This window comes from Muscardinus avellanarius, assembly GCF_963383645.1.
Source record: "Muscardinus avellanarius genome assembly, chromosome: 10".
Lineage (NCBI taxonomy): Eukaryota > Metazoa > Chordata > Mammalia > Rodentia > Gliridae > Muscardinus > Muscardinus avellanarius.
In genome coordinates, this window is record NC_137796.1 from 78,542,405 (window position 1) to 78,667,067 (window position 124,663).

Below are 124,663 nucleotides of genomic sequence, written 5' to 3' on the forward strand. Positions count from 1 at the left end.
TATTTCATACCACCATATAATGTACAATTAATCCAATAAAAATTTCCCAGAAAAGTGAATGAAAAAAAAGTGAAATATGATCTCATTTATCTATATTAGATGTTTATTTGTGTGTTACATAGAGATGTGTGAAGGGATGGTCGTCTGAATGGTGAGCCCTGAACGGTGGATCTTGGCTAACTACTCTTCTCTGAATCACAGTTAATTCAGGGTCTCAGTGATACTCTCCATGGTTTCCCAGGATCCCCACTGGCACGACCTCAGAACCCTCAGAAGCACTCAGGCGGGGCAGATGAAGGAGAGGAGTAAGTCCACTTCATTGCGCACAATAAGCTTTCTTGGGTGGATGTTGTCCGGCAGGTCCAGGCTGGAGGTCATTTCCCAGGCATCCACAAAGGCCACATGGAGGCCAGAAAAGGCAGCTTGAAGGAGCCGGTTGACCTGCAGGGTGAACCAGTCACTGCCATACACGGATTTATACCCAGTGTTGGCCAGTTTGATGACCACGAGAGTCCCAGGCTCCCGGGCCAGCAGGGCCATCACAGCTGCCCGAATCCCTGCCAGTCGTCTCGCAAAGATGGATGGAGGGAAGGTGGTGAAGTGGGCTCCCAGGCCCAGCACCACCACGGTGTGGGGGCCCCCGGCCAGGCCCCCTAGCTCCTTGGCTATGGAGTGCAGGGAGGCCACTGGTGTTCGGAAGGAGCGCAGGGGCCAGCTGTGGGCCTGCCAGTGCAGCACTATGCCCCGAGTGGTGTCCACGGCCATCAGGGGCCCTGTCTGATGCATGACATGCAGATCCACCGGCTTCAGGGCTGTTGGATGGAGGAGAAAGAAAGTGTTTTAAGTTCACATGTGGCTCTGCTCCTGCTCCTGCTCCTACTGGCTTCTTAGGACACAAGCATTCCTTAATCCTACTGCCTCTCCCCCCCATGACTGCTTCTGCTAAACTCCCTGTGAATTTCTCTTTTTTCCCCATGGTGCCAGGGATAGAAGCCAGGGCCTTCCTTGTCCATGCTAGACAAGCACTTTACCATTGAGAGCTACGTTCCCACTCCTCTTTTGCTTTTAATTCTCCATCACATTAGACTGTCCTGTACTGGTTGACCTCCTCCAAAACCTTTTTCTTTTCTTTTTGCTCTCTCTAACACTATAATGTTCTATTTCCTTTCTACCTCTCTAGTTATTCTTTGCTCAATTCTGTGCTTATTTTCCTTGTGCTTTTCATGCAAAACATTCCCTAAAATTCTGTCCTTACCGTTGTGTTTTATTTTTCATCTACCTCATGGGAAATTTGTTTACTTCCCCCTCTTAAGTTCTTGTTTAAGAGCTCATAGCTTCCTGAACTTTAATGGACACTTCAAGGACCCAATAAACATTTTACTTTAATCTTTTGGTACTGGGATTCAACCTGGAATATTCTACCTCTGAGCCATACCCCAGGTAAAAGGTTTCTACCTCTACCAGGTAGAGGGATAGAGGTACCCCTAGGATGCAGGGTCTCACTAAATTGCTGAGGCTGGCCTGGAACCTGGGATCCTTTTGTCTCACCCTACCAAGTATGGGGATTATAGGCATGCATCACCACACCCAGTGTTCAACCCATATTCTCTAAGGTTTTACCATAGCCTTGGAGAATGAGTGACATGAGATAAGGGTGGAGACATGTAGGTAATGTCAGACCATGCAGTACCATGAAAATAATATTAGTTACTTTGATATTTGTCCCTAAGAACATCGGAGTTCACTGAATGTGAGAAATATGATTACTGTAAATATTAGCCTGAACAATTAAGTAAGAAAAAGAAATAAAGCTGGGTGTAGTGGCACAAGTTTTTAACCCCAATACTTGGGAAGCTGAGACAGGAGGATTGCAGGTTTGAGGACAACCTCAGCAAGTTAGTGAGGCCCTCAGCATCTTAGTGAGACCCTGTTTCAAGATAAAAATTAAAATAGGGCTTGGAGTGTAGTTCAAAGGTAGAAGGCCTATGGGTTCAATCCCCAGTTATGCCCCCATTCCCTGCCAAATCCCAATAGATAAATCTATATTGCAATTCTACAACTTGAATAAAACATATGAAAGTCCAAAAGCCATAAAACTGCCAAGTTTCTTTTAAAGAGTAGCAGAAGCTTGGCATGGTGGCGCACGCTTGTAATCCCAGCATTTGGGAGGCTGAGACAGGAGGATCGTGGTTCACAGACAGCCTCAGCTACTTAGTGAGGCCCTTTGCAACTCAGTGAAACCCTGTTTCAAAATAAAGAATAAAAAATAGGGCTGGCATGTAGCTTGGAGGTAGAATTCCCCCGGGTAGAGTAGCAGATATGTACTTCTTGTCTGCCAGAAATCGAGAATTATTACAAAACTATAGAAATGAAAACTGAGTGGTATGGTTGCAGGTATAGACAATAGATTCATTAAACAGAATGGATATTCCCCCCAAGCAAACCAACATATGGGCCCTGATTTATGATTTATTTACTGCAGAGCCATTGGGTAAGAATTGACTTCTCAATCAATGGTGCCAAGGCAATAAGATATCCAAATATTCAACTTGAATCAAAGATTTTTTTTAGAGCCAGGCATGTTGGCACACACTTGTAATCCCACTATTTAGAAGGCTGAGACAGGAAGATAACAGGTTCAACGCCAGCCTCAGCAACTCAGTGAGGTTCGTATCAATTTAGTGACCCTGTTTCCAAATACAAAGTAAAATAGAGTTAGAGGTATAGCTCAGAAGTAGAGTACCTCTGGGTTCAATCCCCAGCAACACATACACACATGCATACACACAAATTTTTTCTTAGAAGTAATCAGAGAAACTAAAAACACTGATTGATTACTATATGCCTATAATTTCTGCCAAAATTTTAAAATGGCACCATCAAATACTGGCAGGAATGTGAACAAGACATCCTGAAAGAAATGCATATCATTCTAAAATTGACAGAACTGCTGCTGGTGCAGGACCGTAATCTCAGCTTCTTGGGAGGCTGAGGCAGGAGGGTTGCAAGTTCAAGGTCAGCCTAAAAAATTTAGCAAGACTCCATTTTGGTGGGGAAAGAGGGAGAAAGCTGAGGATATAGCTCAGTAGTAGAGCACCCTGGGTTCTATCCCTAGTACAGAAAAAAAATATCTATAGAATCTGGTAAATATAAAAATATATATACTCAGCCAGGTGTGGTGGTGCACACTTGTAACCTCAGTACTTGGGATGCTGAGACAGGAGTATCCAGGTTTGAGGCCAGCCTCAGCTACTTAGTGAGGACCTAAGCAACTTAGTGAGATTCTGTTTCAAAAATAATGAATAAAAAATTGGGCTGGGGGTGTAGCTCTTGAGGTAGAATGCCTCTGAGTTCAATCCTCACTGGCACACATGCACACACACACACACACACACACACACACACACACACTCTGTGACCAACAAAACCACCATGAGAGCCAGGCGTGGTGGCACACGCTTATAATCCCAATACTTGGGAGGTTGAGACAGGAGGATCACAGTTTCAAAGCCAGCCTCAGGCTGGGCGTGGTGGCGCACGCTTGTAATCTCTGCGCTTGGGAGGTTGAGACAGGAGGATCGTGCAGGTTCAAAGCCAGCCTCAGCTACTTAGGGAGGCTCTCAGCAACTTAGTGAGACCCTGTTTCCAAATAAAATATGAAATAGGTCTGGGAGTATAGCACGGAGGTAGAAAGCCTCTGGGTTCCACCCCCAGTACCACCAAAAATAAAAAATAAAAAATAAAATAAAATAAAACAAAGCCAGCCTCAGTTACTTAGTGAGACCCTATTTAAAATTAAAATAATAAAATAGGGGCTGGGGATGTAGCTTGGAGGAAGAATGCCCCTGGGTTCAATCCCCAGTATCTCTCTTCTCTTCTCTTCTCTTCTCTTCTCTTCTCTTCTCTTCTCTTCTCTTTTCTTCCCTTCCCTTCCCTTCCCTTCTCTTTTCCCTTCTTCTTCTTCTTCTTCTTCTTCTTCTTCTTCTTCTTCTTCTTCTTCTTCTTCTTCTTCTTCTCTCTCTCTCTCACACACACTCACACACACTCACACTCACACACACAACACACACTACAAACAAATAAAAAACTATAAGGGATACATCCTGAGTAAATGCAGCTCATGTAAACTCTTTAAAATATGGTAGACACGGTAAATAAGTAATCCTGTTCATATTATTAAATGTTCAATGTAAGAGAAATGAGATACAAATATAAGTTCAAATCAACAGGGACACTAATTCTAAAATAATTTGGAAGCATCAACATGAATTCATGATTTTTGGTCATCTTTCATCTCTCTACCTCTTCTGCCTGCAGAATGACCTAGAAACATATTACGCAATAATAATGAGTACCCACAGTACCTGATACTCATTTCTAATTCCCCGCAAATCCTTAGAGAATCTACAAATTCTTAGTCTTGGGCAGAATAGGTACAAAGTGTGCCTAGGACACCTTGTGCCAGAAATCTAATGTAAAAGTTCTGTCTAAAAAGACACAGACGCCAACTTGGCAAGAATTGTGAAGATCTGAATATTAGTAAAAAAGAATGATTATACTGATTCAACTACGATGAATTTATAAAAAAATCCATCTGTCCATGATAATACTAAAAATAATAAAGTCATTTCTTACCTTTTTTGTGTGTATGTGGGCCTGAGGATTGAACCCAGGGGTATTCTACCTCTGAGCTACATCCCCAGACCTATTTTATCTTTTATTTTGAAACAAGGTCTCACTAAGTTGCCTCTGAGTTCAATTCCAGTACAAAAAAAAAAGAAAAAAAGAAAAAAAGAAAAAAAGAAAAGAAAAAAAATGAAGGAATGAAACAAAGTAGGGTTTTTTTGTTTTGTTTTGTTTTGTTTTGGTGGTACTGGGATTCCTGGAACCTCTTCAACCCTTCGACCTCTGGGCTACACTCCCAGACCTATTTTATATTTTATATTTTTATTTGGAAACAAGGTCTCTTAAGCCAGCACGGCTGGCTTGGGAGGCGCGATCCTCCTGTCACCGCCTCCCAAGCGTGGGGATTACAAGCGTGCGTCACCACACCCGGCTAAACAACGTGGTTTTGAAAAAACAATTCCACTCTAGGAATTTCCCTAAAGAATTTGGAAATTTATGTCTGCGTAAAAACAAGATGTTCTTTGGTAGGTGAATAGATAAACAGTACAAATACAGATGATGGATTTTTTTTTTTCGTGTATGTGTATGTGTGTGTGTGTGTGTGTGTGTGTGTGTGTGTGTGTGTGTGGTGTTGGGAATAAAACCCAGGGGCAATATACCTCCAAGATACACCCGCAACCCTATTTTAATTTAATTTAATTTAATTTATTTGTTATTTTAAAATACGGTCTTGCTAAGTTGCTGACAGCCTCACTAAATTGCTGAGGCTGACTGTGAACTTCCGGTCTCCCTCTCTCAGCCTCCCAAGTACAGGGATCACAGGCCTGTAACACCACAGCCAGCTGAGACAATGGAATATTATTCAGGATTATAAAGAAAAAGCCAACAAACCATGAAATGACAGGAAACTTAAGTGGGTATTACCAAGGAAATGAAGTCCATCTGAAAAGGCTACATGCTATGTGATTCCAACTATAAACATTCTAAAAAAAGGCAAAGCTTTGGGAACAGTAAAAATATCTGTAAAAGACCAGTGCTTAAATCAGGACTGGTGGCACTCACCTGTAATCCCAGTACTTGAGAGGCTGAAACAGGAGGATTGCAGGTTCACAACCAGCCTTGGCAACTTAATGAAAGTCTCAGCAAAGTAATACGACCCTGTTTCTAAACAAAACAAAAAATGTTTCTAAACAAAACAAAACAAAAGAGCCAGGCGTGGTGGCACATACTTGTAATCCCAGTACTTGGTAGGCTGAGACAGGAGGATCACAGGTTTGAAGCCAGCCTCAGCAATTTAGTGAGTCAATTTGCCACTTAGTGAGACCCTGTTTCCAAATAAAAGAATACAATAAATCTGGGGATATAGCTCAGAGGTAAAAGAAAAAATCCAGTGCTTTCTCAAGTCCTGTGATGTTTTTGTTTTCCATTAATCTTGACAATTTAGGGGAATGGAAGATTTAGATTGGGTTAATTTCATTTTGGAGGGACTGATAAAGGCACATTTAGCAGTGATAATGCAGTCCTTACTTGCTAAGAAAACTATCATTACAATGAAGCAGCAGATCAAAGCTCAGCAGCAAATAAAGAAGATGAGGATGAAGTCGAAGATGGAGATGGAGGAGGAGGAGTCATTAAGTTGGCAGAGACCAATTTGAACTTTAAGTCTTTTGCGTAATTATTTTATTTAAGAGACCTTATTTGGGAACTAAAAAAGGAATCTTGGAATCCTCATAACTTGTGTTATTTGAAAACTCTGTGCTGTCCCTGGAGCTCAGTGGTAACTAAACCAGGAAGGCGGCTCCATGGACACGTCCTCCGTGGAGGACAATCACATCCTCCCAACCCTGCCTTCTTCACTCCCTCACCTTTCACAGAGGCCTGGCATCCTGCCCCAGCTCTCCACCGAGCACGGGAGTTTCCTTCTTCCAAGCCCTCCCTGCTCTCCACACGCCTCCCTCCTCCCGTCCTCCTTCACAGTCACTCACAGGGTGCAGTGTCTCGTAGATATTCCCACCACTGCCGAAGCGTGGAATCCCCCATCATGTGCACGATGCGGCCCGCCAGGCAGCCCAGGATGCTGTCAGCGGTGGAGAAGGACTGCCCAGAACAGGACAGTGAGTGCCAGGTGTCTTGGTGGTAGAATCCGGAGGGCTTTGGGGCTGGAAGGCCAGGGCGGCATGGGGGCCGAGGGGGCAGAGCTGCAGGGAAGAGAAAAGCAGACCAGGCTAAATAATAAAAAGAGTTAACGTTAATGCCTTACAGTGCCTCGTGCACTTCTCTGTGCTGTACCTGTGTTCCTCATTGATGATTTTACAATAAAGTAGAGCTGGGTGTGGTGGCACGCACTTGTAATCCCAGTACTTAGGAGGCTGAGACAGGAGGACTGCAGGTTTCAGGATAGCCTCAGCAAGTAGTGAGACTCTCAGCAATCTAGCCAGATCCTATTTCCAAATAAAAATAAAATAGGGCTGGGAGTATAGCTCAGAGGTAGAATGCCACTGGGTTCAATCTGTTATGGTTGTAATGGCAGTGTGGGCTCTTCCTCGATTCAACTAAAATTTGTTGATTGGGAAACTAAAACTAATAGGCAGCTCAGTTGTAGCTTCAACAAAGTCAGTAGGAAATAGAATAGAAAAGAAAAGCAGTGTGTCTGGTTGACATGCTGGAGAGTTTGAAAATGGGACTCTGCCCCCCTCACTGACCCCGGCCCTTAAATACAGGTTTTCTTACTGGCATGTTCTTATCAACATTACTAAGGCAACTGGCTAGTAACATTTCTTAGCCAGGTGGTGCCTTGTCTCCAGGCAGCTCACTTACTAAGTGCAGAGGTCAATAATCTACTTTGATTTCACCTCTCTTGTGTTGGGCTATATTGGTTGCCCATCAACTTTGGGGGCTTTGAAGTAACACAGAGTTTACATTTCTCATGTTGAGGCTGGGTCACAAAGAATAGGAGGGAAACAGAGGTACTAATTACAGCTAGCGTAGTTGTATGTAATCTCTAAGACAAGGCATAATAAGGAGATCTTTTAGTTGTTTCTACAGATATGTAGGGCTAAAGGCTTCAGTTTCCTCCCTTTCTTTCTTTCTTTCTTTCTTTCTTTCTTTCTTTCTTTCTTTTTTTGTGGTACTGGGGTTCCTGGAAGCCCTTCTACCTCCGGGCTACACTCCCAGACCTATTTTTATTTTTTGGAAACAGGGTCTCTTAAGCCAGCATGGCTGGCTTCGAACCTGCGCGATCCTCCTGTCTCCGCCTCCCAAGCGCGGGGATTACAGGCGTGCGCCACCACGCCCAGCATCCTCCATGTATTTCTAAGGCTGAAGGCTACGGGTTAATCATTATGGCAAAGGGCAGAGAAAGAGGGAAGGGGGAGCTCTAAAGTATAGCAGGCAAAGGTGCCTCCTATCTCTTCCTGAGGGCCTGCTCAGCATCCAGACTCTGACTGCCTTTTACATTTTATTGGAAATTAATACCAGAGCAAATTTTTAATACTGGCACATGACCCCAGTAAAACACACACACACACACACACACACACACACACACACACACACACACGCATTATAAAAAAGTACTATTCTCTCCATTTTCAAGTGGGGACACAGGGATGCAGGAATGTTAATTAACCTGTGATTAAGAACAATGATTGAACCTGTGCATGGTGGAACACCCTGTAATTTCAGTACTTGGGAGGCTAAGACAAGAGGAACACAGGTTTGAGGCCAGCTTGAGCAACTCAGATCCTCAGGGAAGCCCTGTTTTCAAACAAAGGTAAAAAAGGGCTCGGGGTATAGCTTAGAGGTTTAGTGCCCCAGGGTTCAATCCTTATCCCCCCCCCCAATACCAGTGATTAGCAATTCTTCAAAATATCTAAAGGGGAGCCAGGCGTGATGGTGCACACTTGTAATCCCAGTACTTGAGAGGCTGAGACAGGAGAATCACAGGTTTATGACCAGCCTCAGCTACTTTATGAAGCCATCCTCAACTTAGTGAGACCCTGTTTCAAAATAAAGAATAAAAAATAGGACTGGGGGTATAGCTAGGAGGTAGAATGCCCCTAGGCTCAAACACACACACACACACACACACACACACACACACACACAGGAACTACTGTATGAGGTTGCACTCCTACCTGTGGGTCTACACTCAAAGGAACTGAAATCAGGACCTTGAAGACATATCTGCACTCCCATGTTCATTGGAGCATCATTCAAAAGTGACAAGACATGGCAACAACGAGTATCCATTGATGGATGAATGGATTAAAAAAGCGATTTTCATACACATACACACAGACACCTATGTACTCATACACAATGGGATATTATTCACTCATTAGAAAGAAATCCAGCCATTTATGAAAACATAGGGGAACTTGAAGGGCATTATACTAAATGAAATAAGCCAGAACAAAGATGAATATCACATGACCTCCCATATGTGGAATCCTTTTATTTATTTATTTTGGTACTGGAGATTGAACCCAGAAGCATTCTACCTCCAAGCTACACCTCAACCCAATTTTATATCTTTTTTTGTGTGTGGTGTGTGGAACCCAGGGGCTTTTCTACCTCTGGGGTACCCCCCCCAGCCCTATTTTATAATTTATTTGGAAATAGGGTCTCACTAAGTTGCTGAGAGCCTCACTCAGTAGCTGAGGTTGGCTTTGAACCTGTGCGATCCTCCTGTCTCAGCCTCCCATGTGCTAGGATTACAAGTGTGCGCCACCACGCCTGGCTTAATATCTTATTTGGAAACAGGGTCTTACTAGGTTGCTGAGAGCCTTGGTAAGTTGCTGAGGCTGGCTTTGAACCTGCCATCCTCCTGTCTCAGCCTCCCAAGTACTGGGTTTACAAGTGTGCACCACCACACCAGGCTCCATATGTAGAATCTAAAGAAGCCGAACTCATAGAAACAAAGAGAAAAATGGAGATTAGCAAGGATTTGGATGGAGGGAAAACGGGGAAATGTTTTTCAAGGTACAAACTTTCATTTGTAAGATAAATATGTTCTGGGAGGTCTAATGAATAACATGGTATCTACAGTTAGTAATACGCTATTGTATATTTGAAGTTGGCTAAGAGATTTAGTTCTAAGGGTTCCCATCGCACACAAAAAAGCAAAAACAAAAACCAAACCAGATGAAATGTTAAATATGTCTAGTGTTGCAGCCTGTAGTGCTGACCACTTTACTGGACTGCCTTAGCAGGTAGAAGCTAAACTCAGACAAGGAATTAACCCCCCTCTGAGTGTATTGCGACTCACCTGACCCCAGCACGTCCCAGCCCCACTCACCTAGACTGATGTTCTCCTCAGTGGCCAGACTGATCAGAATGGCAGAAATGCCCTGAGGGAGCAGCTTGTCAGTCACCATCCTGGAGAGACAGCAGAGCAGCTTTGAGGGAGGTGGCAGGTGGCGGCCTGAGTTGCTAAGGGCAGGAGTGGCTGAGGTGTCATTTCTACTCTGCCTGACTCCAAAAAGAAATGAGATTCCTATAGCATAATCAGGTTATTTATTTATTTTGCATGTGTGATACTGGAGATTGAATCCAGGAGTATTCTATCCCTGAGCTATATATACCCTTAGCCCTTTTTATATTTTTGCATTTTGAAACAGGCTGGCAGTGGTGGTGCAAGCTTGTAATCTCAGTACATGGGAGGCTGAGACAGGAGGATTACAGGTTTGTGGCCAGTATCAACAACTTAATGAGACCCTGTTTCAAAACAAAAAAATTATAAAATAGAGCTGGGTGTGGTGGCGCAGGCTTGTAATTCCAGTGCTTGGGAGGCTGAGACAGGAAGATCACACAGGTTCGAAGCCAGCCTCAGTTACTGAGTGAGGCTCTCAGCAACTTAGTGAGACCCTGTTTCCAAATAAAATATAAAATAGGTCTGGGAGTATAGACAAGAGGTAGAAAAGCCCTTGGGTTCCACCGCCAGTACCACCAAAAAAAAAAAAAAAAAAAATCATAAAATAGGGCTGGGGTAGCCGGGTATAGCAGCACATGCTTGTAATCCCAGCATTCAAGAGGCTGAAACAGGAGGATCGCGGTTCATGGACAGCCTCACCTACTACTTAGTGAAGTCCTTTGCAACTCAGCAAGACCCTTTTTCAAAATAAAGAATAAAAAAAAGGGCTGATAGCTGGGCGTGGTGGTGCACGCTTGTAATCCCAGCATTTGGGAGGCTGGGACCAGAGGATTGTGGTTCGTGGATAGCCTCAGCTACTAAGTGAGGCCCTCTGCAACTCAGTGAGACCCGGTTTCAAAATAAAAAAAATAAAAAAATAGGGCAGGGCATGTAGCTCGGAGGTCAAATGCCTCTGGGTTCCATCCCCAGACCCGCAAATAAATAAATAAATAAATAAATAAATAAAATAAAAATAAGTAAATAAAAATAGGGCTGAGAGTGTAGCTCAGATGTAGAATGCCCCTGGGTTCCATCCCCAGTACCGCAAAAATAAATAAATAAAGAAAGAATAAATAAAAATTAAAAAAATAGGGCTGGGGTGGAGTTCAGAGGTAGAGTACCCCTGGGTTCAATTCCCAGTGCCACGCACACAAAAAACGATTGTGTCCCATTCATTTTTTTTCAGCTTTTTCTTCCCTCGGGTTCTTTCTTTCCAGAATATAAACCTAATCACATGTAACGTATCCAATAAGATCACCTCATTCTTCATTATAACCTCCACCTGTAGCTGAAACTCAGAATCCTTTCCTTTGTACAACTGTGTGTTTGTGGTACTGGGGACTGAACCCGGGGGAGTTCTACCACTAAGCTACACCCTCATCTCGTCTTAGTTTTTATTTTGAAGTGGAGTTTTGCTAATTTTACCACCTGCACAGGCCTTACACCTGTGATCCTCGGGTCTCAACCTCCCAAGTACTGGGATTCCATGCTTGTTGAATGAGAGTAAGAATAACTGAATGCTGTCTGCGGTGGAGGGCCATGGCATCCCAGGATCAAGACGGAGAAGAAGAAAGAATGTGGCTTCGGGCCGGGACGCACATCCCAGCTTCTGGGTGTCTTACCGTGCCAGCAGGGCCTCCTCGTGCGGTGTGGTCACCTTCAGGTAACTTCCACTCGAGTGACCAACTAGAGAGTTGCAGGGCAAGGTAGGGGGTTGAGCGCAGAACCAGAGCTCCCCCGAAACCACATCCCTGTACTGGCAGGTAGGTCCATGAGCTCTAGTTGAGTGAGGGTCAACATTGCAAATCACGGTCTCTTCAGGCCCTTCCATGCCCCGGAAATACCCCCTAAAGTCAACGGTGGCCCCTTTGTTTTTCCAGATTCTCCGCAGAACCGCAACTGCCTCACTGGAGTGGATCAGCCGCACTTGCACCTGGGCCCTCCCGGCCCAGAGCAGGGGGAAGGACAACAGGTACGTGCCGTTCTCCACATCCTGGACATTCCCGGGGACCCCTGCTTTCAATTCTGGGCTCAGCAGCCGTGCCCGAAACAGATCCCCACCGTGGGTCTTGGGCCTGCCTCGGTGGTCCCTGGCCACAAGGACGGCCTCCAGGTAACCTCCCAGGACGTGGCTGTCCTTTGCGGGACCCCTCAGGTGATAGGTGGAGGTCTGGGGGCTGGTGGAAGCAAGAAAGTCCCCCCCATCTCCTGGGGTCGGAGGCCAGTACAGAAGATGGGTCAGGTTGGTGAGCTCCTGGGGGAGAGGGATAGGGGATTTATATACTTGGCGCGGTCCTGGAGGCCAAGGGATGGTGCTGCCAGGCCAGGAAACTCTGAAGTACAAGACCTGGGGGGAGAGAACAGAGAACCAGTCACTGGTATGAGCTCTTCATCTTCTTTTGGGAAAAGATTCCAATTCACCAAACAACCCCGCTCTGCCTGTGGGTCTCAGGAAGGGCAACTGCCTGCCTTAGACATTGTATAAAATGGCACGGCTCCCGTGGAAAAGGCTACGGCAGTTTCTCAAAAATTTAAAATAAGCTGTGAGTAGTGGCTCATGCTTGTAATTCCAGTACCTAAGAGGCTGAGACACAATGATCCCAGGGTCAAGGCCAGTCTCTGCAAGTTAGTGAGGCTCTCCACAACTTAGTGAGACCCTGTTTCAAAGTAAAATAGGACTGAAGGTGTAGCTTAGAGGTAAGACACCCCTGGGTTCAATCCCCAGTAGCACCAAAAACAAAACCAAAAACAAAAAATCCAAACAAATCAAACAGAAAATTAAAAGTAGAATTACTATGTGATGAAGCAATTCCCTTTTTGGAAACATACCACTGAAGACTGAAAGAAGGATCTCAAAAAGATGTGGGTCCACCCATGTTTATATCAGTGTCAATTACAACAGCTCAACCATAGAAGCAGTCCCAGTATCCACTGACGGATGAATGGATACAGGAAAGGTGGTGAATTCAATCTGATTCTGGCAGTAAAAAGGAAGGAAATTCTGACACATGCTGCAACCTGGATGAACCTTGAAAAGGTGATGCTAAGTGAAATAAGTTGGTCCACCCACCCTCAATAAATAGCATATGATCGCACTTCCTGAAGGTAATTATAGTTGTCAAAAACAGACACATTGCTGGGTATGGTAGCACATGCCTATAAAACCCATTACATGGAAGGCTGAGACAGGAGGATCTCAGGTTTGAGGCTAGCCTCACAATTTAGCGAGACCCTGCTTCAAACTAAAGACTAAAAGGGGCAGGAGGTACAGTTCAGAGGTAGAATGGCCCTGGATCCAGTTTCCAGTATCAAAAAAGAAAAGAAAGAAAGAAAGGGAAAAAAACATATGCATAGAGTAATCTTGTTGCCATGGCCTGAGGGGAGGAGGAAGAGACAGGCACAGAGTTTCAGGGGGTTTTGTGTTTGTTTGTTTGTTTGTTTGTTTGTTTTTGGTGTTAGGGATGAAACCCAGGGACATTTTACCTCTGAGCGACATCCCCAGCCCTATTTTACTATTTATTTATTTATTTATTTATTTATTGCAGTACTGGGGATGGAACCCAGGGGCATTCTACCTCTGAGCTATACCCCAGCCCTACTTTTTATACTTTATTTGGAAACAGGGTCTCACTAAGTTGCAGAGGGCCTCACTAAGTAGCTGAGGCTGGCTTTGAACCTGTGATACTCCTGTCTCAGCCTCTTAAGCAATGAGATCACAAGCGTGCACCACCACACCTGGTGTAGTTTCAGTCTTGTACGGTTGAAAGAGATAGAAAATGGTGATGGTTGCACAACATTAGGATGCGTTTAATACCACTTCAAAATAGTTAAGATGGTAAATTTTGTGTTATTTCTGTTTCACAATACTAAAAATAGAAGGAAATAATGAGAGGATAAAGGGAGAAAAGATTTCAGGGTTCACCAGGACTTGCCATAGCAATGACATTACTTACGTAAGCACTGATAAGTTTGAAGCAAGGCCCAGTAAAAGATGCTGGTGACTCAGGTTGCGTGCAATTGTTATTAGTTTAATATACTGATTTGTCCTTTGTCAATACATGAGTTGATATCTTTGAGCTTTCTTTTGCTTTGTTTCCTGATTTATTCCTAACAAAACCCCCTTTTGAAAAGTTGCAGCGTCTTCCAACAGAACCATCGAGAAAAGGAAACCTGTGTGTCTTTAGAGATAAGTTATATGGGACAGTACCTTTGTCAGTTTTAAGACCTGGAAAGGGGACCGAGTATGGTGGTACATGCCTGTAATCTCAGTACTTGGGAAGCTGGAACAGGAGGATTGCAGGTTTGAGGCCAGCCTCAGAAACTTAGCATACCCTGTTTCAAAAAAAGAAAGAGGGTTGGGGGTATAGCTTGGAGGTAGAATGTCCCTGGGTTCAATCCCCAGTACAATCCACAATTCCCCCTCCCAGAGAGAGAGAGAGAGAGAGAGAGAGAGAGAGAGAGAGAGAGAGAGAGAGAGAGAGAACACAAGCGAGCACTGGAAAGGAGAGCCATTTGTCCTGGAGCAGAAATCTAACATTCTGGAGAAAGAGAAGGCATGGGCCACTTAGATTTCCATCTCCTCTTCAAGCTACTCTTTTGAGTTAGTGTTCCAGACTCCCTTTTCTTATACTCCTACATGGTACAATTTTCTCACTCACTTTCTAATAATGACAATTCTGTTTCTGGATTAGAAGTAGGGAAATGGAGAGTTTCTTTCAGCCTTCTTCTCCCAGATGAAAATCACTGGTTCAAGCTCTGTTAGTGCATAGAGACAAGTTGAAAGAGAAATACTCACCCAAATTGCAATGCCTAGCCCCACAAGCACAAGCTTGCACCACTTGAAATGTCTGGTGAATTGTTTATTAGACATCTGGTATGGAATTGTTTATTAGACATCTGGCACGTGATCAAGACCCTATGTAGAGAATTTTAAAAATCCAAGGATCAATGATAAATGATCAATACAGAAGCTGTATATTAGTAACTGCAGTTTTTAGAATGGGCATTTATTTAACTTGATTAAATAATTCAAAGTAATCCTCAGCAGCACGACCCGCAACTAGAACACCCAGTTCCTGCCCCATCCCTCAGGGACTCTGATCATTGAGTCTACAGTTTTCTGGACTCTCACAGATCCCTGAGTCTTCAATTCTGGCCTTTGACATGATCGTCCTTCCCAAAAGGGGCTGATTTCCTTTCAACAGGGGATAGGGATTAGATGATAACATTTCAGTAGTGTGGAGTTAGATACTGGCTCACTTGTGGATACTTGTGGGCCCCACAGGATGGGTGAAAACCTAGGCCAGGAAGGAGTCAGCCACTGGGAGTCAGGAGTATGTCGACTGCCGCATATTTGAACGTCAGTAATGAAGGGTGTGAGACTGTGGAGCAAAAGAAACTCTCGTCATTGCTGAGTGAAGCAGTAATCAAAAGTTTCCCAACAAAGGAGAGCCAAGGGTCAGATGGTTCCACTGGTGAATTCTACCAAACATTTAAAGAATGAGTGTCAGCCGGGCGTGGTGGCGCACGCTTGTAATCCCCCACACTTGGGAGGCTGAGACAGGAGGATCGCGCAGGTTCAAAGCCAACCTCAGCTACTTAGTGAGGCTCTCAGCAACTTAGTGAGACCCTGTTTCCAAATAAAAATATAAAATAGGTCTGGGAGTATAGCTCGTAGGTAGAAAGCCTCTGGGTTCCACCCCCAGTACCACTAAAAAAAAAAAAAAAAAAAAAGAATGAGTGTCTGTCTTTCTCTAACAAGTTGAAGAGGAGAGAGCCCTTCCAATCGAATGAAGCCAGCATTACCTTGATATGAAAGCTAGAAAAAGATACCACACACTGGGCGTGGTGGTGCACGCCTACAAGCACTTGAAGGCTGAGACAGGAAGATCAAGGCTCAAGGCCAGCCTCAGCACTTAGTGAGATCCTATTTCAAAATAAAAAATAAAATAGGGCTGGGGGGGGATCTATCTTGAAGGTAGAACACCCCTGGGTTCAATCCCCAGTTAAAAAAGAAAAAGAAAAGGAAAGAAGGAAGGACACCACAAGAAAAGAAAAAAACCCAACAACTACAGGCTAATATTCTGAAGAATATAGATTCAAAAGGCTTCAGGAAGCACTACATTCCAAAGGAAACTGCCCTCCATCGCACACTTAAAGATTCAGACACCATGTTCAGATAGTGAAGGGTCCAAGAATTGCCCACCAACCCAAATATCGAAGGACTCACAAGAGATGTAAGAATGCAAGCGAGGTTTATTGTCCCGGCTAGCCAGGGGTCGAGACCAAGACACTATGGCCGAGGTTCGACCCCTCCCCACTCCACGCTCTGAATTTTATAACCCTAGGAGGGAGTGGTTACACATGAGGGAGTGGTTACACACGTCAGAGCCCGCCAACCTTAGAATACAACCAATCAGATACAAGGACAAACAAGTACAACCAATAATTTTAAAACATGCATCCACACACGTCAGAGCCTGCTCTGCCTTTCCCACCCACCTTGGCTGGGCCAGGCTTATCTCTGCACTGAAGAACAGATTATCTCTGCACTGGAGAGCAGATTAGCCTGGCCTTGTTTGCTGATCTAGCTCAGAGATATGGGGATGGGGTCCCATTTACAAAGACCTTGGCCGGCAAGCTGGAGATTAGAGGCTTTGACCTTGTGGGTCCCCTACCCTTGTCCTTGGATGGATCTTGATTTTATTTCCAATCCTACCCTACTTCTATCTTAACTATATTTTAATACCTTATTTCTGATCCTAATATGGGAGAAGACTTCTCTAGTTAACTTCTCATATAGGGGGGGAAAGCACTTCTTCCAGCCTGCTTTCCAGCACCCCTACATTAGGACTTATTTCTGAGATGCAAAGATGGTTCAACCTATAAAAGTCAAATAATGTGACACACCACATTAACAGAATGAAGCATAAAAACCACATGATCATTTCAGCAAATGAAGAGAATTTGACCAAAAACACCCTTTTATGATTTTTTTTTAAATTTTATGTTTGTGTGTAGTACTAGGATGGAACTCAGGGGCCTTCTAACTCTGGGCTACACCCTCAGACCTATTTTAGTTTTTTTTTGTGTGTGGTGGTACTGGGGTTCCTGGAAGCCCTTCTATCTCCGGGCTACACTCCCAGACCTATTTTATTTTTGGAAACAGGGTCTCTTAAGCCAGCGCGATCCTCCTGTCTCTGCCTCCCAAGCGCAGGGATTACAAGCGTGCGCCACCATGCCCGGCCCCTATTTTAGTTTTTATTTGGAGACAGTCTCACTAAGTTGTTGAGAGCCTTGCTATGTTGCTGAGGCTGGCTTCAAGCCTACAATCCTCCTGTCTCAGCCTCTCAAGTACTGGGATTACAAATGTGTTCCACCATGCCCGGATTCCCTTTCATGATTTAAAAATGTCAACAAACCAGCAATATAAGGGCATTACCTCAACATATTAAAAGCCATATATACAAAGCCCACATTTGGTATCTTACCCAGTGGTAAAAAAACTGAAAGCAGTCAGGCATTGTGGCACACATCTGTAATCCCAGTACTTGAGAGACTGACACAGGTTCAAGGCCGGCCTCAGTAATTTAGTGAGGTTCTCAGCAACTTGAGGTCCTCCTTGCTTCAAAATAAAAAATAAAATAGGGTTCAGGTTGCAGCTGAAAAGTAGAATATCCCTGGGTTCAGTCCCCAGGACCAAACACAAAACAAATCTGTGAGCAGAGTAGGGATGTAGCTCAGTGGTCGAGCACTTGCCTAGCATACCCAAACCCTACGTTCAATTCCCACAACTAAAATAAGAAGGAAAAAAAGTGATTGAAAGCTTTTTATCAGCCGGGCGTGGTGGCTCACGCTTGTAATCCCAGCTCTTGGGAGGCTGAGACAGGAGGATCACACAGGTTCGAGGCCAGTCTCAGCTACTTAGTGAACGGAACAACTTAGTGAGACCCTGTTTCCAAATAAAATATAAAATAGGTCTGGGAGTATAGCCTGGAGGTAGAAAAGGCCCTGGGTTCCACCCCCAGTACAAAAAAAGAAAAAAAAAAAAAGAAGGAAAGCAAGCAAGCAAGCAAGCTTTTTATCTATGAGCAAAAACAAGGCCAATTCCCACTCTCGCCACTTTAATTCAACATAGGACTAGAAGTCTTAGCCAGAGCACTTAGGCAAGAAAACGATAGTAAGTAGATGGCTTCCAGATTGGAAAGGAAGAAGTAAAATGTCTTTATTTTCAGATGACACGATATACTATGTAGGAAACCTTCAAGACTACACTTGTTTCTTCAAACTAGGAAAAAAGTTCTATAAAGTTGTAGGATACAAACCCAACATAGAGAAATCAGCCCTCCAACTTCTACAAATGTTATTTTGTAAAACTGATATCCACATAAAAAGAATGAAATTAGAACCTTATCTTACATCATACACACAAAACAAAAATGGTGTAAAGACTTAAGCATAAGACCTAAAATTGTAAAACTCCTTGAAGAAAATACAGAGGAAAACTTCATGACATTGGTCTTGGCAATTGAAATCAAAAGCACAAGCAACAAAACTAAAATAGACATGTAGAACTACATGGAAATCACAAGTTGCCGGGTGTGGTGGCATACATTTGTAATCCCAACACTTGGGAGGCTGAGACGGGAAGATTGCAGTTCGCAGACAGTCTCGGTTATGACTTAATGAGGCCCTTTGCAACTCAGTGAGACCCTGTTTCAAAATAAAGAATAAAAATCTGGGCTGGGGGTGTAGCTCAGAGGTAGAATGTAGAATACCCCTGGGTTCCATCCCCAGTACCACAAAAATTAGGAGAGAAGAGAGAAGAGAGAAGAGAGAGAGATGGATCTGCTGAAAATCTGTCCTAGAACTCTAGACTCAGGCCGTCTAAGGACTACTATGAACCCTCTTAGTGCCTAAGAGCTAAGGCCACCTAACCCAGTGACAATCAAACTGTTGGTGAGGATGGAGGACCATCAAGTTAAGGAGAATCCAAAACATCCCTGGGCCAAGCGGCAGTACATCAAATGAGGGGTGCATGATACATTTTCAGATTATTGTTTCTAACAGTGTCTGTGTGGGGATTGAGCAAATCTGTAATATGTAAATGCAGCTAAAATTATGAGATCCCACAGGAAAAAGAAAAAACAAAACCAAAATTGTGAGTCCCATAAAAATATAAAGAAAAGACAACAGCAATGATACAAATTTCCAGCTTCCATCCATTTGAAGAAAGGATGTTATGCAGAGGAAGGACATAAGAGTGATTTGGAACCCCAGCTTGTATTATAAAACTCCAGACACACTCCCGTTTCACCTCTTTTCCTGAAGCACAGGGATCTTAGCTACAAATTCAGTCCACCCACTCACCTCTTTTACCTCCATTAAACTCTTAAAAATTCCAAGCCTGTTTCCCTGTATCTGTAATGTTAGACCTCCCCCAAATTGAAAGCTTCCAATGCCAGCTTATGCAGTCCGGTATCTGCTTCCAACACTGTTACCATATCATGTTTATTCAACACCTTATCAAACCAGAGACAAACAGGACAAGTTTGGGACAGAGCCAGGAGAGGGGACAGACTGATCTCTGGCTTCATAAAAGGGTTTCCACCTACTTTCTAAATTTTATCAGCCCTCCATTCCCCTCTGTAATTGGGAGCATGTGTCCCCCTCAGGACTTTCTTCAGGGGGCCAATAGAAGACCCAGAAATCCAGATCATCATCTTGTAGAAATTCTGGACACCCTCCCCACTCAGTAAACCCGTTTCACTCCTGGATTAGACCACAGGCTTCACATTCTGCCCAACACAGTCCCAGGACCTTAGGAAATACATTCAGCTAGTGCAGACTGAAAAGCAGCAATCTAATTATGTATAGATGAGGCACAGGGCAAAGTCAGGAAACCCCTCACGAATGACAGCAAAGCCATCCCACGAAGTTTGTTCATGGGCCACAGTCACACACAAATTTGAACTTCCTGTTGGTTTTTGGGTGGTGATCAGTGTGCCTGGTTTCCCAGCCAGCACCATGTTCAGGATCAACTAGTTGACTATCAGGCATCAGGCAGTGATCAGTGCAAGCAAAAAAGTGGAACGGGATCCACAGCAACTGGCCTCACTGCCACCTACCAACGCCACTGCCCTCTGCCTTCTGGCTCAGTTCCTGGGCCATAGAACACAGGGAAGCCATTGGTGGGCTATAGAATCACAGCATCAGCACTGTATTCCAAGATTCTGTAGTATTCTATGGTATAGCACTGCATTCCAAGATACTTTAGCAACCATACCTGGATCTACTGAGCAGAAAAATGGCTACTGGCTTCTAGAAGTGGCACTGCAGTATCTTCTCCTAGACACGCTCAACTTCCCCTAGAGAAACAACAACAAAAATCTACCTTGTCTTCTCCCAACTATTAATCTACCCCGACTTCTCCTCAAGGTTGCCAGTGTGAATCATCATTTCCATGCTCCTTTTCTTGGTTGTCTTCCTCAAGTTCTCAGAAATATTTTTAAGCTGTTGATTCCTTCTCTCCTTGATGCCTCCTGCAGTTTGCCTCTTTGTGACTAGAGTCTCCTGTCTACCAGACACCCAGAGTCTATCTCAAAACCCCACCTCTGGACATTCTCCAGTGTCCTCTTTGCTAAATCCTTTACATATTACTTTCCTGACACCAGGACCCACATCTTGCGCCCTTTCCTGTCTCTCACATGACATTAAGGACAGCACATTACCTGACTGCAACTTCAGGCTGTACTGGTCACTTGGCAAGTAGACTTGATACCTTGTTCTCCAAACCTGAATCTGGAGATGAGTCCGCTTCCTCTGTTCCAACTTCCTTTCTGAAGCTGAAACCTCTTTCCCCATCTCAGGACGCCGCTCCGCTCTGGCTCCTTCTCCCTTCCCTCTATAAAGTCCTCCAAGGCTCCTTGCTCTCTCCACAGCAACTCTCAGGACAATGTCCTCCTGACGCTCCCACGGCTGCCGAAGCTCGGCATCGCCAGCTTGTAGATGATGTGGCCAGTCAGATGCCCAGAGTGAAGTTCTGTGCGGGAAAGGCTGCTGCAGGAGGAGAGAGAGGAACACAGGAACACGCTTCTCAGCAGATTAATGTTGAGGCTGAGAACACAGCAGTAAATCAAGATCAAGGCTGCAGGCAAGTGGAGTTCCCAGTCACAGTAGAACATGCTGGTCCATACCTTCCACCCACACATCAGAAAGACTTTTTTTTTTTTTTTTTTTAATACAGTACTGGGGATGGAACCCAGGGACATTCTACCTCCAAGCTACACCCCCAGCCCTATATTTTATTCTTTATTTTGAAATAGGGTCTCATTGAGTTGCAAAGGGCCTCACTAAGTAGCTGAGGTGGCCTGCGAAACATGATCCTCCTGTCTCAGCCTCCTAAATGCTGGGATTACAAGCATGTGCCACCACACCTGGCTCAGAAAGACTTTTTTTTTTTTGTGTGTGTGTGTGTGTGGTACCTGGGATGGAACTCAGGGGAATTCTACCTCTGAGATACACTCCAAGCCCGATTTTTTATTCTTTATTTTGAAACAGGGTCTCACTAAATTGAGCAGGGCCTCACTAAGTAGCTGAGGCTGGCCTCAAACCCAGATCCTCCTGTCTCAGCCTCCCAAATGCTGGGATTACAATGTGCCACCATGCCCAGATCTCAAAAAGACTTTTCTAATGGATTCTGTCCAGCAGAGGAATGCCCTGGGGAGAGGTCTTGTCTGTCTCCTTTCCAGCTAGGAAGTAGATTAAAGCAAACAAACAAACAAACAAACAAAACTGTGCAGGGGTGATATATTGAGTTCCTGCCTGAAGACTGAGTACCTTTTCTGTAAGTGTAAACTCTCCTTGTTTTTTAAGTCACAAGGAGCTCAAAAAAGCTGAACCCTGGACTGGAAGAACCTTATGCCATGGCTCTAGGATATGAACAAAATGCTAGTGGGAAAAAAAGGCAAAAGGAACATTGAAACCAGAGCTTTTATTATTAATCAGAGCTTAATAATAAAAAATTATTTCTAGTCTAAATATTTTTATTAGAGACAATAAGAAAAATCAATTGACAAAAAGGAAAACAGAGAGTACATTGTGTGTCAGCCAGGGTCCAGGAAGGAGAAAATTTTTTAAAATTTTAATTCAGCTGGGCGTGGTGGCGCACACTTGTAATCCCAGCATTCGGGAGGCTGAGACCGAAGGATCACGGTTCACCAACAGCCTCAGCTACTTAGGGAGGCCCTCTGCAACTCAGTAAGGCCCTGTTTCAAAATAAAGAATAAAGTTCCGGGAAGATGGCGACCGAGAAAAGCGGGGCTTAAGAGCCCCGCTAACAACAAATATCCATTACCACAAAATCAGCGCCTTTCAAAGCCAGAAAACAACATCACCAGAGAAACAAAAAAATCACCAGGCTCCAGAGAGAAAGCGGACTGAGAACAGAGCCACAGAGGAGATCCTCACGCCCGAGGACGTGGCAGACGCGGCAGCAGCGCCATACTGCCGGCGGCAACGGCGAATTCACGGGACGGCCACAGCAAGCCGAGGGGAGCCGCTGCGGAACAGCCAGGCGGGATTTCTCGGCGCAGAGGACATCTAAAGTTCCCAGTGTCTGAGCTCAGCACACACTGCAGGGATTCAGAGTGGAAATCAAAACCAAGAGAAAAAAAAACGCCAGCCCAACAGCCGAGGGCGTAGCAGCGGCGCCATATTGCCACTGGTGGCAGCAGCACCGAATTCACTACAGCTACATCTGCGTACTCAAAAACAGTGAGTCAAATTGCGGGCCACAGCGGAGAAATCCCAGTACTGTACTCACTGGGACTTGACCCAGTGGGAGAGAGGCGGTGGCAGTAATATCACACCATAGGAGAACGTGCAACCTGGCACCCCACACAGTCTAAAGCAGCCTCTATCGACTCTCTGGGTCGGAGACTCTGTGATACAACCCAGTAAAGGAGTAGTGGGGTCTGAGATACTACTGACTCGAGATCCAGAACACCTTAAGTGAAGTCATAGTGACCCAAGGGAAGAACCCAGAGAAGGCACAAACTTCCGAAATCATGGGAAAGAGGAATAATACTGGAGCAATGAATGCTCACAACCCCACAACATCAGAACCCGATAAAACAGAAAATCAGAGATTTCTAGAAGATCAAATCAGGAAAATAACTGTAGAAATAATAGAGGTGCTTCGAAAAGAACTCAGAGAGAGCCAAAAAGAGATAAAGGATGCAATTAATGAAGTAAAGGCCTCAATTCAAAGCACAAACAACCGATTAGAACACATGGAGAACAGAATCTCGCTCTTAGAAGATGATCATTCCAAAAATGAACGCATAGTTTCTAATCTTGGAAAAAATATCCGACAGCAAGAATCTGATATTGAAGAAATATGGGCCCATTTTAAGAGAGCTAACCTAAGAATAATTGGAATAGAGGAGGGAAAAGAAAGTGAAACCAAAGGGATCAACAATCTCTTCAAGGAAGTAATAGCAGAAAATTTTCCAGACATAGAGCAAGAGGTCGATACGCAGGTCCAGGAAACTTATAGAACTCCCTTTAGACAGGATCGGAGAAGAGGATCCCCACGCCACATAATTGTCAAAATGACCAATGTGGAAGCCAAGCAGAGAATCTTAAAGGCAACAAAAGCAAAGGGCCAAGTGACATTCAGAGGCAAACCAATTAGAATCACTCCAGACCTCCCAAACCAAGTTATGAGAGCCAGAAGGGCTTGGAGTAACATATTCCCAATTTTGAAAGAAAACAACTTCCAGCCAAAAATTTCCTACCTAGCAAAACTTTCTATCAAATTAGATGGAGAAATAAGAAGCTTCCATGACAAACAGAAACTGAAGGAATTTATGTCTTCAAAACCAGCACTAGAGAAAATACTCAAAGAGATTAACTACAAAGAAGAAATAGGTAACACACATCAGAACTAGAGAAACAAGATTTTCCATCCAACAGACAACTAAGATTTGTTATCTGTGGAGATTCATTATTTATGTTAGTCTGTTACCTATCTCTAAAGGGTATTGTTTGCCTTTATTGTTGTTAATTTTTAGGATTTCTAGTTGGAATAATAATATACCTTCAGATATAGCATTTGGAAATATTTTATCCCATTCTATTAGTAACTGTTAACTCTGTTTACATTGTCTTTGGATATACAATATGTTTTTTATTTTTTAGGGAGTTTGTATACTCTTCTGTTGCCTGTGCCATTGAAATCATAACCAAGAAACCACTGCCAATCAATGTTGTGAGGTTTTATGACCCAGATTTTCTCCTAAAAGTTTATAGTCTTAAGATTTATATTTAGGTCTTTTATCTATTTTGAGTTAATATTTGTATATGGGATTAGGTAAGGGTCCAATTTTATTCTTTTCCATGTAATTATTATTTTTCAACAATATTTAGTTAAAAGATTATTATTTCTACCACCAAATGTTCGTGGAAACCTTGTCAAAAATAACGACAATATAGGGAAGAATTTAGGTCTAGGCTTTTATTTAACTCCAATGGTTTATATATCTGCCTTTAGAATAGTACTACACTGTTTCAATTATTGTAGCTTTATATGGTTTGAAATCAGAAAATATATATCTTCTAGCTTTGTTCTTTTTCAAGATCGTAGTGGGTACCTAGAGTCCATATTCTATATTAGGATAGATTTTTTTTCTGAAAAATAAATATATAAATATATGATAGTTTCACCTAAAAATAGAAAAAAAATATTCTCTGGTAAGAAAGAAAGCAAAAAGAAATATTGAAATGTTATCTTTAAGTCATCAAAAGCTTGGTATCAGACAAATGAAACTGTTATGTGAGATTATCATTTTTAATTTTGGATAAATTTCTATAATACTAGATGTCAACTACTAAGCCAAGCATAGGAGGGGGGGATAGGGAGAGAACGGGGTGGGGATCGGGTGGGGGCTGACTGGGCGATGTGTGCATGTATGTCTACAAAAGTATGTATCCCACTATGATGTATGAATACAGTGCACCAATTAAAAAAATATGAAAAAAAAGAATAAAAAATAGAGCAGGGGTGTAGCTCAGAGGTCGAATGCTCTGGGTTCCATCCCCAGACCTGCAAAAAATAATAATAATTCTATTTATTGAAGTGCATTTAATTTGTATTAATTTAAATTTATTTATTTTATTTTATTTTATTTTTTGGTGGTACTGGGGTTCCTGGAAGCCCTTCTACCTTCGGGCTACACTCCCAGACCTTTTTTTGTTTGTTTGTTTTTGTTTTTGTTTTTGAAACATGATATCTTAAACCAGGGAGGCTGGCTTCGAATCTGTGCGATCTTCCTGTCTCCGCCTTCCAAGCGCTGGGATTACAAGTGTGCTCCACCACGCCCGGCCTTAATTTAAATTTAAAATCACTTTGACATATTGATTTAGTAAAATGTCCCAGTTTTTAAAACTGGTACATTGTAGTTACACATCTTAATGGACTACAAGATGATAGAGGCATACATGCATACATCACTCATTTAGAAGACAGATCTTAACAGCAAAAATTTAATACAAATCACTATTAAATGATACATGCTTGGGGAGCTACATTGGCAGTACCTGAACATTACACAATGCATACATATATTAAAACATCATAGCCGGGCGTGGTGGTGCGCGCTTGTAATCCCAGTACTTGGGAGGCTGAGACAGGAGGATCTTGCAGGTTTGAAGCCAGCCTCAGCAGTTTAGTGAGGCCCTCATTAACTTAATGAGACCCTATTTTCAAATAAAATATAAATTAGATCTGGGAGTATAGCTGGAGGTAGAAAGCCCCTGGGTTCCATCCTCAGTACTACAAAAAAAGTAAAATAAAACATCATATGGTACTCTAAGCCGAGCAAGGGAGGGAGGGACAGGGAGGGAATGGGGTGGGAATTGGGTAGGGGTTAAATCAGTGATGTGTACATGTCTGTACACACAAGTTTTTTACCCCAATACGTCCGGCAGGTCCAGGCTGGAGGTCATTTCCCAGGCATCCACAAAGGCCACATGGAGGCCAGAAAAGGCAGCTCGAAGGAGCCGGTTGACCTGCAGGGTGAACCAGTCACTGCCATACACGGATTTATACCCAGTGTTGGCCAGTTTGATGACCACGAGAGTCCCAGGCTCCCGGGCCAGCAGGGCCATCACAGCTGCCCGAATCCCTGCCAGTTGTCTCGCAAAGATGGATGGAGGGAAGGTGGTTAAGTGGGCTCCCAGGCCCAGCACCACCACGGTGTGGGGGCCCCTGGCCAGGCCCCTAGCTCCCTGGCTATGGAGTGCAGGGAGGCCACTGGTGTTCGGAAGGAGCGCAGGGGCCAGCTGTGGGCCCGCCAGTGCAGCACTATGCCCTGAGTGGTGTCCACGGCTATCAGGGGCCCTGTCTGATAGGTGACATGCAGATCCACCGGCTTCAGGGCTTTTGGATGGAGGAAAGAGAAGGCGTCATAAGTTCACAAAGGGCTGTGCTCCTGCTGGCTTCCCAGGACACAAGCATTCCTCAACCCTAATGTGTCTCCCACGAATGCCACTGCTATCCATCAAATTCGTCCTCAGTTTGCTTCTTCTTTCTTTCTTTCTTTCTTTCTTTCTTTCTTTCTTTCTTTCTTTCTTTCTTTCTTTTTCTTTCTCTCTCTTTCTTTCTTTCTTTCTTTCTTTCTTTCTTTCTTTCTTTCTTTCTTTCTTTCTTTCTTTTCTTTCTTTCTTTTATTCTTTTTATATGGCAGTGCTGGAGACCAAACCTTGCATACCTCCAAGCTACATCCAGAGCCCTTGTTTGCTTTGACTCTATGGCATTAGGCTTCCATATGCTGGTTGACCTCTTCCAAAAATTTCTTTTTGCTTTCTACATTATCCCATTTTTCCTACCTTCCCGGTTACTCTTTGCTTAGTTATTTGTTTCTTATTTTCCTTGTACTTTGTACATGAATTCACTCCCTAAAATTCTGCCTCTGCCATCCAGTTTCCTTTACCATCTACCTTGTGAGGAATTCATTGACTTCCTCCTCTTGGGCTTTTGTCGAGGAGCTGACAGTTTCCTGAGGTTGGAGGCAAGCATCAAGTGCCCAGTCACTGTTTTCTGATGTTTGACCCCTGCCTGAATGTGCTATGGATAAAACGAACCCACCATCACTGCCAAGTCTTGCTCTCTGCTTCCCAAACTTTCCTGGCAGCACCACAATGGCCAGCTATCATCTTGAGTGACTTTCTAATGTCTATCTTCTTTCTCAGCTCTTCCTGGGAGAAGCCCTTTGTGGAATCCGCTGCCTCTCCTCTTAAGCCACAGTCAAATCATTCTCCAAGTCCTATTTGCTTACATTGTTAAGATTTTCTTTGTTCATCCAGATGTGGTAGCACACACCTGTAATCTCAATATTTGAGAGGCTGAGATAGGAGGATCTCAGGTTCAAGGACAGCCTAAGCAAGTAGTGAGACTCTCATCAACCTAGGGAGACCCTGTTTAAAAAACAAAATTGGATTGGGGTTGTAGCTTGGAGGTAGAATGTTGCTGGGTTTAATTCCCAGTACCAAAAAAAATTTTTTTCTTTGTTCAATTTTTGCATCTAACTTATTTTATTTTCATTTTTGTGGTACTGGGAACTGAACCCAGGGAAATTCTACCTTCTAGCTATATCCCCAGTCCTATTTTATTCTTTTTTTGTGGTACTGGAGATGAAACCCAGGGGCATTCTACCTCCAAGCTACACCCCCAGCCTATTTTTTATTCTTTATTTTGAAACAGGGTCTCGCTGAGTTGCAAAGGACCTCACAAAATAGCTGAGGCTATCCGTGAACCTCGATCCTCCTGTCTCAGCCTCCCAAATGCCGGGATTACAAGCGTGCACCACCATGCTTGGCTTCACTTCCATTTTTTAAAAAAGATATTCTACAGCGACAGATTGAGGTGCCAGCAATTTCACAAGCATTGTTGTGAGTGCTGTTGTATATAACTGTTAGGGATAGCCCTATCACTTTTCCCTCATGGAGCTCACAGTGTCTTGGGGGAAGAGAAGTGGTTTAAAGGAAGTTGGAAAATTTAAGTTACTGAAAGATGGTTAGTGCTCTGAACATGCATGACATAAGATCAGGGGAGAGCTAGAGATGGAGTCAGACTTTGAAGTATCATACAAATCGTACTAATGATTTTGATGCTTGTCAAGAAAAATCAGAGTTCATTAGATGTGAGAAATGTGATTCCTAGAAATATTAGCCAGAGCAATTTGACAAGAAAAAGAAATGGAAGACATTCAAATTGGAAAGATAGAACATTTACATAACTAAATATGGGGCCAGACGGCCTTATACAATTACAAAAGAGTTAAAATATCTAACATATGTTCTCTGATTGCAACGCAATTACATTGAAAATCAATAACAGAATATTCTTATGGGAAATATAGACCGTGTTCATAGATATCTTATTTGGAACCATACTGAAGTACATATTTAATATAATCACAATTAAAATCCCAACAGAGCCAGCTGTGGCACATGCCTGTAATCCAAGTACTTGGAAGGCTGAGACAAGACAGTTGCAGGTCCACAGCCAGCCTCAGCAACTTAGTGAAGCCCTACACAACTTAGTGAGACCCTGCTTCAAAAAGTAAATATAAGCTGAGTGCACGTTTATAATCCCAGTACTTAGGAGGCTGAAACAGGAAGATTACTGGTTCACAGCCAGCCTTGTCTACTTAGTGAGTGTAGGACCAAAGCAGGGCCATGACAGGCTTCATCCATACAGCAAAAACGCTAGGCCTAAGTTTCAGGAATACAACTAACAGTTAAGTGTCAGTTTTTGTACCTGGGTCAGGATGAAAAACTCCCAACCAACCCCAGGAGGCACGAACCAAATGGGAGGCACCAAGTATCCTGTCCTTGCTTGTGATAACAGCAGTAAAAATTCCTTTTGGTTTAAAGATAACTCCTTTGTAAATCACAGTCTGAGTGACTGAAATGTATAAAACTGCCTTGGAGCAAAGACTCGGGGTCTTTGTCAAGACTCCATTGCATTGGAGGGACTTGGACCCTAGCTCGAGCTAGCTCCCCAATAAACCCCCTTCCTGCCTTTGCATTATTGTGTGTGGTGGTCTCTGTCACCCTGGGATCCCAGACTTTGAGTATAACAGTGAGGCCATCTGCAACTTAGAAACCTGTTTCAAAATAAAGAATAAAAAGCCGGGCGTGGTGGCACACGCTTGTAATCCCCGCGCTTGGGAGGTGGAGACAGGAGGATCGCGCAGGTTTGAAGCCAGCTGCGTGCGCTGGCTTAGGAGACCCTGTTTCCAAAAATGAAAATGTAAAAATAGGTCTGGGAGTGTAGCCCGGAGGTAGAAGGGATTCCAGGAACCCCAGTACCACCAAAAAAAAAAAAAAAAAAAGAATAAAAAAGAGGGCTAGGGATATAACTCAGAGGTAGAATACCCCTAGGTGTAGGGTCCGAAAATCGCCCACCAACCCAAATAACGAAGGACTCACAAGAGATGTAAGATGCAAGTGAGGTTTATTGTGCTGCAGCTCTGTCCCGGCAAGCCAGGGGTCGAGACCAAGACACTAAATGGTCAAGGTTTTGATCCCAAGCTCACTCCACGCTCTGAATTTATAGCCCCAGGAGGGAGTGGTTACACATGTCAGAGCCCGCCAAAAGACCGAGCCCGCCAACCTTAGAATACAACCAATCAGATACAAGGACAAACAAGTACAACCAATAATTTAAAAACATGCATCCACACACATCAGAGCCTGCTAAGGACTGCTTATCTCCCTTATGGTATGTGTTCGTTCCCTAGGACTGCCTTTCCCACCCACCTTGGCTGGGCCAGGCTCATCTCTGCGCTGAGGAATCTTCCTGGAGAGCAGATTAGCATGGCCTTGTTCCCCAGGCCGGAGGGGGAGTGCTGATCTGGCTCAGAGATATGGAGATCAGGTCCCATGTACAAAGACCTTGGCCCGAAAGCTGGAGATTAGAGGCTTTGACCTGGTGGGTCCCCTACCCTGGTCCTTGAATCCTGCAACCTGGGCAGCTGGGCTTAGTTAACTTCTCATGCTAGGGTGGGAAAGCGCTTCTTCCAGTCTGCTTTCCAGCACCCCTACATAGGTTCAATCCCCAGCACAGAAATAAATAAATAAACAATAAAAATAGGGATGGGGATGTATCTCAGAGGCAGAATGCCCTGGGTTCAATCTCTAGTAATACACTTATACACACACACACACACACACACACACACACACACACACCAGAATACCTATGCTGCAATTCTATATTTTGAATAAAATAAATGAAAACAATAAAAAGCATGGCATGGTGACAAATGCTTGTAATCCCAGTTCTTGGGAGGCTGAGACAGGAGGATTACGGTTTTCAGGCAGCCTTATCTACTTAGTGAGGCCTCCTGCAACTTAGGAGACCTTGTTTCAAAATAAAGAATAAAAAGTAGGGCTGAGGGTGTAGCTCAGAGGTAGAATGCCCCTAGGTTTCATCTCCGATACTACAAAAGTAAAAAACAAAAACAAAAAAGAGAAAAGAAAATAAGAAGAAAACAAAGCAAGGCTTGGTAGCACATGCCTATAATACTAGTACTTGGGAAACTGAGACAGAAGGATCACAGGTTCAAGACAAGCCTCATAGGCCCTATGTCAAAGCAAAAATTTTAAATGGCTGGTGGTGTACCTCAAAAAGTAGAATGCCCCTGTATTCAGTTTCCAACACACACACACACACACACACACACACACACACAGGGAGAGAGAGAGAGAGAGAGAGAGAGAGAGAGAGAGAGAGAGAAAGAAGAAGAAGAAGAAGAAGAAGAAGAAGAAGAAGAAGAGGAGGAGGAGGAGGAGGAGGAGGAGGAGGAGGAGGAGGAGGAGGAGGAGGAAGAATCCTTGCCAAGGTCCTTTAAAAAAATAAATGAATGTGATATAGGGGTGCATGCTTGTAATCCCAGTACTTGGGAGGCTGAAACAAGAGGATCACAGGTTCAAAGACAGCCTCAGCTACTTAGTGAGGCCCTCTGCAACATAGTGAGACCCTGTTTCAAAATAAAGAATAAAAGATAGGGCTGGTGGTGGTGTAGTTTGGATGTAGAATGTCCCTTGTTTAATCTCCAGCACTACACGCATACACAAAAAGGTCAGATACAGCAAATATGTAGTTACGTTCATATTATTAGATTTTTGATATAAGAGAAATGAGATACAAATATAAAATCAAATCAATAGAGACACTAACTCTAAAATAAGTTGGAACCCAGGCATGGTGGAGCACTCTTGTAATTTCAGCATTTGGGAGGCTGAGCCAGGAGGCTCGTGGTTTGCAGCCAGCTTCAGCTACTTGGTGAGGCCCTTTGCAACTCAGTGAGACCCTGTTTCAAAATAAAGAATAAAGGCCGGGTGTGGTGGCGCACATTTATATTCCCCACGCTTGGGAGGCTGAGACAGGAGGATCGCACAGGTTTGAAGCCAGCCTCAGCTACTTAGTGAGGCTCTCAGCAACTTAGTGAGACCCTGTTTCCAAATAAAGTATAAAATAGGTCTGGGAGTATAGCACAGAGGTAGAAAAGCCCTTGGGTTCCACCCCCAGTACCACCAAAAACAAAACAAAACAAAACAAAAACAATAACAAAATAAAATTTAAAATAGGTCTGGGGGTATAGCCCGGAGACAGAAAGCCCCTGGGTTTCATTTCCAGTACCACAAAGATAAAGAAAGAAAGAATAAAAAATAGGGCTGGGGCTGTAACTTGGAGGTAAATGCTTCTGGGTTCCATCCCTGGTACTGCAATATAAATAAATAAGTAAATAAATAAGTAAATAAATAAGTTGGAGCTGGGCATGGTGGCACATTTTTGTAATCCCAGTACTTGGGAGGAGCTTGAGACAGGATGATCACAGGTTCTTAGCCTCAGCTACTTAGTGAGGCCCTCTACAACTTAGTGAGACCTTGTTTAAAAATAAAGAATAAAAAATAAGGCTGGGGATGTAGATTGGAAGTAGAATGCTGCTGGGTTCAATCCCTAGTACCAAAAAAAGATAATTTGGAAATATGAATATGAATTCATGATTTTTAGCCAGCTATCTGTTTATCATCTATTTCTTCTGTCTGCAGAATGACCTAGAAGCATGCTAGTCAATAATAATAAGCACCCACAGTGCCCCATACTCATTTCTAGTTCCCCACAAATCCTTAGAGGATCAACAAATTCCAAGTCTGGGGGCAGAATTGGTACAAAGTGCGCCTAGGACACCTTGTGCCAGAAATCAAGGAAGCTTTCTAATGTTAAAGTTACATCTAAAAAGAGACAAGAGCCAACTCAGACAGCCTCAGCAACTTAGCAAGGCCCTCTGCAACTTAGTGAGATTGTTTCAAAATAAAAAATAAAATAGGGCTGAGGGTATAGCTTGGAGGTAGAATGCCCCTGGGTTCAATCCCTAGGACCCCAACAAACAAACAACCCACCCACCCATGCACACTCAAAAACATAAGGAGGGCTAGGAGCATAGCTTAGAGGTAAACTGCTGTTGAGTTCAAGTCTAGTACAACAAAATCAACAACAAAAGAGACTGTTTAAACTGAGTGTGGCAGTGCACTCCTCTAATCCCAGTACCTGGAGGCTGAGACTGGAGGAGCTCAGGTGCATGGCCAGACTCAGCAATTTAGTGAGGCCCTCTGCAACTTAGTGAGACCCTGTTTCAAAAGAAAAAAGAAAGATAGGGCTAGGGTATAACTCAAAGGTAGAATGCCTCTGGGTTAAATCCCCAGTAACACACACACACACACACACACACACACACACACACACACACACACACGTTTGTCAGGAGTTGGCTAAGGATTGAAAGACAGAAAAAGAATTTTTTTTTTTTTGTATTGGAGAATTAACCCAGGAGTATTCTACCTATGAACTACACCCGTAACCCCTTTTATTTTCTATTTTGAAACAAGGTCTCCCTAAGTTTCGGAGGCCCTTAATAAGTTGCTGAGGCTGGCCTTGAACCTGCAATCCTGTCTTAGTCTCCCAAGTACTGGGATTATAGGTGTGTGCCACAACACCCATTTCAGAGAAAGAATTTTGTGTGTGTGTGTGTGTGTGTGTGTGTGTGTGTGTGTGTGTTACTAGAAACTGAACCCAGGGGCATTCTACCTTCAAGCTGCAACCCTAGCCCTATTTTTTATTCTTTACTTTGAAACAGGGTCTCACTAAGTTGCAGCAGGCCCTCACTAAGTAGCTGAGGCTGGCCGTGAACCTGTGATCCTCCTGTCTCAGCCTCCTAAGTACTGTGATAACAAGCAGGTGCCACCACACCTGACTCTGAGAAAGAATTTGCTTTTAGGATTGTAAATGAAATTTTAGTTTTTGTGTATTTATATTGGTGCATTATAGTCTCACATCATAATGTAAATCACGTTGACAGTGACATACATGTGCAAGCTTGAAAGGCTTTTGTGTGTGTGTGTGTGTGTGTGTGTGTGCGGTACTGGGGGTGGAACCCAGAGGCTTTCTACCTCCGGGCTATACTCCCAGACCTCTTCTTTTATACTTTATTTGGAAACAGGGTCTCACTAAGTTGCTGAGAGCCTCACTCAGTAGCTGAGGCTGGCTTCAAACCTGTGCGATCCTCCGGCCTCAGCCTCCCAAGTGCGGGGATTACAAGGATGCGCCACCACGCCCAGCGAGAAAGGATTTTTAAGCAGTGAAAAATACTGTGGATGATGTTGTAATGGTGGAGACAGGTCGTTGTCCATTTGTCCAAACCCACAGAATGCACAGCACCGATGGCAAGTCCAAATGCAAACTATGGACTTTGGATGATAGCGATGGGAGAAGATGCCAATGTAGATTCATCAGGAATTGAACCCAGGGGCATTCTACCTCCAAGCTACACTCTCAAGCCTATTTTATTTTTATTTTGAAACAGGGTCTCACTGGGTTGATGAAAGTCTCACTTCTTGCCGAGGCTGTTCTTGAACCTGTGATCTTTCTGTCTCAGCCTCCCAAGTACTGGGATTATAGGTGCATGCCACCATACCCCGTTCTTGTTAGATTTGTATTGGCGAACTATAGTTTTAATTTATAGCAAGATTCATAGCGATGTATTCATATATGCACAAGATATCTGAGTGTAATATGTTACATATCTTATTTAATGAAGATTGTTCCTTGAGTGTACATGTGTGCCACTTTATTTATTTATTTATTTAGAAACTGGGCATTGAACCCAGGAGCATTCTACCTCGAAGCTACCACCCCAGCCTTACTTTTTATTTGTAATTTGAAGCAGGGTCTCCCTAGGTTGATGAGAGATTCCCTACTTGCTGAGGCTGTCCTTAACCTATGATCCTCCTGACACAGCCTCCTACGTACTAGGATTACAGGTGCGCACCACCATGCCTGGCTGTGTCACAACTTGAAGTATGTTCCATATATGGTTTCTCAGATCTCAGCTAACAGGTTTTTTAATTGTTTCTGTTATGTTTTTCAGTTCTATGGATGGAACCCAGGGCTTTGCACATGCTAGGAAAGTGCTCTACCATGGAGCTCCATACCCAACCCTTTTTAATATTTATTTTGAGACAGGGCCTTGTTAAGTAGCCCCGGCTGGCCTGCAGCTTGCCATCATCCTACATTAGCTTCTTCAGTAGCTGGAATTATAGGCCTGAGCTGTCATGCCTGGTTCAACTTGCTGTTTAAAGTAAATGGAAACCTCAGCCAGACACACACCAGCAATCCCAGTACTTGGGAGTCCGAGACAGGAGAATTGCAGATTCAAGGTCAGCACAGTATCTCAGTGAGACCCAGTTTCCAAATAAAAAATAAAAAGGATGTTAGGTATGATAACACATACCTATAAATCCAGTACTTGGGGGGCTGAAACAGGAAGATCATAGGTTTGAGGCCAGACTCTGTTTCAAAATAAAAAATAAAAAGGGCTGGGGAGAAAAGTTTAGAAGTAGCATGCCCCTGGGTTTTATATCCAATATGAAAAAAATAGAGAGGAGGGAGTGACAAAAGTTTGAACTTTATGTCTTTGGCACAATTATTTCACTTATGAGATTTTATTTAGGAATGAAACAAAGACTCTTTTGGAATCTTTACACCTTCTGCTGTTATTTATTTATTTATTTTTGTAGTGCTGGGGAATGAAACTGAGGGGTCTTCTACCTCTAGCTCTATTCTATTTTTTACTTGGAAACAGGGTCTTGTTAAGTTGTGGTCAGTCTCACTAAATAACTGAGGCTAGCCTCGAACCTGCAATCCTCCTGTCTTAGCCTCCCAGGTACTGGGATTACAGGTGTGTGTGACCCTGCCTGGCAGCCTGTGTTATCTGAATGTTCTGTGCTGTCCCTGGAGCTCAGTGGTAACTAAACCAGGAAGGCGGCTCCATGGACACGTCCTCCGAGGAGGACAATCACATCCTCCCAACCCTGCCTTCTTCACTCCCTCACCTTTCACAGAGGCCTGGCATCCTGCCCCAGCTCTCCACCGAGCACGGGAGTTTCCTTCTTCCAAGCCCTCCCTGCTCTCCACACGCCTCCCTCCTCCCGTTCTCCTTCACAGTCACTCACAGGGTGCAGTGTCTCGTAGATATTCCCACCACTGCCGAAGCATGGAATCCCCCATCATGTGCACGATGCGGCCCGCCAGGCAGCCCAGGATGCTGTCAGCGGTGGAGAAGGACTGCCCAGAACAGGACAGTGAGTGCCAGGTGTCTTGGTGGTAGAATCCGGAGGGCTTTGGGGCTGGAAGGCCAGGGCGGCATGGGGGCCGAGGGGGCAGAGCTGCAGGGAAGAGAAAAGCAGACCAGGCTAAATAATAAAAAGAGTTAACGTTAACACCTTACAGTGCCACGTGCACTTCTCTGTGCTGTACCTGTGTTCCTCATTGAGGGGTGTGTGTGTGTGTGTGTGTGTGTGTGTGTGTGTGTGTGTGTTACTGGGGAACTGGGGATTAAACCCACGGGCATTGTACCTCTGTGCTAGCTATACCCCAGACCCATCTTTTTTTTTTTTCAAACAGGGTTTCACTAAGTTGCTGAGGCTGGCCTCATACCTGCAATCTTCCTGTCTCAGCCTTCTAAGTACTGGGATTGCAGGTACCCATGCCTGGCTCATTTATACTTTCTAAACTTTATTATTATTATTTTTTCAGTACTGGGGATTAAACCCAGGGGCATTCTACCTCCGAGCTACACTCCATTTTTTTATTCTTTATTTTGAAAGAGAATCTCACTAAGTTTTGGAGGGCCTCACTAAGTAGCTGAGACTGTCTGCGAACCACGATCCTCCAACCTCAGCCTCCCAAATGCTGGGATTACAAGTGTGCACCACCATGCCCGGCCTAAAATTTATTATTACTATTATTATTATTATTATTATTATTATTATTTTATTTTTTTTTTGGTATTGGGGATTGAACCCAGAGGCATTCTGCCTCTGAGCTACACCCCAATCCTATTTTACTTTTTATTTTGAAACAGGATCATGCTAAACTGCTGAGTGTGTCAGTAAATTGCTGAGGCTGGCTTTCAACCTGTGATTTTCAGCCTACCAAGTACTGGGATTACAAGCATGTGTCACGATGCCTGGCTAACAGGGTAGATCTAATGTCAGGCTTTTTTTTTTTTTTTTTTTTTAGTGCGTTGTAGTCACATATCTTAATGGGGTACAAGATGGTAGAAGCATATATGCACCCATCACTCATTTAGCCCTTCCCTAATTCCCACCCCATTCCCTCCTCCCTTATGTCAGGTTTTTGTTATACACAAAAAATAATAAAATGGGTATGGTGGAGCATGTCTGTATTTCCAGTACTTGTGAGGCTGAGACAAGAGTACTGCAGGTTCAAGGACAACCTCAGCAAGTAGTGAGACTCTCATCAACCTAGCTAGACCCTGTTTAAAAACAAAAAATAAAAAGTTTAGAGGTATAGCTTGGAGGTAGAAACCTCTCCTGGGTTCAATCCCCAGTATCTCCCCTCAAAAAATAAAGTAGGACTGAGGGCATAGGTTGGAAGTAGAATGCCACAGGGTTCAACCCCCAGTACCACAAAATTAATAATAATAATGACAATAATAATAATAATAATAATAATAAATAAAGGGGACAGGAGGAAATTTTTGGAGGTAATCGATATATTTTTAGGATTTTTAAATTTTAGTTTTGGTTTTATTATGTTTATTTTTGTACATTTATTTTATTTTATTTTATTTATTTTTAGAATTAAAGGGGATGTTTATTAATGCAAAATCTCACATCAAAAAGTCAAAAAGAAAAGATAACAGTTGATACTGTGAGTTGCTACTTCAATAGAAAAGGCCAGGCGTGGGGGCGCACGCTTGAAATCCCCGTGCTTGGGAGGCAGAGACAGGAGGATCGCGCAGGTTCAAAGCCAGACGTGCTGGCTTAAGAGACCCTGTTTGCAAATAAAAATATAAAAAATAGGTCTGGGAGTGTAGCCTGGAGGTAGAAGGGTTTCTAGGAATCCCAGTACCACCAAAAAAAAAAAAACCTAATTAAAATATCTTATAATTACAGTAGCATATTGAAACATTTTCTTTCAGTTATAGAATATCTCTTTATCTCTATGATATGTAACCTTCTTGCACATTATAATCATTTATTTTATTTTATTTTTGTGTGTGGTACTGGGGATGGAAGCCAGGGGAATTCTACCTCTGAGCTATACTCCCAGCCCTATTTTTTACTCTTTTTTTTTTTTAAACAAGGTCTCACTAAGTTGCAGAGGGCCTAAGTAGCTGAGGCTGGCTGCGAACTTGTGATCCTCCTGTCCCAGCCTCCCAAGTACTGGAATCACAAGCGTGCATCATCACGCCGGGAAGATAATTATTTGTTTTAAACAACGGATTAAAACATATCTGCAGTGCTCTGAATAGTTCGAATTCTTCAAAACAACAATTGAGCTCCTAGGTTCCAAGATAGGATTTTAAAGTCAGATTTACTGTTGATCTTTTTATCCATCTGTCATCACACGTGAGCTTCAAGTTTACCTGTAAGGAGGCGACCAGCATGTTCACAGCTGTGCACGTTAGATGTGTGTGCCTTCTGGATGTCAACCACACCTCCAAAGTAGCTTACAACAAAAAGAACAGCGATTGGCAGGGACCGCGCTTGAATCCAGGAGGTCTGTTGTTACAGCCCACAGTACTGACCACTCTACTCCACTGCCCTGGCAGGTGGGAGCTAAATTAGCTAAGGGATAAAACCCTTGGCTTATTACCCGCCCAACCTCAGCACATCCCCGCCCTGCTTACCTAGTTTGACGTTCTCCTCCGTGGTCCGGCTAATCAGAATGGCAGAAGTGCCTTGAGGGAGCGGCTTGTCAGACACCATCCTGGAGAGACAGCAGAGCAGCTTTGAGGGAGGTGGCAGGTGGCGGCCTGGGTTGCTAAGGGCAGGAGTGGCTGAGGTGTCATTTCTACTCTGCCTGATTCCAAAAGGGACTGAGATCCATGCAGTATAATCAGTCCATCTATCATTTGGGGCAACTAGAATAGAGAGTTAAGAAAAATGATGGAAGGGAGAGAAAGGTCTTATCAGGAGCCAGAGGAGGGCTCTTAGCCGTCAACCCACCCATTTGGCCCTGGGCCTACTACCAGTCGAGGTGAGAAGAGAATGGCTAAGCAGGAACCTGTGTTCCTCTTTTCTGACAAATGGAATATCACACAATTCCAGGGCAGACTAGACTTTCCTAACACTAAACTCTGGAAGGAACACAGCATTCAGATAACAGGGAACATAACTTCCCATTCCTTAAGTGTGGATAGTGCATGCTGACGTTCAGAGTTACGTTCTGTAAGAGGGAGGTTGTGGAGGCGGCTGGAACTGCTCAGAAGCCTGACAGACACCACTTTAGTCAGGCCATGGGGGTCAACACCATCAAGCATAAATCACACTGATAGTATGTACGCTTGGAATGATCGATGAAAATGTAATTCCATCTCTATGATCTGCCTCCCTAAGTTACACAAACCCAATCAAGTCATAGGAAAAATAACAAAGTCCAATAGAAAGGCATCCCACGATATAATGGAACAGTACTTCTTAAGCCCCCAAGGTCATAAGATATGAGGAAAGTTGGAGAAACTGTCAGAGACACTAACTAAATGTAGCTGGATGTGGGGTGCACACCTGTGATCCCAGTACTTGGAAGACTGAGACAGGAGGATCGGAGGTTTGAGGCCACCCTCAGCAACTTAGGGAGACTCTCAACAATTTAGTGAGACCCTGTTTCCAAAAAAAAAAAAAAAAATGGGATTAGGGATGTAACTCAGAGGTAGAACACCCCTGGGTTCAATCCCTAGTACCCTTACCCCACAGAAAGAGAGAGAGACAGAGACAGAGACAGAGAGACAGAGAGACAGAGACAGGCAGGCTAACTAAACATGGTAACTTGAGCAGGAACTTGGAAAAGAAATAAAAGACATTAGATGAAAACTAAAGAAATCAAAATAAACAATGATATGTAATTAATAGCAGTATGTCAATATAGCTCATGAATTGTAACAGATGGACCACACGCATGAAGGATGTTAACAACAGGAGATATTGGCTGGAAAAGGAGTATGGGGACTTCATGCTAACTTCTCAGTTTCTCTGTCAATCTAAAACTGTTCAAAAACAACTAAGTTTACTAAGGATGAAACTCACACCTAAGTATTTACCTAATATGAAAATATTTGTGGGCAAAGTTCTCCTACCACAATGTTTGCCGCAGTTTTATTTATAATGGCCCAAACCTAGAAACAACCCAGATGTCCATCAGGAGATGAGCAGAAGCTGGAGCCGGGTGTGGTGGGAATGACGATCATCCCAGTACTTGGGAGGCTGAGACAGGAGGACAACAGGTTGGAGGCCTCAGCAACTTAGCAAAACCTCACCTCAAAACAAAATAAAAGACATAAATTCCTTCAGTTTCTGTTTGTCATGGAAGCTTCTTATCAAATTAGATGGAAAAATAAGAAGCTTCCATGACAAACAGAAACTGAAGGAATTTATGTCTTCAAAACCAGCGCTAGAGAAAATACTCAAAGAGATTAACTACAAAGAAGAAATAGGTAACACACACCAGATCCAGAGAAACAAGATTTTCCATCCAACAGACAACTAAGATTGGTTATCTGTGGAGATTCATTATTTATGTTAGTCTTTTACCTATCTCTAAATTGTATTGTTTGCCTTTATTGTTGTTAATTTTTAGGATTTCTAGTTGGAATATTAATATACCTTCAGATATAGCATTTGGAAATATTTTATCCCATTCTATTAGTAACTTTTAACTCTGTTTACATTGTCTTTGGATATACAATTTTTTTTTTATTTTTTAGGGAGTTTGTATACTCTTCTGTTGCCTGTGCCATTGAAATCATATCCAAGAAATCACTGCCAATTTCAATGTTGTGAGGTTTTATGACCCAGATTTTCTTCTAAAAGTTTATAGTCTTAAGATTTATTTTTAGGTCTTTTATCTATTTTGAGTTAATATTTGTATATGGGATTAGGTAAGGGTCCAATTTTATTCTTTTCCATGTAATTATTATTTTTCAACAATTTTTAGTTAAAAGATTATTATTTCCACCACCAAAGGTTCGTGGAAACCTTGTCAAAAATAACTTGATAATATAGGGAAGAATTTAGGTCTAGGCTTTTATTTAACTCCAATGGTTTATATATCTGCCTTTAGAACAGTACTACACTGTTTCAATTATTGTAGCTTTATATGGTTTGAAATCAGAAAATATATATCTTCTAGCTTTGTTCTTTTTCAAGATTGTTTTGGGTATCTAGAATCCATATTCCATATTAGGATAGAATTTTTTTTCTGAAAAATAAATATATAAATATATGATAGTTTCACCTAAAAAAATAGAAAAAAAATATTCTCTGGTAAGAAAGAAAGCAAAAAGAAATATTGAAATGTTATCTTTAAGTCATCAAAAGCTTGGTATCAGACAAATGAAACTGTTATGTGAGATTATCATTTTTAATTTTGGATAAATTGCTATAATACTAGATGTCAACCACTAAGCCAAGCATGGGAAGGAGGGATGGGGAGAGAATGGGGTGGGGATCGGGTGGGGGCTGACTGGGCGATGTGTGCATGTATGTCTACAAAAGTATGTATCCCACTAGGATGTATGAATACAGTGCACCAATACAAAAAAAAATTTAAAAAAACAAAATAAAAGTAAATAGGGGCTGAAGATGTAGTATGGAGGTAGAATGCCCCTTGGTTCCATCCCCAGTACTGATACCACCCCAAATACACACGAATAGCAGAGGTGAATGGATGGACAAACTTTTATATAGCCAGACAATGGAACTCCATTCAGCATTAAAAAGGGACTGTTACTACCTCACTCACAGCATGGATGAGCCACAAAGACACTTCCCTCTGCCAAAGGCAGATATAAAGTATTTACTGTATGATTCGCCTCTTATGGAAATCTTTTAAAAAGGCAAAAAGGCTATTTACTGTCCAAAGACAAATTCCTATTTGCCTGGGACTGAAGGTTGATAGAGGACATCAGCTGTGAAGGGGCACAGGGGACTCTGGGGTGGGGGAAGTGTTCTCTATCTTGACTGTTTTGCCAGTTACCTGGGTGTACTCATGCACCCAAACTCACAGAGCTGCACAGTTAACACATGTATATTTCACTGCATGTAAGTTATACTTCAATAATGTTGACTTTAATGTTTAAATCAAGATTTAAAACAAGCGGGGCGTGGTGGCACACGCTTGTAATCCCAGCTTTTGGGAGGCTGAGACCTGGAGGATCGCGGTTCGCACACAGCCTCAGCTACTTAGTGAGGCCCTCTGCAACTCGGTGAGACCCGGTTTCAAAATAAAGAATAAAATAAAAATAGGGCAGGGGGTGTAGCTCGGAGGTCGAATGCCCCTGGGTTCCATCCCCAGACCTGAAAAAAAAAAAAGATTTAAAACAATCCAGCCAATAAGATTTTGAACTACTGAATAATCCTGGAAGTAGGCAAATAGCTACTAAATAACTTAGTAAATAATTGTTGTAAGGATTCCTGAAGAAGAGAGGAGGAGGAGGAGGAAGAGGATGAGGAAGAGGAGGAGGAGGAGGAGGAACATGGGATAAGTATTCTAAATCAGGAAGCTAGCAAAAGCAAGAAAATTCTATAAGAAATCAAAGTTACAAGGTATCTCTAAATGTTAAAGATATCATCAGAAGCTACTGAAATAGGATGGAGACTTCTTTTCTTGGTACTATGGCAGATCTAGATATTAACAGACTTTACTGAAAATTCTGGACAAAATCGTTTTAAGGCAGGAGTCCTGATAAATAAATGAAGAGCTCAAGCTCGCTTTGCCCTGAGACAGTTGGCTTTGTCTTGAATACTTTGTCTCTTCCCTAGAGAAACTCCATGTTTCCTTTAATTCCAAGCTCAACTGTCACCTTCTCTAAACACACAGCCTGAGCAGTTTACTGTGGTTTCAGTCTGTCTAGCAACATCTGTCACATGAATGAGAGTAAGAATAACTGAATGCTGTCTGCGGTGGAGGGCCATGGCATCCCAGGATCAAGACGGAGAAGAAGAAAGAATGTGGCTTCGGGCCGGGACACACATCCCAGCTTCTGGGTGTCTTACCGAGCCAGCAGGGCCTCCTCGTGCGGTGTGGTCACCTTCAGGTAACTTCCACTCGAGTGACCAACTAGAGAGTTGCAGGGCAAGGTAGGGGGTTGAGCGCAGAACCAGAGCTCCCCCGAAACCACATCCCTGTACTGGCAGGTAGGTCCATGAGCTCTAGTTGAGTGAGGGTCAACATTGCAAATCACGGTCTCTTCAGGCCCTTCCATGCCCCGGAAATACCCCCTAAAGTCAACAGTGGCCCCTTTGTTTTTCCAGATTCTCCGCAGAACCGCAACTGCCTCACTGGAGTGGATCAGCCGCACTTGCACCTGGGCCCTCCCAGCCCAGAGCAGGGGGAAGGACAACAGGTACGTGCCGTTCTCCAGATCCTGGACATTCCCGGGGACCCCTGCTTTCAATTCTGGGCTCAGCAGCCGTGCCCGAAACAGATCCCCACCGTGGGTCTTGGGCCTGCCTCGGTGGTCCCTGGCCACAAGGACGGCCTCCAGGTAACCTCCCAGGACGTGGCTGTCCTTTGCGGGACCCCTCAGGTGATAGGTGGAGGTCTGGGGGCTGGTGGAAGCAAGAAAGTCCCCCCCATCTCCTGGGGTCAGAGGCCAGTACAGAAGATGGGTCAGGCTTGTGAGCTCCTGGGGGAGAGGGTCCAAGAAGGAGGAAGATTCTGTGAACTTGGAGGTATATTTAAAGACAGGATAGGGTTCTGGGGGCTGATAGAAGGTACTGTCGTCGGTCAAGAACATCTTGAAATAGATGGTCTGTGGGTAGAGGAAGAGAAACCTGTCAGTGGTTTGTATTTCTTTAATTTTTATCCTAAATGTTTTCCATTCACTAAAACTAGTCAGCCCCCTCTGCAAGGTAGGATCCAGGAGTCCTGCCTGCCCGCATCATGATGTCAGTCACTCTTAAGCCGGGCATCTGAGTCACCACCACCTTTATTCGAAAGGAGCAACTCAGCATGAATATGAATTGTGTCTCTGGTTCAGCTCCGCTGTCTCCTGTCCTCAGCAGTCTTATTCCCTCACCACCACTTCCAACACCCACCCACCCGCTGAATTACCAGCAGGCCTGGTCCAGCCCTCACATCTCTACTTTCCTTGATCCTCACAAATCCTGTTTCCCTCCCAGCCCTGGCATTCAAAGCATCCCCTTTTCTCCTTCTCGGTCCTCTCTCCACCACTCCAGCCCCACCATCTCCCACTGAGTTTTCCTGTTGAGAGTCAGGGTGGGAAAGCTGTTTACTCAGGGTTCTTGAGGGCTTCAGAAGGACATTGTGAGACTTCCCTCAGTGGGCTCCCCATCACTGGGCTTAGCTAGAAAGAAGAGCTGCACACCCAGAAACTATTGGAAAAGCAAGAAACTGTGGAAAGGCACAGGATGGGTGTGGCAGGCAAAAATAGCAAGAGACAGCTAATTCTTTTCTAGGAAGACCCAGAGTTGCTATGACAGGGAGACTCCTCCAAGTCCCACATCTCTCTGGTGTCATATTCTTTTATTTATTCTTTTATTTTATTTTATTGGTGGTGCTGGGAATTGAATCCAGGGGCATTCTATCTCTAAGCTACACCTCTAGTCCGATTTTATATTATTATTTTTTATTTTGAAAAAGGATCTTGCTAGTTTGCTGAGACTCTCACTACTTGCTGAGGCTGTCCTCGAACCTTCAATCCTCCTGGTCTCAGCCTCCTAAGTACTAGGATTATAGGCGTGCACCACCACATCCAGCTTCTGGTGTTATATTCTGAAAAACATGAAATCACAAATATAGATGAAAGAATTGCAAAGATCCAAATGGGAAGAGCAGTGGAGAGAAGCCATGTTTTGTGTGATAGGGCTGGTAGTAGAGGAAGTGAATTTACGTTGCTGGCTAGCAGATGGTCACCCATACCCATCAATACTCCTTCTAATCCACCAAGTATGATTCGGGGGGGGGGGAGCAACTGCCAGATGTAGTGGTGCGTGCTTATAACATCAGTACTCGAGAGGCTAAGACAGGAAGATTGTAGATTGGAGGCTAACATGTGGTAATTTAGTGAGACCTTGTTTCAAAAAAAATAAAATAAAATAGGGCTAAGGGTGTAGCTCAGAGGTGAAATGGCCCTGGGCTCAATACCCAGTACCACACACGAAAGAAGAAAGAAAGAAAGAAGGAAAGAAAGAAAGAGAAAGAAGGAAGAAGGAAGGAAAGAAGAAAGAAAGGAAGGGTGGGAAGGAAGGAAATAGCCAGGTACAGTGGCACATGCCTGTAATTCCAGCTACTCAGGAAGCTGAAGCAGCAGGATTACAGTTGGAGATCAGCATGGGAACCGAGACCTTGTTTCAAGATAAAAATAAATAAATAAAAATAAAAATAAAAAACACTAGGGATGTGGCTCTGTGGTGGAGCATTTCTGGGTAGAGTTCCCATTACTAAAAAAAAAAAAAAAAAAAAAAAAAAAAAAAAAAAAAGGAGGGGGAAGGAGGGAAGAAGGGCAAGAAATAGAATGCAAATAGTTGCTTCTGAAACATATCACAATGGTCTCATATGCTAGAATGTGTGTGTGTGTGTGTGTGTGTGTGTGTGTGTGTGTGTATCTAAATACATATAAAAAAGAGATACTCTTAACTGGGTGTGGTGTTGCATGCCTGTAATCCGAGTATTTGGAAGGCTGAGATAGGGGGATCTCAGGTTCAAAGATAGCCTCAGCACCATAGCGAGACTCTTAGCAACCTAGTAAGACCCTGTTTCCAAACAAAACACAAAAATGGCTGGGGGTATAACTCAGAGGTAGAATGTCCCTGGATTCAATCCCCAGTAACACACACACACCACACACACACACACACACACACACACACACACACACACACACGAATAGACTTGTTAGGAAAAAAGGAGGACAAGGAATGCAGCTCAACAGCATAAAGAGAAAGCTTTAACGCAAGCCTGGGAGGGATTCTCTTGACAGAACAGAGAGCTGCCTATACAGTTGAGAGTGGACATTTATTTATTTATTGGTACTGGGAATTGAACCCAGGGGCATTCTACCTCCAAGCTACACCCCCAGCCTTATTTTTTATTATTTATTTATTTATTTTGCAGGTCTGGGGGTGGAACCCAGGGGCATTCCCTGACAGATCCCAACACCCAACCTGCTCACCCTAGACCATCATCCCACCTTGTATTTGCGGGTCCCAGAATCACACAGTGGGTGGAAGTTAGGAGATGGAGAGCTTCTCTCCATCCTCTCTCCTATATAAAACTATGTAACTAATCCAAACCTGAGGTTGCAAAGGGAGAGAACAAAGGAGCTGGCAATAAGAGGTGTCAGAAGGAAGGCAAGTACTTACCCAAACCAGGAGGAAGACCACCCCCACAGTCAGAAGCTTGGAACCCTTGAGTGGCCCCGTGAATAAATCCATGCAGCCTAGATTCTTCTCGAGATACAAATACGCATTAGGCATCTAGCTAGAACATAAAGCAGCACAGATTTAACAGACCCTTCTATCAGACGAGATCAGGCGCGTTCAGGGTGGTATGGCCATAGATCAGACCCTTCTATCATAAAGGAGTGAGTTTACAATATCCGTGTCACCTGGCATTACGAGCATACTGTTGGACACTGTGTGACCTATTACAGCCCTCATAATTCATGCTGCCTAGTTCTAGTTTTCTGACAGAATCTTAGAATCTCTTTTCTGACCTTTACAGCTTCCTGTAAGTGGGTTTCATTCTGGGGTATCAAGAAAACCTCCCTCCACTGGGTCTCTACTCTAAGCCTGGCATATGCATCTGGGAAATACTGTTACACTGGGTTTAGACCCAGGTGTAGGCAATACCTCACCATACATAAAAGCCATCAGTGAGAGCACTTACAGTTATCATTCACTTGCAAATTTTTGTAGCCTATGTCTGCTATTCACTGTAGTTACTTTATTGATCTGTTTTCTGTATAATGGGAGGACTTGGCAAGACAGGTGCCCAGTGTGGGGAGAGAGCATCTATCTGAGAGATAACAAGGATTATTCCAAAAGATGATGGAGGAGTATATGAGATGTCAGTGAGACTCAGCATGTGTCACTGGCCTAAAATAAACAGAAAGAACTCATAATAAGATAGAAAAGAGAGTGGGAATCATCATATCTAAAGAAAAAGAATAAAAGAATAAAAAGAATTAGCAACAATCTCGTCACTGTTGATTGAGCTCTGAATTTGGTTTGAGACTTGAACCAGCGGGAATAAAAACGAACAGTGCAAACATACCAGTATTTCCCCATTTTCCGGTCACGCACTACTAATTTTATATGATTTGGTCATACCCCTGTATTGGTCATCAGTTGCTGTGACCAAAATAGAAAATACAACATACAACGCCGGGCGTGGTGGTGCACGCTTGTAATCCCTGCGCTTGGGAGGTGGAGACAGGAGGATCACGCAGGTTCGGAGCCAGCCATGCTGGCTTAAGAGACCCTGTTTCCAAATTAAAAAAAAAAAACAGGTCTGGGAGTGTAGCCCGGAGGTAGAAGGGCTTCCAGGAACCCCAGTGCCACCAAAAAAAAAAAAAAAAAAAAGAGAGAGAGAGAGAGAGAAAGAAAGAAAGAAAGAAAGAGAAAAAAAATACAACATACAGGCATACAGGCAGAAAAGTTTGTCTAGCTCACAGTTTCAGAGGTTCAGTATATGGTCCAAGGGAGGGAGTGAGACAGAGGGAGAGGAAGGGACCAGGGACAAATATAGTCCCCAAGGCCACACCCTCAGTGACATACCACCTCCAGCCACAGCCTATCTTCCTACAGTAACCAACGAGTAGATCTATTCAAATTATTAATCCAAGCTGGGCATGGTGATGCACACCTGTAATCCCAGTACTTGGGAGGCTGAGATTGAGGCAAGCTTCAGCCACTTAATGAGCCCCTCAGAAACTCAGCCAGACCCTGTTTTAAAATAAAAAAATTAAAGAGGCCCAGGGGTATATCTTAGAGAGAGAATGCCCCTCGGTTCAATCCCAGCTGTGACTACACAGAAAAACTCTATTTAAAGAAGGACCCGAAGTCAACTAAATGTGAGGTAGGCAAGTGATTGCCATGGCACCATGACTGCCTCAACGCCACTATCATTCAAGTGGTACACCTGAAGTGACCGTTGGTTGACTGGCACCAAGACCCCTATCCCTAAGGAGAGAGGCAAGACCCTGCCTCTCAGACTAGATGCTCTGGCGACCCATGAGTCACTCGCCCAGGGCGGGCCTGAAGAAGATAACCAGGCCACAGTCAAGAGCTGGTACCCTCCCGCTTCACAAATTGAACTTTCGATTTGGACTTTAAGCTGATAGTGAGTGATCTATGTGGATGTGAACTTAAGATTTGTGTGTAATGAATGGAATATGCTTTGACTCCCTGTTTGACCAAAGTCTGCCAGGGAGAGACATGAACATTGTGTGGTGATTACTTCCTTCTGCTTTATGATCAATAACGCTGATATTGTAGAAAGTTACATGTTGTGAGTGTTCCTTGTCTTATGTCGCAGAGCACTTGCAACATTTTAGTGTAATGGTCAGGATGGTGTCCCCCTCTCCTGACAGCTGGTCATTCAAATAGTCAATGTAATAGGGAAAATTAAACCATTTTGAAGATATAGAGAAAACTAATGTTGGGGTGCTTAGCAAAAAGAATATATAATAGTGAAGAATGCCAGGGAGCTAAACAAAGACAGAAAATACCCACTAGTGAAAGAATATTGTGGTACTATAAGTATAAAATTATGAATTTAACTATGTTAGCTGTAGCATAGTGCAATGTGGTCAAAACTGAAGGGAGAAATTAGGCGGCGTTACCAGCCTCAGTCTGTGACCTCTGAGGACCCATGACTTCTTACTGAACAAGAAATGGGAACTAGAGTACTGGTAGCAACCCCCAAGGACCTCGATGAAAGGATCCAAAAAATGTCGAACCTCTAATAACTAGAGGACCTAAGGAAGAGAACCCAGCTATTTTATTAAAAACCGTATCACAGCCGGGCATGGTGGCGCACGCTTGTAATCCCCGCGCTTGGGAGGCTGAGACAGGAGGATCGCACAGGTTTGAAGCCAGCCTCAGCTACTTAGTGAGGCTCTCAGCAACTTAGTGAGACCCTGTTTCCAAATAAAATATAAAATAGGTCTGGGAGTATAGCCCGGAGGTAGAAAGCCTCTGGGTTCCACCCCCAGTACCACAAAAAAAAAAAAAAAGTATCACAGATAGACCAGGATAGACAGAAGGGGAAACAGCTAGTAAGGAAAGTACTGCTCAGAGCAAAACCATGTGATAGATAACCTGATCTGAGATTCCTCCATCAGTCCCAAGAATGCGGAAGACTGATGGAGGAGGTGGATTCCAAGCCCAACCAGTAACAGCTCCAACATCTCTGACACACTATAATCATGGCCACAACCAGCTGGCTAAAGAGAGGAAATTTACCAGGGTGGAACCGCAAAAGCTAAGAACTGACCTTACGCACGCCGACAAAACGGATATAGACGGGCTGTGCCTCTTGTGGGATAATGGAGCAAACACCCTCGCTCTTTGAAGCTATGTGATGCAACAAATATCTTCCTTGGTCTAAAATCCAACTTTAAATCCAAATTTAATTTCAAATTCAAATACATGCCTGTGTTAGTATATAGACACCCATAGGACCGCCTCGGTCCCTGTCCACTCTTCTTTCTTAGTAGCTGCAGGAGGTCCCACAGGCTTCTCGTGTTTGAGAAGCCTGCTATCTAAGAATGAATTGCCTCTCAGACCCTTGTTCAGACTAAAGAAAAAAACCAGGATATGTCACTTTTAAACTCAAGCCTCTAGATATGAGGCTTAAGGGATTTTAATTTTTTTTCTTTCCCCTTTTTCTTCTTTTCTTGGTCAAAAACCCACTTCCCTTACAAACTTTACTGGCCAAAGTTTGTGCTCCTTAAAGTTCTCTCATCGATGGAAACTGTCTCTATGTAATCCCGTGTTTTCTACCCTAGAAAAAATTTGCTAGAGAGCATTTGCACAATTTTGCCTTAAAATTTAATTTCAAATGAAAGTATGTTGATTTTTCTATTATTTGTATTTATGAAAATAAATGACTCAAATCTTGTCACTTAAAATAGATTTAGCCAGAAGAAAAATCGCCCTCCTCCTTGTCTGACCTCTTTTCTTAGTTGAGATAAATACTTATTTTAGTGGTGCTAACTAAAAAATTGAAATGGCTCCATGTGTGGGGAGCATAAATTGCTGTATTTAAGATATTTTGTCTTCTGTTTTTTATGTAGCAATGTCCTCTGGTCCTCTTAAAATTTGCTGCTACAAGGTTTTCTGTTAGCAGTAGCATCAAATTGCAAGTTCTTAAGTGTACTTAAATTATTTAAGATTTCAGGGATATTGTTTTTTCACTAGGAATTTCTTTTCTTCTTGTTCTAAGATTCTCCAAGAAGGCTCAAAGAATCTAGTAGGAGCTAACTAACACCCTGAGAGGTATGAACTTTTATGAATGTTTAAATTTAAAATTCCAAGTTGTTTAGCCGGGCGTGGTGGTGCATGCTTGTAATCCCCGCGCTTGGGAGGCTGAGACGGGAGGATCGCACGGGTTCGAAGCCAGCCTCAGCTACTTAGTGAGGCTCTCAGCAACTTAGTGAGACCCTGTTTCACCTTTTTTTTTTTTTTTTTTTTTTTTTTTTGGTACTGGGGATGGAACCCAGGGGCTTTCTACCACTGGGCTATACTCCCAGACCTATTTTATACTTTATTTGGAAACAGGGATGGGAGGAAATCCCAGATCCCAGAAAAGCAATTTAACACATCTTGGGAGTGTCACAAAAGGTGTAGAGAGGTCTGTGCCCCAAGACAGGGCTGCCTCCCACTCCCGCCTCCAGGGACAAATTTGGCTGGGATGCAGACAGCAGAAAACTGGGCTAAGAGATAGGGCAACATATCTACATATCAAAGAACCTGCCACAGACTTGGTCAGGATAAGAACACTCAGCATACTGGGGTTTTTTGGTAAATTCATTCGAATTGCCCCCCTGTGCCATTCTCTGGCATAGGGCTATAACTATCTCCTGTATTTTTATCTTTTTAATAAACTTCTTTAAATCTTCAGCAAGAGTTTGGGCTAATGTATATCTATACTTAGCTCAGAGCAAGGACCTGCGTTTTTTTTTCTGTTTGTGTGGTTGTGTTGGGGAATTATTTCTCCCCTCACACACTGAACATATTTTACTGTAACAGCTCCCAAGCCCTGAAGACCTAGGGCGGGGCTGTCATCTCTCAATCCCTGTGCCAACTGAAAGGGTGTACCTATGTGCAGATATGGGAACTACTTGGTTCCTTGTCTCCGCTGTTTAGCAGCTGTATATGTATGGGGTGGGGTAGGGTGGGGAATGAACCTCAGCCCTTCTCCCTTCCTCTGCCAGTATTGGTAAGAGGCTTCAAAATGTATTCATGTAAGCCGGGTGTGGTGGCACACTTGTAATCCCAGTATTCGGGAGGCTGAGACCGGAGGATCGCTGTTTACGGGACAGCCTCAGCTACTTAGTGAGGCCCTCTTCAACTCAGTGAGACCCGGTTTCAAAATAAAGAATAAAAAATAGGGTAGGGGCTGTAGCTCGTAGGTCGAATGCCCCTGGGTTCCATCCCCAGACACACACACACACAGAAAAAAATGTATTAATATACCAGTACTGGGAAAGACTTTCAATTTTTCAAATATATCTTTGGTAGTAAAGAAGCCAGGAGCTTCAGAAAAGAAGCTGCAGGATTCCAGGCATCAAGGGAGATTGGCAAGACAATAGAGATAGTTTCAGGGTCTTTTTCAGTGTAAAGATAAGATTTCCCAAGGAAGTGGAAGGATGCCATAAACCTTCAGGAGATCCCAGACTTCGATAATCATGGGAGGATGCCCGAAGCCTTCAAGAAAGACCAGAATCCGATGATCAAATAACACATTTGGGGATCAGTACTAAAAACAGGACAGACTGGCAGGAAGGAATACCCCCACATCAAAAGGGCGGGCCCTAGAGGGGACGGGTCTTGTTGAGGACTGACTATAAAATACTCTATCGAGGAATTATCGGTGAATTTGTTCAAACCACCCACCCATGCCACTCCTGATTGGCATGGGCTGTAACTGTCTTCTGTATTTCTATCTTTTTAATAAACTCCTTTAAATCTTCAGCAAGAGTCTGGGCTATTGTATATCTGTCCTTAGCTCAGGACAAGAACCTGCAGTTTTATGGGAATAGTCTTGGGGAGCCTAACAAAGGTCCCCAGGGACAGTTATCCCAAACTATAACAGTCCAAACCGTAACACTTCCCATATTCTACCTGCTGCAGGCCCACCAGCTGAAGAGGCGGGGACAAGCAGCACTCTCCCCTCGATGGGCAAAACCAGATTGAAAAAATTCTCTCCCGTTGGGTGGGAAAATGCCCAAAGTTTCCAAGGGAAAGACAAAATTCTACTACCCCATTAATAAAGGAGAAAGAAAGAAAGCCAATCAGTTTGAAACATTGCCTGTGTGGCTCTGTTCCCGTGGGTAAGGCTTGACAGCAGGCACTTCTAACTAGGGCTCTGCATTTCATCCCTATAATCAGATAAAAACAAAGGGAAGGGCCCCCAGGCACTTGGGAAGTTCTCACCTGAGCAAACATCTGCCTTTTGGCTGTTAGCATCTGCAGAGAGAGAAAAAAGCTCAATAATAAGGGTAGATTCTGAAACAAGATGCCTAAACCTTTCTAAGTGTTGTGAGGAATGCTCATATCTATACAGCAAATTCTCCAGGCATATTTTGATGTGACTCTGCTTAAAAAACTCTGATTGGGTGGAGTTCCTGAAAACTAAGGAAAAAATGTTTCAGTGAGTGAAGGGAAAAATTAACATTCTCTCTCATAGGTAATTTGTGTTGCCTTTAAGGTGTGTAATGCCTGGAAGGAACCAGTACTAGAGTCATCATGTCTTTGTTGGCTGTGTCTGCAAAGGTATCATAAAGAAAGAGCCCCCACTGCAGCCATGGGCAAACAATCTAGCAACAAAAAGGAGAAAGGACCCTAGGATATGCTTCTGATTGTCCACACATCCCTGAAACTTCCTGGAGTGGAACCCTGGGCCCGTCACACCTGAATAAAGAAGTGTCCTGAAGACTTAGAGACACCACATTCCTCCAAGGGATCTAAATTACTTCTTTTAAAAACAAGACGAACAATCTTAAGTATTTGCAAACTCTGTCTCTTTTTCCTATTCGCTCTCCAGGCTAAAGGAAAAATAGTTTGGTTTCAATAGCCAAGATCTTGGCATCCTCAACCTGTGCAGTTGATTGCTGGGTCTGTCTTCCAGGAGGTCAATCTGCTGTGGACCACCATGACCCATTTGTGTATTTGGTCTCCTTCTTTACTCAAATCCTTGTATGAAATGCATAGGGCTCTTCCAAGTTGCTACAGCAACCATTAGCAACCATGCTAATAACCACTCTGATTATTATTGCCCTTGAATATGTGCCTTTCTGTTGACTCCTCTGTTGCATTATTTTCTTGGTAAATGCATGACCAAAACTTTAGCAATCCAGGAGGAAAAATGGCAACAAATAAAAACCTTTCATTCAAAAAATTTCCTCTGGATCCCCTTCCATGGATATGAAAAATAGATAATGACAATGGGTAAAATATAACTGTGTTGTGCTTCTGACCCTGGCCACTAACAGATGGCCTGTTTCAAAGCCGATATTTTTGAAGGGGGTCAGGGGTCTTCAGGACCAATGAAGGGGGGTCGGCGCAGGAAAGACCCAAGGCCAGTCATCGGAGATAAGCAAGCAAGCAAGCAAGCAAAAACTTTATTAAGACAGCCCATCTCCCTTTTATATCAGGCAGCTGGGAGGAGGGAGCTTCCGCTCACAGCAGAAGATCGCACAAAGTACGGGGTGTTTACTGATTGGGTGGCTCATACCCCAGTGTGTGTGTTATCAGGGGACTGATTGTTGGGCATCCTATGGCCCCTTTGGCAAGCTATGAGGTAATCAGCACAAATCGGAAGAAAAGCCTGAGAGGCACCTGACACTGCCCACCTCGGCATATATGCGTGACAAACACTTGTATCAACTGGCAAGGTCCAAGGAGGCCACACCCCGAGGAAAGAGGCGTCATCTCTGGCAGAAATACTCCCTGCTCTTAGATTTCTACACTAAAAAGCTCCAATGATCTAAAACAGGATCCCAAGAATTAGGATTGTGGAAGAAATTGAGTCCATGAAAGATAAATTTTCTAGTAAAGGGCAGCCAGAATTCAGGGGCTGCAAAATTCCTTTTGGTTTTTGTGAAGGTAAGTCCTTTGATCTAAAGATTAGCTCCCACCACCTCTCTACCAGCAGGGGAAGCTGCAAACCCACTTCTTGCCCCATTTCCCAAAGAGATGTAAAATTGTCTCTGGAACCTGGGCCATTTGTTTTTCCTCTTAAGAGATGCTAATAAGCTCTTATCTGGCCTTAACAAGCCTATCATTAGGACTCAGCAGCAGGACAGTAAAAAACTCAAAAGTCTGCCCCAAAATCATGCATTAAAGAACAATTATAGAAATCCAATCACCTGTGTTATAATGTTTTTGCCCTGTTTTACTAACTGTAATATAAGTATTGCCTCATAGGGGATGGTGGACAGACAGGACTGGACAAATCTGCAACGCAGCCCATGGATCTTGGTAAAGGAGGGCCTGGACTAAGCCCTAGAGACAAAAAGACTCTGGAAGGATCAAAGGAGATCCTAGAAGACTGAATTTCCCCAAAACAGACTTTGGGTGTGAACCCCCACCTTTACTGATGCCTGCCTGTCCTGGATGCCTTTCCGGGACCTTGCCCCCTAGGGCTCACCTGTGAGGCCAGAAACCTGATTCCAATGACAAAGGCCAAGGGGCTGACTTCAATCACCTAGCCCCAGACGAATCTTATCTTGTTTACACTTAATGTCTCACTATTGTCCTTTGGTGCTTACATGGGGTATAGGGTATAAATACTGGTGATGGAAATTAAAACTTTGTCAATTACACAGAAGGCGGTTGTCCATGTCAATTATTATTCCAGGTTTTTTTCCCGGAGAGGAATCTCCACTTTTAGCGCCGTGAACAGGACCTTAAAGGAGTTTATTTCATAAAAGGGAAAAAATTGCTGCAGATAAGTGGCTGCAGAACTGCAACCTAAGCCCTTGTCCATCTTTCTGAGGATCTCGGTCCCAAACGGACTCAGTGCCAGATTTGCCCCCCAGGACTGAGCAGGTTCGTTTCAGCAGGTGCCATCTTTGGCATGACTGGGCTGCTTATCCTAACAATTTTCCCTCCCCTCTTTTCCACCTGTCCCTCTTCTCCCCTTGTTAATGAGTAACAGGCTCTTATCAGTTTACTAATCAAAAGAGTGAAGACCAGGCACCTGGCACTTGAGAATTTGAGAAAAAAAATCAACTCAAGGATCACTTAGACATGAGTTGTATCATTTCTGACAAGCCCACATGACCCTGAAGAGCTAAATCTTAAAAGGGACTTGATGCCGGGAATGGTGGCCCACACTTGTAATCCCAGCCTCTGCAATTTAGACCTTGTTTCAAAATAAACAATAGCCAGGTGTGATGGTGCATGCTTGTAATCCCAGTATTCCAGAAGCTGAGTCAGGAGGATCTAAGATTCATTCATGGCCAACCTCAGCTACTTAAGCCCTCCACAACTTAGTGAAAACCTCTTTCAAAATAAAGAATTAAAAAATAGGACTGAGGGGATAGCTTGGAGGTAGAATTCTCCAGAGTTCAATCCTCAGTACACACACACACACACACACACACACACACACAGACACACACACACACGTGTGTGTGTGTGTGTGTGTGTGTCTGTGTCTGTGTGTGTGACTGGGGGTAGAGCTCAGAGATAGAATGCACTTGGGTTAAATTACCATTATTACAAAGGGGGGGGGGCGTGATTCCTTTGAGGAGAATCCAGGGTTTGATTCTGAATTTGTAAGTTTAATGGTTTTTCTAGCTTGCTAGGAAATCAATAAGTGTCTTTTTTCTTCTTCCCAAAGGCTTGTCACAATTATTTGATTCAGCAAACTGGGGCAAGTACCGGCATTTAGTTATACAATCACTAGTCAATTCACTGTGTATATGCACTTGACCATTTCAGATTCCATATATAAGGGAGACCATCCCCTCCTTCCCTCCCTTTCTTCCTTCCTTCCTTCCTTCCTTCCTTCCTTCCTTCCTTCCTTCCTTTCTGTTACAGTTTTGGGAATAAGTGTTACCATTTGGGGGAACTGTCCCCGGGTACCCTTTTTAGGCTCCCAGAAACAATTCCCATAAAACTGCAGGTTCTTGTCCCAACTCAGGACAGATGAACACTGGTCAGGACTCTTGCTGAAGATTTAAAGGAGTTTATTAAAAAGATAGAAATACAGAAGACAGTTACAGCCCCATGCTATTCAGGAATAGCATGAGGGGTGGTTCGAACAAATTCACCGAAGATTCCTGGACACAGAGTATCTTTATAACCCATCCTCTGACCCAACCAGATCCGAGGCAGGTCATTTGATATGTAGATATCCTGCTCAGTCTCCAGCCCAGATCCCCTCCAGGCCTTTTGGTTACACTCCAAAAGGTGTTATCTGGAGTCTGGGATTTCCCCCACATCCTTGAGGAAGTTTGCCTCTCTTTAGAAATGTAAAAAGGCCCTAGGCTCTTGGGCTTCTTCTATTCCCTTGCTAATTACCCATGGCACCTGGAAATCTGTGGCCATCTCTCCGAAGCTCCCAGCTTTCTTCACTACCAAAGATATATTTTAAAATTGAAAATCTTTCCCAATACTGGTACATTAATACATTTTGAAGCCTCTTCCCAATACTGGTACACTTCCTTCCTTCCCTCTCTCCTTGCTTCCTTCCTTCTTTCTATTAAGAATAGAACCCAGGGGTATTCTATCTCCTCCAGCCCTGTTTATTTATTTATTTATTTTCAATTTCGAAACAGGTTCTTGCTAAATTGCTGAGGCTGGCATCAGACTTGTAATCTTCATGTTTCAGTCTCCCAGGTACTGAGATTATAGACATATGCCACTACCCTGGTTGTTTTTGTCTTTCTTTGTCTAGCATATTTCACTTGTCATAAGGCCCTCCAGGTCTACTTTTTACGAATGGCAGATTTTCCTACTTTGAAAATAAATAAATTTCATTTTATTTGGTATATAGCATGATCTTATGGGATACATATAGATAGTAAAATGGTTAATGCAGTGAAGCAATTACATTTTTTTTCTCCATCTCCTTGGATTTTTTACAAAAGATTTAACATAGAAGTGAGATCATAGAATGTTTCCTTTTCTGTATCTGGCTTTTTCCACTTAGTGTGCCTGCCCTTCAGGTTCATCTATGTTATGAAAAACTGAAGGATCTCCTTGACTCTGTGTGTGTGTGTGTGTGTGTGTGTGTGTGTGTGTGTGTGTGTGTGTGGTGTGTGTGTGTGTGTGTGTGTGTGTGTGTTTGGGGATCTTAGTCCCCAGGACTTGGGAGAGAAAGGTCTGAAAGGACACGGACAATTGCTCCTTTGGCAACTGACAAACTTTATTCCAAGACACTGTCTTTTTTTTTTCTTTTTCTTTTTCTTTAAATTTATTTTTATTGGTGCATTGTAATCATACATCACATTGGAATGCAAGACTTGAGACTCTGTTTCAAATTTAAAAATAAAATAAAATAGAGCTACGGGTGTAGCTCAGAGGTAGAACGCTGAGTTTAACCCCCAGCACCCAAAATAGAAAGATTTAAAAAATAAAATTGAAGCCGGGCGTGGTGGTGCACGCTTGTAATATCAATTTTCTGGAGGTGGAGACAGGAGGATAACGGTTCGCGGACAGCCTCAGCTACTTATACCCTTCATAACTCAGTGAGACCCTGTTTCTAAATAAAGAAAGAAAGAAAGAAATAGACTAAAACATAAGGCTGGGGGTATAGCTTGGAGGTACAATGCTCCTGGGTTCCATCCCCAGTACCGCAACAAAAATAAATAAATAAAAGAATTAAAAATGGGGCTGGGGGTGTAGCTCGGAGGTAGAATGCCTCTAGGTTCAATCCCAGCACAAATAATAAATAAATAAACAGATAAATGAATAAATTAATTAAATAAATAAGGAGGGCTGGGATGTAGCTCAGAAGTAGAATAGAGGGCTGGGGTGTAGCCCCGGGGTTCAGCCCCCAGTGCTACAAGAAAAATTTCTTTTCGTTTTTGGAACAGTTTTTTACTTGACTTTCACACCTCAGGTTCTCGTCTTTTAGGGTGGAGAAACCCGAAAACCAGGAAGGGAAAGCCCTGGCATAACAGACTACTGCTCAGCAATCTAGCTCAAATGGAACCCAGAGCGGATTGCGCGCGCAAAAAGTGACGTCCACAAGCTCCCGCCCCGCCGGGCTCCGACTCCGGATCCTTGAGATCCAACCAATCAGCGCGTGTTCGGTAAGCGGCGCTCGCACTGGCTGATTAAGTCTGAAGACGCAGCCACTCTCCAATCCGCACGATGGGGGCGTGGCTAAAGTCCGGAGGCGCAGGAGCGGAGGGAGGAGACCGCCTAGTGGAAGCACGTGACGCGTGCCTGGCGCCGGAAGCTACCTATCTGGTGGGGAGCTGTCCCAGCACCTAGGGCTGCGATGGTGAGTAAGGACGCATGCGCGGGAGGACGCGCTGGGGGTTTCGCGGCCCTGTTCCCCAATCTTTGGTTGCCCCCTCCTGGGCTGGGCCTGTAGTTAGCCCTCACCTCTAATCCTTCCCGGGACCCAGAGGGAATGGAGATAGGAGGGGTGGCGATGTAAAGGGCTGGGGGGAACCTGTGAGAGGGTGTTGGGAGGAGGGCGGGGGGGGGTAGTCTGCGGGGCGGGGGCGGGGCATTGGGCATTGGAGAGAGGCGCCGCGTAGAGGGGCTAGAGGGGCTGGTGAAATCGTGAAGGTGTCCCTGGGTAGCCAAGGGAGAAGGCCGAGGGAACCCCGGGACCGTGAGGGTACATGGAGACTCAGGAAGATCAACGTTGAAAGCCACCTAAGGGGCAGCGGATCTGGGAGGGGCCAGGTATACGGGGAGACTTGGTTTGCAGGTGAAGAGCATCCTCTAGCGTGCTCCTCCCTGCTTGCATCTTTACCTGCTAGACTTCTGCACTGACCCAGGGGCTGGAGCGAATCCCAGACCAGCTCGGCTACCTGGTGCTGAGTGAAGGTGCGGTGCTGGCGGTACGTTTGGTAACCCCTTCTAATATTGCCCAGTTTTGCCTAATTTGTCTCTGTTTTCGTCTTTTTACCAGCAATCCTGCTTGGCATATAGTAAGCTTTCAGTAATTAATCTCAGGAGTCTTAGTTTTCTAACTGTTCTATGGTAAAGAGGTTTACCAGTGTTATCAAAGTCATGACTAGTTACAGGTCTGTTGATAATTAATAATGCCTAGATTTTTCTCCAGTATGTCGTGTGTGTGTGTGTGTGTGTGTGTGTGTGTGTGTGTGTGACTGAGAATTGAGCCCAGGAGCATTCTACTTTCAAGCTACACCCCTAGCCCTATTTTTTGTTTTTTGAAACAGGATCATGCTAGTTGATGAGAGTCTTACTATCTGCTGAGGCTGTCCCTAAACCTGTGTATTCCTAGTTCAGCCTCCCAAGTAGTGGGATTACAGGATTACAGGTGTGCACTACCACACCTGGCCTTATTTGGTATTTCTTGAAGAAGCGTTTTTGTTTTGTTTCCTTGTACTATGTAGTGTAGCCTTCTAGAAGTTTGTGCTCTGGCTAGAAAGACAAGGCTTAAAGTTCAAAGTTGAAGGCAGTGCAGTGGGTGAAGATTTCTAAAAGGAGTCCAGAAAATGAAAGATTCAGCCCTTGATGTCCTAACCTGTATCATGGGGAGAGTTATTTGCGTGTCTGGGGATGGAACCCAGGGGCATTTGACCTCCGAGCTACACCCCCTTCCCAGTTTTTTATTCTTTATTTTGAAACCGGGTCTCACTGAGTTGCAGAGGGCCTCACTAAGTAGCTGAGGCTGTCCACGAACCGCAATCCTCCAGGTCTCAGCCTCCCGAATGCTGGGATTATAAGCGTGCGCCACTACGCCCGGCTATGGGAAGAGTTATTTGGAGGAAGAAATCTAGCTGAGCTTAAAGGATGAATGGTTTGAATGGTGGAAAAGAAGGAAAGTATTCAGGGCTGGAAGTTGGACATATTTGTAGGAGTATGACATTACCTGAATTGATGGTGGGTTAATGATGAAAAGATTTGGAGGAATGGGATATGGTAAGGAAAGGATCTGATTATTGAGGACTTCCAAAACCAGTTTGACACATTTGGAGTTAATCTGAGTGTATTAAGAGCTTTGAAGATTCTTTAAACAGAAACATACATGGCCCAGTGAAATGGTTGAGTAACAATGTTCTGTTAATGGCATGGAAACAGGCTAGAAGAGTAATCAAGATATGAGACTGGGCTGGAGGCAATGAGGTGAAAGAAAACTTCAGAGGAAGTAATATATCCTGGTACTGACTAGATATAGTTCTTCTATAGGAGACACTTCTCCATTCAGAAAGATTTGAAAACTGAGAAGCCCAGATGAATGACAGGGTGCCTTAACAAGAATGGAAGTTGACTGGGGAAGAAGATGGCTAAAAGAAATTTTGATGTTCCAATTGTAGACATTGAAGTAGAAAAATAGCAGTTAATATCTATTGCTAAGGACTGTTCGAAGAATCTCTCATGTAACCCTCACAAGCCCACAAGATAGGTTTATTGTCTCTAATATACCATGAGACTAAGATACAAAATACCTGAGCAAAGGGTACTGAATTTAACCCCAGGGGCAGGTCTCTACCAAAGAGATGGGAAAAGGAAGGTTAAACAGTCACCTAGAAAAGAGGAAGTCCAGGTTATTGTACATCACCCAAGAAATAGGCAGGGAGAGGGTTTTAGGGACAAAAGGGATATTTATTTTTCATATTCTACAGACAGCGCAGCAAGTGTGAAGATAAAGATGGCACCTTTAGCAAGTCAGTGGTGGGCAGTCGCTGATCTTTGAGAATGTGATTTTACCACATGGTTCCCCAATTTCAAGGGACTAAAAAAGAGGCAACAGAGAGTTGGACTAGTTGCTGCTCAATGGAGTAAGCCCAGTATCATAAAGATAAGGAAGAAGATGGCACAAGGAAGGCAGCAACATTACACCAGCTCTTAGGCCAATTCTTCCAAAATTGGGTGACCCAAGGGTTATGGAAAGTGGAGCAGGGTGTGGTGGTGCACACTTGTAATCCCAGCATTTGGGAGGCTGAGACAGGAGGATTACAGTTCAAGGACAGCCTCAGTTACATAGTGAGGCCCATTGCAACTCAGTGAGACACTGTTTCAAAATAAAGACTTAAAAATAGGGCGGGGGGGGGGTGTATTTCAGAGGTAGAATGCCCCTGGGTTCCATCCCCACTACAGGTGGTGGGGGGAGAAGAGCGGAGAGGGAGATGATCTAAGTACAAGACGCTAGAATTCCTTCCCAGTTCTGTGCACTCAATTCTGTACCCTCCTCCCCTGTTCATATGCAGTCATCTGGCGATCTTGAGAATGATGAGCAGGCGGCCAGTGCAATCTCTGAGCTGGTCAGCACGGCCTGCGGTTTCCGGCTGCATCATGGCATGAATGTCCCCTTCAAGCGCCTGTCTGGTGAGCCCTGCCCCTGCCCCTGGTGGTGGTGTGAGGTGATTCCAGAGGCTTTTCTTCACAGGGGAAAAACACCCATCTCCTTCCCACCAACTCTTCCTGGGTCACTTTCCTCCCTTCAGGATCTCCTTAGTATCAGGGACTAAGTAAGCAAGCAAGAGAAGGAAGGGGAATCCAGATCAGCGAGCCCCTCCAGTCTCTCAGCCTTGAGCTATTTCTATCCCAGCCAATTTGTGTGTGACCCCAAAGAGGCCTGCACCCACTAACTCTGTGCTCCCTTCCCTCTTCTGGATGGGGGAAGGTGTGTCTCCTCTCCAGTGGTCTTTGGAGAACATACGCTGCTGGTGACCGTGTCAGGACAGAGGGTGTTTGTGGTGAAGAGGCAGAACCGAGGCCGGGAGCCCATTGATGTCTGAGCCTGCCCGAGGGCCAGGGTCAGAGAAGCAGACTGGATCTGTGGGCCTCTGTGATGAGGAGGCACACATGTCCTCCGCCTCTTGCTTGGCTTGCTGCTGCTGGAACTAGGGCCTTCTGCTTACCCACCTCTACCTGAAGGGCAGAGGCATGGGGACTTTGAGCTATGTTAAGGAGAACTTGGGCAAGGGGAACTCCTCCCTCTTAATAAACATGAGTCTAATGTTCCTCAGACTCAGGGTGTATATCTGGGGGAGAGGTTATACTGGTGGTTTATGTCTGGTGTCTGTCTTTGATCTTCTAGGGAGACAGTCTGTACCTCAGCCCAGGATGGCTGGGGTAAGACCACCGCGGGGCATTTAAAAATTAGGAATCAGAGCCGTGCGTGGTGGCGCACGCTTGTAACCCCAGCGCTTGGGAGGCTGAGACAGGAGGATCGCACAGGTTCGAAGCCAGCCTCAGCTACTTAGTGAGGCTCTCAGCAACTTAATGAGACCCTGTTTCCAAATAAATATAAAATAGGTCTGAGAGTATTGTCCAGAGGTAGAAAGCCCCTGGGTTCCACCCCCAGTACCACCACCACCAAAAAAAAAAAAAAAAAAAAAGGAATCAGACTGAAGAGAGTTAGTGATGTGCATGTTGAAAGGAATCATCCGGAACCCTTATTCTCTGGTCTTCCACCAACACACAAACAAGAGTCATTCTTCTCCCTCCTGAACAGGCATTTAATAGTCTTATTTCAGTTGGAAGCTGTAATTTGAGAATAAGTTACAGGAACCGACCAAAAAAAAAAAAAAGACAACTTAAAGTGCTTGAGGCTGCCAACGTAAACATGAGGGGCAGAAGGAGGCCACCTGGCTGTCTCCCCAACCCCTGAGACAGGAGGGTCATTGTCGGGGTCCCTTTACCATCACCACCTTCTCATCTCGGCCCTGTGGGTGGGTGGAAGGGAATGATGGAGGCAGAAAGAAGGTAATAGGGAGGAGGAAAACACTCTGTAAACTTAGAACAGGGGGAAGGGCAGGGGCAAGGGAGCTCCTGGAGCCCTTGCCCTGCTGGGGTGGGGCCAGCCCCCCCACAGGAACTCAGGGAAACACTGTTGGCCGAGCGCTGTAGCCATACTGCCCGTTTCACAGCTTCTTCCCTCGCCCCTCATCAGCAGACACAGACAGGTAGCCCTGCGGGGCCTCTTCACCTGCGGTGGGAGGCGTCCCAGGGGAGGCACAGTCTGGGAGGAGGAACCCTCCAGGGGCTTTGGGTTTCTGGAGTGTATGGGAAGCAGAGCCATGTGGTGCTACTTGACGGGCTCCACCACTAGGACTTTGCATTCACGCTTGGCAATCTTGTCCAGAGAGAGCACAGCCTTGTCCGGGGGCAGGTAGAGAGGGCGGCCAACAGGGGAGGCCACGGGGGGCGTGATGGCCCTGCGCTCCATCACACTGCCTGACCTGGGAGAGGACAGAGGCTGTGGGCTCTGCTCAGACTCTGCACCCCTCCCTGCTCCCTGAATCCAGCCCCTACCCAAGCCAGTGCCACACCTGCCCTGTTCCTACCTCATGAGGTGGCTACGGGAAGGCTGTTGGTGGGAGAAGGACTGAGATCGGCCCAGGCTTGCTTGGTGCCTCTCCACCAAGTCCCGGACAGCCGGGCTGCTGGGGCTGCTCTTGCGAGAGAGAGGCCGGGCCTCGGGTGGAGGGTGGGACACACTGGCAGTGAACTGCAGCTTCAGTTTCATGTGCTGGCTCAGCTGGGTAGGGAGATGCAGATCAGTACCCCAGCTGGCTTCTGGGCCCAGACTTTCAGATTATCTTCTCACTCCACTGACCCAGGTCAGAGCCAGTTCTACCTTCCCTCTACCTAGCCATCTAGTGCCACCCATTACACTTCCTCCAGAGAAGCTGGGGTCCTGAATGCTCTACCCCAACACCCAGCAGCACCAGCCCACCTCAAAGAGCCCGGTCCTCAGAGCCTGGAAGGCCACACTGAAGGTGAGCGCACTGCCCTTCCGGGAAAAGCCGAGGTTGTTGAGGGGCGTGTGACAGACGATGGAATCCAGGGCTGCCTGCATGGCCCGGCGCTCCTCCTCACACAGTTGCTTTCCTAGGGGTAGAAACAGGCACCAGTGAACACTGGACAGTTCCTCAGTCCCCAGGGACTTTCATCAGCAGGGCTGCATTGATCCGCAAAGCCATTCTATGGAGTAAACTAAGGAAATGTTACTTTTGCCAAGGATATAGGTTGCAGTAGCTGACAGTGTGCTGAGGTTTGTATTAGCTCATTAATTTGCGCAACAACCCATGATGTATTATTTACCCAATTATCTCTAATAAGATACTAGAGATGAGGACTGAGGCCTAGAGAGGTTAAGAAACTTACCCATGGCCACAGGATTAGTGAGAGGGATAGAATAACAGAGAGTGCAGACCCAGTATCTGTGCCCTTCAAGTCACTGCCCCATCGAGTCTTTAAGCTCTCTCTGACCCTGGGGAGACCATCCAGGTACCAAGCCGCAACCTGCCACGAGCCACTCAGAAGGGGGTGCTGGCACCAGATTTGTTCTCACTGACCTACCTCCTTGGCTCCTTCCTTTCACCCCCTCCCATGGGAAAAGGTCCAGCCTGGCAGCTGACCCACCAGCCTGTGCGTGCTCCGGGGTCCACACAAGCCTCACAGCAAGGAAGTCTTGGAGATTGTTGAGCAGCGTGTAGGTGACAGTGAAACGCTCATAGGTCCGAACAGGGGACTCACAAGAAGCGGTCATCACAAAGCACGGGCGGTCCAGGCGGACACTGGGCAAGCTAGGGGCAGTGAGAGAGGGAAGCTGGGTGTGGGTCAGGCAGCATAATAGGGGAGGGGGATGGTGCCTGGCAGGGGCTCCCACACACTCACCGGTAGTGAGTATAGATGCTCTGGGTGAAGGGCAGCTTCGGGGTGGACCACTGAACCACAGCGATCAGGGGAACTTCAAGACCCTGGGCGTGAGACAGAGGGAGAGTTCACTTGTATCCTCATTCCCCTCCCACCTTTAGTCAAGCCCTGGCCTTTCCATCCCACTGCCTTTTCTTTTCCTTCTTCTCTGAATATACTGGTCCCTTATGCTCACCTCCTTGGCTCCTGGAGGGGGCTGCTCACCCCCTCTCAGCTGAAACAGGAAGTTGTGTTCCTCCATGGCACTAAGTGGGCAGGGGAAACAGCCAGAGGTACCAGGCAGCCGGCAGAAGGAGCCCATGGAGACTTCCCCAGACTGGTGACTGATTCATAAAACAGGAGAATAGGGCATGATCTCCCCATGCCAGAGCTCAGACCCTGTCCCCATCCTTACTTCACTGCCCCGCCCCTCTCCAGGACCTCACCAGACATTGTCCACCAGCAGCACAGAGCCATCAGGCATGACAGGTAGATAACTGGCATTGAAGTTGGGAAGGATTCGGATATCCCAGATAGAGATTTCCTCTTGGGAGGAGCTGTTCAGCACTGTGGAGGTAACCAGCCCGCCTCAGAGTAGCCGCACCCCTCAGGCCCCATCTTTTGCCCAGCAAAGTAAATGCATCCCCATAAGCCTGCCCCAAGTAACTGCCATCGCATCAGTTCCCTTGCTGCTGCCCAAGACTTGAGCCAGCAGATCTGCTCACCCTTGAGCACTGTCAAGTGTTTTCCAGCCACAGTGAACTGCCGGCATTTCAGAACTGGAGGGGGCAGCAGGGTCAGCAGGGTGCTCACTGCAGGAGGGTGAGGCAAGAAATGAGGGGCTGTGCACAGACCTCACCTGCAACCTACTGTTCTCACCTTCCTCTTCTCCCCCCAAAGGCACTTTCCAGTACGGCCCCTCCACGCCGCCCTCCCAAATCCCAGACTAGCCTTTCCCCTACCTTGGGCCTTGAAAGCACTCTGCTCGCCCCGAAAGGTCTCCCCAGGAGATCTGGTCTGCAGCAAGCGCAGGTAGCCTTGATCTCTGACCTCGGGTGCCTCAACCTCTCGCTTCCACACGGTCACTACAATCTGGGTACAGGAGACATTGGACCAGAGTTGAGAGACATGGCAGGGCACTGAAGGACTGTCTGAATTAAGACAACAGCTCCACCCTTGCTGATCTTACCTTGGCCTTAGGTGTCCCTGGGGGCAGTCTATCCAGTGAGACAGTGAGTGGGAAGATGACCTCATCTGTGGACACGATGGGTTCCTCCACAGGCAGCTGGGATTGTGAACGGGTGAAGAGATCAGGAGAGAGTCAGGCGCTTGCATCATTCCCACAGTCCTTGGTGTCCTCCCCTGTCATCTGCCTTCTGCCTTAGGCCCCTCAGCGTCCTCCTCCCAAACTGTCTTTCGCGCCCAGCAAACCGCCCTCGGCCCAGTGTCGTGTCACCCCAAGTTCCTCACCGTGGTCGCTCCCCCTGAGGTAGCAGGGCCCGGGCCGTGCGTGAGAAGAGGGCTGCAGCCTCGGAAGATGCTCCCTCCCCCAGGGTCCCCTCCCCCTGGGGGCTCGGGGTCTCGGTCGCCGGCGCCGCCGCCCGCCGGCAGCCCGCCCCCGGCGCTGACCGAGGCCAGGGCGGCCAGAGCGGTTGCCAGTTCTGCCCAGGCCCCTCGGGAGCCCAAGCCCGAGCCGCCCCCCGCGCCCGACCCCGCGCCGCCCCGGCAGCGCAGCACCAGCAGGAAGCGGACAGTCTCCCCCAGGTACAGATGGTTGCGACGGGGCAGCGCCCGGTACCGGCCCGGGTCCCCCGCCAGCTCCGCGCGCGGCGGCAGCGGCACGGCCGGGAAGTACATCGAGTAGTCGCACTGGGACTCCATGGGCGGCGCGGGCCGGGGCCGAGCGGGCTGGGACCCGAGACCAGCCCCAGCGGGGAGCGAGGGGGCCCGCGGGGCGCGGAGAGCGGCCGGCGGCCCCGGAGACCAGCCCGGCCCGGAAACCCGGCAACAGACCCGGAACCTAGAGCTCGCGCCGCCGGAACCGCGGAGCGGGCTGAATGACTGGAGAGGAGCCGGAAGCGGAAGGGAGGGGCGTGGCCTCCGCCGGGTCCGCGGGCGGGGGCTGCAGACCCGCGAGCCGAGGGCTGCGGATGGCTGCGGCCCCTGCGGTGGGCCGTGGGACTCCGCGGACAGGCTTCTTTGGGAGCCACTGTTAAGAGAACCCCTTCCAACCCCGGTACTCCCCGGAACTTCTCCATCCCTCCCCTTTCTGTCCTACATAAATCAAGTAAGTTTCATATCATTTATTCAACAGACATTTCATGGTAAAATGTACATAGCCCGATAACAAATATTCCGTCGAGAAATGGACCTATTCACACTCGCCATACCCCCACACTTTCTCGGACTCACGCCTTTTTTTTTTTTTTTTTTGCCCCTCCAGGGGACTGTGGAGAGTGCCACAGGGACCTGCCTTGGGGCTGAAAAAGGGAAGGGACAAAATGAGTGGGGAAGGGAAGTGCTACAAGGATTTCCAGGCAAAGGCCAGAAGCCTTGGGTCCTGCATCAGGGATTCCCTCTATTCTGAGGGAAGCAGATTGCTTCTGGCAGCCCCACACTCATCATGTATCCTAATCTGTAGTCTGATGCCTATGCAGAGAGCCTTGAAGTCTTGGAAGGCAGTGAGGCTGTAGGGGGGAACTGCTTGGCATCCAGCTTGTCTTTGTACTGTAGCTCAGGAGTAACCAGGCGTTCACACTCCTCCTGGTCTTGAGGGCTCAGTCCACTCTGAAGCACATAGCCCAAAACCTTAGCTGACCCAAACTGAAAGGGGCGGAAACGGCTGTCAGTGATGTATTTGGGGTCTAAAGCCTCACCCCCCAGCAGGCAGTGTTTAGCCAGGGCCTCTCGGCGAGCCCTGAGCTGGGCCACAGCCCGCTCCAGCCGTCTCTGACCATATTGTTCTATCCGTGCCCACAAACTGCGGTTGAAGTGAAGATAGAGAGCCCAGTCCAGGTTGTTCCATGCTCTGGCTCGTGCAGTCAGCTGCTGATCCCCCGCAGTCAGTCCACCATGGCTGACAGCACTGAGGCCCTGCTCACCTCCAGCCTGGGCATTGTGCATGAAGCCTACCACATCATCCAGACCCCAGCACAGGGCATCCGCCAGCAGAACCAATGACTCATCAAAGTACTCAGCCACCATGACCAGGTCAAAGACGGAGTCCAGCCAGGCGAGACCCCACTGGATGAAGGATGAGGGCCCTGAATTGAAAGAGGCAGGGTTGGCTGTTCGGCTGTGACCATCAGCAACAGTGGAAACAGGCTTAGGAAAACCATTGGGATCTAGGATTTGGGCTCGAGGACCATTGCCAGAAGGCAAGACATGCGGTTGGAGGGGGTTGGAGTCTCTGGGGTTTCCTCTCTTAGTCCTTGTCTCCGGAGGAAAGGGCAGGCCAAAGTCAAACCATAGTAAGTTGCGGGCATAGTGGTCCCCATGAGCCCCAGGCCGGTAGAAGGCTCGAGGATTGGCCAGGTAGGCAGCCAAGGATGGTGCCTTGCGGAATGCTGATGAGGTGGATTTATAGTAGGAGAAGGCAGAGCGGGCCAGAGCTGCTGGGTCTCGGACGATAGAAAAGAAAAAGCTGTCAGATGGCATGACTTGAAGTACCTGCGGAGGGGAGAAGACAGACATAGGAAGAAAGAACTGGACCAGGGAGATTGTAAGTTCAAGCTGAGGCCCACTGATCCAGCAGCTTCCACCCAGCTCTGCTGGGGACCACCAGTTTCCCTCACTAGCTGCATGGCCTTGAACAAGATACTTCACATCTTGAGACTCAATTTGCTCATCTTCAAAGTAGGGATAATCATAGGTTCCCAGGTGGTTATGAAGGATACATGAGATAAAGAGTATGCAAAGCTCACGGAGAACATTAATTTCCTTGGGCCTCTCTGTCTGCCCTGGTCAGTAAAACATCTAGGAAACAAACTTTATACTCAGTCCGCCAACAAAAACTAGTGAGTGCCTCCTCTGGGATTCTTGGTCATAGCTCCAAGAAAGTAACTGGCTTTAGACTTTCCCAGAGTGGGAGGAGGAAGGTGTCTGGCATCAAAGAGGGCGCAGGAGCAATAGTAGTGTTATTCCAGGCCAGTCTGGGACAGCTGCAGGGCTCCTGGGCATCCCAAACAGAAAAACACACCGCTGGACTAGGGCATTGGGGGGCCCTGGCCACTTGGTAGGGTGCTGCTCTGAAGACTGAGACATGGGATTACACTCCTGAATAAAAAGGACAGTGAGAATAAATCTGAATCATAGCCTAACACAGTTCTGCACACTGACCCACATCAGAATCTAGCTCCTGCACTCCCTGAGGGTTTCTGCCTCTGAAAATGACTTTCACCATTGGATCTGACCTCTCTGTGTCACACTGTTCTTGGATCTGCTCCACTAATATGCATATGCCTAAAGGGCACAGCCTTTGGACTGTCGATATTTATTACTGGGGATTAAACCCAAGGGAGTTCTAACACTGAGCTATACCCTATTCCCTTTTATTTTTATTTTATTAATTTTGAAGCAGGATCTCATTAACAGTCACCAGTGTCAAACCTGCAATCTTTCTGACTCAGCTACCCAAGTATTGGGATCCAAGGTGTTCCCTACCATGCCTGGCTGAACTGTACCCATAAAGGCAGAAGGGAAGCCAAGCATGGTGGCACACACCTATGATCCCAGTACTTGGGAGGCTGAGACCAGAGGATCACAGGTTCAAGGACAGTCTCAGCAAGTAGTGAGACTCTCATCAACCTAGTGAGAGTCTGTTTCCAAATGAAAGAAAGAAGGAAGGAAGGAAGAGAGGATGGGTGGATAAAGAGAATATTCCTTGGTATAAGATGAAATAAAATCTCAATTCTGTAATTTACTAATTATATGACTTTGGGAAGATTATTGAAATTCTCAGAGCCTTAATTTCTCTATCTGGGTTAAATGCTTACCTGGAAGAATGTGGATATACCTGGCACATGGTAGGTATTCAGTGAACAGTAGTGATGAGAAAGAATCCTCATCTTAGCCACTGGAGTTCACTGTCATTGGTTCACAACCAACAGTGGCTCCTCACTGCCCATCAGATCACTCGCCCACTCAAATGGTTCCATCTTCAACAAGGGTGTCTTTGCAGCCCCCATTGAAGTTCTTTTGTGTGTGTGTGTGTGTATGGTATTGGGGATTGAATGTAATGGCCTTCTACTCTGAGCCATACCCCCAGTCCTATTTTTTTTTTTATTCTTTATTTTGAAGCAGGATCTCACTAAGTTGCAGAGGGCCTCACTAAGTTGTTGAGGCTGGCTGCAAACCTGCAATCCTCCTGTCTCAGCCTTCCAAGTACAAGCATGCGCCACCACACCCAGCTCGAAGTTCTACCACCCACACACACACCACGCCCCAACGTGTGTACGCGCACACCCATACACCACCATCTCTTTACTGATGCTTTGCTACTTCTAAGAAGACCCTACCTGCTCCTTGCTGCAAAGCCATGTCCACTCATGTTTTAATTCCACTTCTCTAGAATGCCCCACCCCATTTGATGAATACTCTCTCCACCATCCCAAATACAAAAACATATCCACATGCCACAGAAGGAGTCTTAACTTTGGAGTAAACTGACCTGAGTCAGTTTACTATCTGCCAGCTGCTATCTGTTAATGGAGGCCAGTCTCATATCCTTTCTGAGACATGTTTCCCACCTCTACATAATAGAGGTACTTATACTGTCTTCATGGCAAGGTGATGGTAAGGTCAAAACCCAGCACCAAGTTAAATATCCAATAAAGGTTACTTCCTCCCCTCTATGCTTTTTTTGCATGTTAAATGACTTTCTACAAGAGCTCTTGGGTGGTTGTGCGTGTCTGCTTGAATGTGAAAGTGTATGTACTTGTCTTTCCCATAAGGACCAAGGCTCTGGGGGATGGGGGGGTTAGGACTGGACCTCTCTCCTACTACTCGGCTGTGCTCAACAGAGGGTTTGACAGAGCTGACATAAATCTTCAAAATGTGGCAGCTATGGTGAGGGGGAGAAGAGGGAGATGAGTCTGAAGGCACTGGTGACAGAGTGGGGCCCTGATAGTCACAGTGGAAGGGACACCATGAAGGGCCAGGGGCACCTGGAGGGAGAGTTTGGGGGAGCCCAAGTTGGCAGAGCACTGACACCAGGGGAATAAGTTGAACAAGGGATCCTGGTTCAGAGAGGAAGACTCGAGCTCCCAGAAACTCCTGGAGAAAGGAGAGGAAATTGTACCTTTGTGGCCTGTGTGTCCAACTTGTGGGTGAGGTGATGCCTGGGGACCTCCCAGTCCTAGGCCCCCTCCCCTGGTGGCCTGGGCCACAGGCCTGAGCCCATCTCCCCCCCTCCCCACGATACCCCTCACCTCTTTCAGGTTGAATCTCATGTGATGACAGAGGATGTGGAAGGGGGGCTGGGTGCCCCCACCCTGAGGACGATAGCCTTTGACCTTAGAAGCCTGGAAAAACCTTGGGTAGCCAAACTGGTAGCGGCTGGGGAGGGCAAAGCGCAAACCATGCCTGTCCCCGTAGCGATGAAGCAGGCTCAGCACAGAGCTGCTCCCGGATTTGTGTGTCTTCAGGAATACAAGTCGCTGCCTGGGTAGACAGGATGAAACAGCTGGTCCTGGGGATGGGGCCCAGGACTGTCGGAGTTGCAGCCCGGATAATCTGGGAAGAGATCAGCAGAGGAAGGATCCTGTCCCTCAGCGGCAGGTGGAGCAACTGGCTTCTTGTGGAGGGCAGAGGGCAGGGAGGCTCTTCTGAGTCCCCAGAAGCTACAGCCCCAGGTATGATGAGGAGGAACAAGGGGGAGGGGGCAGTATAGCCAGAGATGGGACAAAATGGGGACTCACCTCCTGTGGAAGGGTCCCCCCCAGAGCTGGAGTCCAAATCCGATGGTCATGAAGACTCCCAGAGCTACCCCCAGGCTCCGAGGTCCCCAGAGCCTCATGGTCCTGGCAGAAGACAGAGGGCCCATGTGGCACAGGGAAGAGGAAGGCTAGGCAGGGCCAGCCCGGGCCAGGAGCAGAGGCAGAGACAGGCGTGCAGCCGTGGAAGGCGTGGTTTGGAGATCGGGGGGTCATTCCCCAGGCCTGCTGGCAGCAGGTTGAGTCTGCCCCCTGAGTTAGCAGATTTTTGCCTCTGTCAGCGTCTAGAAGGGAAATGAGGGGGAAGAAGGGGAGTGTAAGAAGAGGTAGAACCTTTTCTCCTCCTGTTGCTGCTGAGCCCCCATTCAGGGAGAGGGAGCAGCAGGGCTGTTCTCCATACTGGACCATGGAAGGTGGCCCCACAACTACTCCCTCTGCTGCCGACTTGTTGGTTGTCGCCAGTTCCCCCAAGTCTGTACCTTCATTTCTCCCCTGAGCGGCAGAGATTTAGAAGGAAAAGAGAGCGAGGCAGTGCCCCTGATTGTGAATGAAACAGGGAGAGATCAGACCACGCTGCTCATCATGACGGTCAGGGCCCTTCCGTTAGCCAAAAAGAGCCCCTCTTCTGTGGCTAGGAGGGGCCGGGAGGAGAGAATGAGGATCAGACAGGAGCCAGGCCAGAGGAAGGGAGGTTAGACTTACAGACTTCAGAACGCACGTGAGCCACTGCGTCCTAAATGCAGGCATCGTTTTCCTCCACTCCCTCCACACAAGGCAGACCCCAGTGTTTTAAGAGGGGCTGGGGAGATGTAGGGGTTACTCATGAAGCCCAGATCCCTGGACACACCCCCATCCCACTTTCCAACCCCAACAGCTCACTGGGGAGGGGAGCAGGAGGAGCCGGAGGGAGGGACTAGAAACAGATATGGAGAAAGACATAAACACACCCCTTTCCCGGGCCCAAGCTTCCTAATCAACTGAGAATCTGGCTCCACCTCTTCAGATTACAACCCTAAATCACAGCCCCTCCAACAAGCCTGAACAGCCCCCTGCCCGGATGGGACAGCCTTGACCCCAGGCAAAGAGAAGCCACACTTGTTACCCAGAGACCCGCCCCCTCTGGCATGACGCCCTGGCTCCCCAGCACAGACCCCAGGATCCAGCTGTGATGCCCTGAGTTCATTTCCTTCCATCCATCTCTTCTCTCCCCATTACCTTTACCTTAACCCCCCCCGCCATACACACACACACACACACACACACACACACACACACACACACCGGTCCCCTCCAGCTTTGGTGACTGACTGCTCAGCCTGTCAGCAGCCCTTTGTTCGTGTCCTCCGGGGTTCTCTCCATGAACCCCTCAAGGTTCATCCCATAAACTCAAGGGTCCCTCCACTTGCCCCAGCCTCAGCCTCACTTGCCCACTCACCAGGCCATAAGGGAGCAGCAGGGAAATCGGGTCTGGCCCTCCTGCCTGCCCCAGCCACCGCCCGGCTCCTCGCTCTGCTCAACTTTCTCCACAAACTTTCTCCGCACCCAGGCTCCTCCCCTCCCCTCCCCTCCCTTTGTCCTGCCAGACTGAGCAGCTGCTTTGCCTTTGATCGCTCCGTCTGAGCCTCTACTCCGCTGCATCTTTTCCGCTTGTTAGGGCACCCAGTCGGCCCTCGCAATCCCACTTCTGCCCTCCTTTTACTTAGGAATCAATTATACCTTTTTCTCTCCGTTTTCTACAGAACAAGAGATTCATTCAGGTGAAAGAAAGAAAAGAACCGAAAGAATGAAAGGGACAAGAGTTGAAAGCAAACATTGTCAAGGATGTGACAGGGTATATAACCAGGAGCTGACACCCAGGGAATCAAGGCTCCCACCCTGAAAGCAGGGGGCCGCAGTGTGGTAATATTAACAACACTTCAAGTTCAGAGAGAATATTAAAGGTGATGAGGGGCTTTCACACACAGTTTCTTTTCATTTGGTCTCTGTGATTAACCCTGATTTTCAGATGAAGATGCTCAGACCGAGAGCCTAGAGCGTGGGCAACCTGGAGAGGGGGTCATTCCCTGGGCCTACTCCCAGGAAACAGATTTCAAGAGAGGCAAGAAGCAGGCAGAACCTGCAGAGCCAGTTGCAGCCCCAAGGGGCTCCCGAAGGAAAACTGAAGGCACAGGCAGACACACACAGAACCCAGTAAATTGGCGTTTATTTGCAAATAAACACTGACTGGTCAACACTGACATGTGAAATGTGATTTTGTGAAGAATATTAAGGGCAGAGGTCACACAATGACCCCTCTTTTTTTGTATTTGAGTTTAAAAAACTGATAGTGAAAAAATTAAACAGAACACAGTCCCATGGTGCTCCCATCCTACTCACGCCCAGCCACCTACCTTGTACCCATCAGCACCTACCTCTATTCATTTCTAAGACCAGGTGCCCCCACCCCATTAAAGTTCTATCCCTCCCCACTTCCAACTTCCTTCAACCCTGCCCCCCAGTGGCAACTCTAAAACTCCCCCATTCACCCTTGTTGGTCTGATCACCAGCTCCAGCTTTAGAGGACCGAGATGACACCTCCTTCCTAAATAAATACCCCCCATTACCAAATGAAAAAATAAATATTGTGAATACCCACCCACCCCAAATTCACCAATGGGAATCTCCTAGATTTGGGGCCCCAGCCATTCACCTGCAAAGTCCCTTTTTCATCCTCTCTGTGGTCCCTTTTCAACTCCTACCCAGGCCTGGCTGAGAGGGGAGGAGGAGAAAGGGCCATGAACTCCTCTGATGCTAGGGCACCCCTCTCCTGTTATCGAGCTCCAAGCATGGCCAGGGCTGAGGGGAAGAGAATGAGGATGGGAGGGGTGTGAAAACCAATAGATGTCCCCCCACTCCTGCTCCTGCCCTGATTGTAGCGGGCACTGCCACCTCCTCCTTTGCCCCCAGGCCCCTCCCTTCGAGGAGGGCGAGGAGGCTTTGGGGGCCTGGCAGCGGGAACCACAGGTGCTGCTCCTGCCTTCCAGTCGTCTGCATACTGCTGTCCTCCTCCAGAACCACTGGCATCTTCTTCTGCAAAGAGGAAGAGGGACAGAGACAGATGGGGTGGGAAAGAGAGGTGGGGGAGACAGACAGAGGGAGCGAGGGAAATGGGAAGAGAAATGGAGATGAAATGGGGGGGGGGGAAGAGGCAGAGAAGAGAAACATAGGTAAAAGACAGTGAGTGGCAGGCAGGCAGGCAGGCAGGCAGGCAGGCAGAGAGAAGGCAAGATCAGACAGCAGAGGTGGGCAGGAGATGAGGTGAAGGGAGACAGGCAGAGGCCATGAGACAGAAGAGAGTGACAGATGGGAAGAAAGGACAAACAGGGAAATACAGAGAAAACAGACATACTCAAGCAGAGAGCAGATGTAAAGTGGGGTGAGGGGGACAGAGAGTAAAAATTCATGTCTGTGCTTCTGTCTGGAAAACTCCACCTTGGGGTGCCCACTGTCAACCCACTTCCCCACAACCTCTATACAGAAGCTTTCCTACTCTTCTGTAAGAGTGTTTCTGTGTCTCTCACTGACTGCATCAGGAGCTGAATGATACAGGCCCACTCACTGGTTGTGTGTGTGTGTAATGCTTCTGGGAATCGAACCTAGGGTGTCCCATATATATATGCCAAGCAGGTGTTCTACCACTGAGCTATGCCTCCATCCACTCATTGGTCTTTTATTCCTCATTGAGGTAACCGGGCAATAGACTGAAATGTACAAATGGATGAATGGAATGAACTAATTGAGCTCAGAAGACAAAGAGGCCCGGGGTGCAGCTCGCAGGGGATGGGGAGTGGGCAGGGCGTGAGGCTGGCGAGCCTCACCCGCGTCGTGCATGTCCAGGTCTTGTCCCAGCGCCGCTGCCCTCATTCTGGCTGTGGCAGCTCGGAGTTGCAGCCGTCGCCGCCGTGTCGGTAAGTCGGGGGCAATGGAATCCATCTCCACCTCAGGGTTGCGGAGCTGCTCGGTCGGGGAGCCTCCAAGCACTGGTGCCAGGTACCTGCAAGCACAGCAGACAGAAGGCTCCCGCCTGTCCGCCTGCAGCAGCCCACCTGCCACCACCACCCAGTTCTCACCGGCCTCGCCCAGCTCCGGTCCAGCAGGGCGCTGCTTCTTGAGAGATGTCCGCTGCCATGCGCGAGTCCCCGCACACCGTCAGGGGCAACCCGGCCCAGAAGCCCCGTACCCGGCCCAGCCGCTCACGGAGCTCCCACACCTGCGTGAGCAAGAGAAAGCACGGAGCTGCAGCACACCCCAGCCACCGCCCGCTGCCCCACCACTGCCCCAGCCACTCACCAGCCGGTGCAGGTTGGTGCCCGCGGCAGTCGTGGGCCTCTCCTCCTCGGCCACCGCCCTCCATGGCCGGCCTGCTTCTTCCCGGGGCACTGGTGCTCGGCGGTTGCGGGCTGGCACTGTGTGGGGGGTCCCACATTCCTGAAACACCTGTGTGCAGAAAGAGACCTCCACATGGTCACCCTGTGGTGAGCCCACATTGTCCCCACTCAGACCCCAAACTCTCCCCAGATGCCCTACGTTCTCTGTGACCCTGCTGCACCACTGTACCCCCATCCCCACCCCGGCAGGCCTTCCCTCCGCCCTTCCCTCCTCCTACCTTGGCAGACACCTTCACACTGTTTTCCTGCAGATACATCAGGCCCTCTGAGATCTTCACCCCAATGGACTCAGCAGCCAGCTCAAAAGAAAAGGGGCCCTGGAGCTTATCAGCCAGGAGCAGGAGACCGTCTTGAATGAGGGGAGAAAGAGAAAGGAAGGAACCAGGGTATGCGCACTGAACTAGGGTGTTCCCACAACTCCTTACTGGGGCCTTAGAAGGAAGCAGCAAAATGGGTATGTGTTGGGGGGGGGCAGCTCACAAGAGAAGAGCCCCTTTATGTTCTTTTCTCAATACAGCATTAGGCTCCCTCCCCTGCTCCCCTTCCCCCATCCTTTACACTGTCCCCAGCCTTACTTGGGCCCTCCTCCAGCCCAAACTTTCTTAACTTCCTCACCAAGATAGCTGCCCCAGTCCGGCTCCAGTCCCCTGCTGATGAGACAGCCATGGGCCACATTGAGGCAGAAGCCCCGACAGGGCATTAGGGAGGGGGCTCCCCGACAAAGAGGGCAGCCAATCAATCGCATCAGAGCTTGCCTGCAGTCTTCAGACACTTGTACCTTGGGGCAGAGAACAGGCCGTGTCATCCACAAACACCTTGGCTGCTCTCAGCCCAGCCTGGTGCTCAGCACAGAGAGAAGTTAAATACCCTGCACCACCTCCCCAGGCTCTGCGTGAAGAGTTGCAGAGCTGGTGACCCCAATCAGCAGCAGGTAAGCCCAGGAGACTGTCGCAGAGCTAAGGAGGGAGGTTCCTACTGGCCAAGTCAAAAATCTTGCTTCATGGGGGAGCCGTTACTAGAGAGTTACTAGAGGCAGGGGTGGATCTGAGAAAGATTCAAGGACAGCAGTGAGCCCCTGCCGGCTGGGGACTGGGGAGGGAGTGGACAATCAGGGAGAGGATGAGTGGTGGAAGCCTCCAGCAGCAGGGAAGGGGGTCACTGAGGAGTCCTAAGGGACCCAGGGAAGCTAGTATGCCAATCTTGGACTGTTATAGGGTTGAACAGGCTGGTGTGGGGGAGGGGAGTCAGCAGATGTCAGGATAGGGTCAGAGGTCAGAGGAGATCAAGCAGGACCCAGAGACTTGACTGTGGTCTCCCTCCTTCCTGATTTGCCCTGGGGCACCAGAGCCTGGAGGCTGCTATGGGAAGGACTCAGGCCTCTCCTGCCAGCTGGTGCCTGTCTCTTCCTCAGGGGGGTCTCTCCCACTCCAGCCTCTCCCTCCCTAGTCCCTGCCCGCACTCAAGCCCCCTCTAACCTTAAGCGCGTCACTGACCACATTTCTTCCAGTCTCCAGGCCCTGGACAAAGGCCCGGGCAGCTACCAGGGCCCGGGTTATCTGGTGGAAAGGAAAGAAGGTGAGAAAAACTTACAGGTTGTCATGAGTTAGTCAAGACGGAGACAAGAGACTACACCAAGGGGATGAGCAGTGGGAATTAGGTCTGTGGGGTTATCTTCTGGTTGGTAGTGTGCTAGGGGGTATAGAGAGGCAGACCCAAAGGAACAGGATCAAGGGGAACTGGGTTGTGCAAGAGATGGAGGGACTGTATTGCAGAGCTTGGGGAAAGATTGCGTATCAGAACACTAAAATTGAAGCTAAAAGACTAGGGTCCACTACTTCCTAGCTGTGAGACTCGAACCTCTGAGAAGCCCAGTTTTCTCATCTGTCTAATAAGGACACTATACCTACCTCAGAGAGTTATGACAAATGAGATGCTGTAAGTGAAAAGTGCCTCTCAACTATTGAGTGCCTAATTCATGGCTAGTTGAACCAGAGGAAGTCAAGACGTTAGGATTAGGGAAACACTGCCAGAAAGGAACTGGTTGCTGAGGGCAGGTGAGTGAGTGTATAAAATTAGGGCAAAGAGCGGGGCCTGTGGGAGCATCCAGTTAAAGGACACCAAGGAGCACTGGGTCAGGCATAAGTGACTGAGGCTTGAGATAGGGGTCACCAGGTCAGAGAGGGATGAGCTGCAGGGTGGCAGAATCCTGAGGTCTGGGATGGCTAGGGCACTAAAAGGGGTGACGCTAGGGCACTAGTTTGGAGGTGAGTGGTTCACAGTTCAGGGGTTACCAGGTCAGAGGTAGCTGAAGCTCAGGCCTCCAGACCCCTCACCTGTAGGCGAAGGCGGCGGGGTGAGTCCCCAAAGGGCTGCAGAGAGCCATCTGAAGTCGAAGTGAGGCGCGTGAGGCAGAGCAGGAAGTCAGGGGGGAAGCTGTACTGTGGGTGCAGCAGGGGGAATGCTCTCTCCAGGAGCTGGGCCCAGAAGTCCGCCAAGGTGTCATCTAATCCCTCGCCGGACTTCTCATAGTAATCCCACATGCGAGAGAACAGGCTGTTGAAGATGAGGGCGTGCTGGGAATACAGACGGCCGTAGGAGTGCGAGAAGAACTGGGCCAAGGAGTGGTGGGATACGGAGAGCATCTCCCGAAAGAACTCTAAGCAAAGGCAGGGAGCAGAGGTATGGGGTGAGGCCAGAGAAAGGAAGAATGGTGAAAGCGCAGAGGCAGGACGATGGGGACGGGGATGCGGAGAGAAGGGACAAGTGAATTAGAAACCCAGCAACTCTCAGAGACCTGGGCAGACTGGGAATGAGGGAGAGCAGGGTTCTGGAAAGAGTTGGGGTGAGGATCAAGGATGAGCAGTGCTGGGCTGGAGAGGTGTGCCTTAGGCCTGGAGTAGGAAAGGGGAGAGGAATATTGCTGGGATGACAAGCATAGAAAGGAAGTGTGAAGTGCATTTGGGGACACCAGGTCCTCACCATTAAACTTTCTGTGCCGGGCAGCCAGTGTGTGAACTAAGAAGGAGCCGCTGTCCTCCACCAGGCCTCGGAAGGTGGCCTCGCTATCCCTAATTAGCTTCTGCTCTGTCTCACTGGAACAGCAGGTGTACTCCTGGGGACAGATCTGCAGGTGCTCACCTGGGCAGACAAGACAGGGAGGAATGGTGGCAAGGGAGGTCATAAAATTCCTTCTATCTCCCACCTGTCTCTGGGGGCCAGCCTTTCTCTTCCACCTGTCTGGTCTCTTTCTATTGTCTGCTCCCTTGTCCCTACCTGACTCCTCCTATTGTTTACCCATCCTAAATCAACTCCCATTAGCCCTGGCATCATCTATTCTGACTGCTGCCCAGAGGTCCAAATTAATGATTCCAGTATCCTCAGGTGACCCTCCCCAACATCACCCCCCCCAGACCTCCAGGGACTTGCAGGGCAGCTTCCATGGGATGAAGAATGGGGTTTGCAGGGGTGGGGTTACTTGGTGAACAAGAAAGAATTATAACAGATAGGACTCACAGAAACAGCGAGAGGAACCTGTCTGGGAAGAAAGACACGGGGGGGGGGGTGCTAATTACCAGAGGGAGTCCTGGGGTAGGGGATGGAATAAGAGCTATTATGTGAGCAGGAGGGTTACTGTGATCCTGGTAAGGAAGTTACAGGAGGAAGAGAGAGAGAACTATGGGATGAAAAGATTATTATAACGGTCAGTCTGAAAGGGAAGAGAGTTATTGTGAGGTGGGGAGGGAGGAGGACCCGCCCCCGCCCTCCACCCAGGATTCTCTAGTCGTCTTCTTTCTCCTCACCTGAGATCAGGGCGGGAGGGATTAGGTTTAAGCTATATCCCCGGGCTCCCAGCACCTGCCGGGTCTCTGCACAACTCCGAGTGACCTTTGCTTCGCTCCCTTGTCCCGGTCCTAGACCGGGACAGAGAGGCAGGAGCAGAAGTAGGAGAGGTCGCAGCACGGACATAGCTGTAGCCTCTCTGGGACGTCAAAGTGGGTCTTGAGGAAAGAAGAGCCGCCCGAACTCCACTATTCGGTTATCGGCTGTGGGACCGCCCTGTCGGCCAGAGACAGAGCGCGATCCCAGGAAACTGAACACCGAGCACGATAGCTGGACCAGGCGGCATCTGCGGAGACAATGGGAGCCCAAAGTCGGACAGGAGGCGGGGCCCTAGGCGGAGCCCTGCCAATGATAATAAGAAGCCGTGCTGAGGGGCGGGGCCAAGGGAAAGGTTAAGCCAATGTAGTAGGGCAGCCCGGTGGGGGGGCGGGACGCGGCCACCGAGGGGGTTGGCGAGGTGGGGGCGTGGCCTCGGGGGGCGTGGCTACCCGGCTTGGAAGGCGGGGTCTGGATAGAACTCAGCCTATTGTAGTTGGGAAACTGGACTGAAGTCTAGTCCGAGGCCTGGCCAATGGTGGGGGAAACCGACGGCAGAGAAAGCGGGGCCGGGATGGAGCGGGGCTAAAGAGGGCGGCCCACGTGACAGGATGGCACGCTGAGGGGTGGCGGCTGCACGAGGCAGCCGAGCAGCGTGACGGGAACGTGACGAGCACGCGCTCACAGCTTCCAAGTCTCGCGACAACTCCCAGGCCTGGGGGCGAGCGTTGGTCTCGCGCCTGCGCACGGTGCGCCTCGTGTCTTCCCGCTTTTTTCTAGACGCTTCCGACCCTGGAAGGGAAGCGGCCGTGTCCTGTGGTGGAGGTGGGATGACCACACCGACCTGAAAGACCCTAGACGGTAACCTTTCCTCAACCGTGCACAGCGAGAAGTCACTGTTCCCGGCTCAGTGAGGTTTCCCTTCACCCCAAGAATACGCCCGCCCTCCCGGCTCTGAAATGAGGAGCGCTCCTCCCCACAGGCGGCGCCCCGGCTGCAGAGGCAGAGACTGGCGGGCTCCAGAGAGGTTGGAAGGTGTCTCGGCCCAGATGAGCTTCCTTAGTATCTGTCGCCTTCACCTTTAGTATATCCTCCCCCGCCCCAGTTAAGCGCTTCCCATCCCCTCCCATATCTGGAAATAATTTCCAGAAATTAAAGACTGGTGTGCTTTATCCCCCCGCCCTTTTGTTTACTTTTGTGGTACTGGGGGTTGAACCCGGGGGCATTCTGCCTCCGAGCAACACCCTTAGCCCTATTTTATTTTTTGTTTTGAAACAGGGTCTCACTGAGTTGCAGGGGGTCTCAATAAATTGCTGAGGCTGGCTCAGAACCTGCCATCCTCCTGCTTCAGTATCCCAGGTACTGGGATTACATATGTGTGTCACCACACCAGGCATTCGGGTTTTTTTATTTTTATTTTTTTTAATTTTTGGTGGTACTGGAGGTGGAACCCAGAGGCTTTCTACCTCCGGGCTATACTCCCAGACCCATTTTATATTTTATTTGGAAACAGGGTCTCACTAAGTTGCTGAGAGCCTCACTAAATAGCTGAGGCTGGCTTCGAACCTGCGCGATCCTCCTGTCTCAGCCTCCCAAGCGCGGGGATTACAAGCGTGCGCCACCACGCCCAGCTTTTTTTTTTTTTTTTTAATGTTTTTAATCAGGTGTGGTGGCGCTGCATGCTTGTAATCCCAGCATTTGACAGGCTGGGACAGGAGGATCGCGGTGGACAGCATCAGCTACTTAGTGAGGCCCTTTGCAACTCAGGAGACCCTGTTTCAAAATAAAGAATAAAAAAATCGGTCGGTCGTGGTGGCACGCTTGTAATCTTCGTGCTTGGGAGGCGGAGACAGGAGGATGGGGCAGGTTCGAAGCCAGCCTTGCTGGCTAAGACACCCTGTTTCCAAATAAAAATATAAAAAAGGTGTCTGGGAGTGTAGCCCGTAGGTAGAAGGGTTTCCAAGAACCCCAGTACCACCATAAAAATAAAAATAAAAAAATCGGGCTGGGAGTGTAGTTTGGAGGTAGAATGCCCCTGGGTTCCACTCCTATACTGCAAAATAAATTTTTTTTTTTGCTCCAGACAATTTACACTTCCAAAGCTTCTAAGAGGAGAGAACCTAATTGTTTTGCACCAACTGATTTATACTTCCAATACCTCTAACAGGGGTATAACTGAAGCTGTTTGGGGTGTACTTTGCTAGGTGCTTGGAGAACAATTTCACACCTACTAGCTAGTTTCTGGTGTTGTGGGTTTTTTTTTTTAATTAAGGTAGTACTGGGAATCCACTAGTGTGCTACCAATAAGCTAACCTCCCAGTCTTTGGGTTGATGGTGTCTTTTTTTTTTTTTGGTGGTACTGGGGGTGGAACCCAGGGGCTTTCAACCTTCGGGCTATACTCCCAGACCTATTTTATATTTCATTTGGAAACAGGGTCTCACTAAGTTGCTGAGAGCATCACTAAGTAGCTGAGGCTGGCTTTGAACCTGCGTGATCCTCCTGTCTCAGCCTCCCAAGTGCTGGGATTACAAGTGTGCGCCATCACACCCGGCTTGGGTTGATGGTATCTTTAAACCTTGTTAGGTCAACTATTTGTCTTATTTATTTGGGTATCTCCCCCCCACACACACGCACACACATACCATTTTCCTTGGAAAGAGAGAGATGGGGATGGGGTGGAGTGGGAGCTCTTTCCTCTCTTCCCCCACCAGCTGCATCACCATGCCTACCCTGCGGTCGTCTTCTGGACTTCATAGCTCTTCCTCACCAAACAGTGTGTCCTCCCCACTGCAAAGAGCTGTGGGAAATGCACTGAGGGCCTTGTCAGCTTCTTCTGGTTCCTCTATAAATCTGACCTTTGATGACAGAGTCTCGGACCACGCTTCAGATGGGTGAGTGGAGTTGGTGAGAAATTGTTGTATTTTGCTGCCACCTCCTATATCCCCACAGCTTTCTCTACTATCATTTTTCTGCACTGGTTGTAATATGTGTGGAACTGGATGAAAGCATCAGAAATGCTATACTAGTTCAGGATGGTGAGCCCCTTCAGCTCTCTTGGCTGTTTCTGCCCTACTCTTTGTAGATGTCAAGAATAGCACATCCTTAATCTGTTTTCCAACTTGCTGTCTACACCTATCTTGAACACATTTCTGTGTTCCTCACTTACAAATGCTTGTGGAGGCCAGGGAGTGGAGATTTACAAATAAACAGTACTTAATTTGTTGCTTGACAACAGATTGGTGTCCTGTAGTTTGGATATTTGGAATTTTTAGAATAGTTCCATTTTTCCTTACCTGTTAATGGTTTATGAGTTTATTCTGTGAAGGTTCTAATAATACATCTTGTTTTTCATTTTTCCAAGAAAACTAATCTCACACAAGATTTATTTTATTCTCTGGTTCTTTTCATTGGTCTTCTCTGAATCATTTCTGTTTCTGTCAGTGCTTTTGTTGGGGACCAGATTATATCAATGTCAAACTTAAATCACTAAGGTTTTGTTTCCAGGGGTGAAATAAAACTTGAGATATGTATTAATCTCCTGTTTATATATGCTCAGTATAAGACTTCCTGAGCTATATAAGGAAGATTTGTCTTTCACCAATCTCAGTTTCTCATTACTATACTTTTCTTCATTGCCTTTTTTTTTTCTTGTGGCACTGGGGATTGAACCCAGGACATTTCTGCCTCTGAGCTACACCCCCCGCCCTACTTACTTACTTACTTAATTTATTTAGTCATGTGGGGATTAAACCCAGGAGCACTCTACCTTTGAGCTACACTGCCAGCCCAATTTCATTTTTTTTATTTGGAAACAGGGTCTTGTTAAGTTGCTTACAGCCTCATTAAGTTGCTGAGAGTGGCTTTGAACATGTCCTCCTCCTATCTCAGCCTCCCACGTACTGGGGTTACAGGCATGTACCACCTGGCACTTATGTTTTATTTTGAAAGAGTCTCACTAAGTTGCAGAGGGTCTGGATAAGTTGCTGAGGCTGGCCACAATCCTTCTGTCTCAGCCTCCCAAGTACTAGGATTACAGGTATGTGCTACCACATCCAGCTTCTTTCTTGCTTTTTTTTTTAAGTTTTCCTTTAAGACCTTGTTCCTACTTTCTTGTAACAGTTAGCCATCCCTTCTTAAAGTATGAGTATTTTTTGCTCATGGCCGTAGGGTACAGTTAGAGACAAAAAGAAATTATCTATTACCCCTTTATATTGAGGAAATGGAGTGGGTGTATTTAAGGAGAACCATATTCTCTCATAGGGGTAGTTGCACTCTGTCAGCAGATGAAGGCAGTGACTTTGAAGACAGCCGGAAACACAATGTGAAGAAGAGAGCAGCAAAACGACCACTCAGAACACCACCAGTGAGTCAGTTTGGTTTTATTTTTGAACCTGTTATGGAAAGTGGCAAAAGAAAATTTAGAGGCTCAGGTGATAGGGTTAATGAAAGAATGAGACTTAAAAAGTCTTAAGGGCTGGATCCCAGTGTGGTGGCACATGCTTGTAACCCCAATACTTGGGAAGCTGAGACAGGAGGATCACAGGTTCAAAGTCAGCCTCAGCAACTTATACCCTCTGCAACTTAGGGAGACCTTGTTTCTAAATAAGAAGTGAAATCTGGCTGGGGGTATAGCTCAGAAGTAGACTGCCTCTGGGTTTAATCCCCAGTACCACATACACACATACAAACACAAAAATAATCTTAAGGGACAGAAGTAGAAAGAAAATTTTAAAGGGAACAAAATAAAAGAAGAAGGTAGTAATAATGGGCCTCACAGACTTTTTAAAGGGAGAAAAAATTGGGGACAATAAAGTTCACAATGTTATAAAAATCAGTTCTTTTCAGATTTGAGATCGTAATACAAACTCTGCTGTAAAATTAACAGTTTAAGAAACTACTTATGTAATGATGATGAAACCAAGTGTTAACATTACTTTCCCTTTTTTATATACCTGATCTTTTTACACTTACTTAGGCAGCAAAACATCCAAAGAAGGGGTCCCAAGCGGCACGTGGTAATGTCCAGACAAAATCAGAGCCACCAGCCAATGATCTCTTTGATGCTGTGAAAGCTGCCAAAAGTGACATGCAGGTAAGACAGAGTGTCTTACCTGGATCTCGATACCATCTCACTCTTTGTAGGGTGGGAAGATAAAAACAGGTCTGTACAAACATGATGTGGATATTTTAGTGAGCACACCTATATCAAGAAAGGTAAGACAATGGGGTAAATAGCTGGAGTGATATCAGGGAAATCTTGGATAAAAGAGAATGCTCTTTTTCTAAAGGTATCAAAGTACAGGAGCAATTGTGCCTTTACTGGTCTGTAGAAGAGGCAAGGAGAGGCACTGGATGATCTAGGAAGAAGGCCTGGATATGGTGGCTGCTTGTTCACCCTTGCCACTCAATAGCTCCACCTTGACAATTATATCTATTATGTTCCCCTCTCCATGTTTGTTTATGTTTTATTGTATGTGCCTTATCTAAAAGTATATAAAGCATATGTGTATGTTTAAAAATAAAAACAAAATTTTCACCCAAATCTCTTAACTCCTAGCTCAAGAAATGAAACATTAATTGAGGTGTAGAGGTCCATTGCATCCTTCTCTCCACCTTATCCCTCAGTCCCACAGATAATCACTAAACTGGACTTTGTGTTAATCATTTGTTTTGTTTTTCATCAGAGTGTTACCACCAATGAATGAATGAATAATTTTCTTAATTTATATAAGTGAATAATTTTTTTGGTGGGCCTATAGATGTGTGCCACCTCACCTGGCTTATTATTCCTTTTTGAATCTCAGTTTTTTCATATGAAATCATTCTTGTTATGTTAAAAAACTATTACTTAATATTTACTTTAGGGGTTTATTAACAAACTTACTCAGATTTTTCCTTTTTAAAGGTATTTTTTATTGCTGGGCATAGTGGCACATGTTTATAATCCCAGTACTTGGGAGGCTAAGATAGGAGGATTGCAGGTTCAAGACCAAACTCAAAAACTTAGTGAGTCCCTGTTTCAAAATAAAGGATAAAATAGGATTGGTGGTATAACTTGGAGGTATAATGCCCCTAGGTTCCATCCCCAGTAGCACACACATACACACACATACACACACACACTACACACACACACACACACACACACACACACACACACATAAATGTTTGTTATTGCTGGTTGTGGTAGCACACACCTGTAATTTCAGTACTTGAGAGGCTGAGGCCCTCAGCAACTTAGTGAGACTCTGCTTCAAAGTAAAAAAAAAATAGGACTAGGGTTGCAGCTCAGAGGTAGAATGCCTGGAGCTGGGCATGGTGGTGCATGCTTATAACCTCAGTAGTTGGGAGTTTGAGACAGAAGGATCATAGGTTCATGGACAGCCTCAGCAAGTAGTGAGATTCTCATCAACCTAGTGAGGCCCTGTTTTAAAATAAAATAAAATAGGCTGGGAGTATTGCTCGGAGGTAGAATGCCCCTTGGTTCAATCCCCAGTACCTCACACACACAAATATGTTGTCCTTATTCTAGAAAGATGATGTATATAGTACTGGAGCCCTGGGGCATTCTATCTCTGAGGTACAGCCCCAGCCCTACTTTATTTTTATTTTGAAACAGGGTCTTGCTAGGTGGCTAAGAGACTCAGTACTTGCTGAGGCTGTCCCAGAAACTGTGATCCTTCTTTCTTAGCCTCCAAGTATTGAAATTACAGGTGTATGCCACCACACCTGGCTTTTAAGGTGAATTTTTTGACTCAGCACATGAAAGAGATTATTTTATTGCTTGTCACCTTCCCTTGTTGCTGTTGAAAGTCAGCTATCAGTCTAATTTAGTGTTGTTCAATAAAACATTTTGTAAAGACAGAAATATTATATATCAGTGTTGTATAGTATAGTATTCGTGAGCCACATGTGACTATTGAGCCCTTAAAATGTGGCTGGGGCAAATGAGAAATTGTCGTTTTGGCTTTATTTGATTTACTTTTTTTTTTTTTTTTGGTGGTACTGGGGTTCCTGGAAGCCCTTCTACCTCCGGGCTACACTCCCAGACCTCTTTTTACATTTTTTATTTGGAAACAGGGTCTCCTAAGCCAGCGCGCGGCTGGCTTTGAACCTGCGTGATCCTCCTGTCTCTGCCTCCCAAGCGCGGGAATTACAAGCATGTGCCACCACGCCCGGCCTCTTGATTTACTTTTAATAGCCATGTGTTGCTAAGGGTTTATGTATTTATACAGATCTCATATATAAATATTCAGTTTGTGTTAAACACAAATTCTTTGTAAGTGACCTTTCTTCTTTTGACTATTTTGAAGACTGCCTTGCTTTTATGTTCTGTTTTATAGGGTGTTTTAAAGGTGTAAGTTTCGCCGGGCATGGTAGCGCACGCTTGTAATCCCCGCGCTTGGGAGGCTGAGACAGGAGGGTCACACGGGTTCGAAATCAGCCTCAGCTACTTAATGAGGCTCTTAGCAACTTAGTGAGACTCTGTTTCCAAAATAAAATATAAAATAGGTCTGGGAGTATAGCCCAGAGGTAGAAAGCCTCTGGGTTCCACCCCCAGTACCACCAAAAAAAAAAAAAAAAGAATTTCTTAGCTCCTTCACATCTCTTGCTATTTCCACCTATTAGTCACACAAAACTGCATTTTGGAAATTTCTTTTCAGCCTCTAGTCATTTGTCTTCTGCTTTGATATATCAAATCCACTAAACATCCTTTAACATATTTGTTTGTTGTAGTACTGGGGATAGAACCCAGACACACATGCTAGGCAAGCACTCTACCACTGAACTATATCCACAGCCTTTGTCTTTTATTTTGAGAGAGGGTCTTGGTAAGCTGTCCAGGCTGGCCTCAAACATTTTATCCTCTTGCCTCAGCCTCCCAAGTAGCTGAGATTACAGGTATGTGCATTGAAGTTTTAAATGTTATTATATTTTTCACTGATACAAAGTATGTTTAGGCCATTTTCAAATTTCTTCTTTCTTTCTGGCTTCTTTTTCTGTCTTTAATCATATTAAACATGTGTGATAACTTCAATGTTAATGTCTAAAGTCTGTATGAATATAATTCTGTTTTTAAATTCTTACTTTCTGTGCCTCATTCTTTATATAGTTTTACTAAGTTTTACCGTGATCCACTCATTTTTCCTGGAGCTCCATGTGTTGGAATTCTTTGGGGCCTAGGTTGAAAGTGAGTTTTTAGGAGAGGAACCCATGTTTGCTTCTGGCAAGTGCTTGGGGATGCTCAAGAATCACTTTTAAATAAGTTCTCTGATTGAAATTGAGATAGAGTAAATCTGGACTGCAAATCCAGACATGAGGCCTAACTATGGTTATGAACTGAACTGTCAAGGGAAAATTATTTTTCTCTCTCTACACTAAGGTCATCACATTAAGGTCATACAAGTAATCTTCTTGCTGTCCTCATTTTCTCTGTAGATTTATTTTTCATTCTTGCTTTCATAAGGATATGACTCTGAAGGACCCAGCTTTACATAAAAGCCTTCTCTTGGACTGCTTTTCTTAGAAAAACATTAGGCTCTCACCTATGCTGTGCATTCCATGCAACCATCTGGAAACAAAGTCAGGGTCCCATGGTTTAATGAAATCCTCCGGGCAAAAGTTAACTTGCCTCCTATGATTGCTACCTTCACCTCTTTTGTGGTGTATACAAAATTCTACCTTTTGTTTCAATTCAGTAAAATTTAAAAGACATTTATAGTATTATAATCAGTTTAGAGGCTTCAGTTGGAAACATTAAATGGGATTTCTGTCCTGTCATATCGCCAAGAAATCATCCATGTTTTTTTCCAGTCTTTGGTGGACGAGTGGCTGGAGAGCTACAAGCAAGATGAAGATGCGGGATTCTTGGAGCTCATTAACTTTTTCATCCGGTCTTGTGGATGTAAAGGTGAGGAAACTCCCAACCCTTTCTGATCACCAGCTATTTGCTCATATGTTATGAAATTCTTCCTTCACTTATATAAGTAGGATTAGATATTTTTTAAATAAAGGGAAAAGGCAAAGCATTAGAAGAGGTTTGCTTATTTAACTGTTTTTGATAAGTAAATAAGGAAAGTGATCTCGTAGGGAATTATGTTGGTTTTGAGGCAAGACACTTAGAGGTAAAATAATGATGTTTCTGTGATAATGATACAAATTTGAAAGCGAAATAACAGATGCCTTTTAGTCTTTGTAGATGAAATAATTTATTTTCTTACTCCTTTCTTAGCTATGTCATCTATATTTTTCCTCTGAAGGTGTGTTGCCCCTAGGTCTCCACATGCCTTAGCTTATATTAGGGCAGATAGTTTTAGTCAAATTGTATTATAAGAGCCAGCATGGTGGCCCACGCTTGTAATCTCAGCCTTTGGGAGACTGATACAGGAGGATCGTGGTTCACATACAGCCTTGGCTTATGCGAGGCCCTTTGCAACTCAGTGAAAGTTTACTTACTGAGGCCCTTTGCAACTCAGACCCTGTTTCAAAATTTAAAAAATAGGCATGGGGTGTTGTTCAGAGGTAGAATGTCCCTGGGTTCCATCTCCAGTACCCACCCACTATATATATATATATATATATATATATATATATATATATATATATATATATATAATGAATTCAATGTCTGGCCTAGTTTGATTTCCATTTACTTGGTGTATTGTTATTGTTGTTGTTGGAGATACTGGGGATTAAACCCAGAGATATTCTATCTCTGAGTTACACCCTCACCCTGTTTTTCTTTTCTTTCCTCCTCCTCCTCCTCCTCCTCTTCCTCCTCCTCCTCCTCCTCCTCCTTCTCCTCCTCCTTTTATATTGGGGATTGAACTCAGGGCATTTTGCATGTAAAGCAAGCACTTTGCCACAAAATTAAATCCAAGTACCCTATTTATTTTTTAAAAATTTTAAATGGTCTCACTAAGTTGCAGAGAGCCTCATAAAGTTTCTGGGGCTGACTGCAAAGCTGTAATCTTCCTAATTTAGCCCCCAAAGAACTGAGATTACAGGGATATGCTATTGTACCCACTTTTTTTTTTTTTAAGAACCATAGTTTTCCAGTGCTTAGTTTCTTTGAGTTTTCCAGAGAGGTTACCTAATAGCAAATATGCAGTTGAATGGTAGGTAGCGGATTTGTGAATAGGATTCAAGTCTTCTGATTTCCCATCTAAGCACTTTCAGTGTAGTCTCTAGCTCATCTTCAGATGTACCTGTAAATGATCATAGTGTCCTATATGTACCATATCTCTTAAGTACCATATCTCATAAGTACATATTCTCATAAGTACCATATCTCGTTCATTATTCAGGCACGGTGACCACTGAGATGTTCAAGAAGATGTCCAATACAGAGATCATCCGGCATCTAACAGAACAGTTTAATGAGGTAGAGGGAGATGGCCAGGATTCTCTTGGTTTTCTTATTCCAAATACAAGGCCCATTATTTTCTTTCTGATTCTGGGAAATTGGATAGCTTTTAGAAGAAAGAGCTCTATCTTTTGGAAATAAAAGAGACCCATAGATATTACCTGATATGGGTCTGAACTTGGGGAGGATAACAGGAAATGAAAGATATCAGAAATACAGCCGGGTGTGGTGGCGCATACTTGTAGTCACAGCATTCGGGAGGCTGAGACAGGAGGATCGAAGTTTGCGGACAACCTCAGCTACTACTTAGTGAGACACTGTGCAACTCAGTGAAACCCTGTTTCAAAATAAAGAATACAAAATGGGGCTAGGGGTGTAGCTCAGAGGTAAAATGTCCCTGTGTTCCATCCCTGGTACTGCAAAAAAAAAAAAAAAAAAGAAGAAAGAAAGAAAAAGAAAAGAAAAAAATACATTTTTGCTGTACTATTGGGTTGTGACATCCAATTCCCCACAGCTTAATGGGCCTGATAATAGCATTTTCATTCTTTTTATAAATTCTTCCATAGGACTCAGGGGACTATCCCCTGACAGCTCAAGGTCCATCCTGGAAGAAGTTTCAGGGCAGCTTCTGTGAATTTGTGAGGACATTGGTATATCAGTGCCAGTACAGCCTCCTCTATGATGGCTTTCCTATGGACAACCTCATCTCCCTCCTCACTGGCCTCTCCGACTCCCAAGTCCGTGCCTTCCGCCACACTAGCACCCTGGCTGGTGAGTGCTGTTTCTCTATGGACTCTCCAGGGGACTGGTAGGACTTTTTTCACTGGTTCTGGATCTTCTTTCCCACCTGCATCCTAGCTCCTTACTCTTCAGTGCCATGCTGCTTTTATCTTACCTCCATCCAACTTTGCATGAGTGGATGTGTGAAAAGGGTTGATTACAGGAACAATATCCAGCCTTAGTATTTTTCTCATAGCTTACCCCTTGAAATATGCTGAGTTAAAAAAAAAGGTCTAAAGATAGGGGAAAGTCCACTCCAAGCAGATAATCAGGACTTCAGGGTTGCCCTGCTCTACTTTCCATTTCTTTTGAGCTCATGTCCCATCCTTTGATTTAAGTAATGATTTCCTTATTGTTCTTCCTGACTCAAAGCTATGAAGCTGATGACCTCCTTGGTAAGAGTTGCTCTTCAACTGAGTCTGCACAAAGACAACAATCAGCGTCAGTATGAGGCTGAACGAAACAAGGGGCCAGGGCATAGAGCACCTGAGCGGCTGGAGAGCCTGTTGGAGAAACGCAAAGAGGTGGGGAATGCTCCCGTACTCTCCCCATCCTCTCTCCCAGCTTCTTTCCAAACTGCTGCAGGCCATGGCGCTTCTGTCAGGGAGCCCAGGTCCTGCTCAGCCTTTCAGATAGGGAATAGTCTGGTAACAGCTTACTTAGATTTGTCATATCAGAGGTCATTGTGTCCTCATCCTGCTTCTGGGATGTGGGCTCAAAAATCATTAATTAGATAGAATTTAGAGATCTTTATATTTCTACTTTTGTTCAGTTTCCATTTTTCTTTCTCTTTTTTGTGGTACTGGGGATGGAACTCAGGGGCACTCTACCTCTGAGCTACACCCCCAGCCCTATTTTTTATTCTTTATTTTGAAATGGTTTCACTGAGTTGCAAAGAGCCTCACAAAGTAGCTAAGGCTGTCCACAAACCACAATCCTCCAATCTCAGCCTCCTAAATGCTGGGATTACAAGCATGTGCCACCACACTTGTCTCTTTCCATTTTTCTGCATTTATTATCAGAAGTGTTTAAATGTTATGTTTGTGTATCATGCAAAGAGTTAAGTTTTGACCTTCATGTTAAGTGTACAGTATGAAAGTTACCACAGAAGTACTGAAAGCCAGCTGGATGTGGGAGGCCTAGTTGTCACAGAATGGAAGGATCACAGGCCTTCTTGTTATTCCTGAGTGTGAATCCTGTTTCAGTTAGCTAATAGTTCCAGGGCCTTAGCTATCCTCTCAGAGCTACTTTCCTTTTCTTCTGAAAGGGAATAATTCTACCTTCTAACAAATTTAACTGAGACGATGAGCAAATTTTCTGCCTTGACACACAATAGGTATTTGCCTTGTTTCCTTTTAAACTTAAAAATGACCACCAGAGGATATAAACTGTATCAAAGTATTTTACACTGATTAAACTTCAAACACCTGTGCCTGTAATGAGATGAACACAGATGTTTCTCTTACTCTCCATTACTATATGAGACCCTCCCCACCATGAGGTTGGTAAGATGTATCATGTCAAACTGTACCAGTTGATCATTTCCCCAGCCATCATAAAGGGTCGCTTCTGTGGTATTCCTGTGTTACTCTGTCTTGCTGTTTTTCCCTGAAAGGATTTTTTTTTTAACTGGGGATTAAACCCAGGGACTTTCCACCTCTGAGACACACTCCCATACCTTTTTATTTTCATTTATGTATTTATTCTTTGGTGGTACTAGGGATTGAACCTAGGGGGATTCTAACTTTGAGCTACACCCTCAGCCCAATTTTATTTTTATTTTGAAACAGGGTCTCACTACTTGCTGAGGTTGTCCTCAAACCTGTGGTCCTCCTGTCTCAACTTCCCTAGTACTAAGTTTACAGTCTATAGGTATGCACCGCCATATCCAAACATACCTTTTTATTTTTAGTTTGATTTGGTTTGGTGCTAGGAATTCAATACGGGGTCATTCTACTTCCAAGCAACACCCCCAGTCCTTTTCCCTTTTTTTTTTTTTCAGTACTAAGGATGGAGCCCAGGGTATTCTACCTCTGAGCTACACCCCCAACCCTATATTGTATTCTTTATTTTGAAACAGGGTCTCACTGAGTTGCAAAGAGCCTCACTAAGTAGCTGAAGTTGGCCATAAACCGTGATCCTCCTGTCTCAGCCTCCCAAATGTTGGGATTACAAGCATGTGCCACTACGCCTGGCTCCTTTTTGCTTTTTATTTTGATATAAGGTCTCCTTAAATTGCTAAGGCTGACTACATGCCTACAGTCCTTCTTTCTCAGCCTCCCAAGTACTGAGATTACAGGTGTGTGCCACCACGTCTGGCTCTTATTTTTTATTTTGAAACAAATTCTCACTACGTTGTTGAGGTCTCACTAGGTTGTTGAGGCTGTTCTCCAGCCTGTGTTCCTCCTGTCTCAGCCTTCTAAATACTGGGATTAAGGCATGCAGTGCCATACCCAGCTCATTTCTAATGTTTTAAGATAAAGACTCAACCATATATTAAAATAAATTGTGTGTGTGTGTGTGTGTGTGTGTGTGTGAGAGAGAGAGAGAGAGAGAGAGAGAGAGAGAGAGAGAGAGAGAGAAAGAAAGACAGAGACAGAGAGACAGAAACACTGAGGATTGAACCAAGGGGCATTCTGCCTCTGAGCCACATCCCAACCCTATTTTTTATTCTTGAAACTTTTTTATTTTTGAAATTTGGTCTCACTAAGTTGTGAGGGGAAGGTTCAAGGCCAGCCTCAGAAACTTAGTGAGGCCCTCCCCAATTTAGTGAGACCCTGCTTTAAAAAAAATGCTAGGCACATTGCAGTGCATGTCTATAATCCCAGTAATTGAGATGCTCAGACAGGATTTCAGGACAACCTCAGTAAGTAGTGAGACTCTCACCAATCTAGTGAGACCTTGTTTTAAAACAAAAAAGTAGGTCTGGGGGTATAGCTCAGAGGTAGAATGCCCCTGGATTCAATTCCCAGTAACACACACACACACACACACACACACACACACACACACACACACACACACACAAAATGCCAAGAGGATAGGATTTTACAAGACACAAAGAACCCCCAATGCATTCGTTGATTACACTGCTTCCTCTAGAATTAGATTTAAAAGGGAACATTGGAACCAAGTGTAGTAATACACACCTGTGATTCCAGTACTTGGGAGGGTAAGACAGGAGGAATGCAGGTTTGAGGCCAGCCTGAGCAATTTAGTAAAAACTTGTGTCAAAATAAAGGGCTGGGAGAGTAGCTCAGAGGTTAAATTGCCCCTAGGTTCAGTCCTCAAGACCACGCAGGCATGCATATATATGTGAATGTACACATATACACACACATACACATATACCCCAAAACAAAGGAGCATAGGATACCAGAGGTTCACAGTGTGTCCTTTATTAAATAAGAAGTAGGTAGAAGCTGTACTTTTCCCTATTTTTGTGGTGGTAGGCTTTTGGGTTATAAGAAAAATTAATATGTTTCCTCCCTGCCCTTTAGCTCCAAGAACACCAAGAGGAGATTGAGGGTATGATGAACGCCATCTTCAGGGGTGTCTTTGTTCATCGGTACAGGTGAGTTTAGTGGACTCCTCTCACTGAAGCAGCTGCTCCTTGGGTATGGAATCTGTAACAGTGACAAGGTCCTACTCTCTAACCCCAAGTATTTAGTTAGTCCCAGATCTAATGTAACTAGAGTATACAATCTACCAACAGATGTTTCAGATTAATGAGGTTTAGTTTACTCCTACCTATAGAGGATCGTGGAAGCTCTTTTAGGAGAGAAATTGAGAGGATATTGAGCCAGTTGTGGTGGTGCACGCTTGTAATCCCAACATTTGGGAGACTGAGACAGGAGGATCTTGGTTTGCAGACAGCCTCAGCTACTTAGTGAGCCCCTTTGCAACTCAGTGAAACCCTGTTTCAAAGTAAAGAATAAAAAATAGGGCTGGGGGTCGCTCAGAGGAAGAATGCCCCTGGGTTCCATCCTCAGTACCACAAAAAAGAAAGAGAGGATATGGCATTGAAGAGTATTCTCTTGCTCCAACTTTGCCTGAGGCCTGCCAGTGCCCCTCAGCTGTGGGGTTGGAGACTTGAAAATACAAGAGCAGAGAGCTAAAAGACAGTTTCTCTGATGTAGGTGTATACCACAGCAAGCCTTTCCTAGGCCAGATTGCTGTTTCCCTGTGCAAAGATCAGAAAAGTTTTATATTTAAGTTTAAGGAACTGGTGGATTAAAGTTTCAAAAAGTATTTGAAATAGTTTCTCACTTTTATCTAGATTGCTTTTTTTTGCCTTTCCGGAACCTTTTACCTGATTGAATCTTTTCTTGAGGTGTAATTAGAATATACATAAAAGCTGGGTGTGGTGGCACATGCTTGTAATCCCAGTACTTGGGAGGCAGAGACAGGATGATCACAGGTTCAAAGACAGTCTCAGCAACTTAGTAAGATTCTCAGCAACTTAGCAAGACTCTGTTTCAAAATAAAAAATAAAATCAGGCTGGGGGCATAGCTCAGAGGTAGAATGCCGCTGGGTTCAATCCCCAGTGCCCCCATACACAAACATACACACAGTTTAGCCAACAGTTAAATGAACTTTCAAAATCAGTTTTAAGAAGGGTTGTAGAAGATAAGATGGTTCGGGGCTGGTTTAGCTATATCTTAGGTTAGTTACAGAAAGAAAGCATTTACTTTCACATGTTTACATTGGGAGAGAAAATGAAAGGCTTGGTTATCTGGTATTCATAAAAAAATATAAATTCTAGCCGGGTATGGTGGTATATGCTTATAATCCCAGTACTTGGTGGATCACACGTTCAAAGCCAGGCTCAGCAACTTGGTAAGACCCTATTTCCAAATAAAAATAAAATAAATCTGGGAGTGTAGCCCAGAGGTAGAAGGCCCCTGAGTTCTACAAAAAAGAAAAAAATTCTTCTATACACACTGTATGTATGTATGGAAATATTACACCAAAGTCCATTAATATGTAAAATTAATATGTGTTAATAAAAAATAAAACAACATAAAAAATAAATTTTTTATGTGAGAGATGGTTAGCTGATAAGAAGGAAAATGAAGGAAGTTAGAAGGTACAAGTCATTTTTCTCTCTCCTAGGGACATCCTTCCTGAGATTCGTGCTATCTGCATTGAGGAGATTGGGTGTTGGATGCAAAGCTACAGTACCTCTTTTCTCAATGACAGCTATTTAAAATATATTGGCTGGACCCTGCATGATAAGGTGGGAGTCAAGTCAGTCTCTTTTTTCCTTCTTTTTTCCTGTTCCCTCATTCTCTTCCCTGCCCTCAAGATATTTCAGCTTTCCTTGGTTTGGTCACTTAAGCATTTCACTGAGTAAGCAGTGATCAGCCCATCAAGGCACTCAGTTTTGAAATTCCCCCAGTACTGAGGAGGGTAGGAAGAAAATATAGAGAAAAAAAGTCCATGAGACAAAATGCCTTTAAGCCTGAGGTGTAGCATGGTGCATGCCTGTAATCCCAGTACCTGGGAGACTTGTAGGAGAATTGCAAGTTTGAGGACAGCTTCAGCAACTTAATGATACCCTGTTCTGGAAAAAGGGGCAAGGAGCTGGGTGTGGTGGTACATGCTTATAATCCTAATACTTGGGAGGCTGAGATAGGATCACAGGTTCAAGGACAACCTCAGCAAGTAGACTCATCAACCTAGCAAGACCCTGTTTCAAAAATAAAAAATTTTTAAATAGCGCTAGAGCCTGGGTGTGGTGACACACCTGTAATCCTAGTATTTGGGAGGTTGAGACGGGAGGATTGCAGGTTTGAGGACATCCCCAGCAAATAGACTCTTATCAACCTAGCAAGACTGAAATATAATTGGGCTGGGAGTGTCACTTGAAGATAGAATGTCCCTGAGTTTAAGCACAGTAACACACACACACACACACACACACACACACACACACACACACACACCTTAAAGTGAAATGAGAAAGACTTTCCCTCTGAAAAAGAACAAGTCATTGATGGCTTCATGGCACAAGTGCTAGGATGGTAGCTAAGGGATCCCTTTCATCATGATTGCTTCATTCTTTGATTCTTCTGTGTTTTGAGTGAGAAGACAGCTCCTCGCTCCTCACTATCTGTTACATCTGAGAGTCCTCAGTGTTGAGGGGACTCAGACCCAGAATGAGGAATCTAAAGTAAGGAGGCTCAGTAGGGGTGAGTGTCTGGGTATGTTTTCCTTCTCCTGTTTGACCCTCCTCAACAGCACCGAGAAGTCCGTCTGAAGTGCCTGAAGGCCCTGAAAGGTCTGTACAGCAACCAGGACCTGACAGCACGCCTGGAGTTCTTCACCAGCCGCTTCAAGGCAAGATGGAGAAGCCTCCCTGTCCCAAGCTCTTTGCTCTGGTTCCCGTGTCCCCTCATATCTTTATACTTCTGTTGTTCTGATATATTGATAGCTATTCCAGCATCTGCTCCTGTACCTTCTCTTTAGGAATCTCTCAAATTCTAAGAGAATGTGATGTTTTGGAATGGGTTCAGTGAGATACTGAAGGACATTTTCCTTCCCACAGGACCGGATGGTTTCCATGGTCATGGACAAAGAGTATGATGTGGCGGTGGAGGCTGTCAGGTTGCTGACACTTATCATGAAGTGAGTCCTGGAAAATAGGTATAGTATCTTGGACTTACCTTTCCAGCATCAGGCAGGTTCCTCCAGAGTCCTTTCCCCACCTGTCATGGGCTGACTCTTCCTTATGTGCAGGTTGAAAACAGAGGCCATTCCTGAGTTGTGGTATCTTAAGGGGGAAGCTTTGCTATCTCTTCTAACTCTCCATACTCCTCTGAATTCTTCTCTTCATTTAAAGTTCTCTACGAGTCATATCCTTGTTTTTGATTTTGTTTTTCCCAGCCCCAGTTGTGCTAGGGGGCATGTATACCCACATGCTTTTTCCCCTTCTCTCCTGGCAGGAACATGGAAGGAGTGCTGACCAGTGCAGACTGTGAGAGCATCTACCCCATTGTGTATGCCTCTAATCGTGCCCTGGCTTCTGCTGCAGGGGAGTTTCTGTACTGGAAGTGAGTGTGGTTCCTCATGTGTTTATTTTACACCATTCTCAGGCATTGCCCTTCTGTCTGAGGACTCCCCATCTCTACTGAAGTCTCTTGGTATCACCTTTCCTCTCTTACCCCTTGGACTTCCCGAAAGGCTTTTCACCTCTTTCTTCTTTATTTTTGCCTTGGGCGGATCCATCCCTCCATGATGATGGTTATACTCCTCATTCCCTCCCTTGCCGTGCCCTTCCCTATGTCCACCCCTCCAGGCTCTTCTACCCTGAGTGTGAGGTGAGAGGAGCGGATGAAAGAGAGAGACGCCGAAGCCCACGTGCTCAGAGGACTTTCTTCCACCTTTTGCTGTCCTTCTTTGTGGAGAGTGAGGTGACTTGTGAAGGAGATGTCTAGCTGTTGTGCATAAGACCTACAATTGGAGGACAGGGGTGGCCACTGTGGGAAGGAGGGTGATGTGTATCAACAGTCACTACAGAGCAGTTTAATGTGGCATTGTAACCCACCTGTGCCCTCCCACAGCTTCATGACCATGCTGCTTACCTAGTAGACAGCCTGTGGGACTGTGCAGGGCCTCAGCTGAAGGACTGGGAGAGTCTGACAAGCCTGCTTCTGGAGAAGGACCAGAGTGCGTACCACCTGGCAGTCTAGGATGGGAACCGTGAACCTCCTAGTGCAAAGCCAGGAGAGACTTTATGTGTGACTTGTTAAAAGCACCAGAGGTGGCATGGGGTATCAGGAAACTTGAAATTGAGGGTGGCTAATCTGTGATTTTATCTTTGATCCTCCTGCCAACATAGATCTGGGTGATGTACAGGAGAGCACACTGATAGAAATCCTTGTGTCCAGTGCCCGGCAAGCTACAGAGGGTCAACCGCCTGTGGGGCGAGTCACTGGAAGGAAGGTATGTCATGAGGGGCAGTTTAATGAGGTTGGCAGTCCTGGAGTCAGATATATGTTGTCCATTCTTGTCCTTAGGTTCTGGTTTAGGGCTCTCCATCTGCCCTTCAAAGAATTCCATTTCTAGGAAAAAAGAGATCTGAAGGGAGCTGCTAAATTTTTTTCCCTTCCTGGGAAGAGAAGTCCAGGGAAAGGAGGGATGCCCAGACACACCTGATGGACCCAGTGTTTCTCCACACTTCTCCCCACCCCTAAATGATTCTAATCCTTAGGGCCTAACTGCTAAAGAACGCAAGCTCCAAGCCGATGACAAAGTGAAGCTGACTGAGCACCTCATCCCCTTGCTGCCTCAGCTTCTGGCCAAGGTAGAATAGCTGCCATTCAGCACCAGGACATGAGTGGCTGAAAGGCAACAGCCCCCCCGGGGGGATGGGAGAAGAATTGGCAGCCTGTGAGCTAATTAGTAGGGCTCCCTCTCTATCACCATAGTTCTCGGCTGATGCAGAGAAGGTTGCTCCCCTGCTCCAGCTTCTCAGCTACTTTGACCTCAGCATCTACTGCACTCGGCGCCTGGAAAAGGTGACGATCTATTTCCTGTGCCTCCCTGTTTTCCTGCTAGGGCCAAGGGTTCTACTGTCAGTATCTGCTTTACAAAAACCAGTTTCAGAAGAATCAATAAGCCCTTTCTTTCGAAGGCACCCTATCCTTGAAGTTGACTGCTTTTAACCCTGCTTCTCACCTCCCCCAAATCATCCCCTTCCACACTATCTTTGCCCACCTTTTTTCCTCTTAGCACCTGGAGTTGCTCTTGCAGCAACTGCAGGAGGTGGTGGTGAAGCACGCAGAGCCAGCTGTCCTGGAGGCTGGAGCCCATGCCCTCTATCTGCTCTGTAAGCCCGAGTTCACTTTCTTCAGTCGGGTGGACTTTGCCCGCAGTCAACTAGTGGATCTGCTGACTGACCGTTTTCAGCAGGAGCTTGAAGAGATGCTGCAGGTAGGAGCTGGGGCTAAATGATGGGAAACTCCAATGGAGGGTGGTGAGAAGGAGCCTTCAGACCAACAACATAGATGGGTAAGTTCTTAGGAAAATCCTGCTGTGGACTTTCTTCTTCCTCAGTCATCCTTCCTAGATGAAGATGAAGTTTATAGTATGGCAGCCACCCTGAAGCGCCTTTCTGCCTTCTACAAGTGAGTAACTTCCCTCCTGCTCCCTTCCATTTTTTCCGATGTGTATGGAGTTGATTCCCTCTGTTCTATTCCAATGTAATGTTTCCCTTTCTGCCCACAAAGTGCTCATGACCTGACTCGCTGGGAGCTCTATGAGCCGTGCTTCCGACTCCTCCAGAAGGCTGTGGACACCGGAGAGGTTCCTCACCAGGCAGGTAGACAGGCTGGAGGAGTGGAGGAAAGAGGAGTTCTTAAGGACCTGTGTACCAGGCAGCCATGTCTCTCAGGCAGGCCCAGTCCCAGGGTGTGGAGTGGACATGGAGAGGAAGACCAGGTGGGGTCACTCTGGTAGGCAGGCCATACTTCAGTGCCTAAAAACAGCCATTATCTCAGGATATTGAGAGATTCTAGAATACTGAATAAATTAGATGTGAATTTCTGCCTTGGCTAGAAGTCTTTGAAGATTGCCCAAGACATCAGTTCTTTTTCACCAGAAAAGAAATTGGGTTTCACTGAAATTTCCTGGTTACAGGTGATCCTGCCAGCCCTGACTCTCATGTATTTTTCCATTCTCTGGATGCTAACCCACATTTCAGGGCCAGATGCATCCCAGGTAAGTATGGGCCTGAGGAGGGAACTGGGATGGAGGAGCTTGTATCTTCAATCCTCCTTGCATGCCTCTTTCTGCCTCCACAGAAAGAGCTGTTGAGTCTGAAGGACAGAATGGTGGCCTTCTGTGAACTCTGCCAGAGCTGTCTCTCAGATGTAGATATGGAGGTTCAGGAACAGGTGAGCATTTACTCAAGTGGGAGCAAGGAGGCAAGTGTCGCCCTGGGTCTGAAGAGACCCTGTAGTACAGGGAAATTAGCTATGTAATTTCTATCTTGATACATTTTTTTCAATCATCCCTTTTTCCCCCAACAGGCTTTTGTATTATTAAGCGATCTACTTCTCATCTTCAGCCCTCAGATGATTTCAGGGGGGCAGGACTTCCTTAGGCCCCTCATCTTTTTTCCAGAAGCTACTCTCCAATCTGAGCTAGCCAGCTTCCTCATGGACCATGTCTTCCTCCAGCCTGGAGACCTGGGCAGTGGTACAAGGACTCTATGCCTGGGGCTCAGGAAGGATTTGGGGCTGGGGCCTGGCTCAGGAGCTGAGAGCAGGGGACCTCAGTCTGTGATCACATTCTACCTTTGATGGGCCAGGTAATTCCCAGGACGACCACACACAGATAGACCAGCTGCACCAGCGCCGCCGCCTCCTGGCCGGGTTCTGCAAGCTGTTGCTGTATGGGGTTCTAGAACTGGATGCAGCCTCCGATGTTTTCAAACACTACAACAAGGTACAATGAGGCTCAACAGCCACAGAGAAGAGGGGACCAAGTTGAGCACAGCCATGACTTGAAATACTACTGCATCGCCGGGCGTGGTGGCACACGCTTGTAATCCCTGTGCTTGGGAGGCAGAGACAGGAGGATCGCGCAGGTTTGAAACCAGCTGCACTGGCTTAAGAGACTGTGTTTCCAAATTTAAAAATATATAAAAATAGGTCTGGGAGTGTAACTCAGAGGTAGAAAGGTTTCCAGTAACCCCAGTACCACCAAAAAAAAAAAAAAAAAAAGAAATACTACTGCATCTCAGAAAGGATGGCAGTAGGAATTTAGAATAAAGGGACAAGGAGAAGTGAGTTAGTAGTGAATTGTTATAAAGAAAAAACTGTTACGGCATTCCTTGGGAAATAGCTTATTCTTCTTGCCCACAAGTCTTTTTTTTTTTTTTTTTTTCACCAAACCCAGTCTGCTGAATAGGGTAATATAAGAAGTAAAAAAAAAAAAGAATGGAGGGACCCTCCTCACAAGGTACCTAGATGTTTATCTCTGTCACATCAGCCCACCATAGTGAGCACCTTGTGTGTGCCCAGCATTCCAGATGCTGAGGACACAGCAGTGAACAAAAAGCCTCAGCTCATGTTCCACGTAGCTTCCATTTGTGGGAAGAAATACACAGGCTTTGGCGCTGGGTGAGAGTGGGCCTGGCAGGCTTACTCCTTTTCTTTTCTAAAAATTGTACTTAGGCAGAGTTTCTTATGTTTTTACTTAAACTCTGATTTCTTTTGGGCTCTGCACTTATCACTTAGAGGTGATGTCTAGTCTGAGCTATTTTGTGCTTAGATTTATCCCTACCTAAGGCTCTTTGGGAATGAGGTATGATTAAAGATGTGAAGGAAAGCCAGGCATGGTGGCACACACTTGTAATCCCAGCATTTGGGAGGCAGAAACCGGAGGATTGTGGTTCGAGGACAGCCTCGGCTACTTAGCGAGTAACTCAGACCCTGTTTCAAAAAAATAAAAAAGACTAAAAATAGGATTGGGGGTGTAGCTCAGATACAGTGTCCCTGGGTTCCATCCCCAGTGCCACAAAAAAGAAAGTGAAGGAAAAAACAAAATACAAAGTTTTTTCTTAAGGTCAAACATCAAACATTGTCTTGTCCATTTTATCTCACTCAGTTCTATAATGACTATGGAGACATTATCAAGGAAACGTTAACTAGAGCAAGGCAGATTGACCGAAGTCATTGTTCCCAAATCCTGCTGCTGAGCCTCAAGCAGGTAATGCCTTCTGTCCAGAGGTCCTTAAACCTATTTCATTCCCTCTCTGTAGTCCTCATTCCCGTCTACCTTAAGCCTTTTAGAATGTAAGATCCTTAAAAGAAGGAACTGTGTGGTGGCACATGCCTGTAATCCTAGTACTCAGGAGGCTGAGAGAGAAGGTTCAAAGCCAGACTCAGCAACCTAGCAAGGCCTTAAACAACTTAGTGAGACCCTGTTTCAACCTAAAAAATAAAATAGGATTGGGAGTATAGCTCAGAGGTAGAATGCCCCTGATTCAACTCTAGTACCACAAAAAAGAGTAAGAGCATGAGAAGGAACTTGGTTGTTTTGACTCTTATTTTACATGACACCTTCACACTTTGCTTATTTTTAATTGACATGGTCATTTCCACCTCAGCTCCATAGAAATCAACTCTCGGGACCTAGGAGTGCCAAAAATGAAGTGATTGATTGATAGGAAATTCCTAATTATTTTTCAGTCTATTCCATTGTCACCTTCAGTTTCTACAGTTGTTTTTACTTATTTGTACAGAGAAGGGCTAAAGGCTCTTTCTGCTTCTAGGAGTCAGGGGCCAGTGGTCAGGGCAGTAGGAAAGTAACAGTAAAAGGATTGGATAGCATTCTGAGCCCGTTGGAGTTTCTGAGTGGAGAAGGGAATGTACTTCTCAGAGATGTCTTGTTCCTCTCTTTTCTAAACATTCTGCATCTCCTGGACACAGCTGTACACAGAACTGCTGCAAGAGCAGGGGCCCCAGGGCCTGAGTGAGCTGCCAGCCTTTATGGAGATGAGGGACCTGGCCCGGAGGTTTGCCTTGAGCTTCGGACCCCAGCAGCTTCAGAACCGTGACCTGGTAGTCATGCTGCACAAGTGAGGCAGTGCTAGTTGGAGGCTGGGTTCAGGGAGGGCTGGGAATAAGGTCCTGGGGAGGGGGGGGGAGGGCAAGTACGTGAGGGTGCAATCGGGTTGTTGGTGTGTATGCTTTTAGAGACAAGTGTGGGCGGGGAAGGCACCCTTGGACAGGCTCTCTCAGCCCTGGGAGGAGAGTGGGAAGGGACCGTCTTCTAAAATAATTCTGCTTAACAAGGGAGGGCATCAAGTTCTCCTTGTCTGAGCTTCCTCCTGCTGGCTCCTCTGGTGAGCCCCCAAATCTGGCATTCCTGGAGCTCCTTTCAGAATTCTCCCCACGCCTCTTGCATCAGGACAAGCAGCTGCTGTAAGTCAGGGGGTGGACAAGTAGAGATTTGTATTACAGAGAGGCCCTACCCCGGTGTAGTGGCGTATTCTTGTAATTCCAGTACTTGGGAGGCTGACAGGTTTGAGGGCAGCCTCAGCAAGTATTGAGACTCATCAACCTAGTGAGACCCTGTTTCAAGATAAAAATAAAATAGGTCCAGGCATGGTGGCTCACACTTGTAATCCCAGTACTTGGGAGGCTGAGATTAGGAGGATCACAAGTTCATGGTCAACCTCAACTATGTAGTGAGGCCTGCAACTTAGTGAGACCCTATTTCAAAACAAAAAATAAAAGGGGCTGGAGGTGTAACCCAAAGGTAGACTGCCCCTGGGTTCAGTCCCCAGTACCATAAAATAATTAAAGAAAAGCCCTGGGGATGGGGGTAGAGATGTCAATTTCAGAAAGGCCTGGGGATGAGTAAGAGATACGAATTGCAGAAAGGCCTGGCCACTTTGGTCTCTCCACCCCACCCCTTCCTTAGACTGTCCTACCTGGAAAAGTGTCTGCAGCATGTCTCTCACACACTTGGACATCTCTGGGGTCCAGTCACCACCTACTGCCACTCCCTCAGCCCTGTAGAGACCACAGGAGAGGCCAGCCCCCAGGGCCACCCACACGCCAAGAAAAGGCGCATTGAAGGTAGAGTGCTGGGCTGGACATCGATGTGGTCAGCACTGGGTTGTGGGTGCCACTGCTTAGATAAGTAGGAGGAGACAAATATCTTCCTTTGAGTGATAGTGATAAAGGCTGTGGCAGGAAAGTGGGAGGAAGAAGGTACGGGGCATTAGTAGGGATTGCAGTCTTATGAAGGGTGATAGGGAAGGAGAAGACCTCATAGAGATGTGAGTGTTGGGCAAAAACCTAAAGGAGATATTCAAAGGTGAACTTAGGTACATTAAAAGTTGTACAAGTTTTTTTGAGCACTCAGCAATTTGTGAATTGGGCAACACCAGACCACAAGCAGATCAGGGGCTCCACTGAATGTCATGAGGGGGAAATGCTTATAAGGTATTTGCAGAAGTCAGACAAAGAAAATATTTGATTGGTTAATGTTTTTAGCAGTTAGTTGGTGGCTTCTTTTTGGTAAGTTTCAATGTCCTAAACGATGCACATATGTTCTGAATTGGGTTCTGGTTTTCTTATATAGGAATGCAAGACACTTGAGTCTTCTCAACCTAATGGCCTCCTAACTAAGTATATTTTTGTTTTGGTTTGGTTTTTTTGTTTTGTTTTGTTTTGCAGGTCTGGGGATAGAACCCAGGGGCATTCGACCTCCAAGCTACACCCCCTGCCCTACTTTTGATTTTTTTACTTTGAAACGGGGTCTCACTAAGTTGCAGAGGACCTCACTAAGTAGCTGAGGCTGTCCTCAAACCACGATCCTCCAGTCTCAGCCTCCTGAATGCTGGGATTACAAGCGTGCCCTACCACACCTGGCTCCAACAAGGTTTTTGTTTTGTTTTGCGTATACTAGGGATGGAACCCAGGTGTATTCTACCTCTGAGCTACATCCCCAGCCCTACTTTTTATTCTTTCTTTTGAAACAGGGTCTCACTGAGTTGCAAAGGGCCTCACTAAGTACCTGAGGCTATCCACAAACCTTGATCCTCCTGTCTTTGCCTTCCAAATGCTGGATTACAAGCATGCACCACCATGCCCGGCTAAGTTTTTTTTTTTTTTTTAACAGAAGTAAAGAAGGGTTTCTAATGTGAATAATAACAGGGAGCAGCCAGTCCGAAGGTCATGAGTTGGGGATGCTTTGGGCATGATCAGCTAGCAGCAAAGAAGACTGTTGTGGCTACAATGCAGAATATGTAGGATTGGAGACTAAAAGGTCCCAGGAGCCCAAAGGGCAAAGGGAGACTAAAGACTTTTACTCTGAGTGCAACAAAAAGCCACTGGAAGAACAGGGTCTACCCGTGTCTACCAGGGACCTTCTGACTGCTGTGCTAAGGACTGATGGTAGGGTAGAAGCGAGGAGGACAGTGAAGAGGCTGTTGGAGAAGCCACACACACAATGAGACTGGTGGGGGTCGTGAGTACTGGCCAAACCCCAGGCTCATTACCAAGATGTATCTAGTAGAAGTCCCTTACAAACCAGATGTTTGATGTAAGATAAAGTGGAGTTGGGGATGACTCCAAGGATTTGGAAGGATGGAGTTGATGCCATCTGAGGAGGGGAAGGCTGAGTGAAGCAGGTGGTGGGGGCTTCAGTGCTTTGGCCTTGGCCTTCACCATGTGCATCGAGGTTCAGGTGTTGGGCAGAGCTGGGGATCAGAAGCTGGAGTTTAGGGGAAGGCAGAGGGTGGATTCAGTTTGGAAGTTGGCAGAGGATAGGTGGTGTTTAACAGCATGAACCTGAAGGGCTAAGGAAGCCAATGGGGATGGAGAAGAGGAGATACCTCTTACACCATTATTAGGTTGGGGAGACTAAGAGGATCCACCGGAGGCCCAGAGGTTCCTCCCTGGGTACAAGTTCATGCACGGCTCCCCCTGAATTTTGTATCCCTTTGCATAGACCAGAGGTGGCTCACTTTGGGGTTTGTTGTTTCACCATACAAACGTGGCCATGGAGAAGAAGGATAATGGGGTTATGAATGTTTACCATTGACGAATATTATTCTGTTGATTGATGCTTGAGATAGCATTGCCTGGGGCTTCTCAGGGATGAGACCCTCAGTTAAGAACCTTGCTCATCTTCCTTCTCCACCTGCCCTGGTCTGCAGAGTTCCACCTTCCCCTCAGCTTTCCCAGCAGAGCTACACTGGCATTGCAGTCTCTCCTTTTCTGGCTTTCAGGAAATCCTGTGTCCTGTGTTCCTGTTCTTCCCTAGTGCTCATGCATCTCAAACTGAGTTGCCATCTGAAGCTTTTTCTGGCTACAAAAGTTTGGAATAGAAGGCTCTCAGATGTCTTCATTGCTTAACTCAGACCTCTGAATTTTAGTGAAACCAACCCTCTCCCACATTCATTGTTGCACACTACTATTTATGTGTAAGATAGATATTTATATCTCTTTCCATCTTGTTTTCTAAAGGCCTGGATACAGTCCTACATACCTTACACTGTAGTGCAAAGAGCTGTGCATTCAATATGTGGGACCCTGTTCTCGCTGTAAACAAAATGAAGCCATATAGGTTTTCCATCCTTTGCTCTTACCAAATCCAGGCAGGCCTTTAAAAAGTAAAGCAGCCCTTGGCCTCTTTGATAGGTGCTTCTGCTTCCTTGCAGGCCCCTCCAAATCTCGCAGAGAAGATGTCTCCTCATTACAGGAAGAAAGCCTGCAGCTGAACAGCACCTTGCCCACCCCCACCCTCACCTCCACAGCTGTGAAGAGTAGGCAGGCCCCTGGGGAGCTGGGAGAAGAAGGTGGCTCAGAATCAGAGCTCACCCATGGGTGAGGCCAAGGGGAGACTCTGCTTGCTGTTTGGTGTTCTGTTGTTCCCACTGAACTGTGCCCTCCTTCTTAGGTACTTCTCTAATGCTTATCTTTTTTTTTTTTTTTTTTTCCCCCAGTACTGGGGATGGAACCCAGGGGCATTCTACCCCCAGCTCTATTTTTTATTCTTTATTTTTTGAAACAGGGTCTCACTGAGTTGCAAAGTGCCTCACTAAGTAGTAGCTGAGGTTGTCTGTGAACCGCGATTCTCCTGTTTCAGATTCCCAAATGCTGGGATTACAGGTGTAATCCCAGCCTGGCTGCTTAGCCATTTTTTTTAACTTTTTTTTTTTTTTTTGAGGTACTGTGGATGAAACCCAGGGGCATTGTACCTCCGAGCTACACCCCCAGCCCTATTTTTTAGTCCTTTTACTTTAAAACAGGGTCTCACTGAGTTGCGAAGGGCCTCGCTAAGTAGCTGAAGCTGTCTGCAAACCACGATCCTCCAGTCTCCACCTGGGATTACACGTGTGCGCCACCACACTCGGCTATTTTTAGCTTTTAAATGTCTCTTTCTCCTATACTCTGAGCTTTTCTTCCACTTAACACCGGCCATTCTACTTTCTCTTTTTATCCTTGATTTTTATCCCTTGTCACTGATGCTGCTTCATTTACCACAGCCGGCACCGTACAGGCCCCCAGAGGCCAAGGTTTCTGGGTACACAGAATCTCCAGATGTCAAGCACATCTTCAAACCCTGGTCTAGGCAAACAGCTGACGCGGTGAGCTTTCCTCATCCTCCTCTGTCTTTGCTTCACGTTTGTCACCCCTTCTGAAGGAATGCTCACCTTAAGCAGTACTTCTCTGTCAATGCTTTGAAGACGTAGCCCCTGAAAATTGCTTTCTAGTGTAGAATGGAACCCCGGTACATAAAGAGCTGTTTCCAATAAAGCAGGAGTGGGAGCCTAGAGCCACTTCCCTGCCGCACATGCTTTTCACCCATCTTTCCGGGGGCCTTTGAGAAACACTCAGGGGGCCATAAAGAATTAAAAATCCCTACTCTTGACACTACCATCAGACTCAGCCTTATGGAAGAAGATGAGGAAGAAGTGCTAGATATTCTGGATGAATTGAATGAAGAATGGCAGGACACAGACAAGGTATGTGGACCCAGCATTCCCTCTCCCTCTAGAAATGGAGGTGATAGGTAGGAGAAGCATAGTCCTGATGTTGCTGGTGGTACTGGGGATGGAACCCTTCTACCTCTGGGCTACACTCCCAGACCTATTTTTATACTTTTTTATTTGGAAACAGGATCTCTTAAGCCAGTGAGGCTGGCTTCGAACCTGTGCGATCCTCCTGTCTCCACCTCCCAAGCTTTGGGATTACAAGTGTACACCACCACGCCCAGCTGCTTAGCACTTAAAAAAAAAAATCATAGAGGAAAGGTTGTAAATTGCCGTGAACTTTGCTTAGACTTTACTTTTATTAAAGAAATAGGGGAAAGAAACTTAAAATACTGAAAAGGACTGGAATAACACTCCTCCTCTCAGTCCTCAAATAAGTATTTTGGCTCTGAACCTCCTAAGTATTGGAAAGAGCCCTAGAGCCAAGGATGGGAGGTCATCAGTCCACCCTCACGGCCCATCTGATGTGTCTCCCCAACACAGCAGCACTCCCCTCCTCTCCTTTCTCCCAAGAGGTCCAGCTATCTCTGGCCCTCTTTTTCTGGCCTGGCTGCCTGCTTCTCTGGAGGAATGTTCAGTATAGTAGTAAAAACAGGGAGCCTAGAGTTGGTTGACATGAGCATAAGCCCTCTGTTTCACTAGCTCACTGTCACTTCTCAGCCTTCGTTTCCTCATCTTTGCAGTAGAGCATGCATAGAAACTACAGAGTACAAGTACCTTATAAACTGCAAAGGGGCCGGGCGTGGTGGCGCATGCTTGTAATCCCCATGCTTGGGAGGCTGAGACAGGAGGATCACACAGGTTTGAAGCCAGCCTCAGCTACTTAGTGAGGCTCTCAGCAACTTAGTGAGACCCTGTTTCCAAATAAAAATGTAAAATAGGTCTGGGAGTATAGCCCAAAGGTAGAAAGCCCCTGGGTTCCACCCCAGTACCACCAAAAATAAATAATAAATAAACAAACTGCAAAGGGCTATGTCTTTATTCAGGCTGTCTTGCTCTGGAGGCTGGAAGTCTGAGATCAGATTAAGGATGATCAGGTTCTGGCAAAGGTTCTGTGTCTTACTATGTCCTCACACTGAGGAAAGTACAAGCTAGCTCCATAGCTTTTTTTTTTTTTTTTTTTTTTGGCGGTACTGGGGGATGGGACCCAGGGGCATTCTACCTCCGAGCTACACCCCCAGTCCTATTTTTTAATCTTCTTTATTTTTTGAAACAGGGTCTCACTGAGTTGTGAAGGGCTTCACTAAGTAGCTGAGGCTGTCCAGGAACTGCGATCCTTCAGTCTCTGCCTCCCAAATGCCAGGATTTCAAGCGTGCCCGGCTTCAACCTCTTCTTTAAAGGCACTAATCCCTTCACAAGAGCCTCTAGTCACCTCCCAAAGGCCACTACCTTCTAATACTATGGCTCTAGGGTTAAGATTTCATCGTGTGTGTGTGTACACTTGTGTGTGTGGGGGTCTGCTGCTGTTCTTTTGCTTTCTTCTCCACTCTGGGGAAAGGAAAGAACAGTAAGTAGAGCAGGGAAATGGAGGCATCCTGCTCAGAGCAATATTCAGTGACAACTTCATACCAGAGACTAGGGAGAAAGGTTTCTATTCAGACAGTATATCCTAAAATCCTGGGGAAAGTCTCTTCTCTAGATCCCAAACTGAGTACATTTAAAGGCTTATTCTGCAGGCCAAGAGAGGAGACACTTCCGACACACATGATTGATGTGTGGTCCATTGCACATATTCTTAAGCAACTCCAACGGGAGGCGTGTTTCTGTTTGTTTGTGATGGGTAGGGGAAGACCTTTCTGACTTTTGACCCCATTCCCTTTAGCCACCTAGGAGCTGCTCTTCCCCCAGTGAGCATGGGCTGGACCTCTTAGATACTACAGAGCTAAACATGGAGGTAAGCATGCCTATAGCAGAGAACATGTGGCCTTGGAGATGTTGGCAGGCAATCAATGTCACCCTTGAGCTAGAAAAGCCAAAGCCCCTGGGCGGCTCTCCACTGTCTCTGCAGTTTAAGGAGGGGACATTAGCGTTGACAGCTAAGACACAGTCTTATGTTTGCCCTTGGCCTGCTGCTGTGATTCCATATCTTCCTCTCATCCTTTTTATTGCAGGATTTCTGATGTGATTCCAGGCCTCTCCCCATTTCCATTCCCCACCTCAAGGACATGACCACTTGGCAAAAGTGAAGAGGAAGAAGAGGCAAGATGACACTCCCTCACGCTCTAGCCTTGGCCTCCGAGGGGAAGGAGAGATGCCATGAGCCCCTGTCCCCCCAATGCATCGTGACTGTTTTCTGCTGTTTTGGAATAGGGTGGGGGCTTCACTCCTACACTGGCAAGGGGCCTGCCTCCTTATGTTTAACAGCACCTGGTTTTTCTGTTATTTGGGACTTCTTCTCCAGACTCCTCTGAGCCCTAGTGAAGAGCTCAATAAACATGCTTGAATCAGCTGGTTCCCAGGAGTGGCTGGAGATGGTACTGATGGAGGTCATATTCTCTGGCTGCTTGGCACCATGGCCTGTGTACAGATGTGCCACGCCTCCCAGGTGCTTTGCTTATAGGCTCTCTAGGATGTATTGCTCAGTAACTGAGAAACGGGTGGAGCCACAGGCATTAGGAAGAGATTGGTCATCTCTGCGCAGTTGAGCTAGTGGTGACAGTTTCCATGTGAAGGAAGATGGCACTGATAGGTGGGGCAGGGACCTTGTGAAACTATCAGTCACACCCACTTATGCCAGGTCACGCCATGTTTGTTGGCAGCCTTCAACTAGAGGTTCTTTCCAGAGTAATTTTATCCCCTCATTTCAGAGACATTTATCATAATATGAAGTTTATAGAATCTCAGTAGCTGAGAGTTAGAAGGAAACAGAGAAGTTACTTTAAATGTCCAATCCCAAGTCAAAGTTCCAGATACTGCCTTCTGTATCCTCACCTTCCCTAGACAGTTCTTCACCAAGTTAGTGCCCTCCAGAGCACAATTGTGGTCTGTCCTTGTTGCCATCCTCTAACCTAGATTGCCACAAAATAGCCCTGAGAAACCTGCCTCCCTGGGACTCAGCCTTGTTGGTTCTTTGCCTTTTGTGGCAGCACAGGACATCTGCGCTCCGGCCTCAGAATCACGTACGGGAAGAGGGTAGGTCGCTCTGTTCACTTTCTCCTATGCCTACAGGAACCCTTCAGCCTCTCCTTTCAGATATGATTTCCAGTACTTCTGTCCCAGGCACCTCTTAAATTATAAGTTCTCACTGGTTTTCCCAGCTGAACACAAGCTATCCATCCAGTGGTTACACAGAACCATGACTTCCCGTGGTCAGGCTATTTAGCCCAGACCACTGCTGCCTCCTTTCCTGGCTGATGCTTCCCTCTTCCTCTCTTCCTCACCCCTCCCTTTGGGGTGTGAGTCCTTGGCAGGGTAGCCTGGCAGTACACTGGGGCGGCTCACCCACTTGGAGATCTAGGCCTGTATTCAGATGGAACTACCACAGGGAAATGAGCCTTTTTATGGGATCTGGGAAGAGTGGGGAAAACGAGGTGAATATGGAGGTTATTAAGAATCCAGGAAGGGAGCCAGGCATGGTGGCGCACGCTTGTAATCCCAGCATTCAGGAGGCTGAGACTGGAGGATCGCGATTCACAGACAGCCTCAGCTACTTAGGCCCTCCGCAACTTAGTGAGACCCTGTTTCAAAATAAAGAATAAAAAATAGGGCAGGGGGTATAGCTTGAAGGTCAAATACCCCTGGGTTCCATCCCCAGACCCACACACACACACAAAAAAAAAAAAAAAGCAGGAAGGGAAAGATTCCCTAGATATTTAAATACCATTCAAGCTAAGGTACTTCAAAGATCAAAAGAGAAACTTGGAGGCTATAAGAAGTATGGACATTCACAGACAGCCAGACAGCCCAGTGTGGTAGATTGAGCCCCAGCCTCAAATCATGCTCCCCAAATTCTTTGACAATCTTCATTGAACAGTTTAGGCCCTCTCCCCCTTGAATGTGGCCTCTGATTGTCTCATAGGGTATGGTATAAATAATGCCATGCCAGTTTGTGGCTCAGATTGTAAGGAAATTGGCAGTTTCAGCTTCTGTTCCTTGAGCTGGTCAGTGCTGGAGTCCAACCACTATGCCATAAGAAGGCCCAGGCAGTCATGTGGCAAGGCAGTATACAGGCGCTCCAGCCAACATTCAACATCAGCTGACAGATGTGGTCCAGACAGGAATCAGAAGATCCAGCCACTGAAAGTGTCCCCAGCCAGAGCCCAGGCATCAGGCAACAGATGAGCTTTTTTTTTTTTTTTTTTTTTTTTTGGTAGCACTGGGGATTGAACTCCAGCAGTGTTCCTCCAAGCTTTACCTCCAGCCCTATTTTATTTTTATTTAGAAACTATCTCACTAGGTTCCTGAGAGTCTCACTACTTGCTGAGGATGTCCTTGAACCTGTGATCCTTCTATCTCAGCCTCCCAAGTGCTAGGAATATAAACATTCACCATTACACCCAGCTAAGAGCCATCTTTTCTGTTTCCAAATTCCCAACCACAGAATCCATGAACATAGTAAGATGGTGGTGGTTTATACCACAGAGTCTAGAGGAGTTGTGTTGCCATGGTAACCGGAACCTGCCAGTCACTTCAAAAGTTTGGGGATCTTTTATCATCTAAAATCTTTTATAGCCGGGCGTGGTGGCACACGCTTGTAATCCCCGCGCTTGGGAGGCAGAGACAGGAGGATCGCACAGGTTCGAAGCCAGCTGCACGCACTGGCTTAGAGACCCTGTTTCCAAATAAAAATGTAAAAATAGGTCTGGGAGTGTAGCCTGGAGGTAGAAGGGCTTCCAGGAACCCCAGTACCACAAATAAATAAATAAGTAAATAAATAAATAAATAATCTCTTGTAAATTATATGAACATTTGTTTTATACATTATAATACACATTTAAAATATAACAAATGAAACGCCGGGCATGGTGGTGCGTGCTTGTAATCCCAGTGCTTGGGAGGCTGAGACAGGAGGATCGCACAGGTTCAAAGCCAGCCTCAGCTACTTAGGCTCTCAGCAACTTAGACCTTGTTGACAAATAAAATATAAAATAGGTCTCGGAGTATAGCCCAGAAGTAGAAAAGCCCCTGGGTTCCACTTCCAGTACCACCAAAAAATATATGTAACAAATGAGCCGGGTGCGGTGGGACACACTTGTAATTCCAGCATTTGGGAGATGAGACAGGAGGATCAAAGTTTGCGGATAGCCTCAGCTACTTAGGTCCTTTGCAACTCAAACCCTGTTTCAAAATAAAGAATAAAAAATAGGGCTGGGCGTGGTGGCACATGCTTATAATCCCAGCATTTGGGAAGCTGAGACCAGAGGATCGTGGTTCACGGAGAGCCTCAGCTACTTAGTGAGGCCCTCCGCAACTCAGTGAGACCCTGTTTCAAAATAAAGAATAAAAATTTGGGCAGGGGGTGTAGCTTGGAGGTCGAATGCCTCTGGGTTCCATCCCCAGACCCGCCCCCCCCCAAAAAAAAATAGGGTTGGGATGTGGCTCAGAGTTAGAATGCCCTTGGGTTTCATCCCCAGTACCACATACACACAAAAATAAAATATAACAAATGAGTTAACAAAATGTGTTTTTAAATATTTATTGGTTACCAATACAAAATACCTTTTTTTTTTGTGGTAGTAGGATGGAACCTAGGAGATTATGCTTGTAATCTTCCCGAATGCTGGGATTATAAGCATGTGCCACCACGCCCGGCTCAGAATACTTTTTTTTTTTTATTACAGTTATTTTACTGAGAGCAAAATGAGAAAAATTTAAATTATGATCTTTCTTTCTTTCTTTCTTTCTTTCTTTCTTTCTTTCTTTCTTTCTTTCTTTCTTTCTTTCTTTCTTTTTCTTTCTTTCTTTTTGTAGAACCCAGGGGCATTCTAGCTCCAAGCTATGCCCCATCTCTTTTTATTTTTTATTTTTAAACAAGAGTCATGCTAGGTTGCTGAGACTCCTGCTACTTGCTAAGGCTGTCCTCTAACCTACAGTTCTCATGTCTCAACCTCCCAAGTACTGGAATTACAGATGTGTGCCACCATGCCTGGCTGGTTTAGTGTTTTCTGAAGTTCTAATTGGAAGCCATTTGACATATAGCTTTAGTAATCCCATGACTGCAGAGTGCCTCTCAAAAACATGCAAATCTAAATGGGATAGGCACCTCTTTGCATTTAATACTTTCAACTCTCTCTGTAAAGAGAGTTGAAAATCCACTAAAATCCTTCATTTGAACAATTTATATACCGATCATAAAATGGCTTCCAAATGTAAATAGCATTCTTGCGAGTGTACACCTTTGGGATCTCAAAGCCAGTGTGTCCTGTAGCACATGAACTGCAGTCAGCGGCAGTGAGCGGGGGTTTGCCTCTCCGCCTCAGAATGCTGGTCTTATTAGAGGAGGAACATCATCCTTTGATCCCAGTGAGAGCGCCAGTACCATCGAAGAGCAATAAAGCACAACTTCATTGTACCTAATATCCTAAAAAGTTAGAAATGAGCTGAGTGCACACCTATAATCCAGTACTTGGGAGGCAGAGCCAGAAGGATCACAAGTTTGAAGTCAGGGTCAACTAATTAGCGAGACCCTGTTTTACAATTAAACATAAAAGGTCTAGGGATGTGGCTTAGAGGTAGGACCCTTCTTACCCCAGGTCAATCCCCAGCACCACCAAAAAAATGTTAGAAATGATCTTCCTTTCTCCTGCACATCAGTGGATGTCCTGGGTACCACTGAGGTCTCAGCCCACCCTAATGACCCCATCTTTGCCCCCTGCTGGCTGAGACAGGCCCAGGCCCAGCTGGACAAGGACCACTACCCACCTCAGGAGGCAAAAGAGTGATGATCAGCAATGTTTTTCAGGAGGCTGAAACTTCTGAAAGATTCAGCTGCACCTTACCTCTTAGCTCAATACTGAGTAATTGTTTTTTAATGATTTTTGGTAACTTTCATGTCAGGCACAGTGACGCACACCTATAATCCCAGTATTTGGAAGAGTGAGACAAGGAGCACAGGGTTAAGGCCGGCCTCGGCCACTTGGTGAGGCTCTTAGCAACTTAGTGAGACCCTGTTTCTAAATAAAGGACTAGGGGTGTAACTCAGAGGTAGAATACTCTTGGGTTTAATACCCAGCATCACACACAAAATTTTCAATAGCCAGGTGTGGAGGCGCACGCTTGTAATCCCAGCATTCGGGAGGCGGAAACTGGAAGATCGTGGTTCGTGGACAGCTTCAGCTACTTAGTGAGACCCTGTTTCAAAAAATAAAAAGACTGAAAAATAGGACTGGGAGTGTAGCTTGGAAGTACAATGCCCCTGGGTTCCATCCCCAGTATCACTAAAAAAAAAAAAAAAAAAAAAAAAAATCAATAAAGCTTTAATCTTCTTGAACTCTTGTGTGGACATGAGCCCTGCCAAAGTTAAGCTGTTGGTGTTAAGTCCTGAATTACATGATAAAGAGAGATTTTTTTCGGGCTTGCTGAGAAAGTCTTCAGCCAGGAGACAAATTACCCTATCTTTGAACCCCTGGATCCTTGGCCCAGAGGTTACAGGATAAAAGAAAATTCATGCCTCGCCAGGTGTGGTGGCGCATGCTTGTAACCCCAGCATTCGGGAGGCTGAGACCAGAGGATCACGGTTCGCAGACAGCCTCAGCTACTTAGTGAGGCCCTCTGCAACTTAGTGAGACCTTGTTTCAAAATAAAGAATAAAAAAATATAGGGCAGGGGGTGTAGCTCGGAGGTCAAATGCCCCAGGGTTCCATCCCCAACCATGAAAGAAAGAAAGAGAGACAGAGACAGAGAGAGAGAGAGAGAGAGAGAGAGAGAGAGAGAGAGAGAGAGAGAAGGAAAGAAAATACATGCCTCAATGATGTGAGAGGAGGCCTTGGAGAGAGGGGAAGATTCCCTTACACACACACACACACACACACACACACACACACACACACACACACACACCACATTTTGAAGTTTTCCTTAATGAGCTCTTTAGATCCTGCCCTGGGGATGGGATGAAATAGGGCAGTCCCAGAAGGATCCACACTGATGTAGACTCCCTGAAGACCTCAACTAGGTGCCAGATGGCACAGCACGGGGAAACAGCACGAGCAGCTTGGGAAGTGTGAAAAATTCACCAATGATAAACCCAGGGAGGCTGGAGAAGACCTCTGGCATGCAGAGGAGCCAAAGAGCTTTTGTAAAGTGTACCTGGTTTGACTCAGCAGATTAATTTAGCCCAAGGGATTGAGTGATAGATGTGGGAGGCGTAAAGTGTCCTGTGTCATTGCAGCCCCTCCCTGAGGCCACAGCGGAACCCGGGAGGCAGGTGACCTGGTGATGGAGAGGCCCAGTTCAAGCCCAGCATCGCCATGGCTGGAGCACAGCACTGCTGCTTGTTCATAGAGAAATTCTGACTTTTTAACCGTGGGAGAGGCAGCTCAGCATAGTGGTGAACGTTATGGGTTCTGGAGCTAACATGTTTGTCAAGGTCCAAACACTGACCCATCAGTGGGATGAATGGAGCATATAGCTTTGGTCTATACACATGATGGAATTTTACTCAGCCATAAAGAAGGGAAATTGACGGGACTGGTGAGTATTATACAGAGTACACCCAGTCCCAAAGAACCAGTAGATGATGTTCTCTTCTATGTGTAAGCTAGAGAGATATTTGGTACTAAGAGCAACATCTGATAGATGAACAGACTCCAGGGGAGGGACTGAGGGGGATTAGGGAATAGAGGGGGGATGAAGTCTTAAAAAAAATGCAGTAGTTGAAATAATGCTACGAAGGTATACAAAATTACCAATTCCAATCTCAAAGGCATGGGGGAGGGGAGTGTGAGGGGGAGGCAACAAGAGTTGTGTGCATGTATTTTTCTAATACTCTGTACCCCAATAGGATGCAAAATTACAAAGCACCCAATTCAAATCCTAGCTTTACTGTGTAGGAGCTTTTTAACCCTGGGTAAGTTCTTTCCCTCATAAAGTGATTGTTAAGCACAGAGCTAACATCTGAATCACTCAAAACAGATTTAGCATATAGAATACACTCAGCTGGGCTGAGTACGCTGGCACACGCTTGTAATCCCAGTGCTTGGGAGGCTGAGACGGGGGTCACAGGTTCAGCAATTTAGTGAGGCTCTCCACAGCTTCGTGAGACCCTGTTTCAAAATAAAGAATAAAATGGACCTAGGGATTTATCTCAGAGGTAGAATGCCCCTGGGTTCAATTCCCAGTACTTCAAAAAATAAAAAATAAAAATAAAAGAATACTCTCAACTGTTACCTCTTCTTTATATTGCTTTGATTTAAAAAAAAAGATAAATGTAATTATAAGCATGAGGGAATAAGTAGCCTTTTTCACATGTAAAACATGTAAAATTATTTGTGGCAGCTATGAGTCTCCCTCTATAAGCTGATGAGCAGACATAAAATTTTATTTTTCTCTATAATTTTAAGCTATTCTTTTGCCTGGCTGGTGGAAAATTTAATTTCTTATTCTTCCAGCTTCCTTCTTTTTTCCTAAGGCTGTGCCAAGTGCCAAAGCATGTCAAGGATGGAAGCTGTCTCTGGTCCTCTGCCCAGCCCCACTCCTGTTCCAGATGTGGCCACAGGAATCTGCCTGGCCTCACCGCCAGTACCCCCACCAGGCCTTGCCTCCCGCTGAACCCGAGCCTGCGCACTGACATGGCTTCCTCGTCTGCCCTCCCCACACAAGATGGGGACTCTTTCAGGCTTGTAAAATAAGCCCTCTTTGTTTTCCTGGCTCCCAAACATTTTATCTGAGCCACAAGTTCTCCAAGATTCCACGGAGGTTGGATGGGCATTTGAAACAAAAGCCAGAGACTGGCTTCACTCCCACCCAGGCCTCATCCCTGCCAAAGTCAACATGTCTTCCTCAGAGACAGCTCTTCACAAAAGGAAAAAGAAATACCAGGGAGAAGTATAATTGGTTATTATCTCAAAACATCGTGTGTGTGTGTGTGTGTGTGTGTGTGTGTGTGTGTGTGTGTGTGCATGTGTGCGTACACACACACTATTGGGGATTGAACACAGGGGTATTCTACCTCTGAGCTACACTGAGCTACATCCCCAGCCCTATTTTATTTTTTATTTTGAAACAGGGTCTCCTAAGTCATTGAAGTTCTCACTAAATTGCCCAAGCTGGCCTCCAACCTGCAATCTTCTGTCCAAGCCTCCCAAGTACTCAGATTACACGTGTGTGCCACCACACTTGGCAAAACATTCTGGGTTTTCCTGGCCATTTTGCTTTCTCTGAAGAGGACCTCAGGAATTGAGACTTGGGATCAGCTGGTTGTCTGTCTGCTTTAGGCCCAGCCAACTGACAAGAACGGGGGCCGCCCAGGGCAGAACTGGCTAGCTCCCAGACGGAGACTTCCCACGGAAGCAGTGCCTGAGGCCAGATGGTTATACCTGAAAGGGGGGAGTTGGCATCTGCTTGATCTGCCAGCAAAGTGCAGTAAAGACTGTGAAATCATGTTTCACACAAGCTACAAAGAAGACTAATCTCAGCGTCCTGGAGGGAACAGACCAAGTTCAAGCCACCTACCTTCACGGAGGGCCCAAGGCAGGCTGGGCTCTGCGTCATCCGGCCACAGCGACTGAGTCCTCTCACCACATGTGAAGCAAATAGTCCCATCCTTGCTGGGATAGTGCTTCAAGAGGTTGAGTTGCTTTGTGTTAGGTGGCACAGCTTGGAAAATGTGGCTATTCCTAATGCTTAGGGGCCTCACTCTGTAGGCAGACCACAAGCACCACTTCACCACAGTAGGCCTTGGGTTGTGGCTGCAGGAATTTCACCCAGAATCTCTGCCCGGCCTGTGCCATCTTGCCTCATGTACCTCCATGCCAAGAGGGAAGAGCAAGCGAAGCAGGCCTGATGACGCAGGACGTCTGTTGCTGGGCTGTGTGTGTGTGTGTGTGTGTGTGTGTGTGTGCAAACAACCCTCCTGTCTCAGCCTCTCAAGCACTGGGATTATAGATGTGCACCACCATACCCAATGTTGGCAGCCTTTTGTATCTCTGGAGTTCAAATTCATGGAGACATGGTTTTGAAACAGGACTAAGCAAATCAACAGAGATATTGAGAAAGAGAAGTCAGAATTTAAAATTCGGGATTTTTTTTAATCAAGGAAGCAGTTTGAGACAGAAAGGAAAGAGCCTGGCTAATCAGGGCTTTGCGGGCATCAAGTCCTGCACCTGACATGGCGCACAGCTCACCACCCCGGAATACGAGTGTTCGTTGACTGAGAATAAATTCTCCAGAAAGCTGACCATAAAAACAAAACTATAACAACGTTTTCATAATCTTAGCCTTCCCAAACGATGCACAGAACCCAGAAATTACAAAAGAATGATAGGTGGAACCTCTAAAAATCAGAATGTGATTATTTCTACTACACTGTTTGGATATTTGTTTGTTTGTCTATTTGGGCATTGCAGGTTGAACCCAGGGGGCATCCTACCTCTGAGTTATATCTTCAAACCTACTTTTTTTTTTATTTTGAAACAAGTCTTATTTTGAAACAAGTTGCTGATGTTGGCCTTGAGCCTGCAATCCTCCTGTCATAACCTAACCCAAGTTCTGAGATTACAGGTGTGTACCTCTGTACCCAGCTTATTGTTTGGATCTTACCCAGTAAAAATTTACTGAGAGAATAACATGGCTTCCAACACTGAAAAAAATCTTGAGACTATTGGTGAGTCATGAGATTTAGGCCTTTAAATCTATCAGTAAGCTAGGTGTGCTGATGCGTGTCTGTAACCCCAGGATTTGGGAGCATGAGACAGGATGATTATAGGTTTGAAGACAGCCTCAGCAACACAGTGAGACTCTCAGCAATCTAGTGAGACCCTGTTTCAAAATTTAAAAGAATTTAAGGGCTGGGGGAGTAGCTCAGAGATAGAATCCTCCTGGGTTCAACCCCTATACATACACACACAAAAATTTTTTCCTTTTTTTTTTCTTTTTTGGGGGGCTTGAAGATGAAACCCAGGGGCATTTCGACCTCCGAGCTACACCCCCTGCCCTATTTTTTATTCTCTTTATTTTGAAACAGGGTCTCACTAAGTTGCAGAGGGCCTCACTAAGTAGCTGAGGCTGTCCGCGAACTGCGATCATCCTGTCTCAGCCCCCCGAATGCTGGGATTACAAGTGTGAGCCACCATGCCCGGCTTTTTTTTTTTCCCCTAATAAATATATTCATCAAGAAGTTCTGAGCTCCCCTTCTGTATTTTGCGTTGATCATATGTTGGCAACTCTTCCACCAAGGCTTAGGGTCAACCTGTGCAAGGCAGGCTGCCGGTTACCTTCCTCCTGTGACCAAGAAGGAAGCGCTCACGCAGGTCAGCTTCCTAGAGGTGGTGGGTCTCGCAATGTAGGTAGGATTTTGGTAGGTGAGAGAGTCTCCAGAGGAAGGGGGTTAGGCCAGCAGCCCCAGGTGCCCTGCTCCTGCACGGCCGGACCACCTGAGGTGTGAGTCACACAGTTCTCAACTCTGTGCGTGGGCACAGTAGTGCAGGACGCGGTGACAGAGGTCTGAGTCGGGCTGGTACTTTGGACCTTGGAGAAAGTCAAAAGGTTAAGAAAATGCCAAACAGGCTAGAAACCTGGGGTGACTGGCCCGGAGGCCCTGCTGGTTACACACCTGCGCAGGCCAGTTTATAGGCGGCGGGGTAAGGATGAGGTGATGGTTTGCTTGAGAGCCAAGTTGATTTATGGCAAACATTTTAGGATTAAACATGCTGACACACAAGCCAGGCCTCAGAAGAGAGAGAACCCAGGTGTATTAGTCAGCATTCTCACAGCCATAATCTGAAACAATGACCAGGTAACTTAGAGGAAAGAAGTTTATTTGCCCTCAGTTCTGTCCCTGTGAGGTCAGGGATCACAGATCTCAGGGCACGGCAGTAGGAGAGAGAGGAGAGAGAGAGAGAGAGAGAGAGAGAGAGAGAGAGAGAGAGAGAGAGAAAGAAAAAGAAGAAGGAGGAGGAGGAGGAGGAGGAGGAGGAGGAGGAGGAGGAGGAGAAGAAGAAGAAGAAGAAGAAGAAGAAGAAGAAGAAGAAGAAGAAGAAGAAGAAGAAGAAGAAGAAGAAGAAGAAGAGGAGAGAGAAGAGCGAGCGCATAAGGGCTGTGCACCTCACATCATGGAGGCTGGACTCAAGGGGGAGAGAGAGAAACTATATACAATCCCCAAAAGCAGCAGCCCCAGAGACCGACCCCCCAGCCACACCCTCCAGCTCAGGCCACCACCCAGAGAAACCTATTACAATGGACTTAAGCACTGCTGAGATTACAGCTCTTATGGCTTAACTAGAGCAAACCTGAATTAATTAATTAATTTATTTATTTATTTTGGTGGTACTGGGGTTCCTGGAAACCCTTCTACCCCCAGGCTACACTCCCAGATCTATTTTTATCTTTTTTTATTTGGAAACAGGATCTCTTAAGCCAGCGAGGCTGGCTTCGAACCTGCATGATCCTCCTGTCTCCGCCTCCCAGGCTCCGGGATTACAAGCGTGCGCCACCACGCCCTGCGAGCAAACCTGAATATTCATAAATGAGCTCTCGAGGTGGCATTTTATGTGTAACTCTAACACCAGGACAGAGGGCCATTGCTTCCCTTCTCACCGCATCCAGAGGCGACGCTAAAGCTCGGATTTTGATTCAGGCCCCAGACTCAGGCTCACAGCAAGCACACAAGGCTTTCTGGCTCCTGGAAAGGGTCACCTGTCACGGCACATACAGGAGCGTTCTGGTCTGTGCACATTCCATAAATGAACAAACAGCGATTTGGAACAATGCCTTATGGAAAGAGAAAACAGAACCTGTGGTAGAAGTCTCTCATCTCCTCCCCATCCACACCTAGCAGCCAAATGCCAACCCGTCCTCCTGGGTAGGAGTCGAGGGGGCCAGGGGAGGGGCAGGGCCAGGGCTAGAGCCTCGGCTTGGGCTCTGAGCTACCCCCTCAGCCAAGGGCAGTGCTGTGTGACATGGGCACCCAGCCTCACTCAGGCCACCTACACACTGAGGAAGAGCGGAGGGGGGCCGAGGCAGCTGCCAGGACACCAGTGAGGCTAATTATTATTCTTGCTCCTCCAGGCAAATGATGACTTAAGTCAGGGAGGTGGCAGGGATGGTTAAAATAGGAAGGCAGCAGGAGGTCCTGACAGGTTGGAGACCAAAGAGAAGAGCCACAGTTGACCATGCTCTTTGGGCCTGAGCAGCTGGAAACAGGGTGCCATCTGCCTGTGAGGAGGGAGGCCACAGAAGGCGGAGCTCAGTGTGGGGCATGTTAAGCTCTATCCTTGGGCATCCCGGAACTGTGCTCTAGAAACAGACCTAGAGCAGAAGCTCAGGAGGGCGAGCGGGGCAGCAGATTTAAACACGTTGGAGCCAAGCATGGTGGCACACACCTATAATCCCAGTGCTTGGGAGGCTGAAACACAAGTTAGAGTCCAGCCTCAGCAATTTAGCAAGACCATCAGCAACTTAGACAGACTTCGTTTCAAAATAAAAAATTAAAAAAGGGCTGGGGGCATATCTCAGAGGTAGAATGCCCCTGAGTACAATCCCGAGTACCAATAAATAAATAAATAAATAAGCAAACATGTTGGTATAGAGCATGTTGCGAGGTCCCCTAGCTCTCACATGGTCTCCCAGCCAGCTTTTCTGCTTACAGGATCTACCCAGATTCCTCTGTGCGGCTACCCCTTAGCTGGGCAGGGGGTGGGGGAGGGGCGCCCTGAGCAGCCGAGTGCCCATCCCCCGAGGAAGCACCACTTTTCAGCATCACGTACCTCTGCCCTGTCCCACAGCCAGCACCTGTGACACAACCTGCCCCTGCTCCTGGGAGACAGGACAAGGCCTGTCATTGTCACCTGAGGGGGAACGCTGTCGTCCCATGTGAGCTACCTCTGAGGCATAAGGGGAGGAAGTGGGGCTGGGCTGCGGGCAGCAGCTGTTCCCCAGCCTGCTGACAACATTAAAAACTTCCTGCAGTGAGAACCGGAGCACCCTGGCCGCTTGCAGCCCGCAGAGCCTGGGCCGAGAGGGAGCCATGGCGGGGCCCCTGCTCCTGGTCCTGCTCTGGGGACTGCTGATGCTCTGCTTCTCTCCAGGTGAGTGGGAATGTCAGAGACAGACCAGAGCCATGGGGAGGGATGCAGCCCACAGATCGTCCTGTTCCTTTTCTGCAGGGACCGCCAAGGTGTGGGTGCAAGTCCAGATGGAGGCCACGAAGCTCCCGACCTTCACTGTCTACTGTGGGACCCTGGGGTCTGGCTTCGTCTCCATGGTGATTGTGAGCTGGGGAGGGCCGGATGCTGCCGGAGGGACCAGTCTGGCTGTGTTGGACCCTGAATTCGGCATCCAGCAGTGGGCCCCTGTCCGCCAGGCCCGCTGGGAAACCAAAAGCAGTGTCTCCCTCACCCTGGAAGGGTCTGAGGCCAGAAGCCCCCGAGCCAACACCACCTTCTGCTGCAAGTTTGTGTCCTTCCCCAATGGCTCCCAGGAAGCCTGTGGAGACCCCGACCCCCAGCCGGGCCCAGACCAAGGTGGGGCTGAGGAGAGATGGGGGCAGATAAGACCCCAGCACCCACGGGTCATCTGATGTTGCCTGTCTCTCCACCTCCAGGGCTCTCTGCCCCGACTCCAGCCCCCATGTTGCGGACAGGCATGGCTGGGATCTTGGGGGGCTCCGTCCTCCTGTGTGGCTGCATCCTAGTCTCACACATCCTGCGCTGGCAGAGGCGTAGGTGAGAGCCGACCCAGCCCGAGTCCCCAGGCCATCAGGGTAGCCACGCCATGATCTGACTCCTCCTCTCTCCCTCCTAGGTCTGTTACTGGGCTTCAGCTGCCCCCAGCCGGGGCCCAGACACAGAGGAGAGCTCGGGTGAGGCTGAGGTGTTTGGAGTGGGGAGTGGGCGGGAAGGGGCTGGGGCTATACCTAGAGGTAGAGCCCCACCTGGCCCTCCTCCTTCTTCCATAGGCCACCGGCCAAGCCTC

The 124,663-nt window shown here is 46.2% G+C and overlaps 7 protein-coding genes across 8 annotated transcripts; 2 read left to right on the top strand and 5 right to left on the bottom strand.

Moving 5' to 3' along the window:
- Positions 1 to 279: 279 nt before the first annotated feature.
- On the bottom strand, positions 280 to 20,227 carry LOC308268747 (NXPE family member 3-like; the record flags this gene model as incomplete). Its single annotated transcript, XM_080703855.1, has 6 exons — positions 280 to 812; positions 6,612 to 6,824; positions 9,926 to 10,005; positions 11,662 to 12,386; positions 17,807 to 17,832; positions 20,167 to 20,227. The coding sequence occupies 6 exons, from the start codon at positions 20,225 to 20,227 to the stop codon at positions 280 to 282; spliced, it is 1,638 nt and encodes a 545-aa protein (XP_080559981.1).
- A 411-nt stretch (positions 20,228 to 20,638) lies between these two features.
- Positions 20,639 to 46,135, bottom strand: LOC308268748 (NXPE family member 3-like; the record flags this gene model as incomplete). Its single annotated transcript, XM_080703856.1, is given in 7 exon segments — positions 20,639 to 21,097; positions 26,021 to 26,322; positions 26,325 to 26,480; positions 35,624 to 35,863; positions 38,329 to 38,408; positions 42,692 to 43,449; positions 46,022 to 46,135. Coding segments are annotated over 7 exon segments (2,109 nt in total).
- Positions 46,136 to 58,305: 12,170 nt separating this feature from the next.
- Positions 58,306 to 61,785, top strand: LAMTOR4 (late endosomal/lysosomal adaptor, MAPK and MTOR activator 4; the record flags this gene model as incomplete). 2 transcript variants are annotated; one of them, XM_080704445.1, is made up of 4 exons in its annotated part: positions 58,306 to 58,346; positions 58,837 to 58,917; positions 61,255 to 61,372; positions 61,688 to 61,785. In XM_080704445.1, 4 exons carry the CDS (start codon positions 58,344 to 58,346, stop codon positions 61,783 to 61,785), a joined length of 300 nt encoding a protein of 99 aa, XP_080560571.1. The 2 variants fall into 2 exon arrangements, with proteins under 2 accessions (XP_080560571.1, XP_080560570.1); XM_080704444.1 differs by having other exon boundaries at positions 58,344 to 58,391.
- A 1,292-nt stretch (positions 61,786 to 63,077) lies between these two features.
- TRAPPC14 (trafficking protein particle complex subunit 14) lies at positions 63,078 to 66,571 on the bottom strand (the record flags this gene model as incomplete). Its single annotated transcript, XM_080704617.1, has 11 exons — positions 63,078 to 63,231; positions 63,337 to 63,530; positions 63,729 to 63,883; positions 64,418 to 64,581; positions 64,673 to 64,755; positions 64,887 to 65,034; positions 65,137 to 65,257; positions 65,416 to 65,502; positions 65,653 to 65,782; positions 65,880 to 65,975; positions 66,161 to 66,571. The coding sequence occupies 11 exons, from the start codon at positions 66,569 to 66,571 to the stop codon at positions 63,078 to 63,080; spliced, it is 1,743 nt and encodes a 580-aa protein (XP_080560743.1).
- A 749-nt stretch (positions 66,572 to 67,320) lies between these two features.
- Positions 67,321 to 71,732, bottom strand: GAL3ST4 (galactose-3-O-sulfotransferase 4; the record flags this gene model as incomplete). The annotated part of the gene is given in 4 exon segments (XM_080703857.1): positions 67,321 to 67,351; positions 67,353 to 68,359; positions 71,119 to 71,422; positions 71,608 to 71,732. Coding segments are annotated over 4 exon segments (1,467 nt in total).
- Positions 71,733 to 74,431: 2,699 nt separating this feature from the next.
- Positions 74,432 to 80,175, bottom strand: GPC2 (glypican 2; the record flags this gene model as incomplete). Its single annotated transcript, XM_080703346.1, has 10 exons — positions 79,850 to 80,175; positions 79,029 to 79,187; positions 78,383 to 78,705; positions 77,525 to 77,605; positions 76,665 to 76,827; positions 76,268 to 76,398; positions 75,952 to 76,098; positions 75,732 to 75,871; positions 75,480 to 75,655; positions 74,432 to 74,691 (listed from the first exon to the last, which is right to left on the bottom strand). Exons 1-10 carry the CDS (start codon positions 80,013 to 80,015, stop codon positions 74,432 to 74,434), a joined length of 1,746 nt encoding a protein of 581 aa, XP_080559472.1. The 5' UTR covers positions 80,016 to 80,175.
- A 2,472-nt stretch (positions 80,176 to 82,647) lies between these two features.
- STAG3 (STAG3 cohesin complex component) lies at positions 82,648 to 112,876 on the top strand (the record flags this gene model as incomplete). Its single annotated transcript, XM_080703858.1, has 35 exons — positions 82,648 to 82,817; positions 84,187 to 84,289; positions 84,902 to 85,018; positions 88,741 to 88,837; positions 90,234 to 90,310; positions 90,859 to 91,063; positions 91,445 to 91,596; positions 94,573 to 94,646; positions 96,189 to 96,312; positions 97,317 to 97,415; positions 97,624 to 97,703; positions 98,021 to 98,128; positions 98,374 to 98,488; positions 98,639 to 98,744; positions 98,917 to 99,020; positions 99,289 to 99,381; positions 99,506 to 99,595; positions 99,810 to 100,010; positions 100,134 to 100,204; positions 100,307 to 100,394; positions 100,716 to 100,796; positions 100,880 to 100,972; positions 101,108 to 101,276; positions 101,389 to 101,525; positions 102,690 to 102,791; positions 103,514 to 103,662; positions 103,880 to 104,008; positions 104,511 to 104,668; positions 107,260 to 107,425; positions 108,088 to 108,189; positions 108,486 to 108,567; positions 110,418 to 110,489; positions 110,727 to 110,794; positions 111,608 to 111,714; positions 112,614 to 112,876. 35 exons carry the CDS (start codon positions 82,648 to 82,650, stop codon positions 112,874 to 112,876), a joined length of 4,152 nt encoding a protein of 1,383 aa, XP_080559984.1.
- Positions 112,877 to 124,663: the final 11,787 nt, after the last annotated feature.